Here is a 144,179-nt window from a genome sequence, read left to right as displayed (position 1 = left end):
GAATTATTTGAGTTGTTCAAATATTATTCAAGTTAGACTCATCTTATTGGCAACAGAAACAATGCCATGTGACTTATTATTTCAGATTCCTGCATCTAATCAGTGCAGCTGGAAAAGTGAATATTGAATTAACAATTGATCATTAATTCATGACAAATGGTGCTGAATAAATCCACAGAGAAAACAACTGTGAACACTCACTCTTCTGGCAAGTGAACACTCACTCCTCTCTCCCTCAGCTGGTAGGGCCAAAATCTGCCTCATAAATTTCAGACTATAATTCAGCTCTACACTGCAGATTAATACTGATGAAGTGGCATTTCATTTTGACACTTCATTTTCAGTGGGATGGGATGAAAAGCTGTTTTGTAGGTTCTACCACACAGATTTAAGACTTTTTAAATTTATTTTTTTAAGCTATGGAGTCCCTGATGCTCCCAAAGAACAAAGTTTCTTTTCAGTTCATTAATTCCGTCAGCCCTGGTGAACACTCCAGGGCGTTGCTGTTTGTCTGTCCAGCCTGAGCTCAGCACTGCTGAAATCCACCCAACCCCTCTGCCCCCAAGCACCGAGCCCTGCCCCTCTGACAGACAGAATTTTGCGAGTTTAAATTACAATTTAAAATGTGTATGCTGATCAAATTTATCTTAATTGAACTCATTAGAAAACAAAGAGCAGAGAAGTCAGGGGCAGCTGCCCCCACTCACACAGGGGAGCTGGGGCTGACACAGGGCCCTGCCTGCTTCAGCTAAAACCTTACAGCTGGGAGAGAGCTCTGGGGTGGATCTTTATGAGATATCCATAAGGTTTATTTTGGTATAAGATAGCCTTTTACTAGGTAGGTCACATTCATTCCTGATTAAAAGCATCCACATGGGAAATTATACACAGGACTGCAGCAGCACTGACACAGCTCCGCTGCTAAATCACTCCTTGCAGACAAGCTGTACATCCATTTTCTCCATATAGAAGCCCTCCAAAATCAATGCATTATCAAATTTACTTTGGGGGGAGAGATAACCAGGCTAGCTGGTGATGGAAGAGACTGAGCTACAGCACTACAAGCATGGCACACTTGGCCAAAAAACGTGTCTGGGGAACTTCACCTGCAAAATACCTCTGAGCCAGCACCATACAGGGAGAGCTGGGAAGGAAAAACAGAGTGAGCACACAGCTCTACACATGACAAAATGTGGAATCCACTGCTCCCCTCCTAGGGGCTGGAATTGGCTGTGGCATCACCTGCAGACACCTCCATTCATTCAGCAGGGACTGGGGCTCAGGGACTCAGGGCTGAGCTCCTCATCATCCTCACCCCTGCAGGGCCCTGAGGCTGGGCAGTGACCCCAGGGACAGAGGGGACACTCAGGGCTGAGCTCCTCATCATCCTCGCCCCTGCAGGGCCTAGGCTGGCAGTGACCAGGGACAGAGGACACCACTGAGCTCCTCTCATCCTACACCGCAGTGCCTGAGGACTATCCTGGCTGGCCTCCAGCCAGTTCTGAGCCTGGCTCACCTGCTGGGCTCAGTTCCCCCAAGAACAGGGAGCATTTTCCCCCCTGGATTTGTGCCATTCCCCCAAGAACAAGGAGCATTTTCCCTCCTGGATTTGTGCCATTCCCCCAAGAACAGGGAGCATTTTCCCCCCTGGATTTGTGCCATTCCCCCAAGAACAAGGAGCATTTTCCCTCCTAGGCTTGTGCCATTTCCCCAAGAACAGGGAGCATTTTCCCTCCTGGATTTGTGCCATTCCCCCAAGAACAGGGAGCATTTTCCCCCCTGGATTTGTGCCATTCCCCAAGAACGGAACATTCCTTTGATTGTCCATCCAACAGGAGCATTTTCCCCCCTGGATTTGTGCCATTCCCCCAAGAACAAGGAGCATTTTCCCCCCTGGATTTGTGCCATTCCCCCAAGAACAAGGAGCATTTTCCCCCCTGGATTTGTGCCAGTGCCCTGGCAGCCCCCAGGTTCAGAAAGGCACCCAGAAAATCAGGGTGCAGCTACCAAGAGCAGCTTGTGTTTGTGTCTGCAGGAGCACACAGATAACAAATAACACACACATTGCTGAGAGAGGAGCAGCCCCAGAGCCACGAAGGAGGAGGGTGAGACAAGCACAGAACATTGCAGTTTATCCTGGGCTGCACAGGGAGCATTTGCAGATCACAAAAGGCCAGGTGAGCAAATGCTGGAAGGAGCACAGCAACACCACAGCAATGAGAGTGAACTCACTGGTGCCTGACCTCCAGAACCATCCATATTTGCTTGCAGAATGTTGGGAGATAATCCTCCACAAACTGCAGGAGAGGGACCCTTTTCATAGCCCACCTGTCTGGCCCACAGCCACAGGCTGCGTGCTCTGCTCTCTGAGAAATGAGGATATCACTGATAAAAGTTAGCTGATCTCAGGATTATATTGAGGGGGAAACGCTTTAAAGCGCTGAATCAACCAAGAGAAATCACATGGAAGCATCCCAATCTAATGAGCAGGGCCTGGCATGGTCCTGCAGATTGGAATTCTTTTCTCAATTAAACAGTAGGAGTGGACTGCTTTGCAAATATTTAATTTCCAAGCTTCTAATTACAGTGGCTGAGTTTTTTCTCCTGAGGAAACAGGTGTTGACACAAGATCTGACAGATCCTAGCAACTGGCATTTGCTGGTCCCTTTCTCAGCTTTACAAACACACATGGAAAAAGGGAAAACGCACGATCTAACCTAAGAGACAAATATTTGGGCTGTGCATGGAGAATTTTTTGATCTGCCTTTGCATGGTGAGCTGTTTGTAATCTGGCTCAGTTCTGCCAGAGATGGAAGTTTCAGCAGGCTCCATTTTGAAATGGCAGCATCCTGGCTGTGAAAAGCTGCACACATGGGCCAGTTAGGAGGAAGTAATTAAATACATTCACAATGAAATCCTTCCAGTGAGGGGGATTTAATCTTGTCATCTTCCCCAGACACATCAAAAAGGGAAATAAAACGCGCAGAAGAAAATATAAAGAGGATATCTGTTGTACTTCAAAAAAAACCCATGAAAACCTATGATGCTTCTGGTTCAGCTTTAAACTACAAATGGGAATAAAGTCAAATTTAGAGCTTAAAGTATAACCTAGTTCATTAGCATGCTGTAATCCTGCTGAAATTTTAATGTATTTGATGGAAGCAAGATAACCATAAAAAATGCTACCTATTGCACATTGTTTTGCTGCACTGCCTGCATGGAGCTAATTACAGCCTCCCTGCCTTCACTCTCAAATGCCTGGCTTTTGTGGGTTTTATCCATTGTCCTTAATGTTAAAATGCAGGGCTTTGAGAGAATTACCATTTCATTGTAGTATTAAACTTGTGTTGAGGCACATTACCAGCACTGTGCTATCACAAGTTCAGTTATTAATGGAAATAACTGCTATATTTAACTTGTTTCTGTATTTGGTCCCCACCCTCCCTAACCTCCACCCCCCAAAAAATTATTATTTACTTGTCCCCTGGAACTGTTGCATTCTATCAGCTGAATACATGCATTCTTTGAGCTGAGCACTGTTTTGGAAATGCACAGTGCTGTTTTGGAAATGCACAATTCTCACCCATTTCAGTGGCCCATTGTCTCTGTTCCTGTTACTGAGAGCTTTCTCAAAGTGCATTTCTGGCACAAAGCACTGAAAGCTCTACGGGCTGGCCACTGCACACATGCAATAAATCCATCCTGCATTCATGCTTCTGCCTCAAGAACATGGAAATCAGCTAAGTCTCTTTTACACCACCAAAAATGGCTGATGAACCTGCCTCGACTCGGGGTTTTTCTGGTTGAAATCTTATTTCTCACTGCTCCTCCATTCCCCATCAGGTCAGGAAGGCTCCAGGACAGAACCCAGCTGCCCTGACATGCTCAGGGGTGAGGTGGGAGCATCAGTGCCCAGCCCACCCAAATTCCTGTGCCCTGGGATGCCCAGCTCGAGGGAGCCCTGCAGATGTGCAGCTGTTGGGGCACAGCTGTGGGGCAGGTGGATTACAGGAGTTTTTTTCATCTTCTTCAACCTATTCCCTTTTATACTGAATTCCTCACTATGTAAATAAGGAACCACTTCAAGGTCTGTGGGATTATTTTTTTTTTGTTGCTTCCACATGGTTCAAAGGCATGCCAAGCTCAGAGACGAGCTCAGCCAGAAAGGACTTTTGAAAATGTCTGCTCTGACCTTTCATGTAACACAAAATCCAAAACACCAGAGCATAAAAGTTAATGTCTTTACCAGAGGGATGGATCGAGATGATTCAACCTGAACTGCACAAAATGCATCCATTTTTAGTGCTGCCAAGTGATGCAAGTCACACACATCCAGGTCCCCGTGGTGCATTACCTGGGCTGATCTTGCTGGGTTTTACAGAAGCCAGGCCTCCAAGAACCACATGCTACACCTGGTGGTTTGTTTGCTTTTCAGCTCAGTCAGTTTTTACCAGTCTGCCCATCTTCAGAAATGAATATTTCAGTTCTAAATTTACTTAAATAATACTCAATAGGTAAAGGAGAGACCAAGCGTTGAGCCTACAAAGCCAACATGGTCCCAACAGATGGAGTCCACCCAGGCTGAAAAAACAGACAAAATCCTTGTGAGGTCCAATAATCAGAAAATAGGAAGGGAATGTGCTCAGTCTAATTGTGGCAGCAGTCTGCAGGAGCCACATGAGCGAGATATAAAGATATTATTATTTACTGAGCCTGCTCCAAGCACGGCCTTGCAGTGCCCAGGCACGGGTCCATCTCCTTCCTCTCCCTCTGCTTTTCTGCTTCCAGCCCTGTAATTCCAGCCTCTTCTTAAATTAACTGAAGGATAATCTAGACACAAACTTCCCTTCCAGTCCCAGGAACATTTCTAACCCATTTAAAATCTCTCCTTGGTGTGTCTGCATCTCTTTGGAGCTCAGGCACCAGAAGCAGCTCAGACATTCCAGTGACAGTCCTGGTAACCCAAACCCAGGCTCCCTTTCCCACCTCTGCTTTATAAACTTTATTCATTTATTTTGGTCTGGCTCCCTTTCAGCCACCACACTGTGCTGGGGGCTCATATTTAGGGGTTTTCTTCTGCCAGTGGAGTGAATTAACAAAGTCCAGAGCCCTGAATCTGCACTTGCTGCTCCCACACAAGTTACCCTGCACTGGTTTTATTAAAGACAGACCAAATGACTAACAAACCTGGAGAACTCAATAAAAGCAACTTGTCTTCTCTTTTGTTACTACTCTGCCAATATTTGCAAAGCCTGCAAGCTCTGCAAAAAAAAAAAATTACATGGACAATTAAATTCACTGAAAAGAATGTTAAATGTTAGAGCACAGCTCAGCCCCACGCTGGCCCTGCAGGAGGAGCACTGCTCACTGATCTCTCTTCACAACCACATTTTGTTACCTACCAATGACTCAGTTTTTAAAAGACACACAGCTAAATCCAAGCTTCTAGTCCAAATGTCATGCAGTATTAAGTTCTGAAGCCCAAGCACACAATGTCAGTTAATCTGACTTTATCAACCTGTCCATAATCCACTTAAAAAAAACCCAAAAAAACCCCACAGCTAAAAAAAGATGCTAATTGTCTGTCTGACCAGGTCTGTATTTTCCAAGCAACTGCTACTGTTAATGAAATTTTTAGCTGCCAAGCCTCGCTGATGAACTCCTGAATCAAGTGTTTTGTTATTTTACACAGAATCAATACCAGGCCAATTTGCCTACAGCTTCCTGGTCATTCTTCTTTACCTCTTTAAAGTAAGAACAGTATATATGTTAGCACAGATTCTGTGAGACTTCTTTGGTTTTCAGCACTGTTTAATTAGTGGTTCAGAGAGCCTCCCAACTCTTTAGAATGATTCTTATGAAATCCAACATATTTTTCCCCCATTTTCCTTTGTTACAAATGACAAACCTATTTCTGCCCCAGCAGCCTGAATGGATGCATGCACCTGCCCTGTGCCAAACTCCACGCAGATCTATCAGCTGAACAACTCAGTTATTGGTCCTGCATTAGTTATGCTATTCTGCCAATTATTCCAAATATTCCCTTAAAGGGGGAAGATGTTTTGCACTTTCCAGCAATGAATTCTCTCTCACAGCAGAGGAGATGGAATCAAAGCTGGTACCATGAAATCTACGGCGAGGAAAACACCACAAGGATGGGTTGAGTTTTGGAGCTGCAAACACCCACAGCAGGATGGGCCCTGGCTTGGTAACAGGCTCAAGGGGAAGAAAAGAAAAATTTCCTCATGATGAAGAAAAGCAAGAGAATTACACCTTTACTGCTGTGTAATAATTGGTTTATATCAATAAGGAAATGCCAATTTCTGAGGTACCTGAAGGAACGAAACCCAGAGTATCTCACACCACTAAGAGCCAGTGGGAGTAAAAAAGGGACAGAGCCCCCCCTGTAACCCAGTTCTGCACAAATGCACAAACAACTCCAGACTGTAGGGAGGAAATAAAAATGCTCTTGAAGTCTCCAGAGAGGTTTTTAGTGGCCCGGCACACACCTGAAAGGAAACAACGACCCTCACAGTCACCTTGACACAGAATTTCAGCCTCTCAAGTTTACACCACTCTCCCTTTTCCTAAGCAATCTCTCTGCAGAGCAGGAAAAATATCTGAGCTGTGCATGCTGGTTTTTCTGGGAGAATAAAGTTAGTGACACCGAGGCTGCCAACACTCTTATGCCTAAAAATCCCCCAAACAATCCCATCCTCTGGGATTTGCAGCTCTCAGTCCTCAAGGAGCAATTCCAGACCCAGGACAGAGCCTGAGTTAGGGCAAAGACTGTTCTGCCTAAAACTTCTTTTACCCAGAATTTTGTACAGCCCAAAGTTCTTTCTATCTATCTTTCTATCAGCATTAAAATTTACCAATACATCAAGAAGAAGAAGAAGAAACCAAAACTATTTGTGCAGCAGCATTACTTGGCATTGTCTGCATTCAAGTGTGAGATAGCCAGGACCCCACAGCACTCAGCATCTCAGGGCTGTGTCCTGCACTCTTCAGGAGCAGAGATTTCATCAGGCAGGTGCAAGTGACTGCTGATGTTAATGGTTTTTAAATAAAACATTAAAAAAAAAAAAGTTTTGGCTACTTTGTGCTGAATATTTTTCAATGGCCACTGCTGTCTCATAAAAAGAATAAAATTTAAACTCAATGAAAAATGCCAGGATCAAAATTGCCAAATTTAAAAAGTCAAAATTAAGCTGGTTTAACCCAGAAATTAAAAATTTTGAGGAATCCCAAACATGTATTCCCCTACGTGAAAGTGGAAATGCCTCTGAACTGTCAGAACCCCCCAATGCACAAAAGCTGAATTTGAGCCAGCTCCAGTAAACAGTTTATCAACACTCATTACTCACAGTGAGAGCAGCAGTGCACACAGGCTCAGCATATGCTGCCTGACACCCCGGCAAAGAGCCACTGCTCCAGGATCTGCTTACTTAAGCCTGAGAGCTAGGAGACATAAAGGAGATGAATCTGTAATTATAGCCCAGTTACTATGCAAATACTTCAGCACACTATCTCTGTGAGAAATCTGGGTCTTGCCTTCAGAACAGTTTCATTATTAGAAACGATTATTGCCTTTATTCCACCACTGTGATATTTCATGCATTTTATGGAGCACAGATAAGGAGCAAACAAGAACAAACAGCTTTTACCTCTGCATCAAAATCACAGCCCTGAAAGGACCAGAGCTGAGAAACACCCAGGGACTCTAAATCTGTGCTTAGTGGAAAGCCCCAATGATAACTTGCATCTGATATCTTAAGGCTGCAGCTATTTTTAACGAGTTCATGGGGCTGCACAGGCAGCTGGACCTGCACAGGTCAGACCCTGGTGCTTCCTGGTGTCAGCAGCTGCTGAGCCTGTAATGGGTCATTAACACCTTGTCCTGCCTGGGAACATATTTCTTAAGCCTGTTTTTCTCTACTGGCACTCTTGACTGTGCTGGTGTGTGGAATAATTATTATAATATAACAATTATAGTATAATAATATTTTATATAAAAACGTAATATATAAAATATAATATATAATAATTATAATAATTATTAGAATAATTATAGTTATATTCTAATTATTACAATTATTAGTGTGGTGATTATAATATATATTATATATTAATAATATAATATATGCATATATAATTATATGTAAAATACAAAATATATTAGAATATTATAAAATATAATTTTTTATTATTTTAAAAATATATAAATTATTAAATATTCTAAAATATTGTAAAATATAAAAATCTATATTCAAATTTTACAGAATAATTATATAATATGATAAGTATTGCACTAAATCCATCCAGGCATGGATTCTTACAGGTGTGAGAGAACTAAGGCAGGAATTTCAGTGGTGAACAGGGTGGCTGAAGGCAGAGCCAGGGCTGCTCCAGGCTGAGCGCCCTGCCCTGGATAAGCCCATCAGGCCCAGCTCTGCATGGCAGGGCTTTATCTGCAGAGGAGGAAGCTGCTCTAAAGCAGCTTGGCTGGAATGGAATTCAGAGAGCAGAGAAATCCATGGGCAGAGCTGCCATTGAAAATGTCCTGCACCTCGGCCACAGCTTCATTATCTCACTGGGCTCCTTCAAACCTCCAGCCCGTTATTCACAGCCACAGAGCTTTCACAGAATCAGCAGCGGAAGGGAAAAAATGCTTAAAAAGAACTTTCTGCTCAAAGAAGTGAAAAAGCAAGCTGTCCTGCATACTTCATCTAGTGGCTCACATTTATTAAAGGCAAAATAACTTCTGCCTGCTCTCGTGAATGGAGCAGATAGAAAATCTCTCCCCAGAGTCCAGGAGCCACCAGGGCCAGCCAGATTGGGTTCAGAGCCCTGATGCAACCTGTGAGAGGCATTACTTCATCAAGTGCTGAGTTAGACACGTGGGGGTTTGTGCAAAATATCTCCTTTGCATCCTCTGTCAAGCAAACAAAGGCAGTAATTGTGGGGAGACGTGTTTTGATTTTCCTGTGCTGCTGCCTCGTCCCCAGATGCAAGCACCGTGTCAGGCAATTCACAAATGACACCTCTCCCTGCAAACAAACATTCTGGGTGATCATTAAAGATTGCTGTGATATTTGCAGAAAGGATAATGGGGATCTGGACAACACAAGAGTGCTGATATGTGGGAACACTTGGGTTTATGGAGTGCTGGAGAAATTCACTGCCATTTTTTGCATCTCCCTGCCTGCTGTATTTTCTCATTTGAAGGACAGATCTGTACTCGTTTCCAAACAGAGAGCATATTGTTCCACATGTTCTACAGCTCCTGAATCACACTAATTTATATTACTACATTTTTAATTTAATGATTGATATGTTGGCTTTGCAAACTGACTGTCAGAATAATTCATATAGTATTAAAAAGCCCAAGTGTACAGCAGTTTTATTAATGCACCCTTAAAGAATAATGAAACCTTCAGCCCTGCTCTAATGAATTCTGGTGGAGCACTTGTGAATGATGCTGCTCCTGTCCCTCAGCTGGGGAGGGGGCTCAGGGAAGGCAGGAAAGGCAAAAATTTCCAGTGATAAAATGGAAACGTTTCCTGAAATAACCTTCAGCTATCGAGTCCTGGTGGGAGGAATGGCAGCTCCAGAGCTCCACTCCTTCATTCCCCAGGATTGTGAAGGATTGTTCCTTGGTGAGCCTCATTGAGAAGCCCAGGCACAGCCTCCCCAGCAGCACCAGGTGAGGTCTGTGTGCCTGGGTCAATCCTGCAGCCCTAAATCAGCTTTTCCATGGCTGCTGTGCCCCAGGGGCAATGCAATGCCAGCCCAGCACCCTGGCAGCAGGGTGGCTGTGAGCCTGCACAGCCCGTGCACAGCAGCAGGGCTCCCAGGGCTCCTGCAGGGCTCCCTGCACACAGCCCAGCTGGCTGAGGCCAGGAACGAGTCCCCAGCCCCTGCAGGGCTCCCTCCTGTGTGCCTGCCCAAGGACACTGTGCTATAACCGCTGATATTGCACTGCGGAACATCAGCACAGCCAGGCTCTCCCTCCAAAACCCCAAATTTAATAACTTCCAGCGAGTACAAGAGTTACAAAGCACAGCCCAGGTTCCTACCTGCTGGTAACATGTCAGGAAATATTATGCACAAAGGGCTATAATGTCCAGGCTAGCTGAAGGACAGCCTGGATCAATAAAGCTACAAGAGCAGCTGCAGGAGGAGATCCCTTGTGAGAATACTCTGCTTCCTGCACAGGATTCAGAATCAAATCAAACCTGCACGAGAGGCACCTGGGATGTGCAGTGCTGTGTTCAGAAACACCCAAACAAACCCAAAGGAGAGCCCCAGCCCCAGGCAGGGGCAGAGCAGAGCAGAGCTGGGGGTGGCACAGGGCAGGAGGGGTCACACAGCAGCACTGAGCCCCTCCAGGCGGGCTGGGACACAACCCTCAGTCACACTGAGTATGAATGATTCCAACAGCCACAGCTGTTTGTGCTGTTAACCCTTCAAATCCCTGGCACCAGCTCTGTCCCCCTCAATTTCCAGCCGCCATGGCAATGAAAAGCTGCCTGAACCCCTCAGTGACAAATGAACATTGTTTTCATTCTGTCACACCTAAACACCAGGGCAACACCAAACCTACCGATTCCAGGAGTTGGGATTAAAAAGGAGAAGCTTTCAAAGTAATCAGAGGAGGACTGAACAGATACTGGGTGCACATCTCACCAGTAACAAGTTTCAGTGCAATTGAGCGAAGATCAGCAACAACAATATTTCTGCTGCAGATGAGGAATAATAAATAAAAAATCTTGGTGAAAGCAACTCGGAGCTTTACTCATTTTTAGGATGGGTCCTCACCCAGTTTTGTGTGCATTCTCCCAGCTGGTAACACTGCTGAGCTCTCCTCAAAGGAGGATTCACTACAATGCAAAGGCTCACTCTGCAGAAACTGTAAGTGGGGTTTTTTGTTGGCTATTTTACCGTGCCATGGCATAAAATTTTGCCAGGTAAAACATATTTCCTTGCTTTTAAGAGCACCTAAGTACACAGCACAGAAAGAGACCACAAATGCTCTTACAGAGGCATGGCAGCCAAGGCTAAGGACCTGAAATGGGAACCACATCCAGCAAAGTGCTGAGTTTCCCCCAATATTAATGGTACATTAGGACACACCTGGCTTCCTGCAAAATGTGCAGAAACATCCCAGCATTTACAGAAAAACACCATGTGCTGCCCTTTGGGGAGGGGGAGCAGAGTTTTCCCTGTTTTCCCTGCATCTGCTCTGTGACGGTGTTCACAGGGGGCTGAGGATGAGGGAAGAGATGAGGATCTGACTCCATGTTTCAGAAGGCTGATTTATTATTTTATGATAATATATTATATTAAAACTATGCTAAAAGAATAGAAGAAAGGATTTCATCAGAAGGCTGGCTAAGAATTGAAAAAGAAAAGAATGATAACAAAGGTTTGTGGCTGGGACAGAGAGTCCGAGCCAGCTGACTGTGATTGGCCATTAATTAGAAACAACCACATGAGACCAATCCCAGATGCACCTGTTGCATTCCACAGCAGCAGATAACCATTGTTTGCATTTTGTTCCTGAGGCCTCTCAGCTTCTCAGGAGGAAGAATCCTAAGGAAAGGATTTTCCATAAAAGATGTCTGCAACACTGCCCTGCCATGAGCACCAACCCTCCTGGGGCTGGGTGGCACCGCTGCCAGCTGTGAGAGTGCCCAGCAGCTCTCCCCACATCTCTGTGCCACTGCTGGTGAGAATTATCCCAGGCTGTAGTGCTGATCTGGGGGACAAAGCCCAGCAGAGCCCAAACAGAACAGCCCCAGCAGCGAGGCTGCCAGGAGGGCACAGCAGGCTCAGCATCCCCGGTGTCCCCGACAGGATGGGGACAATGGGGACACCACCACAGGGCAAGGAGGAACCACTCCTGCACCTGCCTGGGGAGCACCTTAGAAAACACACAGAAAGAGCTAAAACTCCTTTTCCTCATCTGTGTGTGTCTCCTGTGCCCGCTGTGAAATGGGTTCTATTTTGGAGGAGTAAAGCAACAAGCTGCAGCCAGTCAATAGCGCACCGAAACTCCACAGTGCAGCCATGGCACGCCTCAGAGAGGCTTTTCAGACCCTGCCAACACATCTGATGCTTTCTGCATGCTCGACACAAAATCAGATGTCACTTGCTTTTCTCAGCCTCTCAGAGTGTGTGCATCGTGCCACAGAACTCCCAGGGGAAAGAGCTCCCAGCCAGGAGAAAGGATCCAGTCCAGGCTGGAAAAAACATTAGCAGGTATTGTAGGAAATGAAGCAAACAGTCCTGCTTTTATCTCTTGTCTGTGTTTATTAGCCCAGGAGGCAGAAAAAGTACTGAAGTGGATGTGGGATCATAGAAAATCCTGAGTTGGGATGGAGCTACACATTGGCTCATCCAGGTGGGCATCAGTGGCACAGAAATCCACTGGATCCTGCTGAGGAGCAGTAAATATATTAATTTTCTGTTTGTAAGAAAGGATGAAGGAGGTTCAGGTGGGTTTGGCAGAACTGTACTTCTGGGTTATAAAAACCTCAGCCTTTCAGGAGCTTCCCAGTTGAACCCATTAAATAATCAAGACCAGCAGCTGCCCTATCAGAACTCTGTTCATTAAAGCAACTTTCAGCAAATTCCTTTCAGTACAAACAAAAAAACTATTAACATTCTTAAAAACTACCCAATCTGCAAGAGAACAAAAAATGTTTTGAGAAATTTTGATTCCAACTTCATTTCTTTATTCACTGAGGAAGTGACAAGTGTCATCACATCACAATATCTACAGTGCTTGTACTGAATCTTTGCACAACAATTCTTCTCTTTACCCAGGAAAAAGAACAAAGGAAGAAAAAGAGAAATGTAATATTAGCACTGGATTTATGTGGTGCAGTAGAAATGAGATGAATACACAACTCTCAGGCTTGTCAAAGACTTATTTGGGTAGTGGCAAACACACATTTCAGAAAATGGGCTACAGCCTCTTGTCTGTCAGATGAAGTGCAGACACAAGTTCAACATTAAAACAAAAAAAGAAAAATCCAAGATGAAAGTAAAAATGTGAAAAAAAAAAATCCAAAAACTCCAAGCACTTTCAGGGAAATTCATTGCTTTGTGAAGAGAACAATCAGCTCCAAGTGCCAGTGTCTGGGTTGCAGCACATTCAGACAGATCTAGTCTGGCAATAACACACTACAAATACTTCCAGAGCTTCACTACTCTGGGCTCCTCTGCTTTCAGGGGGTTTTTTAAGCTTTTTTTATTTTTTTTGAACGTGCAAGTTAAAGGTTGATTCAGTTCTCCCCTGCAAAACCCTCTCTTTCCAAGGGTTGTATATTTGGATTTACTGTGGCTGGTTATTGCAACAAGGAGAGGGAGGAGGGTGCAATCCTAAAGGCTCAGAAAATTGGAAGAATAAATCATGACGGAGACTTTTCCTTCTATTACATTTACTTTTAGGAGAACAGTATAAATAAAAGGCTGCAAACGAGAACGAAGCGGGAACCAGGAAACACGAATCATCCCCACTTCTATCCCTTTCTTACTCCTGCTGAGGCTTTTTCTGTCTTTACTCTAGAAGCACAGCCCTCTGAAAATCTATTAATATTGCTGGTTTTCCCTGGCTGCCTGTCATTATCACGGGAAGTGAGAAATGCCTGTCAAGCTCCAAAGCAAACCCAAGCCCATTCCAAATCCCCTCCAGCCACGCTTGCTCCATATAAGGACTTGGCTGCTATTATGGCAGCAAGCAGAGTAAATAATTTAAAGAAATAATTAAAAATGTTAATAATTAACAATCCCAAAGCTCCCTGTTTCTCCCCAAGTTTGCTCTGTGAGCAGAGGCAGGGAGCTCTTAGCCCACCCAGGGCTTATATCAGAACACAGGGGACAAGGAAATTGAGATCACATACATGGGTTGTACCAGGGGGAGAACACAGTTAAACAAGACAAAAATCTGTGTCCAAATGGAAAAATCACCAGAATAGGAGGTGGTGCTGTGAGAGCCATTCTGTGCCTCCATCCTCAGCACAACCTGCCCTGCTCAAGGACTTCACCCAAATTTCCTCCAAGAGAGAAGAAACGTGAGTAACTTCTCACGAGAAGCAGGCTTAAATAAAGTCTGGAATTAGTTCATTAGTTCATATTCCAACTGCAGGGTCAGATTTTAATGACAGGGCCACCAGCAGCCAGTAACTGCCAGCCACAATCACACTTCAGGAATAAAACTGATGGCTGCTGCACCACTCCCAGCTCTCTGGGAAATGCCCTTTAGTCTGGCCAGCTGAGAGTCATTTCCAGCTGTTGGTGCTTGGTGGAGCTCAGATTTACCCAGATATTGGTCAGATACTGAAGTGCTCTGAACACAGCCAAGGCTGGGCCTGCAGCAGCGTTATTGTTATTATTGTTATTATTTCGCCTCCCAAATACAGAACATTTCTTGTTTCATCTCCCAAAATGCAGAACATTTCTGAGAGCCTGCTCCTCTGTGCCAGAGCTGCCCCTGGGCCCTGCCCCATCCCTCTGTCCTCTCCCCTGTGTCTCTGCTGGAATTGCCTCTCCCAAGCATCACTTGTGGCCACACTCCTGAGTCATTCTACAAACTTTCCTAATGACAGTTACAGAGCCTTCCTTCTGATCATTTAAAAGTGCATTAAAATACAGCCCTAAGGCGATGAACAACTGGCAAAAGAGTGGCAGTCCCAGTGAAATCCAGGATTTCCTTGTCATTTCTTTTTTTTTGTTTTTTCCCAAGCAACCACACGGAGCAGCATTCTGGAGGAGAGGTAATGTACCTCATTAAACCAAATAAAGCAGCCAGGAGAAGCAGACAACCCTTCAGACACTCAGCTCCTTCAGGTCAAACATCACAATGAAATAATTCTCAAATTACTGCAGAAGTGTGCTTATCTCCAGTGATAACAAATGTGCATTTGAGCTTTACCACTGCTTATTAAAGCCTTAACATTTTGGTTTGGGAATGCACACAAGCTCTGCATATACCTGGAACAGGAAACTTCTCCACATGAGCTGTACCAGAAAGAGCATAGACTCCAAAGAAAAACAAAACTGCAGAATTCCTTTATTCCTCCTTAAGCATATGAGCTAGTATTTTTATACAAGTGAGTTTTAGCTAACTTTATTGCCCTGCATCTCAAAGTCATAAAATTCTTTTCATATAACACTCTAATCTTCCTCTTTATTGACTATGCCACCTAACCTTCTCTAAATGGCAAATTTCATTAGCACACTCTTGATTTTTCATGAAGTTCCCCAGTGAAAACATTGCATTTGATCAGGCCTAAATCTGAGCAAGCTGAATTTCAGATGCAACTTTCCCATTGTTGTGGATGTGAGACCTGAGCCTAAAGCAAAGCTGATGTACCAACCCAGAGGGAATTCATGTAAATAAATAACCTGTGCAATGCCATGGCCCCCCAGGGCACCAGGATTTAAGGCAGAAAATGGCAAATCGATGGGTTTGCTCCCTGTGGGGGTTTCTCCCCACAAGGACAAGGCTCCAACAAGTTGAGAGGCCTTTTCTCATATTTAGAGCCTTATGTGGAGCCTGGCTGCAGGGATTTGTCTATCAATCCTTCACACTTGGTGCTGCCCTGAACTGATCACCCCTTTAATTAACCATGTTAAACCAGCTCCCTGAAGCTTATGATGCTTCTGTCACTTGCCTCTGGGTTTCCTCTGCACCGCAAGCCTGAGTGCTTCCATTAAGTTTACAGTGAGAAGAAACCAATAGAGGAAATGATGAAGGATATCCCTGGGCTCCATTTGAAAGACTGTTAAAGAAAGGCTGCACAGCAAAAGAGAATTTAACAAAATCACACTTTGTTTTTTTTTTAGTTGTTTGCTGTTTTTTGGATGCCTAGGGAAAAGAAAACAGAAAGAATATATTTATTTTAGTGTACTTAAAATGTCTTTTGTAATAGGAAAAAAACACAAAAAAACCAGCAAATTGCCAAGCAGTGGCAGCCAGCACAGAGGACACAGTGCATGCTCCAGCTGTGATCCCTGAGCTGGACAATCAGTGGAAATGGGAATATTAACACAGGTGTATGGCAAGCAAAGAAGGCTTTGCTGGGGCTGTGAGTAGATGGACAGATGGACAACACCCCCAGAGATTGCTCTCCAAACCCTTGTCTGGACATTGAGAATGCAGAGGCCGCCTTGGAGACCTGCAGGACTTTGCCAGGTCACCCTCTGCAGCACCACCATTATCTCCTCTAATGAGCTCTGTAAGTGATGAAGTGTCAAACAATTAACACATTTCTCCTAGTCTTGCACTTAGGATAACACATATTTCCCAAGAGCGGGAAAGAATTTATTTGGCTTTCTTTCAGTTTGTGCAAGGAGGGTACAAATGTAACCTCAAGAGCAGGAGCCTGGTACATCATTACCACTTTCTGCAGGTACACATTTACAAACTCTGCCTGAGTTCACTAAACTGATAATGATGAGGCAAATACAACTGTTGGCAAACACACATTTTACAAAATGAGTTAACTATTTTAGCATCTTGAAAAAGTAATGGAGATATGAAAATAATCTTCCTCCGTGCCTTCCTCTAAGCAAAGACAAAACCCACAAACTTTCAAAGCGCTAAGTGAATTTATACATTTTTCAGTGGTTAATTCTTCATTCAGCCGTCACCTTTTTAGCCAAACATTTGTATTTTTTAACTGGGTATGATACAGGACAGACAAATTATTTAGGGCTGGAATGGATAGACACAAACAACAACCTCTGAATTTCCCTGGAACGGTTTACACAACCCAGGTTTCCATTTCTGTGCGTGCAACCCCTCTGGATAAGCAAGAAAGCAACTCAGCTCCCTCTAACAAAGTCTTTTGTGCCACAAAACACAATTGGAACCAAACACCAACGTTGCTGTTCCTCTCCTTGGGAAAATGGGGTGAGAGGTGCCAGCTGTGAGCAGCTGCAGGAACCCCAGCACATGCCACATGCCACTCACCATAATTACTGAGAGCTGGAAGGAAAAGCCTCAGCACAGGCAGGAAATGTACAGCATCACACATAAATAAAAGATTACTGCTCCACGGTGCTCTTGTCTCTTCTAATTCCTGCTTCTCCTCCCCACAGACCAATAGCAGTGTTGAATTCTGATGAAGCAAAGTGTGGTTCAACCTCAGGCGTTTTCTGAGGCAGAGAGCAATTAATTGGCATTAAAGCAGTACACAGCAACCCTCACTGTGCTGTCAGGGGAATGGCCAGCCAAAGAGTTAACTTGGGCAGTGCCAGCAAACTTTAACCACAAGTTTAAATGCTTGCTTTATTTATCCATCTCCAATGCTAAGTGCTGCCCATTGCATCCAAGCATTCAGGAATGATTTTCATTCCAACCTGCCCATACAGTCCATGGAAGCCAAATCAAGCACCTCCTATTAAATACATGCATTTAGGAATTATTTTAATTCCAACCTGCCCATACAGTCCATGGAAACCAAATCAAGTGCCTCCTATTAAATGCTTACATATCTGCTAAATAGAGCCTGGATGAACTAAGGATTGGATGATAAGCCTTGGGAGGAGAAAATACAGGAAAATCTGCATCTGTGGCTCTCCAGATTCCAGAACAGAGAGGAGCAATGTAAAATAGAAATGATCCATGACACCATGGCTGCTTGTCTTTTGTTTCCTGAAAACACAGACCCAAAACCAGAAGTGATGAAGGGGAGATACAGACCCAAAACTTCACCCTTCCACCCATTCTTGAGCCACCTCTTCTGTCTCACCTTTGAGCAATCCCTGTTCACTCTGTGCCCCCCAGCATGGGCACTTCCAGCCTGCAGTGAAGAATGTTCAGCTTTTTTCTGGTTTTACTTTCAAAAAGCTGCAGGGTTGACGGAACATACGAGACACAGCAAGATAGACAGTGTGCCTAGATCCTTCAAGTTTACAACTGTCAAAATTGTTAAACTCTGCTATTTTTAGTGAAATTACAATTTGGAACTGGCATGTTGATTCCACACAGTTGGAGCCTGCTTCAATGCCAGTGAGCATACTTTGATTTATTGCTCTTTTATTCAGGTCAGGAACCATAACCTCCAGAGCAGGGAATTCATTGGTTTTAGTGCTCTAGACTAAAGAGGTGAAGGTGGCCTTCAAATAAAAGCTGTTTATGTTATGAAGGAGAGGACAATCTTCAATGTGATGGAACTGGTTTTCCCTAATTAGCTAGAACTAAATTTGATGGCAACCTACTGAAACAGACAACAGGGTAGGGAAATAGAATTGTTCAACATGTTTAAGAGAAGTGAAATCTGGTAATCAGAAATTAGCCTGGGTGTAAAAAAACAGCCTCCAAGAGAAACATTAAAGAAAAAAAAAATGAAAAGCTGAGAGATAATTAATTTCAGGCATAAATTGTTCCTTAGATAGATGGGGACTGGCAGCATTTTAAGATGGTGCCAGTGGAAGCATCCTGAATGTCTTGAAATTAAAATAGAAACCAGTCAGCCTCTGACAGCAGTTAATTCCTCTCCTCCATAGAACCTCGGTTCAAGTGTTATTTGTGCATTCTCTGTGCTTTGATCAATAATGTACCAGTACCTAAAGTACAAGCAGCAGCATCTGTACTCAAAGAAAAGAAAAGGAAGAAAAACAAACCACCCTGTGGAGCGAGGGAGGAGCTGAGCAAGAACTGGTTCTCTCGATGCTCCATCCCCAAACCAGTGAGGAATCTGGCAGGAACTGGGAATGTGAACATCCCAACAAGAACCATGCAGGGCTCACTGAGCACCTGTGCAGGCACAGGAGGGTTTGCTGCAGGGATGAGGGAAAGGGTTGGCTGGGTTAGTGCTGCTGGGAGAGAATGCAAGCAAACCTGGTCTTTGTGCAAGCCTGACAATTCACCAGCGTTTCCTCCCAGACTGGTGGTGGCCAAGTTTGAAAAGCCTCATGTTATGACAGGTGTCAAGGAGAAGGGTATAAAAAGCCCTGCAATCTTACAACAAAATCCATGAAATGATAATAAACCTTTAAACCTGGCACCATTCCTTTAAAGTGAAAACAATTAAGCAACATTTTAAGCGAAGTAGCCAAGGGGAATGACAGAAATCAAACATTTTTATTTCCAGATTAAGTAACATTACGAGAAGAAAAACAAGAAACACAAAGAATAAAAGGGATTGGTTCTGCATTGCTAAACCATAAGGGACAAAAACCAGTGTTGGCATAACATTTTTCATTAACTACAGCAAAAGCAAAATGTACATATCAGTGTTACACATCCTTTTCTTGCCTAAGGCTCTGATTAAGTTCCCCAAACTTGCTTTGCTGTATAGCTTTTAATGCACCACCACATATTTTTCTGCTATCATTGAACATGTCAGAGAAATATCTCTGCAGCATGCTAAATCTAGGTTAAGACTCATGGAGACAAAGGGTGCTCTGTTTTTCTACTCAGGATATTGAAATGGCCACGGTGAGGGATTTTTTCCTACCCAACTCCATCCATTTCATGAAATAACCACCTCACCTCTACAGCATCAGCCACAACTGCTCAGGTGACTCAAAAAAATTATTATTTGACTGATAATGGCCACAATGCATAAGAAGCTATCCTGATATGAATCTGATAAAAGCAGCATGGTCTCCTGCCATGCCAATTCCTTTCATTCCCTGCTGTATAAAGTGAACAGAGCAGGAGAAGATGTGGCCTGCTGGATTTTACAGGAGCACATCAGACAGAAGAGTTCCTCGATTTTTCATCTTGCCCCATCCCCAAACTGTAAAACGTTTCCTTGACAGAACTCCCTTTCCTTTACAAAGGGCCACAGCACTTGCAGTCCATGAGAGCTGATGCATTTGCACATCAGTTTGTGCAGAGGCTGCTCTGGCAGGGCCCAGAGAGCTGAATGGGCTGGGCTGGCAGTGCTCTGACAGGGATCTCCCTGTCCCACCCAGGACAGGCAGCCCTGCCTGCAGCGTGCTCAGAAATGTGAACAGATATCATCCACGAGGTGTTCCCAATCCCAGAATTTGTTAACAAACTCTCCCGTGCGAGCGGCTTCCATTGTGCCAGGCGCCATTCAAATCCTGCCTACTTCAGCTCTCTCCAGCCTCAGGAATTTTGGGAAACTGGGGTAATATTTCAATATCAATAAAACAAGACCAGCTGTTGAACTGATATAGAAAACTTCTTTGGCCTTCGCTAGCGAGCGCAATTTTCCCTGCAGCAGGAGGAATTTTGATCAGCCTCAGATGCGCTGGCGCGGCACACACGGAGCCTGTGGGGACACGTGCGGGGACGGGGGAGAGAGAGTGCACCAGCCCTGGGAGATGAGCTGAATCCCAGGGAACTGAACTGAATTCCAGGGCTGGAAAACAGGGAACTGAGCTGCATCCCTGGGAGCTGAGCTGAACTCCAGGGCTGGAACAGAGAGAATGCACTGCAGCCCTGGGGGAGAGTGCACTGCAGCCCTGGGAACTGAGTTGCATGCCAGGGCTGGAACAGGGGGGAGAATGCACTGCAGCCCAGGGAGCTGAAATTAATCCCAGGGCTGGAACACAGGGACCTGAACTGCATCCCTGCTCTGGAAAACAGAGAACTGAGCTGAATTCCAGGGCTGGAACAGGGGGGAGAACGCGCTGCAGCCCAGGGAACTGAAATGCATCACAGGGCTGGAACAGGGGGAACCGCATCCCAGGGAACTGAAATACATCCAAGGGAACTGAACTGCATCTCAGGGCTGGAACACAGGAACTGAGCTGCATCCCTGCTCTGGAAGAGAGCAGGGAACTGAGCTGCATCCCTGCTCTGGAACAGAGAAGAGAATTGAGCTACATCCCTCTTCTGGAACAGAGGGAACTGAGCTGCATCCCTGCTCTGGAACAGAGGAAGGGACTGAGCTGCATCCCCAGCACCCCAACAACCCCTGGGATGCTCGCACAGCTGCATGGGGCACCTCATGGTGGCCCCAGACGGGGACAGGGGACAGGGACAGCTGCTGGGGACAGGGACAGCTCCTGCTCCCTCCACCCTCCCGATCTCCTCACTGATGGACGGTTCGTGCCTCAGGGTGAAGCTCAGGGGAAATGGGCACAATTTGCATTTCGCACCGAGCAAATGGTGAGAGGAGAAAAGGAGGCAAACATCAGCTCCTGACTGCTCAAATCTGCTACAGGCACCGCTGATTGTACCTTTCACTTGCAAACACCTCCGAGAGGCAGGTGAGAAAACCGTGCTATTTCAGGCTTCTGTGGTTCTGAAGGCACTGGGTTTGCACCGGTTTGGAGATCAATATGAGAGCACTGAGCTATCCGCTTAATTCTATATTTCAAACCTTGACTGACTCTTTCAGGCACCATTAAAATCTCATTTATGCTCTGAGCTTAGCATGAAGCACATGTACAAGTTGTGTACATGTCAAGCTTAGTGCCACCAAGACAATTTCTTAAGAGAGAGGCACAGAGTCAAGTGCTCTTGTCACAGTTACAGGAAAAAAATAAAGATGTTTATTCTAGTAAGGCTCCTCCACCGTGCCCTTCCCAGCAGAATCAAAGGACTGAGTGTGATGGTGATTATGATGACCAAAACCAAATACAGATATTCCATCATTATTCAGGAGTGTCAAAGTGAATTTTATGCTATTAAACACATCACCCCTGCAAGAACAGCCTGAGGCTTAGGCAACTCAATTAGTGATTGAGTGTGTGCCCAAGGAGTTTGAGTGTGGTCCAAGCAAAGACATGATCCAAGAAACTCCCAGTCCAACGTTACTCCTCTGACACCTAGGCCAGAGCTCCAGGACCAAATATTTGCATTTCAGTTCCCATTTCAGGTCCCTGCCAGAACTCCTGGAGGTGTAAAGTAGGATGGGTGTGTTCTTTTTTCCCTGATTTGGTTTTTTCACATAATTCTGCATTGCCAAAATCTGCCTGGAAACTGAACACAGGAAACGAATGTAGCAGGGAAAGTCAGCATTCCAGAAGAATTCAGAAATCAAAAATGGCAATAATAGGGTTTTCAGGAGGTCAGAATTAGTAGACTTTCAACAAATTTCTGAATACTAAGGAGGTTCAGGCTGGTTTAGAAGGGTAAGTCAAAGCAAAATACCATAATTTTTGTTATGCCATATATCAACAATTACTGTTAACACACAGCAATTTGATTTAATCCCTGTTTCACATTTCCACTGACAGTCTCCATAAAATCAGTGAAAATTTAGTTACTGGATTTCTCATGCCATTCTCCCAAGCGTCAGAAAGTTTCAGACTGTGTCTGTACCAGACCATTTAATACTGCCAGTAAAACATCTCATGCAGAAGCCAGTAAATAAAAGAGTTTCTCCTGTCTTAATTCTAATGCAGTCTGTAATGTGTGAAATCTCTCCTTGGCAGGGGCTCTGGAGGAAACAGGGCACTGCTTTCTGCCTTCCTGGCTCTGTCTCTTCCTTCCTCAATTTCTGCATTCTCTATGCACCCAGAAATACCAAAAATGACTCAACTCCTTTATCTGACCCCAAAAATCCCCAAAAAACCTTTTCATCTCCTACAGCAACACATTAAAGGCAGTTATTTTTTCATTAGGCATCACTTAGAGATCCTCTAGCTGGAAGCACACACAAATATTTTCAGCCCTCTCCCATCAGAGGAAATTCCTCATTATTAGTGTTACTCAAGCTTTCCAAAACTTTCCTCCCTCCATTTCCAGAAGTCTCCCCTCCATCTCCATCCCCTTTAACTCTCTCCAGCATCACACCCATGCACAGTCCGTGTGTCTGCACCACCCTGGCAGACATCAGATTCTCAATATTTCATTACAGCTATTAAAAGCCATCACAGGATTGGTTTGTTTCTAAGCTGAACAAAGCCATATTAAATGAAAAGCACAGTGCATGAGGGGAGGAAGAACTCCACAATCACAGCTGACAGCTTAGCTATTTATGCTGTAAATGCATCATAAATAATTCCTGAGGTCTCCATACATTCCTGTGCTTGGTCTCATGGATAGATTGACAGCCTTTGTGAACCAGGGATCCCAAAGCCAGCAGTGCCAGAGCTGTTGCCCCAGTGAGAGCTGGTGCTGACCCCACACACACAGTTTGGGAGAACCAGCACCACAGGTCCATTCACACCTGGGCACCTCCAACGAGGAGAAAAATCAAATTTCAGAGATCCTCACAAAGGGCAAAGGCATCCCCAGGTCAGCTTTCCCAGGAGTGTCTCCTCTTGCTCTCCACTTTCCCATTATTCACCTTTTCCACCCTGCCCCTGCCCTGCTGGGTGTTCCCTCCTTCTCCTCCCTGTCAGCAGTTTCTGCCAATGGGGCCTCTTTGCTTTCCTCGAGCTGATCCCAGCCCTAAAAACCCTTTCATCTTTTCTCCAGCTCCTCCCTTCTTAGACTGAACCTTCTCTGCCTCTCCTCAATCCTGCACCTGCATCCTCTCCTCTTTCTCTTGGTGCCAGGCTCATTTTTCACCAGCTCCTGCTGCTCCTGGTCCTTTTCCATCAGCCCATTGTGCTCCTGATCCTTTCCCAGGAGTTCCTGCTGCTCCTGGTCCTTTTCCATCAGCTCCTGGCTGCTCCTGACCCTTTTCCATCAGCCCATTGTGCTCCTGAATTCTTTCCATCAGCTCCTGACCTTTCATCAGCTCCTGATCCTTTCATCAGCTCCTGATCCTTTCTCAGCTCCTGTTTCCTGATCCTTTTCCACAGCTCCTGGTGCTCCTGATCCTTTCTGACAGCTCCTGGTGCCTCTCCTCCAACCTGCACCTGCATCCTCTCCTCTTTCTCTTGGTGCCAAAAGGCTCCTTCTCCATCAGCTCCTGATCCTTTCCCACCAGGTCCAGGTGCTCCTGATCCTTTTCCATTAGACCTTGGTGCTCCTGATTGTTTCCCACAGCTCCTGCTGCTCCTGTTCCTTTCCCATCAGCTCCTGGTCGTTTCCCACCAGATCCTGGTACTCCTGATCCTTTCCCAGCACCTCCTGGTGCTCCTGACACTTTTCCATCAGAATCTGGTGCTCCCAATCCTTCTCCATCAGCTTCTGGAGCTCCTGATCCTTCCCCACATCTCCTGACCTCCCCCCTCCAGCCCTGCTGTGCTTCCTCCTGACCACTGACAACTTCTGCTCCTCATCCTCGTCAGCTTCTTGTCCATGCAGGACCAAGGACAGGGAACCTGAGCACCTCAGGCAAGCAAAGGGACAGAATTAATTCCTCTGCAGAGATGCCATTCACTGAGATATACTTCCCCATATAAAAAATGAGAAATACCTGTTTTTTCATTAAAAGTATTGTATTTGTTTGCTGAGAAAATTTTTCTAGAGATTTTTTTTTTCCCCCGGCAGGAAAAAAAAGGAGCTAAAAAGATGACAAAAATTTGCCAAGATTTTGCAAAACTGGAATTTACAAGCGGTGGTATTTATACAAAAATAAGGTTATTTACCAACATAAAACAACCTACAAGGCTTAAAAGTGACAGAAATTTATGTAAGGAAAAAAATCCATCAAGGTTTATTAAATAAAAACACACTACCTGCCAACAGAAACATTAAAAAAGAAAAATAATTTTAAAAATCACAGATATGGAAAATGCAAATTATCAGCACACCAAATCCTTCTGCAGGTGCCTGGTGTTTGATTGATGGATGCTGAGCAATGCCCAGCTCTGGCCCTGCAGGGCTGCTCCTGCACAGCTCTGTTATTCCATACACTTTGTCCTGCAAGGGGGATGTCCCTCCCTGTCCCAGCAGCCTGGAAATGTCCCTGTGCCCCCCTGAGCCCACCCTGGGGCAGCCCATGGCTCAGGATCCCTCACTCCAACCTCGAGATTTAATTGCTCTGGGCATTCAGCCTGCCCAGCACCTGGACAGCTCCAGCAGCAGCAAACACCGCTCACAAAAGGCACAACCCAGTTGTTATTTAAAGCCTTAAAACATTCAACACTTCCCAGGCCAATTTATTATTCAATTGCTCAGAAATGACAATTTAAGTCTGCTGCTGAATCCTCACTGCCCCCCTCTGTACACAGCCTGCCTAACTGTGCTGCTCAGCAGCTCCAGCACCGCCTCTCCAGGCACAGGAGGGATGGCAGAGACCTCTCATTTTGTGCACAGACCCCTCAGCTGGGGCCCCTCTGGCCAGAGAAAGCTCAGGGTGTCCTTCCTGCATGCCAGAGCTGCAGCAGGGGGGTGCCAGCAGAGCACTGCTCCTTATCTGGGCATCCCTATCTGGGCACTGCCCCTTGGCTGGGCACCCAAGGAAAATAAATTCAATCTGCACTAGTAGGAGTATGACTGAAGGAATTCAAACTTCTTTTAAAGAGATGTAGCTATGATATTTTCTGAAAAATCTTTTCTATAAGATTTTTCCTCCTGAGAAGCTGGGAGGCCTCAGGAACAAAATGCAAACAATGATTATCTGCTGCTGTGGGATGCAACAGGTGCATCTGGGATTGGTCTCATTTGGTTATTTCTAATTAATGGCCAATCACAGTCAGCTGGCTCGGACAGTCTGAGCCACAAGCCTTTGTTATCATTCCTTTCTATTCTTAGCCAGCCTTCTGATGAAATCCTTCCTTCTATTCTTTTAGTATAGTTTTAATGTAATATATACCATAAAATAATAAATCAGCCTTGTGAAACATGGAGTCAGATCCTCGTCTCTTCCCTCACCCTCAGACCCCTGTGAACACGGTCACAGAGGAGGCTTTTGGTTTGTAGAGCCTCACAAAATGAAAGCTGAGAAGGGTGTTATCTATTTGCTACTCTTCCTCACCAAACAACTGACCTGCAACAAGGAAAAAGAGCATTTTAACTAAAGGCTGATGATGGCACAAGAACAAATGTTATAAATTGGCCATAAATACAGCCTAGATTAGGAATGACAGTAGAACTGTCATATAAGCAAGGAGAAAAGTGGGGATAGGAACAGCAGATGCAAGAAACCACCACAACTATTTAGGCTAATGAATATGAAATATTGGTTACATAGAGCTGGCTGCATGAGCCTGGATTTGTCGGTTGGTTTTCCTGTTTCCCCAGTCCCTCAGTTCAGGTCCAGGGTTATTCCAGCCCAGAGGTGCCTGCTGTGCTCCAGGGAGCTGAGGAGCCACATGCCCTGCCACAGGCTGACTTATCCACACTGTCAGGAGGATCCACGGTGAATTACTGACTCATGTGAATTAGGGAGTGAAAAACCAGCCTTGCCAGATGTGCTTTTTTCACATATTTTGACAATTATAGTTCAGCTTAATCATTTATGATAATACTTCATAATGTTCTAGCAAATGCTCTGGAGTATACTTTGCAAAAAATAATGAAGTCTTAAGTAACATGGCAACTCACTCAGCTTTTAAATCTTTGCTGGGAAGCAGGAGGAAGCAGCCAGCGTTTTGTGCAGATTATGGAGAGTTATTGTAGTGAAATTAGGAACAGTTCCATTATTGCTTCCCCATCAGGTTCTGAGCATTTACTCCTGTAAAAGCACCGGGGTTGTAGAGCAACAAGGCACCCTGAAATGAGATCACATCAGAGCAGAGCTGCAGGGCCCAGGAGCAGTGCTATTACAGAGAAACATGGGGTTACACAATGGAAACCATGGGAAAGGACTAACAGTTTCTGTGTCTGCATTCAGCTCTGTTCTCTTAATTCTCATTGCGAGTCAGCTGTCAAAGTCCTCCATAACAGCCTTCTAATCACAGCTTTGCTCAGCTAAAGCTGCAAGCTATCATAAAAGTGCTTCTTTTACTTAAAAAAAAAAAAAAAGCGTCTTAAAAAATCATTCTAATCACAATTTTCCATCTGACTCCTTTATCACAACTTCTGGCCAGGGTTGGAGAAGCACCAGAAATGAATGTTGTGTGATCTGGCAGAGCTCTTCCAGGGCACACACTAAAGTTGCTGCAAGCACCCAAACACCTCGTGTCAGTAACACTGGCACTGCCTCAGCTGTGAGGAATGGCAGCAGCTGAGCAGTGCCTGCACCTAATCTCAAGGAAATTAAGGGAGCCAGTGTGGCACTCACAGAAAATTCCCATTTCCCAACTTCCTTGTTTTGCTGATTGGCAGCAGTTGCCATTACAGCATAAGGTGGAAAATAGGAACAACTTGCACAGATCTCTCATATGCTTCACATTCTGTGAGTGTTTAGGTGGAAGGAGTTATTGTTCCAAGGCTCAGAGGAGGTAACAGAGCATTCACTGCAGATGCAAGTCTGAGGCACTCTCCATTTCATAACATCAGAATCCCTCCAAATGTTGTGCCAATGGAGACAGTAAACTGACAAGAAATGTAGATCAATGTTCTTTAAACATTTCAGCTTTTCTGATAAGCAAACATTTCAGTCTGTGTAATATTGTCAAACTACAGCTGCAGAGAATTTTGAAGAGGCTCCTGTGTGCGCTTTAAATATTCCTATTTCTTTCTACCAGGGAATGTTCTCCAGAGAGCAGAACGCCAACACAACCCTGTTCTGAGCGCCTCCTTCCCTGTGCTGAGCCCCAGAGAGCTCCTGCACCTCTGCCCTGGATTTGGGCACAAAAACCTCAATGACACTGCAGGGAGACAGGCACAGGGGATTTGGCAAGGCAGGCACACGGCTACAGGCATTACCCTGCCATTCAATTAGCATTTAATCTTCCCTTCACAAGATGCAGCGTTTTCCTTGAGAAATGTGATCTTTGTGAGATACCAGACTCGGGGATCTGTCAAATAATCAAAAAGCTGATTTCCCACCCCGGAAAAATCTTCCCATGAAATAAGACTTTTTGAATGACACACAGGGAAATTACAGGAAGGTAGTGAATGCTTCTTGTGTGATGGGAAGAAACATTCTAAAGAGCTCAGACTGAAAAGTAAAACATTAAAACTAAGAAGATTTTATATACATGGGGAGGAATTTATATAAAATTGAGACTCCATCATTAAAATTGAGTCCATAAGGTGCAAGGAGATAAAGATACTCAGGTCCTGATGGCCTCAGGAAACTGTCCCATGTAATGACAGAGGAAAAGTGATTTGGACAATTAGGGCCATGTTCTGCATGTGCACAGAAATTCAAAAGGCAGGAAACAACTCTGCCAGTGAGAGGTGTTTTTGTGGCATTCTTTCCACATCAACCAGTAAAGCTCTCAAACTGCTCACAGATAGGAAAACAAGAAAAGATTCTGTAAAAATAAAAGATTATTCCATATCCACTTCCATATTTTTCTTTGTAGCTTTCTCCTTTTGTTACCAAATCCAGGAATGAAGAATAAGAAGTTTGTCTTAGCCAGGTTCTGGATGTGGCAGCAATGACTATTGGCCTTCCAACACACACCATTTTACATTTCTCTTTGGTGAGAAAAATGAATTTGTGCTTGTGAGACACCAGGCAGGAGTGTTCTCCAGATGGCAGAAACTTCCTCTACTTAGGAGATAAAACACAAGAAAAGAAATAACAAGAACTTTACAAACTTCCAAAAGGCAGAAAATAGTAACATAGCTTGCTAATCACTGTGCAATGCCTATCAGGATTGTGGCTGTGGCTCTGCCAAATAAAAAGCTTCACCCAGCTGACTCATCCTCACTGTTCACAATAGCCAAGATTCGTTATCTAAAGTAAAGGCAGGAATGAGAGCAAGAACTAGAAAAGTGAATTTTCGTGTCATATTTCAAAGAGATTGAGCTCTGCAGGTTTTACAAACACTTCAAGGGAATTTGAGTTACAGTGTTTGAGCTCATTACAAGAGCTCAAAATCGAAGAAGATCAGAAATGCCAAGAAAAAACAAAAGATATGTCTAGCATCTTCCAGAAAATCAACTCATCTCTATGATTTTACATCAACATATAAAATGGTAGTAACAAAAGAGTCAAACACCTTTGCATCAAGTTGGTTCTAAAAAGTGACATTAAAACATGGTGTGTCTGTGTGGGTTTGTGAAAGGAGAGCCTCCACATCCTCACAAAGCTGAGCCAGGCAGCATTTATAGCTCATGGGGCAAAGAGAACAGCACTGCTGGAAGAGAATCTGGGTCTCTGCCTTTCAGGGGCTTTGTGATGCCATTATTCCAGTGCCATCTTTGTGATGTCATTATTCCAGGGGCATTATTGTTGTGTCACTGTTCCAGTGCCATTTTTTTTAATGTTGTCGTTCCAGTGCCATTTTTGTGATGTCACTGTGCCAGTGGCCATTTTTGTTGTGTCATTATTCCAGTGACATTTTTGTTGTGTCAATGTTCCAGTGCCATTTGTGTCATGTCATAATTCCAGTGCCAATTTTGTGATGTCATAATTCCAGTGCCAATTTTGTGATGTCATTATTCCAGTGCCATTTCTGTGGTGTCACTGTTCTAGTACCATTTTTTTTGTCTCTATTCCAGTGCCATTTTTTAATTGTCACCGTTTCAGTGCCATTTTTGTGATGTCCCAGTGTCATTTTTGTGATGCCCCAGTGCCACACCCCTGCTCTCGGTGTCCCTTGGGGTCACTGCTCCCCCTGCATTCCCCTTTTCTCCTGGTTCCCCTCACCCTTCAGCTGCTCCTGGAGCTCCCAGCTTCAATTTGAATGTGAGGAAATGGGAAAGGGACACCTGTGGGGAGCTGGGAGGGAGGAACAGCTCAGCACATCCCCAGTAAAGTTTAACATCGTTCATCTCTCAACAGTGACGTTTCAGAGGCACAGTGACACAGCCATGAGACTGAACCAACACCAAATATTAAAGAAAACGAGCATTTCCTGAGCTGCCTGCTGTGCTCTGTGCACCCCTGACACATGGCAGAGCTCCTGGTGTGACTTTATGCCCTGGTACAGCCACAGCTTGCACACCAAGGTATAAAGTGATACAGGCTTATCCAATAGTTCAACACCAGGAAAAAGCCTCTGAGGTCTTATCTTGTATTGATTCAGCTCTTCACACAAGTGTTAAAGCAAAAATCTCTCTTCCTCTATGGACAAAAAAATAAAATAAATAAAAATCAAGCAATCTTACAGCATAGAGATGTTTTGTTCCAGACAGTATTTACTTCTCTACAGGATTAGGCAGGCATCTATTCTCAAGGAGCACAGGAGATAACCTGGATTAAGTTTGTTGCTTCTCCTAGTGAGAAATAACTTGTTTGCCAAATATTTTTGAAGCAACTGTGACATCCAGAAAGTCTGCTTGAACTGGGGAAGCAGAGAAAAGTGGTAGTAAAGAAAAAAGCTTGGGAAGCAAACATGCCATCAAGAAAAATAATGTACTGAATAGCTGTATGGCAAATCCTTATTGGTATATATCTGTCTGACTTCCTCTGCAAAAATACACCAGGGGCCCATAGCTGGGGAGCAGGGAAAACAACAGCCAGCAGAACAATAAGAGATCCTGAAGGAAGCATATATAATAAAAAACAGCTATAAACACTTAGCAAGATAGCAACAATTGTTTCCTCAAAACTTAGCACCTCATTTGGTAACAAAAAAGATTTCCAGCAAAGGGAAATCCACATGATTTGTGGCTCTAATTCAGAGTATCCCTCCTATTGCAATCCTTTAATTCAGACCATCCATCCCATTGCAATCCTTACGCCCACCCAAGGATGTTCTGCTGTAGTTTGGAGTGTTTGACACCCACAGAGCCCAGAGCAGCTCCTGGCTGGGAGCAGAAGGATTTCAGCCCAGATGTGAGGGAGGAACAAAGCCAGGGCTGTGCTCTGACCTCACTGAGAATGGACAAACCTTTCCCCCGTCCTCAACAAGCAGGTCAAGCTACAAACACAACAGGTTTTGCTCATGCAAGCAAAGCCACTGATGGATGGAAGGGAGAAATCCAAGAAATCCAACTTTCAGAGACCCTGTGAGGTGCTGGGAGCAGGAGGGACCCAGGGCTCTGCAGGTGACAGTCACAACCCATTGCTGGTCCAGCTCCTGCCCGCTCTGACCCTGCTGCTGAAGGTGAGCTGCAGATGCTCAGAAAGAGAGAGACAGATCCAAAAGCCTGGCTCAACAAGCCTGCTATTTTATAAGAATATTCTAGCAAGGCACAGGCTTTGAGAGAGGTCTCTGAGATGCACACAGGATGGAATGGTCACAGAGGTGCCACATGCTCGAGGAGGGCAGTTCATGTGCACAAATGCCTGCAAACCTCTACCAACAAGTCCACTGCAGTGAATCACAGGAGGAACAAATCTTTAAATACTGAGAAATGTTATCTTGTTATTCCTGTTTGATGGCAAGATGAAAATGGCAGCTGTTAAACCCACACATTTGTTCTTCTCTTGTTCTAAGGGTCTGAAAGGAGACAACTTTTGTGAAGCTGTGACAGCACTTAGGAAAAGGAAAGAACAGGCTGGTAACAGCTAGTGACCCCCTCCTCCAGTGCCAGATGGACAGATCTGTGCTCGCAGAGGGGTTTTGTGGTTTTGTTCCTCTGTGCAAAGCCCAAGCAGAGCCAGCCACAGACGTGGCAGCAGCAGCGTGAGCAGCACTCCCACCTCTCTGCTGAGCATCCTTGAGAAACTATTCATTATTACAAAGTTCAAATAGGCACCTTCCCCTGGTCTCTTCAAGGAGCCACGTTACTCATCTCAATTAAGTGGAACCCCACAGAATGGCTGTGGGGAGTTCAGAACAACACCAACTTTTTCAGAAGCCTCTTTTCTTATTTTACTGCTTTCACTTCGTTTGTTAATTGCCTAATTCCACCTTTTCCTGACTGCAGTCCCCTTGGGAGGTAAAGACCACTTAGCTATTTATTCACACTAGCAATGGGGCTTTGAAAGAAAAAAACCACTGTGCTCACATTTTCAGACACCTGACAAATGAGACTAATTCATTAGTAATTAAAAAGTGTAGCATTTAAAATGCTCATTTTATTGGCACACGGGCAGGGGGAGGGAGGGAAACAGAGCAGCTCTGGAGGATGGGGTGGGCAGATGTGGATGTGTTTGCTCAGGTGAGGAAGGTGAAATTCTCACAGGTTCCACCTCCACCTGCAGTGACTGAGCCTCCCAAAGCTCCCCTGGGACTTCAATTCCATGGCTGTGATAGGGAAAAGGATTTTCAAAAGGATTTTGCATCTGTTGCCATCCCTGAAAAGTCAGAGTGGCTGGGAGTGAACATCACCTGAACATCACCCCTGTGCCTCTGAAGGAGGATACAGGTGCAGGGAACATTGTTGGGACCAGGTTCTGAACAGGAAACTACAGCTCACATGCTCTAATACGGTAATTGCATTCTAATTTTGATTGGAAAGAACTATAGAAAAACTACACCCAGACAAGAATAAACATTTGTCACGGGACACTGCCCTACTGACTTCCAGCAAAATCTTCTGTTATTGCCCAGGAAATAACTGCAGCACTTTGAAAGGCTCAGCTTCTGGAGTTGTTTTAGGATTTTTTCTTAAATAATCACTTCTTTTACAGGTGGAAAACAAAGTTACGAAAGTTTGAACTCTACAAGTAACAGGCTCAAAAATCAGAAACAAATTTCTGTAAAAAAGTTAGCACATTGATCTTATTATTACTACAGCTGGTAATTCTGCATTTCACTGGATTTGCATTAAAAACAGTTGGCTTCACTTCTCATCCTTCCTCTCATATTCAGTGTTTCCTATCTCAAGATGCACTGTAATGTTTAATTTGGATTTTCTGTGCCAGATCTGTATTTCTATTATTATGCTTTCAAGTTTCTTTTCTAATGCATATGCTGACTGAAGCAATAATTAAAGCATTCAGGTTCTTACAAGGAAGAAGGAGAATTTTCAGTGCTAAGTGGAGGCAAAGGTGTTACAGTCAAGAGAATTCCTTTGGAGAGCACTGTTTAAACCTATCCAGAACAAGGGCTCTGCCCTAGAGCAATTCCAGAGCACACCAGGAGCTGTCCTTGCTCATCACCACCACCCCAAGTTACCTGTCTGAGGTTTCCCAATAACCAACTCCCACTTGGGGAATGCCTGGCCAGGACTCAGGCTTCTGCTTTAGCAGAATTCCCTTTTCCCTGAGCCTCTCCCTGCAGTTTTGATGCCATAAATCCACCTGCAGATGCTGAGTACACCAGTGATGCACAGGGAAATCTGAGCTTAACCAGCTTTGTCTGGAGCTCCCCCTCCACCCAGCACACAAATAGAGCACCCTTCCATTGTGGTGTTGAGTTCATTGTTAACCATGCAAATCCAAACTCAACAAAATCCCCGTTTTTTAAATTATTAATTAGCAAACGACAGCATAAGTGGTTTTGTATTGAGTATAAACCTCTGAAATCAATGAAGCTGTTTTACATGAAAGAAATGTATTATTTTAAACACCTTAATAGTGTCAGGAGACTTGCATCAACATTAATCTCAGGCAGGGAACATATTCAAAAAATACAGCTCTCATTGGGTACAGGACTCATTAACAGTTTGCAATAAATATGATGTGCTGAGATAAGCATCCAAGCTCACCAGTTTTTGGTCTTTTCTGAATTCTTCTCAGCTATAATTAACCCAGCAGCAAATTTGGGCCCTTCTAGGGCAGAGGTCTGTGAACTCTGTGCCTCAACCTTGAGTGCAATTATTGTCTGGGCAAAGAGGATCCTGCACCAGCAAGCTGGAACCTCAGTTATTAGGGCTTGATCCTGAAATTGGCTTAATATTTTAGGGAAATGAGCAGAATGGGGTCAGCTGATGCTGCTGATTGTGTGTGACATCCCCGCACATATTGGAGAATTGTTTTCACTGTGTGAAGGCAGAGTGACAGCCCAGCACTGATCAATTCTGCATTAATCTGCTGGGCTTGGAGACTGGAACACATGGGAGCTGTGGAACATTGATCAGGGACCCATTCCCCATAAAAATCAGTTCCAAGCACCAAGCACAGAGTTATTGAAGGGGGCCCTTTGCCTGGGGGGATTTGCTCCTCTGGGTCAGGGCCAGCTCTGTGTCCAGCCATGCTGAGAGGAATTGTGAAGCCACTTCCTCCAGCAGGTCTGGAACATCTCAGAAGCAAATCATCCCCCAGCCACGTCCTGAGGAACCTCACACTGTGCCTGCAGCCACATTTCCCCTTTGCTCCTGACCAAAAACAGAAACACATCAATGGCAGGGGGAGTGCCCCACACAGGTGCAAAATGTGGCTGTGAAATAACTCCCAGTCAGCCGTGAAAATAAAACACCTCCAAAAGACCCTGCAAGACAAACTATGGAGCCTTGCAGCAGAATGAGGGGCTGAAATCAGCCTCCAAATGCAATTTCAGAGAACCAAAGTCTACCCCAAAATGTCTGAAACCAAAAACAAAAGCCAGTTCACAATAACACAGGTTTTTACTCTTCCTATTGTGGACTCCATCAAAGGAAATTAAAAGCTTCCAAATGCTTTTTCCAGATTCTAATGGAATATTTAATTGTTTGGGAGGAAGCAGTTTTGCATTGCAATAATAGCTGGCATAAAAGAATTCGAGTCAGAAATGGCAACAGGATCTTCCTGGGGAAAAGTCTGTGCCTTTGGAGGATACTTCCCTTCAGCACAACAAAAGCCCAGATGTGGGACCTTCAAACCCAGGGCATCATTGTCTCAGGGCAAATGACACAAATGACACAGTTATTCAGAGTTTCTCTGGGTTTTTTTGGTAACAGGATAAAAAAAAAATCTTTCTCGTTTTGACCTCAAATTTCTTGTGCTTGCTGTGTATTCTTCTGGCTCTTGTTTTGAATATTTATATTATTCTGAGTAATTGCATGCTGGCAGTTTTCATAATCACTAATTGCACTAGATGACTCTTGTGATCACAAATAAAACATTCAGGAGGGAATAAATGAATGGAACCATCCTCAGAATCAATAACTGCTCCAGTCTTCCCACATACAGATAAATCTTGTTTTTTGTGCACAGAATAAGTTATCTAATGTTTTCATCTTCATTGTTGATGCAGAAGCAAACTTTTTTGTTCATTCTTGAATTTAGCATTGTGTCAGATTTCTCAGTGTCTCTCATGTACAACACTTTGAACTGGCAGAGAAAATAATCCATTAGTGTTGGATCCAGCCCTGTCTCTGGATAATGGCAACTTATAAAATAAATTAAGAGATTGAAATTAAAACAGTACACAGAAAAATAAAAAATAAAAGGACAACAGCACTGCATTTCTTTGCTGGTACTGGTTTTGAAATGATTCATAATTCAATTAGCATAGGTCACAAGTTTGTTGATTTGCTCAAGAGAGCTCAAAGAGAGCTCTCCAGGGCATAAAAATATTTATATAATGATGGGAACAGCAAATAAATTTCATACATAAAAATAATTTAAAATATCACTCAGAGGTGCAGGATCCCCAAAATGCCATTGCCTGGCTGTGCAGGGAATGCAGCAAACTCAGTGCAGGCATGAAGAAACACTGCCCTGTCCACCTCCACAACCCCACTCCACAAAAGAAGGAACATTTGGAAATACTGCCTGTGTGACCGCACATTTCAGGTTATTCTGGTCCAAGGGATGCCCCCTGAAGAACTCATTAATTTCTGAAGTGGCCCATGGTAATGAGTGGCAGCAAAGGGGAAGGAGCAGCTTCTCCTCACCCAGAATAACCACGGGCAGCTCCAGGATTGCTCCTGGTGCTCACAAACGCCATCACCTGCAGGCAATCAGGACATTTACTTCAAACCCACACTCCTGATCCAAATCAAAATGCAAATGGAAGCTGAAACTCACTCATCTGCCACCCGGAGCCATAAACATCCCCACAGCTCCCTGTCTGCAGCAGCAGTGATCTGCAATTAACAGATGAGAGCAGAATCATTTTCCCCCAGGTATTTATGCGCGGGTTTCAGTGCCACACACCTTCCCTCATCTCACACCAAGATCTAAATGCTCCATCACGGTATATTTAGTGACACATGGACAAAATGCAAATGTGAAATTTAAAGTTATATAAATTAAATGATAATCTCCTCCTCAGCAGTGGGATCTGAGTCTGGGAGAAGCTAAAGCTCCCATCAAGCACAAAAATAAGAGATCCGCTTCAAGATGTGTTCAGCAGCTGCAGCTTCCATTTGGATAACAAAGCACCTACTACAAATAAATAAGTGTACAATTTCCACAGAGCTCCAAATGCACAGAGCTCTCCTGGAAGCCTGTCACTGCAGTTAATGTTCCTTGGGCATGTTTGGCCCAGCCACCCAAACTAACTGTGACTTCTGCAGAGGTCTGGGAATTGCACCACTTATCCAGTGCATAATGAAAATTAAAATTAAGCGAAAAAATTTCCACAGAGTTAGGTTGAGACAGACTGGAATTTATAAGCAAATGATTAGAAATGATTAAACAATGGAGCTTAGTTTTAAATGGTGTGAAATTACTTCAGGACCAGCAGAACTTCATTACTTCCTCTGTTTGTGCATAATGGATTTTTTGGAGTATAATTTCTCTCTTGAAAAGCTCCATAATATTAAAATGTTTTTGATTAACTAGTCAAGAAGCAAAGCAAACAACAGACATTTTTATATACTGGTATCCAAATAACTCAGGAGGATAACTGGGAGCACAATGAAAACTGAGCAGAGCCAGAAATGCCTTGTAAATATTACAGTAGATACTTCTGCCAAAATATTGTCAACCAGTACAGATTGCACAGTGCCATAATTACAGTAGATGACATAAAATTATTACAAATTAACAGTTTATAGCACAAAGTCATGCATTATGTATTTTTATTAAGTAGCAACACAAGAGTGTGAAATGAAGAACTGTGAAATAGTGTAAAAAGTGATTGATCTAAACTTCCTCTACACACAAATACAAGCTCATTTTTTTTCCCCCAAGGTTTAAACTCAACACATGCTCGGAGGCAAGAATTGCTGGAAGTGGGGAGAAATGTGTTAAAGCCCAGAATTCATTTCTGTGGCTCCACACAGACGTTGCAGTGCCCACCAGAGCCAGCCCTGAGTCCATCTCAGCCCTGGCAGCGAGGGCTGTGTGCTGTGGGTGAGCACACACATCTGGCTGGGAGCAGCACATCTGTGCCCGCTGAAACCCACACAGCCAACCTCAACCTCCCCTCTCCTAAATTGGCTGTCACTCCTGCCGGCCAGGCAGGAGCAGGAGGGAGCTTTGGAGATGCTTTAAGTGCTCTGAGCCTCCAGAATGAAATCTCAGGCCAGCAGAGGCACTGCTAGGAATTAACTGGGCTGTATTTCTCCTCGTCCCAGCTGACAGACTCTTGCAAGGAAGGTTTTACATCAAGACAGACACTGCTTTCCTTTAGAGCATCTCTGCGTTCTGGCAATGCCTGAGAACATATTTTGGATCAAGGCAAGACACAAAAAAAGCCAGTTGTTTATTTTACAGATTAACACGGCCTAATCTATTTTCTACTTGCAAACATTCACCATTTCTGGTCAGCCTCACTTCTAAAAATAACTTTGCTTTAATTCTGTCACAGTGGATTCAGTCTCTGATTAATCCATTAGAGATATTATTAATATAACTTTGATTTCTGAGATATAAATACATCTGTTGTAGATCAGTCAGTGAATTTCTCTAACAGAAGTTATCTTGCAGAGGAAATGTGCCTTTCCCCAAGGAGCACTCGTGCAGTCACAGTCGTTGTTGCATTTAGGGAACAAATCTGTCTGTGACTTGCCATTTCCTTCCTGCATCAATCTGCTTTATTAGGGATTGGGAAAGGTCTGTGTGCCATGGCAAGAACCTGCCCTGCACAGAGCCCACAAAATTCCAGATCTGCTGGAGGAGACACCTGGGCAGAGCTGCAGTGGGAGATCTCCTGGGGAACCACCAGAGTCTCATCAAACACAAAAACCCCAACTCATAAATGCAAATTATTCTGAGATTTTTGGAGTGGTGCAATCTCCTGTTGCTGTTTTTGTCACCCAGGCCCAGGAAGGTTTTTCTCCACCTTGGCCAAACAGCAAATTGTTCTTGCAAAGAACAGATAAATGAACAATAATAGCAGGTGATGAACAGCAAAAGCAGAGTTAGCAGAGCAGCTCCAGCCAGGCTCCTGTCACAGGACACAATTCCAGCTCACAGAACATTCTGCCGTAATCCTGTTCCATTTATCAGCACAGCAGTCACTACATGGCAAAATACGGATTTCTACCTACAGGAAATGAAGGTTGTTTGCTCATTTTCATGGAACATGACACTGCAGAGGGGAATTAGCGGCACAAAACACTTTGGAGAAGTGGAAATCCTGCTACACAAAGCACTGCTCCTATGACACAAAAACATTCATGCAAATAAGTCCCTGAAGATCTGTGTCCACCTACAATCATAATTTATAGAACAAGAGTACACAAAAAGCCTCAGAAAACCTTTCTCTACTTCAACTCAAACTCTGCTTTTCAAGCTGCTCGCACGACTCCAGATCATCACAACCAAACAGAAGCGTAAAAATCATATACCTAAAAATCATATACCTAAAATATATAGCTAAAACTCTTTAATGTCACACCTCTGTTTTATCAGATAGCTCCACAAAAGATCTTGGGCAGAGCACACACAGAAGTGCTCACCTGTTGCTGTTTTATTCCTTCCCAAAGGAAGGGCACACACAGAAGTGCTCCCCTTTTTGTGGTTTATTCCTTCCCAAAAGTCCTCAGGCTGCAATGCCAGCAGTTCCTCCCCACTGAGGGTGTTTGTAAAACTCTGCTGTGGCCACTTAAACAGCCCCGATTTTGGGAATTCCAGAGACATGCTTTTCCCTGCCATGAAAGGTTCCACAATCAGGTTTTGGGCAGCCAATCCAACACCCAGAGCTCCTGGAAGTGCAAAACCTTTCCCCCAGGTCAGTCCCTGGAGCAGGCAGGAGAATTCCCACTGGAAATGCCAGGAGAGGGAAGGCAGCCCTGAACACAGCCCTGAACACAGCAGGGCTCTGTTCTGCTCACTTTGGGCAGAAATCAGCAATCTCTGCACTGACACCACAAACAGAACAATGTGTGAGCAGGTGAAAGGGAAGGAACACCAAGGAGCTCTGCAGCTTGCATTGAAACTCCAGCACCATTTCCTTTTCATGATTCTTTCTTAGTGTTTGATTTCTTTCCTAATGGCAGTGTAATGCACACTGACACCTTTTCATTTCCACATCATCAGAAGTTCCCTTCTAAAGGCTCACACTGAAATCTCACTGCAATAATCACAGAGGAATCAAATTAACATCCTAATGAATTCCCCATGGACTTGTGCCCCTCTGTGTTTTCCCCATTCCAATCTCCTGTCATAATGGCACCTTAACTGGGTCCCTACAGATTCCTACCAAAATTATGATGAGCCAGCTCATGTGACAGCCACACTGCATTCATCTGAGCAGAGAGTGAGAGGCACTGGAAAAGAGCAGATTCTGAAAAGGAGCTGCTAGATACAGTTAGAATATCTGGTTTGCTGTTGTGTTTTTTTGGGTGTTTTTCCCCATACTATTCTCAAAGAAGTTGGTCTGGAAAAAAGCGACCTGGAAACCCCCTCCAAAATTATTATGATTTAAAATATTCATCTGGAAAACTGTCAAGCCCTGCAGCACAAGGGTGCGTGGCAGAGCTGCTGCAGAGAGAGGACACTGCATTCTGCATTTTCTGGCCAAGCAGGGTTTCACAGTCAGTGCCATTATTGGTGAGGAAATGCAAACTCCTCAACCTCACCAGCCCATTTCTGTGGTACAGGGCCTGCTCAAGCACCACTGGATTGTAAAGAGCATTTCACTCCAGGTATTCAAAGTTTAGAAAAACTCTGCTTGTATGAGGCTGACAAAAATCCTGTTCAAATGATAACACCTAAAAATGTCCTTCTTTATGGGATAAACCTGTGGAACTCTCCTGCCTGGGCAGTCCTAAGCCACAACACACCAAATCCTACAGAGCACAAATGCAACACCAAATCTCCAAATGTGCTGATGCTGTTCGGCCCTAAGTATTATTTGTAGAGACATTTTTCACATAAATATTTCATTTTGTTGTCTATACACAGAGCTTTTAGCATACTGATTGTCTTAATGTCAGCTCAGGCCTCTAGGTGCTTCTGCAGTGTGAGCCACAGATGCAGCGAAAGCTGGAAAAATATTTATTATGAATAATTTGTGGCAAGTTTTACGACTTGTTTTGAAACCAACTGTTCCCAAAGAGTCACAATTCAGAACTGTTTGACAAACAGTGAAATAAAATCAGTGAATAAGTCCCTGGACATTATTCCAGTGTGGGCTGAGACCAGCACCAGTTTGGAGAGTGGCCGGGGCAGAGGACAGGAGGAAGGGAAACAATTCTTCCTGCTTTTGGTGCAGGAGATATTTCAAAGTTATTTTACCTTTCTTTACTCTGTTTCCTTAAAAAAGGAAAAAAAATTCCTTTCTTCTCTCTTCTACCATTTCTGTTTAGTATAAAAGCAAGCCAAATTCAGGGCAAGGGTTAAAAGGAGCTAAGGGTTCATTCACCTTAAACTTAATGAGTGAAGGTGCTTAATTATTACAGGTAACATGGCTCTTGGCCTGAGTTATTTCTGCTTTCTGCTGCCATATTTTAGTAAAAATCCTTTAAGGTAACATTAAAAGAACCTTGGTGCCTCTTGCTCCTCAAACACAAAATCTAATTTCTGTTTGTGACCACAGCAGCTCTTTGTGTGCAGCTGTAATTATACAGCTGGGATGGCACCAACACAATTTTATCAGTTCAGCTGAAGGGTAGACAAAGAAAATCACAGAACACAGATAGGAGGGCTCTGCTGTGATTTGGGTATTTTGCTTGCTTTCATTATATTTTTGTTATTTCTTTTGGAGTACAGGTTTAAGGGAAAGTGAGAGCAGCACTGTCCACAGGCTGGCTGGGTTTGAAACTTGCCTGGGTGGGATTTGTTGCTGCAGCACAGGAACTGAACTCTGCTGAAATGTCAGCAACACGTTGTCAGGATTAATAAAATGTCTGAATTGAATCAGATTTGCAACTGGAAAAGGCAGAACTCCTGTTCCCAGCCTTGGAATATTCACTGCGCTATCACTGCTGCTAAGCCCCATTTATAAAACAAAATTTGTTTGTTTCTTTAATGAACATATGGGAATTTAATTATAACAAAGCTGATGCACACAAAAATTTTCAAAGAGCATTACATACACAGTAAGAAGCATACTCAGTTTCAGTTCCCCAGTTCTGCATACAGTGACATCAGATGAATTTGTATTCCATTTCTAAACTCAGACATATGCATCACAATTTCTTGTAATCAAGATATATAAAGGTTACAACCATCTGCTTCTCAGACTGCCTTGCTAAGCTATAAGACAAACCCAAGTTTTGAATTTTCATTGCATTTAAAGGGCTGATTTATTGATATTTGGGGAAAAAAAAGAACCCACTCCCAAAAACAACAAAGGTCAAATCAATAGCTAAGAACAGCTATAATGGTGTTTGTGCTAAAGTGAAAACATGACTGATAAGGTTGTAAAGTTCAGAACTTGAATACTCTCTTACACCTATTCCTGGGAAGGCTTTTTCCTACTGTGGAATTGGCTCAGCACTGCTCTCAACCTCCCTAAGATCCGATTCAAGAAAACAAAGCAAAGCAAGTCTGCAGCAAGAGCACAAAAAAATGAACTATTAAAAAAAATAACTATTAAAATGAAACCCCTTCTCTGAAGAACCAGTTAAAAGGAGAGCAAACTGATGTAAATCATTAACTGGGGTCACGCAGAATCAGCTCCCTCGTTAAAAAGTGGCAATTAAGAAAGCAGAAAATGCCACATGAAAGGCAACCTGCGCTCCTCCCTCTGCAAAGTGCTCCCATGATATACTTTTTAAAGAATAATTACATAATTGGCCCATATGCTGCACGGAATACAATTGGATCTTGATTTTGCTTCTGACTCCTGATTGCTGCCACAGTCAGCGCTGGCAGCTCCGTGATTGAAATGTTCCTCAGACAGACAGAACACAAATGTGTGCTTCTCTGAGTAACACGTTTTGTTGCTAATTATTTGCCTTATGTCAGTTGATAATTTAGGATATACAGAGGACACATTTCCCAATTAATCTCCCAGAACCCTGAAGCGTGATTTTCTCTAGTCTATAACAGCTGGCATTTTCAACTACACAAACTAAAGCAGGAATGCAAAATCCCTCCAAGACACCTTGAAAACAGTAATATTGAGCATTGAAACTCCCTGCTACTAAAAACAAATCATTTCCAGCCCAAATAATGCAATTTTAGAGTAATGAAAGGGATGGACCAACAGGGAATGAGCACTCCCTTCTCAAGAGCAGTGGAATTTGTGCTTTGAGAGAATCACAGCTCTGAGGCTGAAGGGTTTTACAAACCTGAAAGGTTTCCAGCTACAACAGGCACAATATCCACGATGGCCAATGATGAGATTTCTAAAGCCCTAAGTAGTCACACCTCTGAAAAGGGGCTACTTTTGCTATTTGCTGCTAAAACTGATGAAGAGGGATGAGAAAAACTATGGGGTGTGAAGAGGGTTTGTGCAGCTTTCTCTAAGCAAAACCCAGCCAATTCCCTTGTCTGTAAGTAGTCATTTCTGCTAGAACTAGCCAGGTTTTACCTCCAAGTGTCAATTTGATGAAGCCAGTCTGAAAATGGTTTTTATCAGCTTCATAATAGAATTCCTAGTCGGGGGCAGAGAGGTGTACACACATTTTCACTTACTACAGATGAACCTGAAACACTGAATTTCAGATTTTGTGTGCCTTTACTCCAGGCCAATATAATGATTCTGAGTTTTCTGTGTCCCCTCTGAGTGTCTCAGGCTCCCAGCTGGTCTGGAGGAGTCTCAGCCTTTCCTGTGGCCACTTTCCCAAGCACAAGCCAGGCTTGTTCTCCTCCTGGGAGGTGGGAAAGAGCAGATCCAGGCACAGAGGGAGCCCCCAGACTCCTGCACCCCTGCCTGAGGAACCTTCACTCTTGTCATTGCAGTGCTGGCACTCTTCCCCTTTTTACAGGTGGGGGAAGATATTTGCATGGCCCTTGATTTGAAAAAAAACCAACAAAGCAACCTCAATTTCCACCTTAGAATCTAAACGTGATGCTCAAATACACCACACGTGCCTCAAGCTCTCCCAATGCAGATCCAGCCTATCAGGGGTGCTACCAGTGCTGAAATTTCAGCAGACAGACAGTTCAGTTTTATCTCAGATTATTTGTTTGTTTCCCATCTCCTGTTTTAAAGTCTGGCAACCTGACCTTTTTTTTTTTCCCTAAATTAATTTATTCTGTTGCTATGGTGACAGCTCATGGGGTCAATCAGCAGCAGAGGAGGAAGGAACACCTTCCTGCGAGCAACTGCAGAAAGGAACGTTCTGTAGGTGCAACAATTAAGAAATTGGATTCGTCTGGAGGAAATTAATGCACACCCTCACAGTAAGAAGTCCAAATGATGTTTAACTCCCTGCAACACTTATTTCTGCCATCAGAGTGCACGTGGCTGAGGAATGCAATCACCTGAACCCAGCACTGGATGTAGGTTCTGCCCCAGCCCTGGGGAGAGGAGACTGCAGTGGTGGAGATGGGACAGAGCAGATGAAATTTTAAATTTAATTGCTCCTGCTCCACTTCTATCCCATTTTAGTAGGTGTGCAGTGGTGGAATGCCTGGAACTTCAACAAAAGAGTGGGATGGGTAATAAACTGAGCAAGCTGTGAGCGCCAAGAAGTAAATTCATAAATTCAATGGCCCCATCCATGAAGAGCTGCAGAGCAAGCCTGGACTGGAAACCCCATTTCCCCCAGAAATGGCCAGGACAGCAAGGGCAGAGCTGTGATTTGAACATTACATTGTCATGGGGCAGGCTGGAACCTCTCCCTGCTGCCCAACACTTCATTCCCCTGCACTCCCCTTCTCAGTCCATTATTTCAGATCAGGAGAAGCCACAGCACCATTGAACTCAGCTCTCAACCCTTCAGCAGATTTTCTGCACTGGATCACTTCCCTTTAGTACTCGCCATTAAATGAAATTTAGCAAAATATTGAATAAAAGTTGAATACTTCTTTTTCTTTGTATTTTGTGACCCAAGTTTTGCACTTCTCCCATGACCTTAAGTTCCATGTATTTTTCCTTATATTTAAATATTTTACCATGCTTATTCTTGCAGATATCTTGAAGAAATAACTATTTTTTGCACTATTCTTTATGCTCACCAGCTAATAATTTTCTTTTGCTTTGTTAAATCAATTTGATTAAATTAAGTTACAATATCATTACTGCTAACAATTTCTGCAACATTTCAAATTCCTCTGTTAAATAATTCCCTATATGTTACATGGATACTTAAATCGTAGTGCATTTTTATATTCCCTCAATATCAGCTGCTTCACAATCAAACTTTTGTTTCTTTCTTTATTCTTAACATGTCTGTTCAGATAATATTGTTATCACTAGTTCCTACATGCTCCTTTATTTATGAGACTTGTCTTTTTTACAGGATTAGCTCTCAAATAGCCATGGATTGTTCCACAAATTCTGTCACTAAGGAATGCAGTATTGTCATCCCAAAACATATCTGAAATAATATAGTTATCACAATCAAAATCTCCAGAATAAAATTCCCCCACCATCAAAGTTCTGTCTCTCTTGCAGATTTTTCTGTTCTAAATCAGCAATGCATTTTGCTATCTGCTTTTCCTAACTGCCCTCCAGGGTTTTAATAACTGGATTGCTTTATTGTTCTTATCTATGAAAGCCTTGTGATGTATCAGCCAAAACAGAGACTGATTCCACTGCAACTGCCCCACACCAGCTCACACCAGCACCACAACATTCCTCTGCTTCTTCTTGTTTATCCCACAATAGTTTTATGGATTTAATGTTAAATTTTTAGTCATTGTTCTTCCTGGAGAAGCTCTGATTTCTGGGTAGCAGACTGCATTTGGTATGGCCCTCTAGACAAAACAAGGTGATTTTTCTCTTCATTTTTTCATTAATTCTAATAGGTTAATCATTAGGGTTGGGCTGTATCTCTATTTTCCCTTCACTCTGACCAGCAGAGCCACCAATGCCCCATCCCACAGGAAGCCAAACCCCTCAAACCCTGAGCCTGCAGGGTCACATCCATCCCTCATCCTCACCAGGGAAGAGATGGGGATGGGATGAGGAGGAGGATGAGGATGAAGGCACTGCCAGGGGCTCTGTGGAAACTGCAGCTGTTGGGGAGGAGGGAGTGAAAGGGCCACAACTGTTCCAAGATGCTGTAAGGAAAATTAATCCACAAACACTAGAGGTTTATGTCCAAAAAGGAGACAGAGGAGTTCTTTCTGGCTTTATTTGAAAAAGAGAGAGGCCGTGGGGCATTCCAAAGTTTTGGAGGGTGCAGAGTGAAAGCCCACTGAAATATCAACCCATGTGCTTTGGTTTGCTCCTTCAGCTCAAGGGAGACCAGAGCTTGTGCACCCAAGTGCATTAATGTTTAAAGGGATGTCTGAGGGGTGGCAGGATTTGGTCCCGGTTTCTTTTTGAAAAGCAGCTGTGCTGCAAAATCCAAGACCAAAATCCTGGAGATGAATATCCAGAGAGCACAAAACTGTGCGACAGTGGGAGAAGCCAAGCAAGGACAGATGAGAGAATTTTCTATTGAGTCCCAGTATGAAGAATCAACGTTTTCACCTTATCTGCTGTGAAATTAATCAGATTTTCACATTATGGTGGTACAAAGAGCTACCACCTGTGTAATTTCCTGAGCTCACTGGATTTTCTTTTGTCTGGCACCTCCTGTGCTGCCCAGTGTCATTCCTGTTTTGTTCACAGGCTTTGACAGTGTGAGTACATTTTCTCTGCAGAGCAGACAGCCCCCAGCTGTAGCTTTCCACATTGTGAAGCTGACACCACACAAATCAAGATGTGCCTTAAACTTGTCCTTGAAGTGCTTCACTTCCCTCCTGACCCCTCAGCTATTCACTGCAATTTTATTCCAGACAAAAAGAGGGGGATTTCGAGCTCCTTCCAGCGTGTACAACCCACAAATAAATCAAAATAGATCAATCTACAGGAGAACCACTACAATAATATTTAATCACACCCTCTGAATTCTGTTGTCAAAATCTTTTCCCACAACTATTCAGGTATATAAGGAGAGTAAACAAAGAAATACCTGAGATCTTGATGCAATAACTAGATATTCTTCAAAATTTTGGAACTGCATAGAGAAGCAGTAACTAAAGAGGGTTTTGTAGAAAGTTATTTCTGTTTGAAGTTCATTGATTCTCATTCTGGATACTTTCATTTCAGCAGGCAGTAGTTTTGGGGTGGTTTTGCTATTGATCATCATCTGACACAGCAGGCTGCTGAGGTGGAAGTTAAACTCCAAATAATGAGCAGCAAAATCCCCAGCACCGGTCCAGCAGTGGGCAATGCCCAAATGCTGAGGTTAAAAGTTGACAAAGATCCAATCAGACTCATTATCCAGGCAGCACCTCATCAGATTGATAAAAAGAGACAATTTCACCCAGTGTTGAGATGCATACCTGCCGCATGAATTAATTCTGGAGAAAGGAAAATAAATAATAAGAATTGTGCAAAAGATCCTCATTTTTACTTGATAAACTTCTTTCAAACCCATAGTAAAAAACCTTCTTTCATTATACAAAGTTAGTAATGTCCTGTATTAAATTAACTATTTAAGAGCAATTGAAGGCACTGATGACTGCTTCCATGTACTTTCAATCTATGTGAAACTGTTCCTAAATTGAAGCTTATTGCCCCTTTTCTCGTACTTTTCCCCCCCCTAGTTCTTCAGCATTTCATCTGTTTGTCAAACGTGTTTTGGATCTTACCATTTCCTTCCTTTCCAAGGAAAATGTAATTAATTCCTGCAGGACTCAATTAAGATTTTGAGAGCAAACCCTGCTGCAGAGTGAGACTGTGGGCTGGAGCCGTGCCCAGCCCGTGGGGACAGCAGGGTCACAGCCCCAGCTCTGAGAGCACACACAGAGAGGAGAGGCTGCTCCAAACGCTCTGTCCATCCTGCACAAGGCACCCAGGGCAATGCTTTGGGTACCTGAATGCAATTTAAGTGTTCTTGTGGTGCCCCTGGGCCTTTGGGGAGCTCAGTGCTGCCTGAGGCCCCAGAGATCTGCCCTGGGATGAGCAAATGTGCCTGGGACACCTCAGCATCAGCACAGGGCTTGGCTTTTTCCCTGCTGGCCGTGCTGCCCAGGGAGGGTGGCCGGGCACAAATGTCCTGTGGGGTGCTGGCACCAGCCTGAGGCATTTAATCCTCAGGAGAACAGCAAAACCTCCCTTCAGCAGCATCCTCTGCAGTGCCCCTGCTCAGGCACCTTCCCATTCTGCCTGCTCACAGATGAGGGGATTTTAAAGATATTTATCCAGAAACACTGGGAGGCTCCTGACACCAGGCCAGAGAGCACCACATTTGTTAATTTGCTTTTTTCCTGTTGCATAGTAACGAAATTTACAGAAATCTGTCAAAATACGGAGCTAAGTAAATATGGCTTTAAATATTAAAACATTAATATTACACACAGATGAATATTTTGAGACTTTATGGCATCACAATATTGGCAGAGACAAGGACCATGTTCTGAGAACCAGCTAATTAGCAAAAAGGAGCATGATTAGAAGGGGTCCTAAGGAGGTTTTTTTCCTGTAGATTTTAAGGAAAACAATGTTGTCAAAGGGACCTTGGGCTTCTCAAGAGCTTGAGAAGAGTCAAGTAAGTGGAATACAAGATGGAAAGACAAAAAAATGGAACTTTCTGAAAGCTGGGGAAAAGCCTGAGTAGACAAGTGTAATCAAAGGAGATAAAATCTTACAGACCAGAGTAGAAATATTTGAGAACTAGATCCAAGATGAAATCCTCAGGCTACATGGGCTCCCATATGATCTGGGTAAGAAAGAGCTGGTTAATTTTCTTGAAAATTGGATTGCAAAAGCTTAACAGCTTGCAGTTGAAGATGACCCACTTTGCGTTGAAAAGGCAGACAAAAACCTTTAAAATTATAAAAGAAGGGGGAAAAAGAGAAAGAAATCCTGAGTAGGAGGCAGGAGGATGCTTGGCCTCTCAGATCAGAGATAGAGGGAAGGATCCTCCTCAAGGCAGCCCATAAGGACAGTTCTAATACCCTTCATATTTTCCTTTATTTCTTGTCCTTTCTGTCTCACAACAGCAAAGATTCCAAGCAGCCCTGCCAAAGAAGCGAGGGGACGTTTCCACTGGTGTCTGACAGGAAATCAGGTTTCCCATCTGTTTGCCAGACAAGTCTGGGAGGTGCAGGACATGCAGTCCTGTGCAGAAAATGCTCCCCTGCCCCAGCATTCCTGGGCTCCCAGAGACATCCAGGCTCCACATTCAGGAGACTTCACAACTGAGGTTTAAATCACTTTTAGAAAAATAGCTCATTGACTAAAAGCTTCCCTGTCAGCTCCAGGTTTGGCTCTTCACCATGAAGATCAAATGGTATCAAATAACAGGCAACAAACATTACATTTAGGAACTGGTGATAACCACAAGTGTCCTGATTTGTACAAACCCGCACCTGTTCAGCAGCTCTGAAGACAAAGCTGAGATATTTAGTGACCCAAATGAAATCTGAAACAAGCAAATCACTCTGACCTTGCTTTCATCACGCAGCAATCAGCAGCCAACTTTCTTCTTTTTCCCTTCCAAATTCCATGCCAGTCCTCCCAACTCACAGAAACCTCCCAAACCCACGACCTCTCAATGCTTTCCCAAAGAAATTCCGCATTCAACACCTGCTGGAATGGAGCAAAGAAGCCTTTGAGGCTGTGCCATGCTGGACTGAGGAGCCACACAAATCTGTTATTATTGCCTGAATTTCTGCTGCTATTGGAGAGACAGAAAGATAGAACTGTAACTTTTTATAGATAACTCTGGGAATTTCACACTCCAAGGGTTTTCCTCATATCAATTTTCTAATTCGTTTCCACTTAGATAAATGAACACGGGATTATGCAGCACCTCATAGCTGAACAGCTGCCTCTAAATTTTAATTAAAAACATTCCAAACATTATGAGTTTTCAAACTTTCCAAAGCCAATATTTTTTTGTGGTTCTGCCTGTAGTTGTTGATCTGCTCTAGGTGCCATTCTCAATTGTTATTTGTGGATAATTTTCCCCCCACGTACCACATTATTCCATTTCTTCAGAGATGGATTGACACTGTCAATTTAAATCACTATTTATCCCATGTATTCTGTTTTAAGACATATAATTGACCTACAGATGGAATAGTCAGTGCCCAGATTTCTTTGATAGTCCTATATAAATATACAGTCTGATTTACCACACGGAGATTTTTATTTAAATGAAACATGTTGTTCCTCACTGTGAATGTAATGAAGGGAAAAAGAGAAGATAATTCAGCTTGAATACATAATTAGAGAGCTACTTCAATGAATTTTGCAAAGATTCTCAGACTTCTTTCTCCTTTTTTTTTGTTTCTTTTAAAAATACTTTTAAAGATTTTAGAAATGGTTAGTTGGAGAACGTTGGCCTGCATTGAAAATTAAAAAGTGGAGTGCATAATCTAAGGAATACAGCATCTGTGATAACTATTTGAATTTTTGTTTTCAGACTGTCAAATCAAGTGTGTTTTAAAGTAGTCTCTTGTGAGTGTATGTAATGAAATAAATTCTATTTCAGCAGGTAATTTTTCAGGTGATTTGCTTGCAGCAAAACAAAATGCTCAGCTAAAGGGATAATAGAAAACCTAAGGTGTATTTCTATTTTTTAAGAAATGAGTATTGTTATGGTTAGAAATGAGTGATTTTTTTACTGGCGACTGAAAAAACAAGGTAGTGCCATATTTCTATTGCTCAGACATTGCTGCACCAGGAACCCCTTGCAACATCACTGAATTCTGTGACTGCCAGGGTTAGAATTTGACCCAGGTTTTTCCTTTACCTTCCAGACTGAAATTCCCACTCCACAAATGCAAGAACCCCAACTCCATCTGCAGTGTCATACAGAGAAAGAATCAAATCACTTTTAAACTGAGTAAAGAAAAAATAACTTCTAAACTGAGTAGAACTCCTCAGATGCCTCAGTGCTTGGAAGTGCCACATACCCTTGGGTATAAATTTTTAATCCAGTTCACCAAGATCTCGCCTCTCTTCACATCTACTTTTCATGCTGTGATATTTTATTTCCTAAATGTTTGACGAAGTTACTTCCTGGGTAAAGTTTGGGTCAGAACTACAGGATTTCACATCAATTTATACTCAGATGTTTTTGTATTCTGCAGCACCAACACCTTCACAGTCCTTCCTGAACTTCCCTAGCAAAGCTGTTCTTCCTCCCAAACCCCCTGCATGAAATGTACTTTCAGCTCAGTCGCTCAGAGCAAGTTCCTCCAGTGCTAGTTAAACCATCTCTCTCTAAGAGATGATAATTTTGTTCTTTCCATGTTGTTACAGGACACAAAGCAACATGAGTGCACATACTGATGCTTTTAAGGTGAAGAAAAAGGAAGTTCAATTTCTGAATCTAACATTTATAGATTTCCAAAGGTGACAGTGGATTGGAGGGTGACAGTGCCACCTCTCCAATGGCACTGGACAAACCAACAGTCCATCAACTTTCTCTTCTTCCATTAAAGAATGCAAAACAATGAGTTACTTACAGAAAGCGTGTGAGGAAGTTTGCTAGGAGAATGTAAACATCAAAAAGCTTAAAAAAAATCTTTTAAAAAAATCAAACCAACATTTCCACAGAAACACAAAGCAATGTTGGGCTGCACAGTCCCAGAAGTGCTGTGGGTGGTCACAGCAGGACTGCAGCCCCAGGGGGACACCAAGACCATCCCTGGGTGGAGCAGCAGCTTAGGGGCAGATGTTGGCCCTGCTGCCTGTCCCCATCCCTGGGTAGGGCAGGTTTTGGTTCCTGCTGCCTGTCCCCATCCCCAGGCTCAGCAGCAGGTTTGGGGCAGATGCTGTCCCCGCTCCCATCCCTGGAGGGAGCAGCAAGTTTGGGGCAGATTTTGGCCCCTGCTGTCTGTCCCCATCCCAGGATGGAGCAGCAGATGTTGGCCCTGCTGCCTGTCCCCATCCCTGGGTAGGGCAGATGCTGTCCCTGCTGCCTGTCCCCATCCCCAGGCTCAGCAGCAGGTTTGGGGCAGATGCTGTCCCTGCTCCCTGTCCCCATGCCCAGGCTCAGCAGCAGGTTTGGGGCAGATGCTGTCCCTGCTGCCTGTCCCCATCCCTGGAGGGAGCAGCAAGTTTGGGGCAGATTTTGGCCCCTGCTGTCTGTCCCCATCCCAGGATGGAGCAGCAGATGCTGTCCCTGCTGTCTGTCCCCAATGGATGGAGCCGTTCTGCTGGGGGGCAGCAGAGGCAGTTCCAGAGCAGAGCAGAGCAGCAGCTGCTCTCCCTGTTCCTGTGCTGTGTTATCAGCCAGCACACAGAGAGCTCCTGGGCCACAGCTGGAGGCACTCCTGGCTGCCCCGTGCCCCTGCCCAGCTCCTCACCCCAACACCAGCATCCATCCATCCATCCATCCTCCCTCTCGCTGGGTTTGCTTCCAGCCCAGCCTGGAGCACCTCAGGCTCTCCTGAAGTGCACAATACAGGCACTAAAACCCCCCAAGCAACAATGCAGCACAGAAAACCGGCGCAGAACGGAAAAAACAACAAAACCCCCAAGCAAAGGCCTGGGGCTCTGAGCAGGCGGCAGCAGCACAGCGAGCACTGCTGGCACTCTGCAGCGCTCACACTGCCCTGGGTCACTGCTCCAAGGACCCTGAGCTGAGCCATTGGACACAAAATACAAACAGCACTGAATACACCACAGCAGCACCAGCCACCCCAAAGGAAACTTTTGAAAAATGCAAAGGGTTTGGGTTTTTTAAAATAAATTTCTGCTTAAGCTCTAAGACTGGTGTGACAAACACCAGCAAGCCAGAGTCATCCACTGTCCTACAGCACACAGCACAAACAAGAGTGTGAAAACTGCAAGTACCACACTGTCAGAAAGGAGAAAAATCTGCAGACAATTTAAAACCTTCTTTTCTCAAGAAAATAAAACCACAGTACAGTTTCACAAGAAAAATCCAGAGCCTTCTAAGCAGCGGAGCAATCAGCAAAATTTGAATCCAAATCAGCAAAACAAGATCATTAAGATAAATTTATATCCTCCAAGTCCTACCTTGTCTTCCTAGATCTTGATTATGAAGTTCCATCAGTGCCCTTTATACCTGCACGGGAGGAGAAGGGAGAGCAATGCTTAGTACACAAAAACTATTGCCAGTGATAAATAAGAGCTGTCAGCAGGACTTTAATTTCAATTTAGCAGTTAAACATTTCAATTCTCTATCAGCAACACAACTAAAATTTAACTCTGGTGGGAAAATTGTTTTTCTAACTTTATGGCATAGAAGAAAAATGTGCTAACTCATTCTGGTGTCACAAAACTTCTGCTGTTATAACAATTTGGGATTTCATATATTTTCAAGATTTCAAAGCTGTTTTTTCCCAAACATAATGGGATGACTCTTGTGCCTTTTGGAAACAAAGTATTTGAGATTTTACTTCAAATGAGAAAATGATGTTTGCTAGGACAATGCAGAAAACATCCAGAGAAAGCTGCCCAACAGAGTGCTTTGTATCCTGGGCACTCATTTGTGTCCAGGCAAAAGGAATTCAGTTTCCATCATGACAAGAGGAACCAACTTCCAACAAATATCATTTTTAGGCACGATTTGCATCCACTTTGCAAACTGAAGAATCCACACTACATCGCAGAGTCAATGTATGAAGATACAAAATGAAGCACAATGAATAATTATCTTACTAGAAAACGTGCCTAAGCCAATCAGCACCATCAAAATGCAACAATTCCCAGATCTCCCAATTTCCAGATCTCTGGGAAGCTTTCTCCTTTGCCTACAAACATTCCACTGCTGCACCAACAATAAACACAAACTCCTTCTGCAATTTCTATTCCTGCTGCTCAATTAAAATCCATTTGAAAATATCTATCTATCAATTCAGCAGATTAGTCAGGCAAAAACATTTAAAAGAAAAGGGGGAGAAGAAGTGAAATCCCGAGTTCAATAATTACAGACACAGCTCACTTTATTTTGACCAATCAGCCCTTAATCGTTTAGCCTGGTAAGACCAAAGTCAATTAGTACTTCTTTAATAGACTAATCCTTCTGCTTTTAATTGTCATATCAATAATACTGGCATATCCCTAAAGAAAAGTCAATAGTTATTACATCAACTAATTAAAATCTGACTTCAAAGGTAACTCACTGAGGGCTCTGCTCAGAAATTGCAAGTTCTTGGAACTAAAACAACTCTTCATGGGACAGGGTGGGGAGGCTCATTTTCTTCTGTGAACCCACCAAAAATGTCTGGCTCTTCTTACCAGTAAAAGTGACTTTTTGATTGGCATAATGAGAAAACAGTAAAACAGATGGGTCTCCTGTGAAGTTGCACAAGATTCCCACTGGATAATCTAAAATGCTGACAGATAAAGGAGTCCCACACTTGTTACTCACTGCAGATTAAAATTTAAACATCGTCTGAGCAAGCCAAGGATTTAAACCAATTTTCCTAGCATGGAACTATAAAATAAAATAACCTGAGACAGGAAATGACTGTTTGAGGATACAGGTCTACTAATGAGTCCAGGAAAAAACCCTTATTTTCCATAATGAGAGCAGGAAGACTACAAGGATGTTTTCCACTCTTCTCTTGGTTCTGAGTGTGAGAGGCTGTTACAGAGCTCTGTTACAGATGATTAAAAAATAATAATAATTAAAAAAATCTAGGAACTCTAATCTCTGAAACCCTAGGGTTTAGGGTTGCACTCAATCTTTACAGTAAGACTGAAAAGCAAAAATCCACTTTGTTTCCAAAGGGAGGGGAGACAAACCAGTCACACAGTATAGACTGTCTAAATGAATGTACAACAGAGAAAAAGTGGGAGGGGGAAAAAGCAGCAGCCATTAACAGGAGGAACAATTTTGGAGATGGATGGTCAATGATGCTTTTGGAGGCACAGTAGTTTGAGGAGATTAAAGGAAACTCTGAAGTGCCTGAGCTAAATAACCCTGTATTTCAAGCTGAACAGCATGAAAAGCTGAGATCCTTCTCCAACTGCAAGTACACTCCAAAAATATACAATACTTCCCCAGGTCAATTTATAAATAAATTATATGGATAACTGTACCATGAGCTCATATACAGATTTATTCATGGTACACTCATAGCAAACACACCTCAAGCTGCAATTCCAGCCTGATCAGTATCTAAGGAAACTTCTGCCTAGGATTTACAACACAGAATTCACCCTGATGAGTTACATAAAGAAGATTCTAAATACACAGGAGAAAAAAGAAATACCATTAAAACACACCTTCAAATAGGTGTGCTCTACATGGAATGACTGTATACACAGTTTAATACAAGTATTTAACAGTAAATACAACTCTATTTTATTTAGAGGAGATAATTTCGGCCTGATAAAACCAACCAGATGAAAGTAAAGCAAAACCATTGAGAAGTTGATAAGAAAGGAGAAGTAGAAGAACAAAACACATCACAAATGCCAGATTCTTTATTTTCTACAACAGCACGAAGTGTTAGATCATTCTAAAGGTGAAGACGAGATGTACAAACTAACGAGCTCCAATTTTGGCAAAGAGAACTGCTGGGAATAGAATCTCTCTCTCCCTAGTCCTTCAGCTTCAGGGATGTAAATCTCTAACAATTTTAACAGGGTTCTTTTTCTAAATAATGTTGATGGTGTTATGGTTTTCAGTGTATGTACATATACGTATATATAGATATAGATATATATACATGAATTCACACACATTGACACACACTCTACTGGTAAGTTGGATGTTTTACCATAACAATAAATGGCAAGAGAAGCAACATTTGTGCTGTCTAGGAAAAAAATAACTCCAATGCTTCTCCATACAAAATCCACCCATTTCCTGCACTCCACCACATTGTTTTCATGGTTAGAGGAGCTGAAAAGCCAGCCTAAAAATATTACATTATTGCAGCCCTGGAACAGATTGCTCAGGGAAGGTGTGAAGTTACTATCATTAGAGATCTTTTAGTAAGAGTTTTGCCAGCATCTATTTGTGCTTTGGTTCCATCTTGCATGAGGAGAGGGCCCAGGAGCCTGCTGAGGTCCCTCCCTCCCTTTCTGCAGCTCCACTTTTCCACTCCGTGCCATGGAACGCAGGAGAGAAGCCAGGCAGTGCAATGGGATTTTTATTCATAGCAAATAATACTTATGAAAATAGAATGCAGGAGGCCTATCTATCACCTCTGTGATTTGACTACTAAACCACAACACTTCAAAGCACATAATCTCTTCCCTCATGACCCAGTAATGCGTTCAGGAAAAACTGCAAGAGCCAGAGATTTATTCCACTTGCAAGCCGTGTAGTTTGTTGTAGGAACCAACCAAAGCACAATATATATTAGAATTAAACCCTGTCCACCTCTTCAGAAACGACTCCAGGAAATTCCTATCAAATCTGTCTGCTGCAGTTAGCTTTTGTGACAGAGCCATTACAGAGAAATAAAGTGTCACTGGTGAAAGCAATGTCAAGCTGCTTTGAATTGGCTAAACAGCATCTGATGTCCTCAAGGATTAGAGCGCATTCTGACCCTGCCCTGCCAATCTGTTCAGCTTCTGACGCTTCCCCACACGGGGTCAGAGCAGGGATTGCTCCTGCCCTGCTCGGTGACCCAGAAGAGCCCGTGGCGTTTGTGCAGCAAACACTCCAATGCATTGTGAGGCTGCGGCACCCAGCAAGAGCCTGGGACAGATGTGCTTGCATGGAGCCTCCTCACACCGCTCAACGTGACTGCTCTCTGCCCTTGGTGGCCAGGAAAATGGAACGAGCACCCGCCAGGGTGGGCTTCACACGCACATGGCACTGGCAACTCCATAGATGACAATATCCGATCCATCAGGAAATGCACAGGATTTGAGCACAATTCACCAGGAAACGCACACAACGTTCCTGATATCACAGGAAATGCACACAAGGTTCCTGATATCACAGGAAATGCACACAAGGTTCCTGTGATCACACACAGAAATGACATCACAAGAGTGCATTCCTGATACATCAGCTTCAGGAAATGCACACAACGTTCCTGACATCACAGGAAATGCACACACACAACGTTCCTGACATCACAGGAAATGCACACACACAACGTTCCTGACATCACAGGAAATGCACACAACGTTCCTGATATCACAGGAAGAAATGACAACACACAGGTTCCTGAATATCACAGGAAATGCACCACCTATTGCCTGGTATCACAAATGCAGTTAATATGCACAACAACATTCCTGATATCACAGGAGATGCACACTCACGGTTCTCCGATATCATCCTGAGACTCGGACAGGCCATTTTTCACTGATCATAGCATTTCATGGAAATCATCATGGCTTGGAAAGCTAACAATGCTCCTGGGGAAAACGAAGAGGAGGAGATAAAAATGAAAAACTCTGCCCAAGCTGGAGAAGAGCATTCTGAGCAAACAGCACACTGAAGTGGAAGTAAAGAAAAGGACTTTCTTGTAATGTGGTTTAGCCAAGCAAAGAGCAAAGTACATATTCCAAGTAATTTCAAGTCAAATTATTGTTTGGGTTGTTTTGTTTTTTGCAAACTTTACATTACAAAATTTATATCTCTGAAGACAAAAAAAAAAAAGCATGCTAAGCTGAGCAAAAGACACACAAAGTTTTAAGTTTGCCAAAGGAGTAAATGCAAAGAAAGTGGAACAATGTAGGAGCAAAGATGATCTCAATAAAGATGTATTAATGCATTCTTTAAACTTTCAAAACTTGTGGTTTCAATGGGAGCACCAATCTAAAAATATCCAGGGCTGCAGAACCATACATAAACAATGAACAGAAGGAGCTTTGAAAGCTGGAAGGTTTTATCAAGATTTTATTTCCCTTTTTTTCATAAGATAAATTGGTCTGTGCTCATGACTAACGTTCATAAACACACAGTTTAAACCAAGGGAAACAACACAATCAAACATTCCATTCCTTACCAACAAATGACAATATTACTGCAACAAAACACAAACTCTTCTGGATGAGAATAAAGTTCTCCTGGTGTGCTTTAATCTCTAATATTAGCATGGGAAATGGGGAAGCAGAGAAGAGGAATGGGGGAGAGGAGCAATGCAGGGGAACTGGAGGCAGATCAAGGGGTCAAACACCTCCAGCAGTTCTCTCCCACTGCTGGAACAGCTCAGATGAGCAGAAATGGCTCAAAAGGATGCAAAGGGGCTGGAGTACCCACCCAGGAAGGTGAATTTGGGGTGTGCCCACCCTGCAGAGGGAGCAGTGCCATCCTTGCAGGGTGATGAAATGGCTGTGATTTGGTTTTACAGACACTCGGGGTGAGCTCTGAGCCCCAGGGGATGGAGCACCGCCTGTGCTGGGGCAAGAACTGTAATAATTGTGATTGTGATTGCAGCTGGGACTGACTGTGCCCCACTCACCAAAGGGCTGCCAAACAACACCCAGGGAGGGCTCCTCACATGGGAAATGCTCAGGTCCTGCTATCACAGTGAGGGTTCCTCACATGGGAAATGCTCAGGTCCTGCTATCACACCAAAGGTTCCTCACATGGGAAATGCTCAGGTTCTGCTATCACTGTGAGGGTTCCTCACATGGGAAATGCTCAGGTTCTGCTGTCACAGTGATGGTTCCTCACATGGGAAATGCTCAGGTCCTGCTATCACACCAAGGACTCCTCACATGGGAAATGCTCAGGTTCTGCTATCACACCAAGGCTCCTCACCTGGGAAATGCTCAGGTCCTGCTATCACAGTGAGGGTTCCTCACTTGGGAAATGCTCCGGTTCTGCTGTTACACCAAGGGCTGCTCACATGGGAAATGCTCAGGTCCTGCTATCACACCAAGGACTCCTCACATGGGGAAAGGTGAGTGAGCCACTTCAGCAGGGAAAGAAATTTTCAGCACTCATTACAGCATTTCCTATTATGCCTCTTTCTAAGAAATAATTGCCTGCTTCTCTTTGTCCTCACTCTTACATTTTCCCTGCCCCTCCCACACTGCAAGTATAATGAAATTGCATTTATTTCCCGATTTACAAAGTTGCTCTTCTGCACATTCACTGAGCCTCACCATTATTTATCATCCACGAGTTTCCTTCCCCACCTCTTCTTTTTTATTTTTGCTTAACAGAAAGGTCGACTAGAAAACAAGAATCCAATGTAATGAGAAACAAAGAGCTGGATAGCTCAGAAATGTTTTGCAGAAACACCTTGCAGCCCACACAGGCAGGCTGTAAATCTTGCAGAGCAGGCTCTCACCTGTGTTATGGCAGGCTCACGTTGCTATCATGCTCTCCCAAACCAACACCCCAGGAATGGAAGAACAGCCCCACTGCCCTGTTTAGCTCACTGACCAAGGCACATTTTGGATGTCTTCACCTCTAAGACAACAAGCTGCATCTCAGAACCACCCTAAATATTCGGTATCGAGCTGTAATGGTTTATTTTTCTTCCAAGAATGAGCACAGTTCTCTCTGAATCTGTGAAAACTCTTCACATCCAGAGCCTCCTGTGGCAAGGAGTCCCAAAGCTTTTACTGAAAAAGACCCAACTGAATCCCTTCTGCAGCTCATTATTTCCAGTGGAGGGCTAAATCCTGCCCAGGCTCTCTGAGCTCTCCTTGGTGTGCCTGAGGATGAAGCCAAAGAGCTCTCACTCTCTTTAGGAGGCATCCCACTTCTTGTAATTACTGACACTTTCCCTGGGGCCCAGCAGGAGATTTGGTCCAGTGATTAAAGCACTTTACAAGACCTGGAAGAACCTAATGACTGGAATTTTTCCAACAGAAAATGTATTTTGCTGAATAATTCACATCCAGGTGCTGGGACAGAACAGTGATTTCATCCTCATTTTGAAGGAAATTCCACCTTTGGAGTCCATCCCCTGTAGAAGCTACAAGGTGTCCCCAGTGATGGGATACAAAAACACACCACAGAGAGCAGAAAATTCCTGAACAGTCCTTTCCTAATCCTCAAAACATCCTGACCAACCACTGCACTGAACCAACACACCTCTGATATTGTCTACAAGAAAAGAAAATATCTGACAACGTTTACGGGATCAGCAATAGGCGCACCAAAGAATGAAAAACCACCACACACTCCTGGCTTGTTTGGCTCCTTTGAGCCACGGCCAGGCTGCTCACACAATGCCTGAGCTCTCTGCTCAGCATTTGACCCCTCTTTGAGCAAAGAGTAATCTAATATAATTCAGAGTTTACTGCTTAGGGTCACCATCAAAACAGGGACATCAAAGTTCTCTTCAGGCTGGAGCTTTCAGGGTGGTGTCAACAATTGATAAAGGGAGACCTGCAGCCCTTGGGGTCACTTGGGGCAGAACAAATGAGAAAGGCACTCACAATGCTGCCACAGAACCTCTCTGGCTCCATTTTCCTGTTTACTCCACATACAGGAGTGTTCAGTGTCCACCCATCATTCATTCAGCAATGATGAACAGGAAAATTTCAGTTCAGGATGATTATTTTGTAGACCAAAATCCACAGTATTTTAAGTCTTAATTTATTTAGCCCCATAATTCCAGAAAAAACACCAGCAAGCACAAATGGCATTTTAAACAGCAATACTCACTGAGAGTACACACAAACAAGTCAGCACCTATTACACAGACAGGAGCTCAAACTGGCTGGAGCTTTGACAAAAATCCATCTAGACCTTTTCTTAAAAACAAGCACATCTAAAAAGATCAGAACAGCTTTTAAGCTCAAATGCCAGGTTTTTTGAAAACGTGCAACAGAACAAATAAATTTTGGTACGGGGAGAATTAAAAATGACTGAGAGAGATCAGAAATGAAGGAGATTTGTAAACAACCATCTTCCCACTGCATCCTTGCAGGGTTTTCCCTTATTCCCAGGCTTGCTCTCAATCAAGCTGCTCTTCAGGGCTCCCAGGGTTGCAGAATTATCTCATGCTCTGGTGTGAGAAATGTTTCATGTGCTCCCTCAGCACTCCCAGCCCCTGCTCTGGGGGTTTCTGCGCTGTTTTATTCCTGCTCAGACTGCACCAAGTGTTTATTTCCTCTTGACTCTGTCCAAGAGCAGCCTTGTGCCCCATGGCTCCATCCCACCCCACAGCAGGACAAGGCAATCAGGGATGGGTTCCCTCTGCCCAGCCTCAGCCTTGGCAGGGATGCTGCAGCAGGAAAAGGAGCAAAGCAGCTCTGGCTGTCAGAATTGCACCGTGCATCTCCCCCAGCAGTCGTTCCACTGCTGGGAGTGGAGTTTCTACAGCAAAATAAGATCACAGGATCACAGTTAGCTCTGAAACTCACTGTTCTAGAAAGCGGTGCCTCAGTCAGGAGAAGATCTCACATCAGGGGAACAGAAGGCCAGAGAGGCTGTGTGCCAAAAGGCAGAACTTCAAAAAAAACAAAAAAAAAAAGATAAAAGTTCTACTTTGTAAGTACCCATAACTATGTAAGTGATCTGTATTTTATGATTGAGATGATGAACAGCAATGGAGCACAGACTGGAGGCTGTCACCAGGTTGGGGCCTCCTCCTTAAAGCACCCTGTCCTTGTAACCACAGCAGCACTTTGGGGTTCACCCCAAATTTTCTCCTTTCCTCTATTTACTCACAGCAGAACCAGCAAATAGTCCACCTCCACTTGCAGGTACCACAAAGCATTTCACACAGACAGAAATTCACTTAGAATCAATCACAATGCTTTCCATGGGATAAAACTTTTTTTTTTTTCCAAATAGTAAATTTTTTCCTCAACATTCAGATGATTTAGCTAATTTTGTTTTCAGCTAAGATTTCTAAATCTAAATTCCTATTCCATCCATCCCAGCTTCAATAAAATTGAAATTTGTGAGCATATTTTCCAGAAATATCTAGTGGAAGCTATTAAAAGAGGGGCAGACAATATTAGACTTCATTGGCAGGCTACCAGGAAGAAAAAAATTTCCAGCCAGAGAACGTTATCATCTCAACTGCTGCGAACAGAACTGGTCTCAAGTCAAATGCCCTCCCCAGATGTCCCCTCCTCGCTCTGAAACACTCCATTATTGCACGGAACAACATCTGCTGATGGAGACCTGGCCTGGCCCCTGAGCTCAGGCTGACAGGGAAAAGCTCCTCACGTCACCTCGGATGCACACAGAGCTCAGAGCCCTCCTGTCAGAGCTCATCCCTCCAGGAATTCAGGGGTTTTAACAACAAAGGATCTCCTCTCTGGGAGTGGATGCTCCATGGGACGCTCAGTGCTGCAGACCCTCCTGCCTTCCCTCCTCTGTGCAAACACTTCCCCGTGCTTGCTTTTCAAGTGGCGTCTTAGAGTGGAGGAGATATTCCCCTGAGTGCGTTTTCTTTTCTTTACCATCACTCTCCTCTCTACAAACAACAGATTGCTTTGCTGCTGCCCTTTAAATGCAGAGAATGAGAATCCCACACTGCAGCTGCCTGGGGCTGGGGGAGGCTGTCCTGCCACAAACCCACTGGGAAGCCAAACGAGCCCAAACTCACTCATGGCCCATCCAGAGGATGCAGACCTTGAGTTCTCCTCCCCTGAGGATGGTCCTCAGCCTGATTTACAGGACTGCTGGAATGCAAGATCATCCTAAACACTCCTGAGCTGGCCCATCATTTTTCCCTGCACCAATTTTAATCCCAATGCAGTGATAAAGCTGGATAATTGTCCAGAAGGACTAAGGATTGAGCCTCCTGTAGGATTGTACCTTAGGAAAGGTGGTTTCTTTTTCTGCATGCTGGTTTTGCATAAACAGTTAATCCCATTGTCGCAGACATCCTTTATGAAAAACCCTTTCCTTAGGACTTTTCCTCCTGAGAAGCCTCAGGAACAAAATGCAAACAATGATTATCTGCTGCTGTGGGATGCAACAGGTGCATCTGGGATTGGTCTCATGTGGTTGTTTCTGATTAATGGCCAATCACAGTCAGCTGGCTCACACTCTCTGTCCGAGACACAAACCTTTGTCATCATTCTTTGCTATGCTATTCTTAGCCACCTTCTGATGAAATCCTTTCTTCTATTTTTTTAGTATGATTTTAATGTAATATATTATCACAAATAATAAATCAGCCTTCTGAAACATGGAGTCAGATCCTCGTCTCTTCCCTCAGAGCCCTGTGAACACGGTCACATCCCATAACATAACAGTGCCACACCAAAAGATTCAATTGTTTCCAGGAGTTTCAGCTATTTCACTGCCTGTACATTTCTGCGAGGGTTCCTCCAAAGCTCTGAGCAGGCTGCCAAGAGAAGCTGCAAATTTGACAGGAAGGGACCCTCCAGAAAGACTTTCCAATCCCCAAAAGGAGGGAACAAGCAGTTTCACTTGGCAATTATTTCCCTCTGGTTCTAAACCTGGTATCCTCCTGCTTTTCATGATGCCTCTCTTCTCCAGAAGTCAATGGCTTAGTCAATTTTCAATTTCAACACCCTTAACAGCCATTGACTTTTTAAAAGAAACAAAGACTTATTTAAACCCTTAGCTATGATTCCTCCATCTACTAAAGCCCTGGTCAGCAGCCTCCACCACAAAAACAGCTTTTCTGCCTCCTCATCCCCTAACCACTGGTGATCACACATCTCCCAACCCTGATATCTCCCTTTGCCTCTCTGTTCTCAGAGAAATGTTGGGTCAGGAAGGTAAAAAATATAAGAATTTCTCCTTTTTTTTTTAATCCTTGGTGGTTGTGTTCCTCTGGGGTTTCAGGGACATTAGCTACGAGCTCTGCTTTCAGTGCAGAGAAAGGGAGAAGGCAAACATCAGAGCTGGATAAAGCGATGGAATAAAAGCCAGTAAAGTGCTTTGATGACAAAGGTTATGCAAGCGTGAAGGAACACTCTGACACTGCTCATCAGTGGGGAGGAAGGGACTTTGAAGCACAATTCACTGGCCAACAAAAAGCCAAAAACTGACCCAAAGTTTGGGGTTGGGTCTGAGGTGCTCCAGGGACAGAGCTCACAATGGGACCATGAATCTCCTGGGATTGCTCTGATGTGAAGAAAGGAGCTGATAAAACCTTTAAAACCTGATAAAGCCTCTAAAAATTCTCATAAATCTCATGGCCAAACCTCAGCCAAAGCTAAACCCTTCTCCCCAGGGCAGGTGGGCTCTGGTGGGCACTTTGGACATTCATAAGCAGAACCAGATGCTGTACTGAAATCCAGAGTAGAAGAGTCAAGACAAAACCAAAAGAATACTGTCAGCATCAAAATAAATACAAAAAATTGATACCAAGGTATTTTTTTAAAACACGTAAAATTACCCAACTTCTCCCGCTCCAAAGAGAAATGGAGAACACGCCAAATGATTCAAAATAAAATTGGATATCCTAGATCTAATATATAATTTAATATTATTTTTTAAAATACTGGATGGGAAAGCCCTATTTCTTGTTAAACCAGGAACAAATATTACCCAATCCTTTCCCCCATTAATGACCCCATGAAACAGGAGATGGAAAATATCATATGGAGACCATTAAATCAAGCACGATTTGCTTACTTAGCAACACTTCAGCAATTAAAAGTTTGGAATATATGTATGTGCATATAAATAAAAATAATGGGAGAAAAAGGGCTTTTAAATCACCCACAAATTTCAGTCTCTCCTCCTGTTTTCCACAACCTGATTTATAAATCTAATATTTAAATTTCAGGCAACTTTCCACAAAAAAAGTAAAAGAACATGGAAAAGAAAGAAGAAAATAAAAGGCAAGGTAACCAAGCAGAGGTCATTAAAGCAATTTTGGTTTCCTAAATTTTTATTTTCCTTTGACTTTATGGTTGCAGTCAATTTTTCTGTCATTCAGAGGGCATGTTTCTAGAAATAATGGACTCTCTCAAGAAAAATTGCCTTTATTCTGGAAATTCCATAAAAATCAAATGCAAATTATATCAAGTTCTCTTCAAAATTATGCCTTGAAATAATTTTGATGTATTTTAATAAATTTTTAAGTAATGTTTACTTCTGAAATGTAGCAATGGCTCATGACATTTCTTTGATCTATACTGAATTTTATCTATTTTTATTGTACTATAGAATACACCTGGTTCATATATTGACATCTTTTGATGTACTGAAGCCTTCATATAATTTTTGTTGCACATCACATTTTTTAAAAAAAATGTGTAAAAAAACCATATAGAGAATATTTATACACTGCATGCAGCAGATCACAAGTAAATGCAGTCAGTTTTTCATGAATAATGGAGAACAGAATTCTGACTGAAAACAACTGCACGCACCCAAACCCAGGGGGCTCAGGGCAGTGACTGGGTACAGGCACAGGCTGGGTGTGAACCCTCGGGTGGGATCATTCCACGGCACCCACAGCCATGGATGGATGGGTTGGTCACAGACATCTTTTATGAAAATGCCTTTCTTGGGATTTTTCCTCCTGAGAAGCTGGGAGGCCTCAGGAACAAAATGCAAACAATGGTTATCTGCTGCTGTGGGATGCAACAGGTGCATCTGGGATTGGCTCATGTGGTTGTTTCTAATTAATGGCCAATCACAGTCAGCTGGCTTGGACTCTCTTGTCAGAGACACAAGCTTTTGTTATTCTTTTCTATTTCTAGCCTAACCTTCTGATGAGAACTTTTTCTTCTATTCTTTTAGTATAGTTTTGATGTAATATAGACCATAAAATAATAAATCAAGCCTTCTGAAACATGGAGTCAGATCATTGTAGAGAGAGGTAAGCTATGCTAGAAAGATGACTGACTCAATAAGATTTCAGCTAAGATGACTCCACAAATAAAACTAAAGTTTTCAAAGTGATTAGAAGTTCTGGTCACTTGATTTTTCAACAACATGAAACACCTGAAGGAGTTGATTTTTTCAAAGCAGATAAATCTACAGAAATTATTTCACATTATCTACAACTTGCAGATTAAAAAAAAAATAAACTATGAGATCCTGGGATTATAATTTGGGGAAAAGTGGTCTCTGTGCTCTGGCTGTGACACACACAGATTCATACCTCGGTGTTTCTCGTGGTCAGTTCCTCAGAGCTCTGACTCCTTCTTCACACAGCAGCCAACTGACTCCAGCTCCCTTCTCAACCCCACCCCACTCTTTTATAGCATCTTCGTCTCATTGCTTACACCTGTGGCCTGTTAAAGTCAGGCCTGCTCCTAATCCTGGATAATTGGCCCAGCTGCAGCTCCTTAGGAGTGAGATTACTTTCTGCACTATCTTTATTTTCTAATATTCTATCCCCCTACATGATCTTATTTTCAATTGTATTACCAAAATCTGCTGCACCTCCTCCTCCCCTCTCTTGGTTAAACAATTGGTTACCATGGAAACCAATACATTTCTGTATGGACACCAAGTTGTGACCCCAACATTAATGTGAAATGTGAAATGTCTCCTCCTCCTGTAGATGGGGACAGTGGTGACCATGGATGGGCTTCACATGAGAGGCAGCTTCACACTCTTTGTGCCAACAAAGAATATTAAATTTGGTTAGTGTTGCAGTGCTGTGCAAACAACAGCATAAGAAAAGAACTTATTGAACTCATTTTAATGGAAATAGGCTTAGATGATATACTGAGCAAGAACTTCATGTTCCTCAACTCACAGCTACTTTAGCAAACTCATCACTTTCCAAAAGGGAATCATGATCATATCTGCAAAGGAGGAATCAGGCATCCCCTGGACCTCAAATGACAACAAGGCAAGTGGGTTTTTAAATTTTCAATGATTTTGCTGAAATTTCACCTGGCTGGTGAAAAGGAGTTTGTGTCATTTTAGGAATCCTGTATCACCTCCAGATAAGCAGACAACAGCTGTAAGCAGGAAATCAGAGCTGGTTCACAGCTCCTCTCAGCCCAGGGAGAAGAGAAACTGCCCCCATCACTCTGCTTGCACCAGGAGGTGTCCTGGCAGGATTCCTCATCACCTCATTCCTCATCCCCACAAAACCCCTCCAATACCCACACCACTCTCCATTACAATAACTGCCCTGATGGTAACGGCCCCAGGCATCGCTTTAGCACCAGAAATTTCAAAAACAGCGCAAACACTGATTCTCACAAAACAAACTCCTCTCTCAGACCTCTCCACATGTTGCCCGAATGATAAAGGACACAAAACTCGGATAAGTTTTGTGCGGCGCTTTATTGAAGGGTCCGGGGGCCTGCGGACTAGCGTCCCCAAAAACAGAACCCCGAAATTCACACATGGGTGTTTTCCTTTTATATACATTAAATTCATAACAAAGTCTCCAAGGAACAATGGCCCTTCGCCAAACTACGGACCCTTGTAATACATTCCCTAGTTCACGAACAAAATCATAAATCTTCTACCTGTCCTATTGTATGCTATCCCCAAACCGGTTAATCTTCTTACTCTCCTACCCTGGCTTAATGTTTATTAGGTTTCTAAAGCTACTTGCCAGGGTTACACAAAACTCAATCACATAATATCAACGGCTACAAAATTATTTTTACAAACCAATTCACACAAAACTCATAACTAAACTATAATAAAACATTTTGCTAAATTTCATTTCTTTTCCAACACACATGCCGACCTAGGACACTTTAACCCTTTAATCCAGGGTTCAAGAGATGGCGCTCAGGGATGGGGAGCAGCAGCTGCCACCCTGCATCCCCCAGTGCTCAGGGCTCCAGGAGTGGCACTGCGCAACCCTGCCCCTCATCAGAGCACAGCTCCCGTCACTGAACTCCCATTCCACACGCAGATCCAGGCAGAAGCACCTCAATGAGATCGTTTATTGCCGCGATTATTTCGACATGAAAAGGAATGTCAGGCTGTGACTGAAAACTGACACGGCTCCAAGGCTGCAAACACCACCCTGTGTTCTCACAATTGCAACTGCATAAACACAGTACTTCATCTACTTTTTTTTCTTTTTTGGGAAGGGAAAGAGAGGTAGTGATTTAGGAAGATATAAAATAATATGGAAAAGAAGAAGAATAATCACGTGCTGGATGAATTTTGCATAAGATCACTTTAAAATATTTACAAGCTGCAATTTTGAGTGGTTTTCTCAGTCTCACCATTTCTATCTTCCAAATACTTTGTTTCAGATTAACTGGAATTATCAATTCATTTAGAGTGCTTTTCCTGCAGTGTATGGAAATGGATAAACAGAAGGAAAAAAGGAAGTCTACATGAAATTTTTTAAAAAGCAAAAATTCTGTTTCCTCAACATATTTCTCCAGAAGCTGAGAAAGTGAATTTCTCTAAAGGAGCTAAAGAAAGCAGAAATTGTGTAATAACCCACAATACAATCTAAATGTGTGCAAAGATTGGACATGCCAGTTAAAATCTCATGAGGGTTTTGGGGTTTTTTGACACTCACCCACACCCACTTACCTCTGCAGTTTCTTTTCTGGAAGGGAGAGTCAAAAAGCAGGTGGAGAACTGGTGACCTGATGACCCTGATCTCATTGACCAATTACAGCCACAGTGCCAAAACCACAGTGCCAGAACCACAGACACTGAATTCCCGACTGGGCTGGGGCTGGGTGGCTGCAGGGCACAGGGGATTGGCAGAATGATAGAGATATAATACCAAAATTAGTGCATCTTCCCACAGCAAAGGCTTCTGGGTCAGCTCCATAGTTCTCTCCTCAACAAATCATTAACCAGGATTAATTGTGGTGCTTGCTATCTATTTTTCAGCCAGAGCATGGGAAGGGTTTGAAAAGGCTGTGGAAGAAGGGGCAATTGGAGGTGGGAGGAAATGGATGAGCTTGTTAACACTTCAGGAGAGCTCTGAAAATACAGAATGTGGTGCTGAAGTGGTGGAGACTAACAGAAAGCCTGCAGGAAGCCCAAGTCCATTAGGCACAAATCAATTTTGTAATCATCTGCCTGCCAAGCACTCCAAGACGTTTGAGAGCCAGTTCCTCCTTGTAGAAGAAACCACGCTAAAAACAGTACTTTGAGAAGTCAGGTGAGGGATGGAAATGTGCTGAGCAAAGGTGCCATTGTCACCTGTGCCAGGCTCTCTGTGGCTCAGAATGCATCACCCATCACCAAGCTCTGCCAGCCAGCAGCAGTGTGAGTGACCAGGCTCAACGGGCACCAGAACAATTCCTGCCCTCAGGAATTACTGGAATAAGAGAGGAAATGTGCAGGGCTTTGGAAATGCACAGAGTTGTACAAAGAGAGTGTGCACAGGAACAGGGCAGAGACAGAGCAGAGCACAGGCTCAGCAGAACCTGGATTTCAGAGGCTGGAAAGCCAATCCATGTACAGCACTGGATTCCTGAGCATTCCTTACTCCCCCAGCCCTTGTTTCTTGCCAATCAGTTTGTATTCCACTGAGGAGGGAAACGACAGTGACAGTGGCAATGTACTTGGGGACACGCAGCAGGAACACTTATGCTAAGCGGATGAACATCTTGTTGATCAGGTGGCTGAGTTATTTCAGAGATTCCTTCCAGGAGAGCTGGGATCTGCCTGGGCACACTGGGGGTGACCTGTACAGCCCTGGGGGAGCACAGAGTGGTGCTGAGGTCTGCAAGGGAGCAGGGTATGCAAGGTGCAGCCCCAGGAGAGCCCTGAATGGTGCTGGATGGTCAGATACAGCAGCTGAGGAAGGGGGACAGTCCTGGCCATGCTCTGCTGGCACAAGGACCAGTGACCAGGCAGGTGAGGGGTGCCCTGTGCTTGCCCTCAGCCCCCAGCTCATGAAGGAAACCGAACAGCCCATCCAGTGCTGCTTTCCACCAAAAAACCCCAAATGCAATGTCACAGACATCTTTTTATGGAAAATCCTTTCCTTAGGATTTTTCCTCCTGAGAAGCTGGGAGGCCTCAGGAACAAAATGCAAACAATGGTTATCTGCTGCTGTGGGATGCAACAGGTGCAGCTGGGATTGGGCTCATGTGGTTGTTTCTAATTAATGGCCAATCACACTCAGCTGGCTCAGACAGAGAGTCCAAGACAGAGCCTTTGTTATCATTCCTTCCTATTCTATTCTTAGCCAGCCTTCTGATGAAACCTTTTCTTCTATTCTTTTAGTATAATTTTAATGTAATATATATAATAAAATAATAAATCAGCCTTCTGAAACACGGAGTCAGATCCTCATCTCTCCCCTCGTCCTCAGACCCCTGTGAACACGGTCACAATCCAGGAATTGGAAGGGTGAGAATTGACCTCCCACCCTGTGCCTGGGGCTCTGCTCTGGATCCTTCTGAATCTCAGTTTGGGAGCTCTTTCAGAGCCTCCCTTCCCATCTGGTGTGAAAATCCTGTGATATTCTCCACTGGCCCTGGCACTGCAGCACTGACCCTCCTGCAGGGGCTTCACCCCATCCTGGGTACAGGAGCTCTGGGGGCAAATTCCCAGCAGGAATTCAGGTCAGCTGCAGCTCTACAGCAGCGTTCAATACTTTTATGTGAAATATTTACACGTGGATGAGGCACATGTTTTGACACAAGGAGTTCCAGACTCAGGCAAATATCTATGATCTGCCATCTTAAGCGGAGGAATAATAATTCCATTTCCTTTCGCGCTGCAGTTTGTTTGACAGCTCCAGTCTAGGATCCACAAGGCTGACACTGAGCCAAACTGTCACTGACATTTCCACGTCTGAGAAACCCCGAATCTCACAGGTAAACTGTGAAAGCTGAGAGCAGGCACTGCAAGTGTGAGCCTCAGAGCTGCTGCAGCAGACAAACTCTGAAAAAGTCACTTTGTGTGACCTCTGCTTTCTTGTGACTGGGGGCAGCTTAAAGCTGGGAAAACGGGAAGGAATGAAAACCCACAGAACTTTTTGCAGACAGAAGAAACATATGCTCTACAAAGTAAAAAAAAAATTACTCATATGTGATAGACTAGATGAGCCAGACATCATTTAAAGTGAAATATACCCTTGAAATCTAGATAAAGAACGCAAGAAATACATTTATATTTTCATTTTTATACCCTGTTGAGCAGCAAAAAGGAGCACACTGCAATTTTGAATTCGCTCAGCTGACTTTTCTTTTGTACTGGTAGGAAAGGAGAATGTGTGGGGGTTTTCTTAGGGTCAAAAGAAGAACTGGGACCTACTGACCTCTGTAATTACAACTTATTGATTTAAGTGGGGTGTTGATATCCCGGCAGCACATTTAATGCAGTCGAGGTTTACACAGTCATACAGATCTCATTTAGATGACACTCACACTCTTAACATCCTCTGCTTCTCCAAAGGGAAGGAAATAAAGCTCTTGTAGGTTAATGAACGCGCTCGAAAGATTTCAGCGCTTCAGAGGAGGTAAAAGTGCGGCCCAAGAACAAATCCACGGGAGACAAATCCTCGTCCCTCCAGTTTAGGAAAGCTGAAGGTCCTCGAACAAAGCAGAAGCACAAAAGCACAAAATCTTATCTGCAGCGACTCGTTATCACCCCATTTATACAAAACCTTCCCGACACAAATCTCTCCCACTGAAAAGGAGGGCTGGGGACATTTACTGGGAGCGCTGAGCACTGCTGCTTCGGGAGATGGATCCTGTCAAGTCAATTAATCTGCTAAGAAAACAACGTTTTCAGAAAAACACAGCGAATCGGTGGCTGCTTGAGATGTGTATTTTAAGCATCCATTTGTGCATTGTCTGAAAGCGGGAAATGTGCCCAAAGGCATCAGTTAGCTTTTCACAAAAAACCCAACATTTTCAGTGGTTCAGGACCCTTCTCCTACGAACAGACAGATGATGCTCAGAGAATAAGGAAAAGGTTCATTATTCTCTCATTAAATATAGAGAAATTAGGCGCAAACCCACAAAACAAAGTTTTACAGCAAGAAAGAATTAGAAGGAGATTTCTACCTTGAATTTTTGATCTCCTGTTCTTAAAATAGGAAGATTTTTCCCTAAAATCTTTGAACAAAATCCTGACAGAGACATACCTGGTTCCTAAAGTCTGTTAATTCATGGGCCCTTTGAGTGAAGGAATGAAAGATAAGAGGTGCAAATTAAGACACATGACATTTCATCCAGAAAATGCCTTTTTCCCTCTCCTATGCCATGTCTTTCCAGACTGGAATTCATTTCAAACCAAACCACCACTCCCATCCCAAGCTGCACTCAGTTCTTCCAAGAATTTGATATTCTTCAATAACATATGCTTCTCACCCTTCTGAGATGCACTCTGCAGGTCTAAGTTTTATCCCAAATCTGCAGGAGAATTTAGGGACTTTTTTAAACTCTCATTTTGCAAGGCACATAATTGGCACTTGCATAATCTCATCCAAATAATCTGCCACTTCCTACTAGAGATTTTTATGCAGTGTTTGTACCCAGTTGGCTTTTCATAGTACTATCACCCAACCCTGAATTTTAAAGGCAGTTTATTCATGTAAGCAGTCTTAAAATACACATTTTCCAGGGGAGAGCTGTCAGGCATGGAGGAGCTGGGTAACAAGCTAAATCAGCAGTACAAATAGGAGCAGCAGAACTACCTGCTCCAACAGTTTGAATAATTGTGTGATGGATGGGGAATAGAAGAGGCACTTTTTTCCTTAAGAAGCCATGGAAGGCATGAGAAAGAGCAAAAACTGAAATTCTCCACTGATCAGCAGAAGCAGAGCAATGTCAGATCCCCACTCTGCTGTTCCTCTGTCCTTCAGCATAACCCAGAGACCATCTGTAAAGCAGAGCAGAGAAATGCACAGCAAAGTTCCAGGCTCATTAAATTCCTGGCCAGGACGGACAGAAATACCTGTGTGTGTGTGAGAACGGCAGGAAGGACTCGAACTGTGACCTCCCAGGAACACTCCAGCAATTCCCCGAGGGGGAATTTACAATGTGACCCAACCTGATATTGCAGCAGCAGCAGCAAAGAACCTGAACTTGGAAACAAACACACATATTTTTCTGCCCACAAGAGAGACAGTTCAACACGCTTATGCTCAAATGCATAAAATAAAAATACAAAACCGTGACAAAAATACAAAACTGTGATTGCAGGATCAGCCTAAGTGACTGAAATCAGTGTTTAATTTAAATTAACTTCAGGGAGAGAAGGTTGCAACAAAGGTTTGCAAAAGTTTGTGAATGTTTCCCAGAGCTGAGCATTGTGTGAAGAGCCTGCCAGGCTGCCAGGATGGAGAGCCAATTTGGATTATTAGGGGTTGATAAAGAGTGACATTTTGTGTTCAGGAAGCATCTGACAGGAGCTGCCATGCACCTTGTCACACTGCAGACACTACAACTGCTGATAATGCTGAAAAAGCCCTATTGAAACTGTTCCCAGACACACACATTAGAAAAATATCCGCAGTAATGTCTTCAAATCAACAGAAGAGCCATGTGTTAGTGGCCACAAATGCTCAGGATTTGTATATTTTATTCACAGAAGAAAAAGGTAGAATAGCAACTGCTCACCTACTGTGCCCTTTTCCACTTTTCTTGGGACTATTATACTAATTTCTTTTCTGGCTGTCCTGGAAACAAGCTTTGTGTCTTGAAATGACATTTGGCACTGGACAGAAATGCACACACTGAATAAACACAATTATACAAGTGATATTTGCAACTATTTCAGTTTATAGCTGGCTGCACACAAAGGACTGGTGCAGTGCTCTGAAATGTGGCACCACACCGACACCACACACACACACCCTCTCAGAAAGCACAGTTTGCTTTCCAGCCTCCCAGCTCCACCAGAGCTCAGCAGAGGTGAGGATTTCCCACATTCCAACACAGGTATCTGCTCCAGGGGATGTGGAACACGCAGGGTGGTTCTGGGTCCCAGCTCTGAGCATCCCTTGAGCCCCAGGTGGGTTCATTTCACCACAGGCTGCTCTGGGCTATCCCAAGGACACAGAAGTGACTGAAACAACAGCTCAGAGGTGGAATCCACCTTTGCACTGTGGGTGATGCCAAGGACACAGAAGTGGCTGAAACAGCTCAGAGGTTGTTATTTCACATCCACCTTTGCACTGTGGAGCCAGAGAGCTCCATGGCAGCAGGGACTCCAGCTCTCAATTTACCTGAGATTCCAGAGCCCACTCAGACCCCAGGAGCATCCAGGCTGCTGCAGGCAAGGAACAACCCCTGTACCTGATGCACCTTGGCCAAGCCCAGCTAAACCCAGGTTTTATCTGCATTACAAAGCGTTCCCCTGATTAGGAGCACACTGGATTCCCTCCCCTATGTGACAAATTTACCAATTTCCATCAGTACCAAGCAAGCCTCTGAACTGAGATGCAATCTCATGGCTGCCTTTCAGGCTCTTATTGGCATTCTGGATTTATTCCTACACAAAATCTTTCTTTACTTTTAATGCATGGTTTGGTATAGGCTGCTATGAGAGGCTTTTAGAGAATCCAATGAATCTTTGGCTGCAGTCTGAGCAACTTCAATCAGCTCACATTAAAACATGATTGTTATAAGGGCAAAAGGAATTAATATGGTAAAGTTCTGTGTACCACATTAAGCTAAAGAATATTTGGCAGATGTGTATTTATAGCAGAATTACACAGACATATAAATTCCTTGCACAATGAAATGGTTGCACAATAAAATGTCTGCACGTTCAGTACACTGCTGTTCTATTCCATTTATGTAATGATTTGTAGTTTCTAAAAGTTGTTAGGCATTCTAAAAGCCAACGGGATTACAATCTATCTTAAAATTTACTGCTTTCAGTGGAGTAGCAGAGCACTCAGGCTTTGAAGTCATGGACTGCAAAGGCTGTTTATTCCACATAAAGTGTTCCAGGATATTGTAGGGACGGAGATAGGAGGGCTGCAGTAGAACAGACTGCTAAACAGCTCCAATATTAATTCATTAGCTCCCAAAGTTGTGTTCAGAGAGCATACAGAATGAAACAAAATGAGGGATTGGGGAAAAAAAGAACGAGTGAAAAGAGCACAAGGATGTGGCTGAACTGCAGAACAGCCCCGGCCATTCTGAGCCTGGGAGTTGTGGGAATGGAAGATGAACAAATGGATTTATAAAGTAGATTTCTTAATACATATCATTAAGGCTATTTCATTTCCCTGCACTCACACACACAAAAAGAGGTAAAGGCAAGAAGAGTTTTAAGGAGAAAATACTGGAACAAGAAAGGGAAGAGGAAAAGCAGCTTTGTAGAAGATTATTTTCCCTCCATTAACCTGCCTAAACACCATGGATTTCCTCCCCAAGTTTAATGATGATCAAAAAAAGCCATATTCTTGCTTCTACCTACTGCTTCTTCTATATATGCTTTGAATCATGAAGAGAACAAATGTGTTCACACTGCTGGATGTACCCCAAACACCCAAGAATGTAAGTCCAGAATGCAAATACTCATTTCTAAAGTCCCAATGATGAGGTTTCCGCCACGAGGCAGCAGAGCTCATTTCTGCCCTGAGCTGGAAGGCTCCATGCAGGTTTGTGTGTGTGTGATTGTGAGCATTGTTTGAACACCTGAACACCTGCAGGCTGGCCCTGCTGTGGCTCTGCACAGGTTACATCAAAGGTTTGGATGTTACCTGCAAGGAAACCCCACAAAGGAGCGACCTTGGTGTCCTTTTGATTAGGGCAAGCTCGGAGTGACGTGCAGTGCAGGTGGATTTGTTTAAAATGGTTTGTCCTGCCCTGAAAACTCCTGTGGCAATTGAGCTCAGCCATGGAACCCTTCCTGCCCAAGTGTCCTGGACCTGCAGGGGCAGGGGGAGAGCTCAGGGGAAAGCAGAGATGCCTCCAGCATCACTGACTCAGCTCCAGAACCGAGAATGCAGTACAGTAACTCTCAATCTAGAGTCCAAAACCAAAAATGTACCCAAAGAAACACAAATCAGAGCTGGTATTATAATGAATTAATAATTAAATAATAATAATCAAAATTAAATAATAATAATAAAAAATAATAATAATAAGATGATATAATAATAATATAATAATAATAATAATTAAATAATAATAATAATAATAATAATAATAATAATAATAATAATAATAATAATAATAATAATAATAATAATAATAATGTAAGGAAATAATTAATAGATAATTTAAATATTATCTAAGTGATAATATTATGTATTTTAGCTAGAAGAACACTTTTTTTCTCTCTGAAAATGAAGTTCTAAATGAAGCACAGTCCTCACAAGAGGATGTTCCATACCCAGCAGCCACGAACACTAACAAGACATCCAATTGACATTAAGAATGTCGCTGGCTTCTGTAATTTGGGCATCTGTGTGTCAGGAACTGCACTGACAGGCCAAATCCTGCTATGCATTTCACTGAGAACAGCAGAAGAATTCTCTGTGCAGACAAATGTCTGGTTGGAATCCACGATCTGGCTGGTAAAACATCCCCAGACCTCTCGGAATCCAAATAATAAAATTTTAGTGCTTTGCAATGCCAGCCCCTGAATCCTTTAATAAAAAAGCTACTTCCCAACGTGGATTGTATATTGGAGCTGTACTTCCAGTGCAATGAAATGATCCAGAATATATTATGGAGCTGAACCAACCTCCCTGCACGTTCAAAGGCAGCAGCTGCACAGCCAGGACCCTCAGTAAATCCCTGCCTCTGGTGACAGTGCTGGGTTTTGCTGGTTTTTTTTTAAAAAGAGCTGATCTCTGTAATTGCCATGCAGGTGATTCCTTGTGGGCCAGGAGGGGCTGGTTGTGCAGCATTGCTGCTGCTGAGCACACAGGAGAGAAAAGGCAGGAGCTGAGGAGAAGATTTCCAGGCACCAGGAGGACCTGGGATCCCTGCAGGATGTGCACTGAGGTTCCTGAGCTGGACATGGCAGCTGCAGGAATCATTTTTGCTCTGTCTCACATCTCAAGATTCAGGACGTCAGTGTGCACTAGGTCCTACTGCAGGCAGCGCAGGAATTTTGCTCTGTCTCACATCTCAAGATTCACCATCTCAAGCCACAGACGATTTTCTTTCCCTTGCAGGAAACTGGGCCGAGTTTCAGCACCAGGAACAGCCTGTTCACAGAACCCTCTGCATGGCACAGCACAGCCACGAGGAAATCGCCTTCCTGCTAGAGAGAGAGAGTTTCTTTTTCTGCAGCAACAGAAGAGCAGCTCCCAGCACTGAAAGCAACCAGCTTCAAGCAGGAGACAGAGAGAGAAGTGCCATCAAAAGCAGTTTGATGGGAAAGGCTCCTGGTCCCTCACTAACGCGCAGCTCCTCTCCAGTCAGAGCAACACAGATGCTCAGAGCAGCTGCCTTTGTGGAAATTTGTCTGAGAGAAATAATTATTTGCCAGCACACTGTTCCTTCTTAGAAGCACACAGAAGCCATGAAAAATGCTTGGATGGATGAAACATGGCAAGTTTTCAACAAGAAAAGCCAGCCGGCACCAGACAATGCCATGTGCAGTGACAAGGACTCTGATTCCTGTGTGTGTCCTGCCTCAATTCCAGCACAGTGACCACTCACACACCTTCTAGAAAGAGCAAGAATTAATGAACTGCTGCAGGAATATTGACACATAATTGATAAGTCAGATCTCTTCATCAAGTATTTCATAACTGCCACAAAAATCCAAGCAAAATCTATTATTTACCTCTTTCAACATTATATAAAGTTATTATTGTGGTGTCTTCGGGGTGAAGGAATTTAATAAAGACCCAAAAGTTCAAGATTTGCCAGTGACTATATCTAGAGACCCAAACAATAAAGTATTTTTCTAACAAGCTCCCTGGATGATGTGCAGAGAAAAAGTCATGTAAAAGCTGCGTGCTCAGTTGTCCAGACCATTCTAAAATCCACACCAATTTTCACTCTAACAACAAAAAAGAACTCCAGTGAGTCTGGTTCCCTTAGCAACCAGTAAAATATTATCTAGTTATTCACATTACCATTATTTACAGCACCCCAGAAGTAAGACATACCAATTCACAAAGAGCATAGACATTGCTCATTACACAACGTGCTAGCTTTGGAAATTCCGTGATGCTTTCTGTTTCAGTCTAACATTCCCAGCAGCTCCTCCATCCTGCTTTTTTTTTTTTTTTTTTGTGCCAAAAGTCATCTCCTTTAGTTCCTGGGAGCACCTGGCTTTCACAGAGAGCACAGCCCTCCCCAGAGGGGTTTGCCATGGGAGCATCCCCTGCTCATCTCAGCCACCCCTGAGTGCAGGGCGCCTTCACAGCCTCACCTCAGCAGGATGATGTGGGATCTCAGCACCTCAGGACTGAGGTGTCACCAAGACCACCCTTGGGGGGCTCGGGAGTCCTGGAATGTTCCAGCAGTGTCTGGTGGCTGGACTTTGATCCTACACGGGAGACGACACCTGTATGAGGACAGGAGGGTTTCACCGGGGTGAATGGTGAAGGGATCAGTTAATTAGAGGGTGAGACACAGGGTTTAGGATTTCTGTACAGGGGGGTTTAGAGAAGTAAGATGGAGGAATTGGGGCGTGTCCTGTCCTTCTTCTTCTTCTTCTTCTCCTCCATCTTCTGTGGTGATGGTGGCACTTTGGGATTGGTCATTACTGAAAGTGCACCAGACAATAAGAATAAAAAGGATTGGGGAAAAATGATAAATATTGTACACGTAACTTTGGGTATAAAGATAGGTGACTGTCCGGAGGGCAGCACAGTGTGCTCATGGCTGGCTGCTGAGCAGAGCTCTGTCGGGCCGAAAGAAAATCTTTTAGATAAACAATTAATAAACATAAAGACCGAAAGAAGAACTGAAGCCTCTTCTCGTCCTTTGATACGCGGCTGCCCCAAGGCCACTCCGGGCCTTTCCAGGCCCTTCAAACAGCCGAAAACCGGACAGGATGAAATTCCTCCTCCCTCCCAGGGATCTGTCCTTTAGCCCTGCTGGGTTGGGGATGCAGGCACCAGCTCAGAGGGAGACCCTGCAATGGCTCAGGCACAGCAGGAACAGCGTTTCTACATTTCCCCATTTCTACATTTCCATCTGTGGCTTCAGGCATCCATCACACAGCTGCCCCAGTACAACAATAATGGATTCCATTCCCTGCACACGTTCTTTACAGCAGTGGAGAAAGTCACCTCCTTGATTTCCACGGACATGCAGCAAAAATGTGTGAAACCAAAGACTGAGGGGGAAGCCCCACTAGCAGGTTATGTGTCATTAATCAGTGTGAGCACCTTGTGCAGCTGGACACTCTGAGCAGGAAATGCTGGGAAGTTTTGAGCTCAGAGCAAAAACATTGATTGGAATGCCACCTAAAAGAAAGGTGTAATTCCCTCCCTGAACAACCAGAATATCACACCGTGTAACGTTTGCATCACTTCAGCTGCCCTGCTCACCAGAGCTGTGATTCACTGCACAGAGCAATTTCTGCTGGACTTCTCACCATTCCAGACATGGACATGTGAAAGAAGAACTGAAGGAAACTTTTTCCAATGTCCAGAATTAAAAGATGCACTGAAACCTGGATGGAAGCTCCAGGGTTGAAATGAAGTTCTCAGTTTCTCTGTTTGTCTGTTGCTTCCCACTCTCAATTGCACACAATTTTGAGTGAAATGTAAAAATACAGCTTCAGCAACACGAGCCCACAACGATTATATCCCTTATTACAAACTGCAAGCACATCACAAATAAAAATCAGCATCCAGATGCCATTAGTTATCAACAGAACCTTGCTACCAAAAGGGTTATAAACACTGAACTTCAAAAGAGTGAAAAAAACATTATGCTAATCATGTGTTCTTATTGAACAATTAAAATCAGAATCAGGATGACACTGAGATCTAAATCCCCTTCACAGGGAACAATTAACCAGAGCTTGAACTGGTGTACTGTGGGATTCTCTTACCAAGGGTCATTTCAGATGCATAAAAGGTTTTATAAATAGGATGTTAAACTGAGGAAATTTAAAAAATAGAACAGCTCTTCAAGCATCTTTTACATGAAAAGTTCTTTTTGCCTTAATGATTAAAATTTTATTTATAACCAATCCAAGATACTTGTGTGCTTATATCTGCTGCTTAGCTGCTCCTCACTATTGATGTTAAAAACTGTTCTCCTTGGTGCACTTTGAAAAGAGGAGTTTAAAGAGACAGGAGGAGACTCAAGTGCTCAACAGCAGATCCGTGGGTGTGTGCTGAAAGTGGGCCAAGACATAGCAGGGCTCTGATCACGGGGTAAAAGTGACTTTTGGGAGGGAAGGATGGCTTGTAATGAGTGTAACCAACCCCACACTGACCAGGAGCAGGCAATAGCAATGCTCAGCCCCCGAACACTGGCTGCAAAGCAGCTCCCTCTGCTCAGGATTCATTCCAGCTGCACATGAAGAACCTTCCCAGAGCAGCTCCAGCAACCCAAATCACTTCACTACAAAAATCAAATGGGAAATTGTCGCAGACATCTTTTTATGAAAATGCCTTTCTTGGGATTTTTCTTCCTGAGAAGCTGGGAGGCCTCAGGAACAAAATGCAAACAATGGTTATCTGCTGCTGTGGGATGCAACAGGTGCATCTGGATTGGGCTCATGTGGTTGTTTCTGATTAATGGCCAATCACAGTCAGCTGGCTCAGACACAGAGCCCAAGCCACAAACCTTTATCATTCCTTGCTATTTTTAGCCAGCCTTCTGATGAGAACTTTTTCTTCTATTCTTTTCGTATAGTTTTGATGTAATATATAAAATAAAATAATAAATCAAGCCTTCTGAAACACGGGGTCAGATCCTCTTCTCTCCCCTCACCCTGAGACCCCTGTGAACACGGCCACAGAAAATCAAACATCCCCTGCTCTGTGTGCTGCCAGAGCCATCCCAGGGGCAGCACTGCACACCCAGCTCACCGGGCTGGCAGCAAACTGCAGATGGGAATGCCCAGGGAGGGCAGCAGCATCACCTCCTTGGAAAAAGGGAGCACCTTTCTTGTGAAAGACATCACCAGGACAAACACCCACCCCACCAGACAGGAGCCCTGCTAAAGCCCCATTTCCTTATGCATTCTCTCTCCAAAAATACACTTATTATTTTCTCCTTTAACTCCGTTTAAAAGAAAGAAAAAATAATCTTCCCATTCAGGGAAAAGACAGAAAATGGGCAAATTACACAGGAATGCAAGTTCCATATTTTAATAGCTCTTTAAGACACTTCTCATCTCCAGAGAGTTTTCAGTGTTTTCAGCTTGTTATTTCAAAGTCACTAGAAATTAAATGGTTAAGCACTTAAAAAACCTAAACAAACAAAGAAATACCTACCAAAAAGCACTCCAGAAAACAGTAAGAAAAACATTCCCAAATTCTCTGAATCTGTTTGGAACTAAATGGCTTTATGAAGTGGAGCTGGCTCACATTATTTCCAACAGCCTTAGGCTACATAGATGCTTTTACACATAAGTGTTTTTCTGCAACCTTATTTACTTCTCCAACAAAAATGCTGATTTCACACCTGACAGAGTGTATTTATAATAATTCAGTAAAAGAAGAACTAAAAGGGAGTCTGTTTAGTTCCTGTTCCCATTTGATTCCCTTCACTGGCACTTAACACATCCAGCAGTGGGGGATTTTTTTTTGTGTTCTGGCATTTTAGTTTTTGCTTTTGCACATTGGTTAAACACATCTCTCATCATCATCATCTAAAGCAGGGCTCTGTCAGGATCCCTGAATTCCCACAGATCATAATGCCATAAAACATGTTTCAAGGTGCACTTCAGTACAGCCCTTAAGGAAGTGACAGGAAAAGCAAAGAGCGAGAGGAAAAGGTGTGAACTTAATGTTTTTTACTGCTAATCCTAAATTAAATATAGATTGTGTTGGGAAGCTGCCTGAATGTCCTCCCATCTCCTTAAAAAAAAAAATCTAAATTAAAAAATAAAACAAAAAACCAAAGCCATTGAACTCAAAAGTTTACAGAGGAAAATTCCGGTATCTCTTCCACCTACACAGAATGAGCAAATGAACAAATAAAGCTCAAATATTCTAACTCACAAGCTTATCATCTCTGTTTTTTATAAAATGCTGTTTTTTTACTTTGGGTTGCAGAAGATGTTTGGTTTTTTCTAGGTACCCTGTGCCTGGTAGGAGCTGAGCCCAGATGGATCAGAGCAGGGTAAATAGCTGTGTGTAGTAAACAATCCCAGCCTCCTGTTTGTGCTCAGACTTTTCACCCAGCCCCACCTCGTACACCCAGAGCTCTCACAGATATTTCAGCTCCTGTGTTTAGCCTTGTCCTTCAAACGGGAGCGAAAGGGGCAGCTTTACAATCTGAAAAACAAGGTGCTTGAGCACTAACAGCCTGCTGGAGCAGCCCCAAAGGCCTGCAATCATTCTGCACAAGCTTTGTGCAGTTATTGGAGATCCCTTCTGCAGAGCAATGCCTGGCAGGGGACACAGCTCGAGTTTCCCCTCCCTTCAGGAAGGTGATTTAGGGTTTGCTGGGAAGCACAGCAAAGGCACAGCGAGTGTCTCAGCTGGGCTGTGCCTCGTTCCCAGCAGCAGCCAGGTGATCCTTTACCTGCTCTGTGCCATTCAGGGATCTACAGCACTGAGGGGACACTGCACTGACCCAAAAAGGAACAGAACACGGTAATTCTGACATAAAGGTGCACAATTCACCCACAGCTGGACTAAAAACATCACACATAACCACAAACTCCACCTTCTACCTGCTTCGTTCCAACCTGCCTTTAACAGGAAATTATTTACAAAATCAGAGGTTAGAAACAAGAGCAGCCCAGGTAACCACTGCCCATGGGTAAGCATCCCAAAGGACAGAGCAGCCTTAAGGATTTCCAGCAAATCTAAATGAAAACCCAACACTTCACAGCTGGAATGGCCTCTGAATACCAAAGAATATGTATGCATATACACATATACATATAAACACATACATATATATATATACATACATATATATATATATATACACACACACACTTTTTTTCCTCTATATAGAGAATACATTCTCTACAGCAGAGAGTGAGGCTGGGTGGTGGTTCAGAGCTCTGTGTGTGTCTGTCAGGTACCAAAGGGCCAGCAGATCCCAGCAGTGCCAGGGAACAGCACCAAGATCCCCCCACACATTCCCCACCTGGGGGCTCCCAAGGGTCTCACACATCCTGAAGGGACTCATGGATGTGATGCTGCATGACCAGGCATGAACAAAATCACTGGGAAATCACCAAACCAAACTGGGAATGCAGAAACCATGGGCTGGACCCAGGGAACACCCCAGGGCTGTACAAGGAGCACATCACAGCCTGCCATGAATGAGCCAAGGGAATTATACATGAACCACTCATGAGCCAAGTGAATTTTACATGAATCACACATGAAGCACGTGAATCACTCATGAGCCATGAATTAACACATGAGCCACGAATCACACATGAAGCAAGTGAATTACACATGAACCATGAATCACTCATGAACCAAGTGGATCACATGTGAATCAAGTGAACCACATATGAACCAAGTGAATCACTCATGAATCACACACGAGCCATGAATCACTCACAAACTGAGTGAATCACTCATTAATCATGAAACACACATGAATCACACATGAACCAAGTGAATCATGAATCACACCTGAATCACGAATCACACATGAACCATGAATAACTCATTAAGCATGAATCACACATGAACCAAGTGGATCACACATGAACCATGAATCACACATGAACCAAGTGGATCATGAATCACACCTGAATCACGAATCACACATGAACCAAGTGGATCACACATGAGCCAATTGGATCACATGTGAATCATGAATCATGTATAAATCACGAATCACCCTTCCCAAAAGCTCTGAGCTGCTGCCCTGACCCTGCTCTGTGCATTCCCCAACAGCCTGAACCCCCATTTGTCTGCGCCCCCATGGAATCCTGCCCACCCAGAGGAGACTCACAGACAGAACATGGATTTCCTGGGACTCCTCAATCCTCTTTCTTCAAGTCCAGCTGCCTTACATAACTTCAGGGAAAACAGATTGACAAAAGAGAACAGAATCCCAAAATAGGCACCATGACAGAGCCTTATTTTTAAACATTAACTTCCAATAACTCTGTGCACTATGTCAAACATTAATCTTGTCCTCTGAAACTTATTTTTAGGAAATATGTTTATATCCAGGCTGAAACTCAGTATAAACTTAAGCATGCTGCAATTGAAAAAAAATTAATTAAAGCCGAAAAATGGAGTTTCAGAAATACTGCATCAGCCTTTGTAATGAGAGCAAAGTGGCTGAAAGATTCTGCAAGCTGTATCTGATCCAGTTTGAATTTATTGGCAGAATCTTACAGTCAAGAGACTAAGCTACTTTAGAATATAGAATTAAATGGTTGGGTTTATTTAATATCCACATAATACTACTTTGAAAAGAAATCCTTTATTCTATTGCCACTAGAACAAGGGAAATGTAGATTTTTCTCTACTGGCTGTCAAGGGTTTTTTTTTTCCTTTTTTTCTTACGTACATGTGCTGTGTGAAATTCAGCAATTTCATTTCACAGGGTGCCTTTGGCATTAGCCACAGTGTAATGGAACTGGAACTACTGAAGTTCATCTGATTTCACACCTAACCCATGCAGCCTCACAAATTAGACATCACCTCAATAAAAAGTGGCAAAAAGTGCCCAAGTTTTTCTGGAAACAAAGCTCACATTCCCTGGAGCTCCCTGCTCAAGACAAGGCTGCCAATGAACCCAACTTGTGTTTATGCTTTGTGATAAAATGTCTACATAGAACCATAAGATTTTTATGTTGTTGGAGAGATTTCTGGGTCAAGCTGTGGTTTGGAGTTTTGTTTTGTTTTTCCTCAGAAAACACTGTATATAATGATGGCATTGAAAAACCATATTTCATCCACAACTCCTGTCTCAATATTGTGGAAAAGCAACGTTAAGACTTTCAAATGACGAACAAGAGCTTCCATTCATCAACAAATGGGAAGAAACAGATTTGGAGGAGACTCCACAGAAGTAATTCCTAAAACCAGCAGCTTTAAAACCTTCACAGTTTCATTTAGAGCACCACTGGATTTTTCATCCCATCTGGAAGCTCCTCCTTGGAGCTGCTCATGGTGCCCCAGCTCTCACCTCCAAGCTCAACTGAGAAACCCTGCAATTATCCCTGTTTATTTCAGGGTAAAATGCTCTGTGTAGTCTGAGATCATAAAACCTGAATTGATTTGAAGAAAACAGAGGTTATGGCAGAAAACTGGAAGGAGGCAACTCTGCACTGCTCATTTCTGTTGGTGATGGAGAATTTGGCAGTGTGTTTCCAGAACAGGAGAAGCAGGGGAATTAATTCTGTCACAGTCACTGTGGCTGCTGAAGGAGCTTCAGAAAGCAGCTTGGGGCAGGGGGGGACAAAGCCCCAAACACACACAGCAAATTCACTGTAAGGATGAAAGATGAGAGGATCCAGGGCCATCGGAACACATTAATGTACAGCAAAGATGTCTCTGGGGGAGCTCTGCTTGAAGGATGTTCACTGCATATATCTTTAATTACAAGCTGGCGTACATTTTATCCTTTAGCCACAATTTATATTCCTTTTATCACCTCTGTTGTGAAACACCAGTGTGCTTTCCCACTTTCATCTAGAATCCACACCATTAGACACCCAGCTCTGTCATTCCACTGCTCTGCAAGTCCCTTTTCCCTGAACAGTCAATCACCAAACACACACACACAGAGGAGCAGCCTGATGTGAGCTCAACCTCTGCCATCTCACATGTGCACAGACAATTTCCAGGAAGAAAGAATTATACATCAGTAGGTAGGGGGGAGAAAGAAAAGAAAAAAGAGAAGGAGGTGCATTTATTCTCTTCCATCTCTTAAGATGCACATCTTATTTCCCTCATTTGTTTCAGCCTTCATTTCTGGCTGCAAGGCAGAGCAGCTTCACTTCATCACCCACCCAAGGTAGAACCAGCCAAGTTCTTGGTTTCAGCACCTTTGGGTGGCTCCCAGCAGCCACTGTGTGCCCTGGCAGCTGCTCAGTGGCAAATGGCAGGGACAGGAATCCCCCAAAAATGTCACAGAATCCACTGTGCCATTCCTGCTCTGTCCTGGAGCACAAGCAGCTCCAGCAGCCAGGAATTATGGATGGATGCAGTGGTTACCCACCAGAACCTCTCTCTTTTACAACAAAAGGCAACAGCACACCTTCTTCCTGAAAAGCTGATTCTCTATCAGTATTTTTCTCTTATAAATCATAGAGAGAGAGACTTCACAGCAATGGAAAACAACATCCTGGATAAAGATCCAATGTCACTTTGAGACTTGAAACTCTGCATTCCATGCAAATAAGTTTAGTTTCTCTCAATTTGCAATCAACTATTTAAACTGATATTGAAGCACATTGATGAATTTAATTAGGCAGACAGCTTACAGCCTGAAGTTATTAGAAGCACACACTTCCATGCCCTAGGTGACATATTCACTGTTTTTATTACCATTGTATGATAATTTCTAGTTTTTATTTTTTGTACAAAGCTCTCTCTGGACTAAGTAATTGGTAGTTGTTCATGCATGTTTTAATAGTCTCTGAAAAAAGCTTTCCCAACAAATGATATCTAGTAGGAAAGACTTCTTGAACCGCATTTATTCCTATGGCAGATTTCCCTCGTTGGCCAATTAATTACAAAGTATGAGAGTCTTCCTGAAGTCACTTGGAAAAAGAAAAAAAAAATCAACACATAACCTACAACTTATGGTTCATCGTTCCCATCTTGAACTGATTCTACTCCATTTACACAGAACGCTAAAATCTTGGTATTTAATATTTCTGGCACAAGACATCAATAGCAGCCCACAAGGCTCCATTTCTACAAGCTAACCTCCCCATTCATCCACCACGGATCACAGAATTAAAAGCAATGTCACAGAAGGGTCACACAGCGTGCCTGTGAGCAGTTTGTACTGTTCTGTATGTGTAGTTTATATTGTTCTGTGTATGCAGTTAATTGTGTTCTGTGTATGTAGTTTATATTGTTCTACATGTGCAGTTTATATTCTGTATGTGCAGTATATAGTATTCTGTATATGCAGTTTATATTGTTCTATATGTGCAGTTTATATTGTCCTTTATGTACAATTTATGTCCTATATGTGTAATTTATGTTGTTCTGTATGTGCTTTTTATATTGTTCTGTGTCTGCAGTTTACATTGTTCTGTGTATTCATTTTATATTGTTCTGCATATGTAGTTTATAGTGTTCTATATGTGCAGTTTATATTCTGTATGTGCAATTTATATTGTTCTGTATGTGCAGTTTACATTGCTCTATATGTGTTGCTTATGTTTCTCTGTGTGCACAGTTTATATTGTTCTGTATATTCATGTTATACTTTTCTGTATGTGCTGTTCACATTGCTCTATATGTGTTGTTTATATTGTTCTATATATTCATGTTATACTGTTCTGTATGTGCAGTTTACATTACTTTATATGCAATGCTTACATTGCTCTATATGTGATCTTTACATTGTTCTGTATGTGATGTTTATGTTATTCTGTGTGTGCTGTTTACATTGTTCTGTATGTGCTGTTTATGTTGTTCTGTGTGTGCCGTGCTCACAGAAACCACAACTGCCAGAGGAGGTTACAAACCAGCACAACAAACCAAATGTCATTCTCAGGGACTGACAGAGCTCTTGCAACAACAACAACAAAAAGTGACTGCAGCGCAAACACCAAGTGTTTTTGGGAATAAACCACAGCACTTGACTCCACTGGGATGGCTGGAGCCACCTTTTGACTGAGGGCTGGAGCCACGCGCTCTGCTGTGGTAATTTTGGTGAACTCTCCCACTGACAGCACCTGCACACAGGTGTCACAGAAACCACGGCAATAAATCAGGTGCAGTGAGAGCCTTTAGAACCAACCAGAGCCTGGCAGGCTCAGAAAAGCAAGGTGGCACTGCAGGCAGCTGGGCTGGCACTCAGTCAGTGCAGGCCTGACATCCCTGGGAATTCCCTCTGGAAATGCCGAAGTGAAATTGGTAACAACCTGTAAAGCTCAGCCTTTACAGCAACACATTGCGTGCACAATGGAAATGGAAACAATTCCCCATTTATGCAGCCCAGCAGTGGGTTCTGCATTCCTGGTGGTTAATTCTACCCCAACACCTCATAAATCCTGAACAGCTGCAGCTGCCAGGGTCATGGTGAGGGGCAGAGAACCAGAGCAAGTGCTCAGCAACCCAACAACCATCAGAGGCATTTGGTTTGGATTAGCTACAATTCCAATCCATAAGGAAAACTAGCATTCAGACCTGTAGAACTGTAATGAAAATGGTGGTGGTTATGTTCCAACACACAACCACCCAAGAAATGTCAATATGAATTCAGGCATGATTTATGATTTTGCTCTACTTGTGAACACCATTTCTTTTGGTCCATGCATGCTCTTTGCAGAGCTTTCTAGAACTCCTCAAGGAGAGAATGCTTCTAAAAAGAGAAAATTAATATCTACTCTTAAATTTCAATAGACTGCTATAAAGTATATACTGAAATTTAAGGACGTGAGAAAGATTGCACTACATTAATAAAACAAACTTAGCAAACCAAGACAGAAAAAATCATTGGTGAAGAAAAGTCACTTACATTTTCATCATTTCGGCAGCACTACCAATTGATGAACAACTGCTCTGAATGGCCCTAATGAGGGAAGAAAGTGCAAATTGTGCAGAGTTTTTCTGGCTGTATGTGCTGTGACACTGCCTAGCCTGACACAGCTACAGGAGAATTTCCAGCAGGAATTCACAGGATCCACCCATAAAACAAAGGCTTGGGACTAAATGTCCTGTCCCAACCTACTGCTTCTCATTTCAGGGCCTACAGAAACAATACCCAGAGGTTAACGGGCTGTTTCCAAAAGCTCAACAGGCTAAAACACGAGGAATGACCCAACTGAAGCTGAAAATAGGGAATTAAATGCCTGTTTGAATATGGCAGTCAATCAAGATCATGGAAACAGGCAACTTCCTAAGCATGACTGCCCTCTTTCTTGTCCTTTTCTTCTGTGACTGTGGTGAAATTCTTAAATAATCTGTTTGTTTTCTGGTACAAACCGATGTGGTTGCATTTATTTTGCTTCCCTATCCTGTTTAATTAATCTATTCTGCCCCTGAATTTTTAGCACCATATTTTTTCCTGCTCAGCATAGAAACTTCAAGGATGAGTGAAAAAGAATGTTAGTTTGTTATGCTTTTTTGTGGTTAATAATTCTACTTCTTCAGTAACAAACAAAGCAGCACTCAGGAAAATTAGTAAAGAAAACATCCCAGAAATAAATTAAATAAATTAGTCTAAAAGAGGTTGACATTGTCAGTAAGATTTAACAAATGAGAGCAGTTAATCCCAGGAAATGAATCCTTTTCCATGGGCACAATGAGGAGCACACAGAACATTCTGCTGGAGAGTGTTCCCTTGACAATGCACTCCAAAATCACATGTCAGAGATAATACTGTTATTATGAAATTTTTTATCAACAACTAAAAATCAATAATCTCTGATCACTCAGGCTTGCTGTAATGTGAGTCATACAGTATATCAGAGGAAAAAAATCTATAGTAAACTTTGCAGCATTATGATTATTTTTGGAAGGAGAAAAGGATATAAATGATAACTGAAATAGTTTCCAACTCTAAACCATAAAGTGATGCACAGTTTGCTGATAAAGGTACCCAAAAAATTGTCCTTGGTGCTGAAAAACTATATTGGGCTGTAAATATATAAAACAATGAGTCAGACTGGCTGCTTTCTGTACACAGGCAGGGCTGGGGATTTTCAAAAGTCCATCTCCCATCCAATGGGGTTAACTTTGATCTGAAGAGAACATTCTGGATTTTTCTGGCCAGATCTGCTGCCCAGTGCAGAGCTGCTCCCTGTCAAGCACCCAGCTCATTCCAGCTGGGACCAGGCTGCACTTGGACCTTGGTTCTCCCAGGAGAGCAAAGCCTGGCTCCAGTTCTATTAATCTGGAAAATCCAGGTCTCCTCTCAGAGCAATGCACTGGCTATGGGAAGTCTCACAACTGCCATAAATATTCATCTCACCATAAACCATAAAAACACAATATGGGCTCTCGCTGAAACAAACAAAACCCAAAACATTTCCCAGCCTGAATATTGTCTGGGGTTCAATGTAAAGTAGCACAAATTGAAAACCAATTATGCTGCCATGACTAAAACTTGCATTTTGCAGTGGCTTTGTTCTTAATATTTCATGTCATTATTCTACCCTTTTAAATCTGTATTTCTCCACTGAGGGCTCTGAGACCATGGAAGAGGGCAAAGGCTCAGGATGTGTCACAGCATGTTTGGGGGTTTTGCATGGGACAGGACTGGGATCCATTCCTTGAGCTGGGATCCATTTTCTGGGGTTCATTCCTTGTGTCTTTATTGCACATCAGCCTCATGACACGGCTGGGACAACAGAAAGATGGCAAAGCTCATGTACAGCCAGGGACAGCCAAAGATTTCTTTGTTACAGAACATTTTAAAAACTTTCTAGCCAATAGCACATTGCTAAAGCTTACAGAAGTTGTTCTAGCCAATCACTAAAAGCACAGGTACACTTGTTTCATATAATGCTTGCTTGAATGCCTTCTACTACAATACACCATTATTCATGTTAAAACCTTCCACTGTTTTACTGCGTATTTTTTCCTTCAGTCTTAACATCGATCTTAGCCAAGCCTAGAACTCAAGCTCTTGTTTCATGTCCTTGCTTGCTGCCCCACTGTAACTTTTTCTACTTTCAGCCTTTGCAGCTGCAGCCAGCTCTGAGTTTTCTGCTCTTTCTGCTTTCCCAGCTGTCTGTAAATCCTTTCACCTGTGCAATTCTCCTTATCCCAGCACCCAGAGCACTGAGGATGGGCTGGAGGAGCACAGGGTCCATTGCAGGTGCTCAGAGCATCCCTGGTACCCTGCCCAGGCAGAGCATCGCTGCCCACACCTCACCAGGCAGCACCCAACACTCATGTATGGGATTATCAGCAAAGGAAAACTTCCAAGTTAAAAAAAAATTAAAAATCTGGCAGCTAAGAGCTGCTTTTTAAGCGTTAATGAGTATGTTAACGACCCAAACCAAAATGAAGAAACCCATAACCCCAGACACTCATTAATTCTGTACAAAATGTATTGGCCAGAAATCATTAATGTTGTGAGACGCTTCTGTAACTGGAGCGGTTTTAATCAACTCTCAAATCTTCTGTAATTATACACTCATGGCACAGGTTACTTTATTTGTTTGGATTTCAACTTCATAACAGAAGCATCCACCTCAAATGCTGGGTTATTATTAGAAGAACAAATTATTACAGAGCTGATCTATCACTTCACTCACAAGGTAAGCCTAACTTCTCATGGACATGAAGTCTGATTCCATGCATCTGTACCACTCAGCTCTCTTTCCACAGCTCTGTCCCCTCCAGAACACTGAGAAAGATCTGAAAATGCCCCAAAATCAGGCTTGGGGTGTTAGATCAGTTCTGCAATCTCTTGCACTCTCTCAGTTTAAAAATCAGGATGAGAAATCTTTGCCTCTCCATTTCCCCCCTGAATGCTCCAATTCAGAGTTATTTGTGTGAAACAAGAATATTCTCCTTGAGATTTGCCCAAGCCATTCCCTGCCCTGTCCCCACTCCTGCACTCTTGGATCCAACCAAGCTCTGAGTTAAAGACAGGCTCTGGTCTGGGTAACACACTAACAGAGCTGTTAGGCAAAAATCAAATTGTAAAGCAAAATCAATGCAACTTTTAGTTCTTGGTGCAGATCCAGGAGTCTAACCAAGGAGAGATTTGGCTGGCAGGATTCTGGCTCACTCTCCTGATCTCAACACAGCCTTTGGAGAGATGCTAACTAGAGAAAAAAATCATCTTTGTAACTGTGAAGTGAACTGAATTTTCTCTGAAGTCACTGAGTCCATGGGAGATGTTGAAAGATGGTAGCTTCTCTTTCACAGCTTTAAACATGGAACTCACTTAAAAAGGCACATCAAAAAAAGGAAAACGTTACTATTAACATGCAAATCTGCAGCTCCAGAATTCCCAGGAAGGTAATGAAAACTCCCCTCTAATCATGCACAGCAGCCCCAATTCAGGGGAAGTTGAGTGAATCTCATTATCTCATTATTTTCATGCTGCAGATGAGGTTCCCCTCCCTGGCAGCCCACAGGAACCAGGGCCCCTTCACAGGAAGGAGAATTTTGACAAACAGTGACTGACAGCTGTGGTTCTTGTCCCAACAATGAGCAAACACTTTGGCCCTCCTTGCTGGAAAATGGCTTTTCTGACAGAATCCTCTGGGAGGAAGAGGATGGCTTCTTGTGGGAGATCTTAGTGCCTTTTCATAATTCTCCTTTGAGCTCCATGTATGACAAACCAGGAGCAGGGATTTTTTAAAAATGACTGATCCCAAGGAACACTTCAGGAAAACTAAATAATGAAATTTAAATTCAGTTGATACAGTAAATACAGGCTTTGGGGAGATACCCATCACTTCTGTCAGTTTGTTCCTCTAGGATAAATGCTAAATATTAGCTTTGAGAGAGACAGAAACAAACCCCAAGACACAAGCAGAGCTTTCTAGCACAGCATTTCCCCAAGGAAAAAGTCAAGGTCTTTGGTAATTGCTGTAATTGTTTTTGATGTTGGGTAAGTTAAGTGATATAAACAGGACACAAAAATGCTGCATTTCAGTAGAAGAAATTCTCAGTGTGTGCCCTCCAGGAACAGAGCTCTGCTTCCAGCAGTCAGCCCTTCAGAAAGGGCTCACTTGTGTTCTCTCCAAAGGAGCATCTCCATGGGAAGGGGTTAAAGCTGAAGCAGCACCTGGGCTGCAGAACAGAGGGATGGGCAGAGTGTGAAGGGAGAAATCACCCTAAAAAAGCTTGAAAACAGTCATCTAAGAAAAACCTGCACTTTTCAGGATTTGGCTGACATTTGACATTTCTTTCTAGAAGCATCCTAAGGCAGGTGAGTTTTTTGTTCTGCATCCAAAAGTCTCTACCTCAGATTGCAAAATAAGGGATAAATTCAAGGCAATGTGGGGAATGTGCAGCAATCAAAACATAACCCTTGAAAGTAATCAAGTTTGGAATAAAGAGACCAAGCTGACAAAATATTCCTGTTTTACAGCAAAGCCATTCACAGCTGGGTGTGCACAACCTCTGCTCCTGACACAACCCCAGGCTGATGGAGGCCACCCCACACAGACTGAACACTGGGCTCAGAGAGTAACATCCACTGCAGGGCTCATCTTATTTAAACATTTAAATATTTTAATATTTAAATATTTTAGCAGGGGCCAGCACCCTGAGAAGCAAAGCAGGAGCCCTGAGCAGTTCATTCCCACTCGCAGCAGCCCCAGCCCCACGTGTGGGAGTTTCCTCATCCCTGCCTCTTGTCTGCGCCCAGTGACCTGCTGTGCATTATTTGTGCCTGGTTTCTTCCACAACATTTCCTCTTCCTGACACGCTGTCCCAGCATTTACCAGGCTGTCAGCTCTGACATCCCAAGTTTTTATAACAAGAGGAAGGGCAGGGAATGGGTTTCCTAGCAGACAAAGCTGAGGGATAACCAGCAAACCCTGAGCACCCTCCCAGCTTCTGAGAGCTTCTATCAATCCCAGCACAGAGGCAGAGAACAGAAACGCTGTGGAACAGCTGATGCCACTTTTCTTTTTCAGGAGACAGCTCCTTGACCCACTGAGGCTTCTGTGCTCCAAAGAAACTCAAGAACTGTGCTAACAGGAATTTCAACTCCTTTGTGCCTTCCTCAAAGAGAATAAGGATGGTGCACACCCAGTGAGGTGCCTGATGAGCCATGCCTTCCTAAAGATACAGAGATAAAACCCCACAAAAATAACAGTAGTAAAAAATAATAATAGTAATAATAATAATAATGGTAATAATAATAGTAACAATAATAATAGTAGTAGCAATAATAATAGTACTACATTTGAAGAAGTGGCATAAGTGACAAAGACCGTGAATATGACAGAATTATTCAGGTCCTTTGTCCGTTTGCCACAGTGAGTAAAAGGGCTTGGGAGAAAAACAAATAAATTCATTTCCAGGATACGTTATAGCACGGGGGCTGCAAATGTTGAAAATATCCATTACTACCAATTGAATATTCAAAGCCTCTATATAAATATTCAAATATTGAATATTCAAAGTTTCTATATCAATATTCAAATACTGACTATTCAAAGTTTCTATATCAATTAGGTGTAAAAATTGGTGTGGCAGGATGCTATTCTAACTACAGAATCCTGAAAGGCAAGAATAAGTGGAAGATCCTACCAAAGCTTCTATTTAAGTGTGATAACCTTATATCACCAATTCTTTTCCTTTTGTTGCAAACCAAAAAAACCCCAAATGAAAAAATCCAACCAAATTCAAAACCCCTGACACTTTCTGTGAAAAGATGAGGTTGTTCTTCCTGCTTCAGAGTCTCTGAGCATGAGCCTGGCAGTGCACAGCCCTGACATGGAGCCTGTGACGCCTGGAGCAGAGGCTGGTCAGAGTAAAAGAATAAACTGAGGATTTATTAAAAGGCCTTAAAAGGATCCACCTTGGGCAGTACAAAAGACTAAACAGGGCTACATCTTAGATGGATGAGGGTCATGAGTTTTCACACTTTTATAAGTTCTGGTCCATTTCCATCTTGGGTTCATTGTCCAATCCCAGCTCCAGGCTGTGCAGTCCCACCCTCCCAGGTTGCTCCCTCCATTCCCTTTTGCACTTTTGGGGCTGAAGCTGCAGTGCTGTCCTTGGTTCTGGGCTGGACAGGGATTGTTGTGTGTGCCTGAGCTGTGAGCAGAGCTGCTGGCACTGTGTGTGGGGTTCAGAGTTACAAACCAGTGCAGAGGCTGGGATGTGGGAAAGCTCAGAGTGAAGGCCTCATCCCAGCAGTGGGGTCTGAGGGGGCCCTGCTGGGCAGGCCCTGCTCCTGCCCTGGAGAGCCTCTCTCACTCTGCTCCTGTCCCCAGGTGACTCCGATTCCCACTTCATGAACGCCTTCCCAGTGCCTCTCATTAACCTTCCTGCTGCACTGCCTTTCACACTCGCTGCCTTGTTGATTCAGGGCCTGACCTGGCACTCTGGAGTGCTCATGAATAACTCCTCCCCTGGGAGCAGCCAGCCTGCCTTTGTGCAGCTTCTCCCAGAACTGAAATTACTGATGTGGATGTGCTGAATGGGATGGGAGCTTTTTGTCTGTTCAGGCTTTTTCCTTTCTGACCTTCCCAGTCTGTTTCTGGCATCTTCTTCTTCATGCACTGTTATTTTATTTGTGGCTTTCAGGCTCAGACCACAGTGAATAAATTATAAAGCATAATTGGGAAATACTGGAGGTGTGGCTATGCTATACTGTAGGTAAGGACATACTTATGATTGTACAGTTATTGTAGGTTTTAGCTTTTATATTTTTTAGATTCCATGCTGCTTTAGTGTGTAGTTCTGAGCTTTGTATATTAGGGGATGAGGAGCTCTGTGCACAGAGCAGGGAGACAAAACAATTCCTTCTCTAGCTGGGCACCAAGGACAAATGATCCAAATCTCAGCCCAAGAGCTGAAGAGAGAAAACCAAGAACGATGGGACTGCATGGGCTAAAGCTGGAATTGGACAATTAACTCCAATAATGCAAATGGACTAGAATTTATAAAAGTGAGAGACCCTGTGACCATTTTGGGGCCATTCTGGTTGATCTTGGGCGCAGCCCTGGCTGGGCTCCTGTACTGCCCAAGGTGGATCCATTGAGGAGGTCCTTTTAATAAATCCCTGCTTTATTTTTAACACTCTCCAGTCTCTGTTCCAGATCAGTGTTCCCAAGGCACCAGGGAGGAGAGGGATCTCTGCACTGACAGCAGAACCACACCAAAATCCCACTGCAGCCTTGATCTGATCCCTGCACACTTGGATTTCCCATGGCTGCACATTCTGAGGGAAATCCTGCCCCACCAGGGATGCTGTGCTGGAACCCTGCCCCACCAGAAATCCTGATCCAGCAGGGATGCTGCACCATGTGCACAGCAGTCACTCCACGTTCCCTTGCCTTGGGAGGCAGCAAAAACCAGACTCAACCAGCAGAATATTCAGATACAGCCCCAACAGTCAACTCAATCACAAAGAGACACTCATGCATTATTCATCCTGGGAAATCTGGGAGTTTTTCCAGAGAATATGCCACAGACTAGAGATAGGGTTTATCAACTGTTTTAAATCAGCATGTTTTATCTGATACAATAACAATTTATTTACTAAGGATATTTATACCATTGGAGCTTTCCAGGCTTAATTGATTCTTTTCATCAAGATCCTGTGCACTGGGAAAATCAGCTCACAAAGGGATTTGAAAAGACACTGTGCTGAATATCTACAGAATGATTTAGGTAATAATGGAGTAAAGTTATGGATCTGTTCGCATTTCAATTACCAGATTCTTTTCCTTTGTAGCTGTTCTACAAGGCCATCCTCATCTTGAGGATGTCAAAAATTGGTTTTCATTTGATACAACAGTTTATGTGGGCTTAAATAATCAATAACCAAAGCTACAGTTAGGCAAATCAGTCTGTAAATAGCACTGGCATTGGCAAAAACAGAAAGACAACACAAAATGAAAGCTTGAGCTATTGGTGGGTCAACAATGTTATCAAAATGTGGATTAAGCACAACCCTGCCCAGTATTTTTCCTCTAAGCCTGACATCAGCCACATGAGTGAGAGGAGTTTGACCACAGTGAGGGAACAGGTCAGTGTTGATCCTTTCAGTATTGCCATGCCCAAACGTCAAGCCATGAAAGACCCATCTAAAATTAAGAGAAATAAAAAAGTAAAGATTAAAAACAGGCAGTTGAGGTAACTCATCCTCAAATCTGGGGTTTTTAAGCCATGAAAACTTGAACTGGAGAGAGAGAAAAGATCCCTCACAGTTTAAAGGAGCAGGACTGAAAGCTGCAGGCACCGGCAGCCAACACAACTCTGCTGGGCCAGCAGGGAGCCCGGGAAATCAGGAGATAATTAACATTCCTGTAATTGGAACTGAGCTAACTCACAGACTACACCCTGCTCTGGTGGAAAAGGAGAACTGCAGAATGAATTTTTCTACACAAAAGCAAGGGCACTGCCCTGTTCCCCATCTGCAGATCCTCAGTCCCTGCAGCAGAGAAGGATTCTGGTGAAGTTTGGGTGAATTGCGTGAAAAGGAAAGACAACACAAACTCCTGTGACATATTCAGGTGTTCAGTGGAAAAAACGCAGGCAGACCTTGCTGCAGCAGGCAAAGAACTTTGATCTGTAAAACACTACACATCAGAGAATATATTTTCATTTATGTCTTCAAAAGTCTTTATATGAAAAGTTTTGCTCCTGTGTGAAACCCTAGCTAGAGAAATTCACCTCACTGGTAGAGAATTCCCCCTATTCTTAAAGGTTTATGAACATGTTCTGGTCTAATCTGAAGAGCATTTTTGATGTGGTATTTCTGACAAAATTATTTAAAATCCTTTTGGCGCAGAAGGCAATTCCTGAGTGCAGTGCCTGCCCCTCCTGCTCACACATTTCTCCTCTGCAGCTCCACCAAAGCAGGCTTTGTTTGTTTTATTGGCTGCCTGGTGGCTTTTACAGAGATTAGTTTGTTTATTTGCTTGTTTTGTTTTGTTTAAACCCAGAAGCCCTTTTCTGTGGGAAGGTAAATGTTCCGAGGTTCCCAAAACCCCAAGCTGGAATTTTGAGGCCATTTTTTCCTAAGGTATGGTTTCCACAGCCTCTGAACCCAGCCCTGAGCTAATCTGTGTGCAGCTAGCACCATGCCCAGGCAATAATTGCCTGTCCTAGCAAGGCCCACTAGTCCCAGAGGATGTGCTTTTTTAGGCAAAATAACTTGGAGAAGGGACAATATGCAAAGTGACAGCAGATTAAAGAATGATGGAAATTAAAAGTTTAAAAAGCATGAGAAAGCAATTAACCAAGGAACAAAATGCTGTTTCTAAGCATATAGAAGCTCAGAGTCTGTGACAGAATCAAAGTCTCCTGGAAAAAAAGAGAGAAAATAAAAAAAGCAGCCAGGGAAACGACCAAAAAAATGAAAGTTTTTATCTTTTTTTTGTACAGAGTGTAAGATAAGTGCTATTTCAGCTTCCAATCCCACCACAAGGACACAGATAGGATATTAAAACAAGCAACACCAGAATAAAGTCAGGGAGGAATCACCAGCAGGGCTCCAGAGCCAGACTGGGCTCCATTAACAGCTCCTGCTTCATCCAGGATAAATAAATTGTCAGGACACTAATAAAATATTCAAATGAACTCTGAGAACCCAAATTTAATTGCTTCCTGGTCTGAAATGGAAAACAGATCAATAGATTGATCTCAACCTTTGTTTAGTCTTAGGTGTCTCTGCATATTTTCCATGGAATAAAGCAGCAGCAGTTTTTCTCTAATCCTGGGGGATTCTGCTCCTCTCCTCACCAGGTCCCCTCCTCTGAAACATGGAAATGAAATCTGTCAAACAGCTTCTAACAAAGCCAATCACAAAGGTTTGCTCAGGAAAACAGTCTCAGGTGAGAGCTGGGGCATCTCTGCTCTCCTCATTGCAGATAATGCCAAGTGCTCAGCACATTCTAGCTGGAAAAAAGACCTGGCTGTTGGTTTGAAAAGTCAGTATTACCATGGGCTTCTACAAGACTGGACAAAGGCAAAGAGAATTATATAGGAGGTAAAAATCATCTGGAGAAAGTCTAGTATCACAGGCAAAAGTTCAGCCTCCTCTGTAATAATCCAGGTTTTTTTCACCCATTTTAAAGTGACAGCAGGAAGAGAAGCTGTTAAATGGATGTGAACTCATCCTCAAAAAATAAAATATTTTTTTCTGAGACTGTAGTCCATCTCCAGCTGAATGAAATATTATCACCGGACTGGGATATAACTGTGTGCTAAAATAAAGCACAGCCCAGCAAATTAAAGATCTGTGCTCAATGACTTTAAACAAGATTTTAACCTTTCCTTCCCTCAATTTCCCAACCTTTTTAAAAGGGTGAGGCATGTTTTGTTCAGAAACCTCAGGCAAAACCCAAGCTGTTGTGATAGTTATTAAAAAATTAATAAACATTTAATTAGGCTAATCAGAAAAGTTATTTCTAAACCCTTAATTCTATGTAGATGAAAACATCATTTGTAACCAGACAACCATCTGAGTAGAAACCAATATAAATCAGCAAGAGCTATTCCAGTAACAGAGACTGTAGCTACATCATTAAGAACAATTTTAAATGCTTACAGCTTTCGTAATCACTCGCATTTTATTTTCAAACTTTTTTATTAGAACATCGACGAGTCATTATCCTGGCACAGCTGAAGGGGGACAGAATCAATGCCCTGCTGGCTGTCTGCTCTGCTCTCTGTGATAAACACTGGCTCACAAGTTGGAAAAAATCCATTCTGATACTGCTTCCCAATTAGAGCTGCTAAATGCTTCTGCAATGGCTGAGTTCTGGTTGCTTTTACACCCAGGTACGTCGCTAAGCTAATGTTTTAAATTGAGCAGTGCTGTGCTGTTTCTAGTCATTTTCTTATCAAATTTCAAGCCAAGCAAATTTAATTGTCATCCTTTTTCTTAGGATTCAATGCAGTTTGTGATGTCCTTGTGGTAACTTGAGGAATTCCAGTCACTCCTGCTCACAGCAGCAGCTGAGTGGATGCACACTTAGGAATGTGTCAGGAAAGCCCTTCCATGAAGGAAATAAAATAAATACCAAATAAAATCAATGAATCTCAGCCAGGAACAGAAATGCCAGCCTCGCTTGATCATCACAGAAAGAATTTTCTTAGAATTATGCCATGATTTGTCTCAGAAAGGACCTTTAAAGTCGCTTTAGTGCCATGGCAAGGACACCTCCCACTGTGAAAAAGTCAAAGCAATATCTACCCAAGATCAGTTAAACAGCAGATTCTGAAATATCCTGTACTCCTTAAAGACCATCTTGCGCTGAAATTGAAATATCTGGCTGTCATGGTTTGACCAGGAAGAAGTGGGAATTCTGGGAAGCTGTGGTCAAACCAATGAAGGTTTTGGGTTTCATACTGACACCTGGTGTAGCTAGTGGGGTTTGGACACACCTCCGAGAATACACAGGGGTTAAAAGCAGGGCACTGCCCTGGCACTTCTTCTTTGGACTTCGTCGGGCGAGGAGTTCAGATCTCTCTCCCGCCCAGCCTGTTGCTGCTGGGTGGGGGAGGGGCCGGCCATGCGGTAGTGGTAGGCCCGGGGCCTGGACAGAGATGGGGTTGAGGGGGCTTCGGGGGGCTCCAAGGATGGAAGGGTGGAGGAGCCCCAAGAGACATCGAGCCCTCGGGCAGCCAGCCCCCCCCCAGGAGAGCAGCCAGCCGGGAGGAGAAGGAGGGAGACTGCCCGGCCGCAGCGGCAGCAGGTGTGGGAGTATCATCGTTCTAAGATAGACAGAGACTGAAACTTTTAACCCTTTCCTTTCATGATTGGGGCCTTACAAAAATGCTAATCCTCCTCGAAGCTGAATAAGAAGGGAGATGAGAGATGAGATGACTTGGCCCGGAGATTGTGGAGATGATTGGATGGGGAGAGATGATTTGGAGTGGCCTTTCGGCTGGACTTTTTCTTGTAGCCATGGACTCAGTTGTTCCTGTGACACAGACTGCATTTAGGGGGAGGCAGTGCCTCAAAACCAGGAGGGTTCATTTGTGAGGACCCCCCGGCCCCAGGGGGTTGGAAAAATATGGGGGGGACAGTTGTCCCAAAAGCAGAGACTGTGCCTTTTTGGAGTGAGACAAGGCATCCTTGAAAGACAACCCTAAAAGCAGCTCTGGCCATGTCTCGGTGGTGAGAGCACTGAGCATGGAAGGAACATGTCACAAGCGGCAAAAGGACTTTTTTTCCCCCCGGGCGGTGCCAAAGTGACAAGGAAGCATCCGGGATTTCAGTGTGTTTCCAGGAAAAGCCTATGGAACAAGAAGGACTCCTTTCCTCTTCATGAACTGCAGTTTGAGTATACTAACGTGTGGGGCCAAGGCTGGGCAGTTGATTTGGGAGAATGTATCGGATTGGGAAAGTCAGGTGGTGGGGAGGAGGAAAATGGGTTTTTTTGTAAGGTTTTCAATTCTTTTTCTTCTTTTTCCTTATAGTCTCTCCCTATTTCCCTGTAGTTTAAGTAATAAAGTGGTCTTTATGTTTAAGTTAGAGCCTGTTTTGCTTATTCCTGGTCACATCTCACAGCAGACACCAGGGTGAGGCATTTTCATGGGGGGCACTGGCTCTGTGCCAGGCTCAAACCATGACACTGGCTTTTTCTGCTGCACCAGTGAACTTGGGAAACATTCTTTTCTTTTTTTTTTTTCTCAAGCTGACCTCTGTCCTTGCTTCTCTTGCCCTCTCACCCTCTCTTCATGTTGTATTATTATGTCTGCATTAAGCTTATAGCTCTCCCCATTTGCAAATTCACTTAATCATCAATGTAAGTTGCCTGTAAGTTATGCATACTTCACTTTAATGAAACTGTATTTCCACATCTTAACAGTCTGGGTCACCAACTGGAATGAATATTAAACACTGGAAGCAAGCACATCAAGATCTGGCTAATGGACCCATCACAAAGGAACAGGAATAAACCAACCAGCTCCAGTATTCTCTAAATCCTCTTCTCAGAAGGTTATTAAGAGAGAATATTAAAATTAAAGTTGTTGTTTTATTGACAACCCCAAACTTGGGTTTAACTGGAAAGGACAGAAAACCTGAATTCACTGCCCTTTATATCAGCCACAGAATCAACTACCTCAAATCAGACCAAAGATTTTCTTCCCCAGATGCTTAAGAAAAGAACATACAGGTGTGGTGTTCAGAAATGGTTCTTGAAGCACTTTTCCATAGTAACTCATGTCTGTTTTCCTGTGGTAAATTTCTTTCTGCTGCTCTTATTTACTTTTACTCTGATTCCTTCATTTGGTGGTAAAAAATTCCCATAATGATTTTTGTAGGTGCTGATGATTGTGAGATTATTTTCCACTTGTTTCTAGAATAAAAGGACAAAACTTTCCAGGCAAAACGCAGAGAGGACCCCGTTATTCCACCAAGAGGGGAAATGAAAGAAACTTGGACAGATTTCCCAGAGCTGGGCAGACCACAGGAAATGAACTTGCACAAAAACAATACCCGTGCACAAAACTGAAATTTTAGCCTGAAATCCATACAGGTTTGTCAGAGTAGCATTTCTTAAACAATTACAGCGACCTCGCTCACGTTCCAAAAGTGAGGAAGCACCAATGGCAGCTATCAGGAACATTTCAGTTTGTTCGGGGAGAATGGGAAGAAGCTCTAATTACTGCCTACAAATGTTTGCATTAGCGTTTGCATTGAAAACTGGTAATTACCTTGCATTGCTAGCGGGGTTTCATGTGCTTTAGGGTCAGATAAGAATAAACACCTGTAGTTAATAAAAATTTTAGTTGTCATTCGCACCTCGGAGGGGCTGAACTGCTGCTGACTCAGCAGGAGCAGAAATGGAAAGTTCTTGCAAAGAAGCTTCAGAAATCCCTGTTTTGGAGAGCACACACAACAAAGAACAATAAATCCCGGGGACAGGCTGTTTGGTGGGTTTGCTTTCTGAAAAATCACTAACATCTAATAAGAAGGAGAAAATTCCCAAGCCCAGCATGATGATGTTATTTCAGCAGCTAAGCCTCGGAATTAACTTGTAATGGAAGTGCTCCTGGCACTGGAAAGGAGCCAAATTGTGACACTTAAACTTCCAAGACCTGTTTGCTGAACTATTCCCCCAAAACTGCAGCAAACCGTTGTAGGTATTCCATTTATTTTCTGTATCTGCTCAGGAATTTGCATCGACCTGTGTGCCAATAAAATTCCTGGAGAAGACTGATGGGTAAACAAAAACCAGACTGCAATATTCTGGTTGTGTCATGTTTTGAAGAACACCCATAATCGTGAGATCCTTTGTCACTAAAAACAGCACCCTGAAGGAAGCTGTTTGTCTTTCTTTCAGGGACAAATTAGGTCACAGCCATGAAGGAGACAGTGGAGCAGCCTGAGCTGGATCTTTAATTAGCAAAACATTCACAGAATTAGCTCTGGGTTTTGTTTCTCCTTTCCCCCAGCCCTTTGGTTTATGGAAATGTGTGCCCACATGAGAATCAGATTAGCAGGGCCCGTTTGTGTCCCAGTGCTCACAGTGATTGCCCATGACACCCATGGGATGGAGCACCAAGCCTGGGAGAGCCCAGAGCAGCACCACTGTCTCCAGTTTAGTGACCATCTGCAGCTAAAGCAACGTGGGTTTAACATTCAGGATTGTTCCCCCTCTTTCTGCATGCTCCCTGCTCTCATGAGCAGCCAACTCACTGCACAGAATGGACACAGAGCACAGGAAAGGCACCAACTGCTGCCCAGACAGTGCTCATGGCTCACTTGGGCTCACAGGGAGGATTCTGAACCCCCTTTTTGTGAATATTGAATTTCCAGCCAGTTCCCACCCATTCCATTCCTTAACACCGACCATAAATTCAGTTTGGTGCCTTAATTTGCTGCGTTCTGTGTTCCTTAGGAGCATTCTGCACTGCAGGATTTACTGCTCACTCCAAGACCTTCAATTTGTGCTCCTCAGACGAGCCCTGGCTGCAGTGCTGATTAAACATATTGCCAATGTTTCAGTGACATATTTTCCTGGGCTCTGGAGGTGTGTGTGGCTCACTGCTGATGGTTTGTGAATGCTCATGGACTGATCCACATGCAAAGAACTGAAAAAAACATTAAAATGTGAACTGTGAGGCATCATAACAATGGCTTGGCAATATTACGGCATCGTGAAGAGGCAGGACAAGAAGAGTCACCTCAGAAATGACAAATTTTGGAAAGGACCAAATCATGTGCAGTGGTGAAAGCTGGGAAAAGAAAAGGTAGGAAAAAACAAAATGAAAAAGTTAACCATGATACTAATAAAATTATAACCCAGAATGATAAAGACTGATGAGGAGACTCAAAGCAATTAGAACATACAAATCTAATGTTATTAAATAAATGCAGGGGAAAAATCCACCCAATTGATTTCCTAAGGCAACACAGGCAGGGGAAGGACTAAAACAGTGACAATAACAAAAAAATTAGGACTAAAGCATGAATATCTGATCAAGAACCAGTAGTTCTTATTGAAAAGTCAAGAGAAGTGTGAGGAAGACCCAGCTGGGGTAGGAGGAAGGATCAGCAGGACAAGGAGTGCATCCCCTCCATGGCCACAAATGGAGATCCCATGTGAGACACCTCAGCAGATGCACAGCAAATTGGGAACCAAAATAATTGTGCCACAGCAGGCATTTGAACAACAACTCTGGAGTTCATTTGCTCTGGGGAACAACAAACAAATCCCACCCCACACCCCCCAAATCAATCAATAAATCCAGAAGCCTACACAGAGCTAAAATGTAAATTCCAGAACCTTGACAGAAGTTCTAACAGAAACTTCAATGAGAGGTTTTTAGCTCCAAGGACTGAAATACCCCTTTCTTTCAGAGGTGTTTGGCATATGACAAAAAGCTGAATAGAAATATTCTTCTGTCACCACTTACAACTGTTAGATAACATATCCTAAATTTCCAGGGTTAGCAGGTTGTCATGAGCCCTATGTTAACAGAAGGAGTATTTTATTCTTGAAGACACTTGCTATTCCTGGAAGTTAAACAAGATATTCCAATAAAGTAGAAAAGATCAAGCAGGAAAATTAATATTCCATCTCTCCTTCTCTACTGATCTGCAAGTTCTGTATTGCATAAGATGAGACAATTAAATCCCTTTCCCTTTTTTTGGGCAGACATTTATATTCCAACTGTACCAGGAGAATTTTGGATCTTGATTAAATATGTTGTTAACTGTGCTTGCCACTCAGCATAAATTTGTGAATACTTAATGTCAGAGCAACACTGAGATGGCCAAATTTGAGAAAAGTCACCTTTCATTACAGAATCCTTCAGTTTTTTACAGAAAGATATTCAGGAGCTCTCCAGTGTTATTTTCTTTTTCTACTTCTTTCATCTTGCAGAGTCAATAAAACCTCTGCTCAAAAAGAAACTTGCCTTTTGCTCCCCATCCAGGCAGTTCTGCAGGGCTGCACAGCAAGAGCTTCTCTTCTTTTATAAGCTATGGACACTCGGCCTCATTGCAGAATTCCTCCCAGGCTCTGGCAACAATAATTTATCCATAAAACCTGAATGGGTTCACAACCTCCATGGTGGTGCACGTGAGAGCTTTCAGAATGGATTTGGTGTCAGAGATGCTCCTGGTGCTGGTAAGAAAAATACAATTCCTATGGCCAGGAGCATTTCCAACAGAGTTTCTAAATGAATGCTTTTTTTTCCAAGATTGTGCAAGTTTCTTGAAGATTTTCAACATTTTTCTGCACACAAACAATTGTCCCCCCTCAGGTAAATCTGACTGTCCCTGGTTTTGGCAAACTCTCCCCACTGGTTAAACCAAGGGCAACAGAAACCGGGAAATTTAAACTGAAACTCTTTAGAACTCTCTCAGCATTCTGCAACATTAAATTAAGAGTGAAAAATCAACTGCAAATCTTCCAAACCAAATAAAACTCAAAGACTTCTCTTTTTATACTTTGCATCAAAACAACTTCTTGGGAGGTTTGCGAATTCTCTTTCAGTGCCATGGAATGAGCTCGTCTGAGGTTTGCTCCTTGTCAGAGCTGACAGAAAACACTGGGAGGGTTATGGGCTGCTCTGGGGAGATGGGGGATGAGCAGAAGCACCACAGAACTCAGCATTTTGGAGCAGCAGGGAGCTCTGAAGGCAGAGCTGGAGTTTGGTTCACCTGCCCTGCAATAAGGCAGCAATACCCATCCTGTACCTGGCTGAGGAGACTTGGGGTTCTGGGGACACTTTGGGGGCACACAGGACAGAAATTGAATTTTCTCCTCTCCCAAGGGCCTTGGGGGGTGCCCACATTCTCCCAACACCTTCTGAAGGTGCCTCATAACAAAATAAACTTCCTAGAAAATATGACTCAACTGAGATAATACATGTTGAGATCCGTTAAGATTGAAGAAAATCCAGCCTAAGATTCATTACACAGCAAAGTTCTGAGAAACACTTTATCCTAATTGAATGTTTGCAGGGAAATTCATATGGTGTTTTATAGTACAATTTTATGCATCATCAATTAGCAATTGAACCAGTTTCAAACCCTGAACTCCTGAAAGCTTCAAGCACAAAGAAAACTCTGCAGCCCACATTCATTTCAGAACAAACTGACAGGTAATGCTGAACCTGTTACAGCTCCTGAAAAACTTGCTCACATTGCTTCCACACACACAAAAACCCAACAAAGGAGCCCCACACAATGACAACAACCACACAAAAATAAAACCTTCCTCAAGCTGAGCCACACATTCTAAACAAATGGCATTTCAATTAGTGCTTTGGATTATTCATATTTATATCCCCTACGCTCTTCTAAAAAACCCTCACCAGAGTTGCAGCAAAGTCTTACTTTCTATTCAAACTTACTGATTCAAAATCTTTATAATTCTGCACTGAGGGCCCACAGGTATTGGTCCATAAGGTAACCTTGGTTTCTCTATCACACTGGTTTTTTGTAACAGGGAAGACAAGACTGAAACACCAGAGAAATGGGAAAAATGCATAAACTCACAGCAGATTCTCCCTGAGACAGCCTTTTCAAATTAAGCTAACGCAGTCTAACTAAACTTATAAGGGAGTAACTATGAGCTCTTTATTAATATTTATTCTCTGTGTATGATTTGCTCTCAAGGACAGAACAGTTAATGACTGGGTCTTGTGATCTGAGTCAGAATCAGGGCTGGAAAGAACAAAAAAAAAAAATCCCACCAACACTTAAAGAAAATCAGTATGCACACTGATATTTTCTTCATTTCACCTCAGCACAGGAAGAGAACTGATCTCATACATCAGAAGCCCTGCACTGGATCAGCAGCCATTGGAGCTATTAACAAACTGACCAGCGCATCTGTTTCTGAATAAAACAAGATAGGAGAAGAAAAAATGCACAGCCCATTCCATTTGTAGCTCAGATTCCAATGTTTTCTTTCACCTTTCCAGCACTTTTATCAAATGACTATTTTTTTTTACTTTGTAAACCTGTGTGAGAACAACTCGATGTTGGTACTGTACTTTATTCATATGAAAATGTCAAGCCAAGTAAGGAAGCAATAAAAGCAAAGGAGAAATATGATGAGAATTTATAATGTGATCTTAGTAGGCATCTTGCTTCTCTGATGCTCAGTGTTGTCTGCAAAAATACAGAGCCAGATTAATGAAAGGTGTGAGAAGAAAACATCTTTCATGTATTCAGTTTTAACCAATAAAAGAGCTCATATAGCACCAGCTCTCAGTGCTCCACAAAACATTTTCAGCTTTCATTTCTATGCAGATAAAATAGCAAGTGCAGCTATTTAGCACTTTTCCATATTATTTAAATGAATATTTTCCTTGGGTATGTTTTTGTGGAGTGGTTTTTATGGGTTCTGGTGCAGCAGACAGGGATGGGGAGGGGGCAATGAGAATATTTCCCCTGCTGTCACAGAGCACAGGGGCAGCCAGGAGTTCTCAGCATGTGGAACATTTCTCTCAGCATGTGGAATATTTCTCTCTCTGCTCTGGGTGCCCTGAGCCCAGGTGAGCACTGACTCTGACTCTCATCCATGGAGAAAGTTTCCCAGACTTCAAGACACACTGGAATCCACAAAAATGTGAAATAGGTTATAGAGAGTAGTGCAGGTGTATCACTTGGTGAGAAATTTAAATATTGGGGGTTTTAGTCTGTTGTGGATGTAAGAAAGGTGGAGGGCACAGCGTGTTGTCTTGGGTTTCTTCTTCCTTATTCCCCATGGGTTTGGGTGGCATTTTGTAATTGGGCAGGAAAGTCCCCATTGCAGCTCTTTGGGATCAGTTGTTGGGGTAAAAGGGAAAACAATCTAGGTGCCAGCTCTTAATTGGACAGTTTAAAAGCCCTTGTACCAAGAGATTGTTGGCCATTTTGTGCCTTCTAATGAAAAGCTGCAGAACTCACAGCAGTGAGACTGTTTCACTGATAAGAAATAATAAACACCTGAATCCAAGCATGAATTGCTGTCTCAGTGCCTTCAATCCAGACCCAGAGACACCCACAGCTCAGACTCAAAAACTCCAGTTCAAGTTTTCCCTCAATTTAGCCAAGATTATTATTTCCATTTTGATTTTTACTTCCATTCCTTCTTCTCTCTCTTTCTTACCTGGTACTTTCCATCCAACATTTTTGATTTCTCTATTTGTTCATCTTCTATTGTTAAAGGTGCATTCCACATCCTATTAGTCACTGTCCCCTCTGCACTCCAAACTCAAAGAGCCTCATTTCACCTGTAAAATCTCTGCACAATCTTTACAGCACCAGGCAGGCAAATCCTTCTCTCCCACCAACACAATCCATTAGTTACAAACTGTTTCTGAGATGCAGAACTGAGAGCAAGAGAGTTCAATTCTGACATCTGTGTGCTTTCCTGCATATTAGCACTTCACTTTTGGTTGCCAGCAGTATTAATTTGATTGTGCTTCATGAGAGACTTTCCCTTAGATTGATGTGAGCTACTTGAGTTAAAGACTAAGAGAATTTCTTCCCTTTTCTGTGCAATGCAGAGCACTGTGTATATTTATAATTGCTTCTGGTCAATAACAATATTTCCACATCTTGGCCTGAAGAGAGAAGCTGGAAGTTCCCAGGATATGATATTGAGAAACAGCTTTGTTCAATGCCTCACTGTCACTAGGTGGAAATCAAACTTACAGTTCCTTATAATGACTCCACTCTTAATAACTCTGGACAGTTTTACAGATATCTACAACTGGCAGCAGAAAATTCATCCTGAGAGCTCCAAAAAAGGGGAAAAAAATGCCAAAAAAGCCATTTAAAGCTGCAGTTTAGAACTCCTATATAAAGCAGGAAAATAATGACCCATTTGAAAAGCATGCCCAGTACAATTCATCAGGCACTGGTTGAAGATAACAGAATATGCAGGGAATCTCAGAAGGGAGACACTGTGGATCTGCTGTCTGAGTTAACAATATTCCTTTCAAAACCTGTTTCATGGGCACAGGCAGTAATCAAATAAATATTGATATTTGTTTATTCGTGGCTGAAAACCAGAACAGGGATTACAAACACAATTTTTAGGCGCAGTAAAGAAAAAAGCCAAGATTTTTTTACAACAGTGTTAATAGCATTGAATTCAGTGTGCATTAATACCCAGGTGTTGGAACAGTTTGTAATAGGAATAAAACAACACAGAGCAGAGATCTCCAAAGCTCTGCTCAGAGCACACTCCCATAATTCTTTTATAGTTAAGGGCTACTCCCAGGAAAGATGGCATGCTCAATAAGAGCAAGATAAGGGCACACACGAACATTTTCCTTCCTTTATGTTCCACAAAAGCTTGCTGAACATCTTTAAAAAGGGCATTGAATACATCTTTCAAAGTTCAAATACTTCTGGAAAGCATTAGATAAAATGTTTGCTTAACAATCCAGGAACAGATTTCTCACATTCTGACAAAAAAAAAAAACTCCACACAAAACCCAAAACCCACCAACCACTCCCTAAAAAACCCCCAACAAACCTCACCAAAATAAAAAAGTATGGAAATTATCTAGTAAAACCCCCTAAATCTCAGAATACAATAGAATAAATTTGGTGTAAGAGGAAATGTATTTTATAAATTCTCTACTCTAGGGTGCAATTATGGTAGGCTGGAGCTTCTTCAAGCACTGGAAACAGGAAAGAACCATGCAGACAATCAGAAAGTGGGAAGGCAGCAGGATAAACTGGATTCAGGTATCCCTGCTAACACTCCAGCTGATATCCTCATTTTGGGCAAGCAATGATTGCTCTATTCTTCCTTTCACAGCCCCTTTTGAGGAGCCCATGCTGCTGCCCAGCAGCTTTTCCACCAAAATAACGTTCACACGTAGTAAATAGCACACCACACACCTTTCACCTGCCCCAGTTTTAGCCAGATAAGCACTTGCTGTCCCCCTGTTTCAAACTGTGTAAATATACTTCAAGAAAACTTGTCTAAACCAGTGGGAAACTGTTATCATCTTATCACAGGGGTTCCATAGTGTTATCTCCTTATCACAAAAGTTCCATACCTGCTTGGTGTTTCTCATGGGCACCTCCTCAGAGCTCTGACTCTTTCTTCTTCACAGAACAGCAACTGACTCCAACTCCCTTTTCAGCCCCATCCCACTCTTTTATAGCATCTTCTTCTCATTGCTTACACCTGTGGCCTGTTAAAGTCAGGCCTGCTCCCAATCTTTGATAATTGGCCCAGCTGCAGCTCCTTAGGGGTGAGATTACTTTCTGCACTGTCTTTATTTTCTTATATTCTATCCCCCCACAGGAAACATTTCCTTCTCCACTGGTACCTGAGAAACCACATGTACCTGGGCGTGCTGATTTCTAATGGATAACTGTGTGACACTGTGATCTGACTCAGAAGGCATTCTGAGAGAGGAAGGAAGAGTTCACCTCGATGGAAACAACCCCCAGCGGTCAGCAGAGATGTTAATTAGTGTGAGAGGCACAGTTAGGGCAGAGATTGCGCCAGATTCTGCTCCACTGCTGGCACAGGGTAACGAACAGGATCAGGTCACATCATCTCTGTGCAGAGCTCCAGGAACCACTGATCTCTTTTTGCCATTATCTGCCAATTCTTCTTCTCTCTCCTTACATATGCAGAGGATTGTATTGGGAAATGGCTTTATTTAATTACTGAACTTGTTACACACCTCAGTACCAATTATTCAGATACCAGAACCTTGTATTTATTTCTTCCCTGCTGAGGAGATGGATGGATGGATGGATGGATGGATGGATGGATGGATGGATGGATGGATGGATGGAGGGATCTGTGGATCCATGGAGGGAGGGAGGGAGGGATGGAGGAAGGGATGGATGGATGGATGATGCATGGATGGATGGGATGGAGAGATTGGATGGATGGATGGATGGATGGATGGATGGATGGATGGATGGATGGATGGATGGATGGATGGATGGATGGATGGATGGATGGATGGATGGATGGATGGATCTGTGGATCCATGGATGGAGGGATGGTTGGATGGATGGATGGAGGCATCTCTGGATCCATGGATGGTTGGAGGGATGGGATGGATCTGTGGCTCCATGGATGGATGGATGGAGGGATCTGTCAATCCATGGATGGATGGATGAATGGATGGATGGATCTGTGGATCCATGGATGGATGGATGGATGGATGGATGGATGGATCTGTAATCCATGGATGGATGGATGGATGGATGGATGGATGGATGGATGGATGGATGGATGGATGGATGGATGGATCTGTCAATCCATGGATGGATGGATGGATGGATGGATGGATGGAGGGATCTGTCAATCCATGGATGGATGGATGGATGGTTAGGAGCAGTGGACCTGTCCCCATCCTGATGATTGGATGGAGGATCTTCCAATCCATGAGCATGGATGAGGAAGATCTGTATCCATAGGAGGAGGATGGCTTTGTGTGGATGATGTGAGGGCTCTGTCAATCCATGGAGGGAGGGATGGATGGATCTGTGGATCCATGGATGGAGGGATGGATGGATGGATCTGTCAATCCATGGATGGTTGGAGGGATGGGATGGATCTGTGGCTCCATGGATGGATGGATGGATGGATGGATGGAGGGATCTGTCAATCCATGGATGGATGGATGGAGGGATCTGTCAATCCATGGAGGGAGGGATGGTGCTGCTCCTCCAGGAGCACAGCCCATGCTGCAAACAGCCTGCTCCCCTCGGTGCTGACCTTTCCTGCCGTGCAGCAGAGCTCCTCTCTCCAGAGCTCTAATGCAGCCAAATGAGTCAGAAAAACCTTCCTGTTGCCCTAGGCAACGGCAGGCATGGCTTTGTTTTTGTGGCCATGAAACTTTGTGTAATGTTTCTGTTTGGGAGCATGGCAAAGTGCAGATCCATCCTCGGAATCCCAGCATTAAACAACATTTCTCATTAGCATCCACTTAACATAAAGATCATTTACAAACCCCTTTTATTGCTACAGACAGGAAAATTCATTTCTACAGGCCTTTTCCTCTAGAATCTGCAATCATATTTCAGAATCCAGCCTGTGCTCAAAACAAAAGTTTATAGTCCATTCTTATTTGCATCCAGTATTGAATATTGAGATGTTAACAGCATTACATTTCATAGATTTTTTAGTTCTGCCCTATCCATCTGTAAATAAGTCATGGGAAGAAAAAAATATGATTTTCCTTTTCAAGCTGAGCTGTCACATAATAAAATATTTCATCATATTTGATTACATTAAGAATCTAACTTTCAATGTATACCCTCACTCCCAAAATTTCTGAATATATGTATGTTGAAATTAAGCAAGTGTGACATAGTTCTTGGTTCCCTTGGGAACAATATTCAGAGCTCATTTGAGTTGTGACCTGCTTATGCTGCCAGGGAGTATTAGTATTTTTGCTGGATCTTTAGAACAGAGATATGGAGTGAAGGACAAAGGCAAAAAATAAGACTCTAAATTCACAGATGAAAAACAGATGAGATACTGCTCTGTTTCAGAAGGCAGCGTTGGCTTTTTATAGAACCTGCCCCATTTGGTAAGCTCTGCTGTAGAGATTACTGTTTCTCATAGTAAAATGTTTTAGATGAGCTATGAATGGAGAAACCAACAGCACAAGGTGTGGTCCAAGGTGTCTGAAGAGGTTTCAATGAAGAATTAAAAATGGAAATTAACTTCAGGGATTATTTTACAGAATGGATGGCAGCTCAAAGTGGAGCAGAACCACTCATCCTACAAGGCTGCCTCTTGTCTCCTGCCACAGCTCAGTCACAAGGAGCATCCAATCCATCATAAATGGAATTTCTGCTGTTGCCAGCACAGGGCTGGGTACCACTGAGCTCAATGGCTTGTTCTTTAGAAAAAGCAGTGCTTAAATATCTGTATGTCCCTCCTTCACCTCAATCTGACTGCTGAGCTTTCCATTCTGGCACATCACCCTCTCAGTCCCCTGCCAACCACAAAACCCACACCTCTAGACACAGTTCATACAGATTTCAGCATTAGGCTCTCTGTGTATCAGGATTAGGGGCTCTTTCTTCTCCCTCCTGCTCTCTTCCTGTGGGTTCCAGGCAGGATTAGGCCAGGGAACAATTCTCCATCCTGCCATGGTTCCATTCCCTCTCCTCCAGTTCCTTACCCCTCCTGTTGAGCTGATCTGAGCTCACACACATTTCATTTCCACTGGTGCCAGTTGGTGCAGTGACTCACTGCAGTGTTTATCCCAATTCTGGAGTAAATAAGCATTTACCACATGGGAAAGTTGTGTTTCCACAACACAAATTACATTTCAAAATCTCCTCACAGACAAGCTGGGCTTGGGAAGGTTTGAGGGTCTGTTTGACAGTGCAAACCTTGGACCTGTGGATCCCTGGTCCCAGGGTCACCAAAATAAACTCTGCCTGAGCTGCAGCTCACTGAAACCTTCCTCAGCTCTGGAGCCAATAACAAAAACCAGCAAAAACAGCAAAACCAGCGAAAATCAGAGAAAACCAGTGAAAATCAGAGAAACCTGCCAGCCACTGCTTGGATGCAAAGGAGTTTTCCTCCAGTGTGCATTATCAATACATTTCTGTTAAAGCAGCCTCATTTTTAATACTGCACTGAATAATCTTAAGCTTATTAAACTGCCTCATGTTACAAGAATAGACAGTTGTAGTCAAACATGAAAACCAGTCAAGGAAAAAACCCAACCTGTTTCTCATAAGAACTGCAAATATGAATGTGTTCCTGTTAGTTTTCACAACAGATTTAAGTTTGTCTCTCTTGTCTTCATTTTTTTCCACTAAGAGTGAACAGTGGACTTGTTCCTCCTGAATAGGGATAATTTATGATCACCTTGTTTAATTTTATTATTTTGCTGCCTTAAGTTCTTGTTTACAACGCCTTTTCTGCAGCAGAACAAAAATCCCTTTAAAGTTCAACCTCCTAAATTAATAAACTGTGTTCTCAGTTTTAGTTCCATGCTAAATGGAGCTGCATAAAATTGTTATAACACACCCATAAAACAGCAGCAGATGCAATATGTTCAAAACGATTATTTTCCTTTAATTTTGTAAACATACAGAAAGTTTGCATTATAGCCTACCCTTAAGCACATCCCTGCTGTAAATTAAAGATGTGCCAAATCAGCTCCAAACACATTTTGCAGTAAACAAACAATGAGACGTGGGACATTGCAAAATGAGAGCAGCAGAGGAAAAAGCAGTGGCCAACACAGAGCAAAGCATTTGGTAAATCCAGAACCATTTCTGCATCTCTGTGTGTTTGGGCACCACAACCATGCTCTGATCAAGGTTTTACACAATGTGGATAAGGTCTGCAGGGGTATTTCACACAGAAGACAATAAGAAAATTATCATTTCACTCCCCAGTTTTATCCTCTGGGACTCCAATGAAGGGTCTCAAAAGCTCAGGAAATATCTGAGATGCCAGGGTACAAAATAAAGTGGAATTGACCCAAAGAGGATCGTGTGCCAGAGAATGAGGAGTTGTGTGCTTTTATTAGCAGCAGCAGCAAAGTTTCTGTGTGACAGACAGCTCTGTCAAAAGCCCATTAAAAAGTTCCAGGATGAGTTATGTGCTGATCAGTAGGAAACTGAGTAAACTGATATGAAACCTAAATATTGTGTAGATTATACACTAAATCCTAAGGCACAATCCACCAAAACCTCTGAAATATGTAGAATCTGCTCTAGAAGAAGTAAACATCCAAAGGTAACAAGAGAACACACATATTTCTATGTGCTTTCATGCTTTCAGAACAAGTCCATGGCTATATATAATATTTGCATATGTTTTCCAAAAGACACATCCACCACCCTCATCTGCTTTAACTTAGCATTGAGAAAGTGTTCAAAATTCATGCAGTGCATCATAAATTTGGCAACGCTAAAAATTGATCCAAGCCTCAATCAAGGTAACAGGAGATTGTACACTGACCTCAATTAGCCTTGGATCAAGCCTTAGGAGAATGAGCAGTGTTCTAAGCAGTCATTATCTGTGGGTACAGGCACAGAGAGCAAACCATGAGCACCCCACCACGGGCAGAGTTATTCAAATTGAACACAAGACCAGCCACATCTTTTTTATTTTTTGTTAAACAATGATTTCATTAAAACTCTGCTAAGTCAGGCTTGCCCTATTGCTGAACTCAACCTGAAGGTAATCTTTAAAAATATGACATGCCAAGAGAAAAGAAAACAGAGTTGGTGACCTGGAGCAGCTGCAAATGCAGCTCAAGGCTCTGAGTCACAGTGAACCTTTCCTTTTTCCTTTCCTTTTTCCTTTCCTTTTTCCTTTCCTTTCCTTTCCTTTCCTTTCCTTTCCTTTCCTTTCCTTTCCTTTCCTTTCCTTTCCTTTCCTTTCCTTTCCTTTCCTTTCCTTTCTTTCCTTTCCTTTCCTTTCCTTTCCTTTCCTTTCCTTTCCTTTCCTTTCCTTTCCTTTCCTTTCCTTTCCTTTCCTTTCCTTTCCTTTCCTTTCCTTTCCTTTCCTTTCCTTTCCTTTCCTTTCCTTTCCTTTCCTTTCCTTTCCCTGTGTGTGGGTGCTATGTACACTCAAAAGATGCCAGTTCAAAAAGGTACCATCTGCTTTTCTGACCCGCTGGCTCTTAGAGAATCTTTTCAATGGGAACAGGAATTTCTCCCAAGGATGTGCTCTTGACTTCCTCTTGCACTAATTCTTCCTGAGCAGTGAGAGTGCCACAACCCCTCAAATACTTCACACTAACACCTCAACAGATCACTTGTGAGATGCCAGGCCCAAGGAACGTCCTTGGAATTTCTGATGAGACTTCCATAAATTTACAAGTTAAATCAGTTATGAAGAAATTGCTCCTCTCACATTTCAAAGACTATTTTTTATAGAGACACACACGCACTCACCACGAGAAGAATGTAATGAGAATTTCTTTTATTCATGAAGAAAACAAAGGCAGAAAAAGTCACATTTGAAAATATAACCAGTTTGAATCAACACATTAAGGAACTTCTGGCACACACTGGGAAACTGGGGGGAAAGAGGGGGAAAACAAGAGAAACATCAAACCTCCAACATATATAGAGCACTACACAGCTAAGCAATGTAAAACCTCAGCAACACTAATAAATACAGGCCTTGTGAAACGTGTGATGTATACATGAATTAGAATGTGGGCATTTATTTGTACTTTGGTGTAGGGAGTGAATAAAGCACAAAGCACAGTGAAGGAGAAGCTCCCCCTGCACCTGGGTGCAGTCACATCTGTATTTATGGGCTATTTTAAACTTCAGTCAGCTCAGAACAAATCCCTACACTCCATCCCAGTGGAAACCCTAATTTCTGGCAATTATAATGGACAAAATATGGTAATTTGCTCAGTGGTTTGCAGGGAAAGAGGCAGGAAGATCCAATTTCTGAATTGTGAGGTGTTTAACCAGCCCGTAGCCAGTGCTCTGAGCTACCAACTGCCACAACACAAAATGCTGAGACCACAAACTGCTCCTCCATAACTTCCACCACAAGAAACCCTAAGAACTGAAATTCTTCCAACTTGCCAGAGGCTGAGGCTTTTCTCAGCTGGAAGGTGAAATCCTGGCAGCAATGCCATTGGTAGCAGATTAGATTTAATCACCTTATACTGACACCTCCTTGGTTTAGAGGGGAGGGAAGAAAAAGCTCCACACCTACACTGAACTCCAAAGGACATGGACATTAATCACAGCTTATTTTTTAAAAATTTCTTTTGGTTAAATACAGGTTTTAATTATACAGGTCCTGGTTTGTTCTGTTTGTTTCCTAATTAGAGAAAAATGGCAAGTCTCCCAACCTAAGCTCTTTCCCTCTGAAGAATTTAACAATACATTTGGACAGGCACATATATTTATTTGGAGGCTGCACAATGGATAAAATCCCACTTGCACTTAACAGAGCAAAGTTTGCCAGAATTCAGTGTGTGAGCCAAGGCTCCACACTCTGCTAATGGCAAAAATAGCTCTCCCTGCAGTCCAGCAGTGGATTATGAGCATTGCTGAATGTGCCTGGAAACACCCACAACACCTGCTGTTTATTGTGAGTGGCTGCACTGAGAACAGACATGCTTCCACTGTGAAGGAAGGAAAAAGAAAAAAAAAAAGAAATAGAAAAAAAAAGAAAGAAAAAAGTTTGTGAGTGGGAAAATAAGGACAGAGATGGTAACTGTGATTCATGAAGTGTTTCTGCTGAAGGGACTCAACTGCAAAGTGCAGCATCCAATAACTTTCACCTAAATCCCTCAAAACACAAGAACTTTCTGTGAAGACGTTTAGAGATTTTTGGTAAGGCAGGTTATCAAGCAAAATGAGGTGAGGAAACTGAAGGAGGCCAGGAGCAAAGCCAAGAAATCTCAATTCCAGTGACAAGGCAAATGACCAGAATTCTGTACTTGGTTAAACCCTGACTAACTCATGCTGTGCACAGAAAATTCTGTGTATTTAACTAGGGTAGGAATAACATCAGAACTCCTCCAAGTTGCACAGAATTGCTTTTCAGCTTCTACTTGCTGAAATGAGAACACTGAAACACTACCAGAGAACAAGGGTGTGGATGCCAGCACCCTAAATGACAATTTACTCAAAAAGATTTAAAAACCAACCCAAACCACACAAACACTGAAAACCTCCCACTGCTTTTACCAGTAATGACAACGAGATCTGATTCCTGTGGCCTTTTCCTCCTCCCATTTGTTTGGGCTGGGTCATTTCCCTCAGTGCTCCCCCTTTCTCCACCCTCTCCAAGCTTCTACTTGAGAAAATCTTTCTGCAACTGGCACGAGCAGCTGCAGCATTTTTGCCCTGTGCAAAGCATCAGTTTTGCTCTATGCAAAGCATCATTTTTGCTCTGTGCACAGCTTTTGAGGTGCTGCAGAATTTCTGCTCTGTGCAAAGCATCATTTTTGCTCTGTGCACAGTTTTGAGGTGCTGATGGAGATGATGCCAGCACGAACTTTGACTTCATTCCCCCCTAGCAGCAGGACACTGATCAGGTCTCAGGTGCTGACCTGGCTTTTGGTGGAACAGGCAGTGGGCAGCTCTTTCAAGAGGAGCAATACAATGACACTGCACATCTGACAGTGGTTATTGCTTTTTCCTTGAAAGCAGCCAGACCAGCCCAGAGCTCCTCTGCACAGCAAAAACTCTGCTGTCCCAGGATCTTTGTTATCCAGGTATTGTTATCATCCCCTTTGAACTGTGAGAAATGAAGCCCTGCACAGAAAAGACATTCACAGAAATTCTGCACAATTTCAGACTTTCAAATGAGACCTCCAAGCCTCCCAAACATCCAATCTGTAAGGTTTGCTCCTCCCTCTCTGGGCAAAGGTTCTCAGTGAAAGGAGCTTTCCTGGTTTTATTCAAGTTAAGTATTAAAAAGGTCCTGTCCATCTGCACTCAGCCTGGGACAGTGCCTATTGTGGGAAGCTATAAAAGTCAGTGGCCCTGTCCCATTTGTGTCTGTATATAAACTGCTAGCGTCACCTGTCAGTGCCTTGGACCCTCTGCACATCAGCCTGGGCTCCTTCTTCAGTCTTTTCTTTTTCCAGCCAGCTCTTCTAACATTCTTCCAAATTAAACCATATTTCCCCCACTTCTTATACCCTACAACAACCATCACATTAGAATATTCACCTCCTTACATTTTCAATATTTTCTGTCTCCTACAGCACTCTCTGTGTATTCCCCCAATTCCAGAACTGCCTTTGCACCTCTCTAACCCACCATAAAAGGCAGCAAACCCATTTTATGTGTATTTCTGTATGCCTTGGCTTTGAGTCTGGCTGTGCACGCTCCGAGCTGAAAGGCAGAGCTGCTCAGAGCTGTCAGCAGAGCAGAGTCAAGCTGAGCTGCCCATGATTTATGCAGGAAGGGCCAGAGCTGTCAGCTCCCCATGCCTGACATGGGGCAGGACTCACTGCTCAAAACCCACACTCACCACATGACAGATCCAGCTCCGCTCCCGAAATGACAGAATGCAATATGCAATTCAAAAAACACATTTTCAGTAGGCACAACAGCAGGATAAATAAATTGGGAGACAATCTATATTAATATTGGAAGCCTGAAAGCAGGCTGCTTATTTCTCCCATTTAGATTCATAACAGAGGCTAAAATATTTTGCTTAAACAGAGACACAATAAAGAAAAAACCTGCAGTTTGATTTATGATTTAAATAGAGACCACATGTATTCTAATATTACTATTTATTACAATTTCCCACAACTGTGACAGGATCTAATACCTTCAAAACACCAAAATGCAGTTTGACAAAGCTCCCTCCATTCCCTCCCAAGCAGGATTTATGTGGCTCAAGTTGTGCTTGGGTTATGAAATGATGGTTTTGCCACCATTCCCCAGCAGTACCTCAGTCCTCTGATGAAAATCAGGATTTAAATACTGGGGTGGTCCAGACTGCAGCTCCTGTAACTGCTGCTCAATCAGGGAGGGACACTGAGTCCTGCTCACTGCCAAGGTGAGAGCTCCGCACCCAAAGTGGAGTTTGAATCCTAATCTTGCTTGGGGACTCCAAATCTTGCTGCAGGAGCTTCCTGCTGACACCACCAGAACTATCTTAGGAGATGCTTAACTTTTCTATAAAGCGGGTATAATTCCTGTTATAATGCTTAGAAATATTATTTTTGGCACTCTCTGAAGTTTACAAGCAAGATATCTACAGCTGAAGAACTGCCCAAATCAGCTTAATATAAACTGACCTTAATACAGGGGAAGGATGGGCTTTAATCTATTTGAAGAAATTCAGGGAAGGTTCTTTAGCACAGCGAGTTTCCTTAACATGATCTGTGCTGCAGCCTCCTCTCAGTTCACAGGGGAAATAAGTCATGCACACAAGAACCACAGACAATTATGAAGAAAACTTAAAGAAAACTTGAGGAGAAAATGGCTTCAAGTTTCTTGAATGAAGAGGAACAAAAATGTCCCCATCATCTCAAAAACATCCCTGCTGCTCCCTGCCAAGGCTCATGCCCATTTCTCTGTGCATTTCCCTTCCAGCCCCTGCTCCATCCCTGCCCTGTGCTGGAGCACACACACTCTGCCATCAGACTGACCCTAAAAGGAGAATTCACTGTGCACAAAAAGGGCATTTAATTGCTTTCTTTTTTGGAGGTGCCTCTGCCAGGACAGACACAATCTGACATCAGCTGGAAAATGTACAGGGACAGCTTTTCTGCACAGGCAGCCACTTCTTCCTTCAGAATGCAAGAAGGGAATCATCAGTAAACTCAATATATGTGTTATTTATTGCTGCTGTCCTGACACAGATAAAATGTACAGCACTGTGCAGCACTGGGGGTATCATTACACAAACATTTAATGGGAATGTGGACAGCAGTCTGATTCCTGTCCCAGTAACAAACCTGCATCTTACACATGATGTAGAGGAGTTGCTTTCTGTTTTTTAAATTAGTGATGTGGAGATTGTAAATAAAACCAAGGAAGAAATGGGTTTTTTTTGCAAATAGTAAATATACATTTCTTATGGTGTTTGCTGAAGATTCTGCTTTCATATGAGTAATTCACTTTAAATGCATTTCTTCCATGTTCTGAGTAACAGCAGGCCTAAAGGAAGGCTCCCCATCACTAACAGACAACGGCGTTAAGTTGGCTTGAGACATTCAGGATGTTCTCTCATTTTATCCCTAATCTCCCTTTTTCAGGGATTTCTGAACTATATTGGTGTCAGTGAAATACCAGTGCATGCCATTCCAAACTGTTTTGCCAACCAAATTAAAAAGAAATTTCCAAGTAAATAACTATATCTTGTGAGACAGAGTGACAGAATTTTTTCCCCCTAGTAGAAGATGAAGTGGGTAACAGTTGCTTGGGGTTTTTTTATGGACATGTTCAGTGACATGTTTATGAAAATTAGATATTAAAAGCTCAGCACCTAATTCCTCATCTTAAATAAATTCTCACAATTCTCAAGGAGAGTTATGGAATGTTCTGTTTCCTTGAAAAACAGCCCACTACTCAAGTCAGCTTTTTTTTCTTTAGAATATGTATAAATTATATTTGAAAATTTTTCAGGATGCTCCCTCCTTTTCCATAGCTCCAAACAGCTATGACAGCAGTCCTTCAGAGTTTCAGATGAAGCTGAAGGAGTTTTGTACAAGCTGACACTTCATTTTATGTACACCTGAACTCTAAAATAAAACCAACTTTCCTATTTATTTACTTCTCTGAAATAAGCACCAGGCCATGAATCTGCAAGCAAATGGTCAATTATAATTCTCCAGCTAATGCAGAGAGTCTTCAGCATTTCACTCTGTTGCATATTATAATGATAGGGACAGGGCAAGTGCCTCCAGTCATTACTCAGCCTGATCAAAGAAATCCAACCTGTGTACAAGTGAGTGACACTCTGCAGTCCATTTCTGCCTTGGAACCCATTAACCTGTTCCTTCTGAGAGCTCCAGCAGGTTTGTTGTTTTATTTAGATCCAAGGTTCTTTCATTATCAGCTAGTTTATCACACGCTGCTCTGAAAGTGTACTCTCCGCACAGGCTGTGGTTAGAGAGCTCACAAATTAAACAGAAATCTTGTGTAGGTTGGACCAAACATCACTGTGGAGAATAAGGAGGTCATCAGTGATGGAAATGTAATTCAGCAAGAGACCTGGCCACTGCACAATTAAAGGTTTAAAAGCCACACACGACAGGAACACAAACCCATCCACTCCTGCTGGTAAAGAAAAGCAGTGTTTTACTTTACTGCCTCTGAACACCTCAGAAACATCTTCCTCCACAGGAAACCCAAGTGAGCTGGGTACAGGGGAGAGCATGGAGAGCAGGTAAGGGTCAGAGCAGAGAAATTGGGGACAAATTCTGACCTGGGAGAAAACTGCTGCCCATGGTCTGTGTCTGCACAAAGGCTTTTCACAGAGGGGTTTGCAAGAACATGCAGGGACAGCACACAGGGAATGGCTCCCACTGCCAGAGGGCAGGAATGGATGGGATATTGGGAATTGTTCCCTGGCAGGGTGGGCAGCCCTGGCACAGCAGCTGGGGCTGCCCCTGCATCCCTGGCAGTGCCCAAGGCCAGGCTGGGATGGGGTTTGGAGCACCTGGGACAGTGGAAGTGTCCCTGCCATGGCAGAGGGTCTGGAACAAGAAGATCTTTAAGGTCCTTTCCAACCCAAGATGCAATTTCAGGCACTGAAATTAGAGATGCCTTAAATTTACCTTCCTACATAATTTATTATGAATATTTAGCATCTCTGTATTGCTGCCTTTCTTCACTCTTCACACAATACACACATTTCCATTTGCCCCTCTGCCTCTCTAAAACTAAAGGGAGAAGAGCCTGCCCAGAAGTATGCAAATAACAGCACAGCCATGCTTATTTATTAATAAAAATTAAGGAATGGAATGTGATCCAGTGCACAAGATGTTTTAATAGAGGAGCCTCAGGCAGCAGCAGAACATGAGCAGAGTACCCTTCTTTTAGTCAAGCAATTTATAATAGATTGCACAGCCCCTGTGGGAGCCCAGGGCAGCTCTGTGCACTCAGTGCAGGGGGAGGAAATACAAATGCTTTTTGCAGATGTCTGTGACACTCCTGCCAGTCCTGAAGTGCTGAGCTCTCTGTTTATCCCTCCCAAACAAGAATTATAAAAAAGTAAACCGAAACCCAAAAAAGCCAAACCAAACAAAACCAAAAAAACCAACCGACAAACAAATAAACAAGCAAACAAAAAACCCAAACAAATAAAAAACCCCAAAACCCCCCAAAATAAAACCCCCTCAAAAAAACCCCGAACCCAAAAAAACCTCCGAAAACCAAAACCCCAACCAGGACAGCAGCTGGAAATTGGTGAAATTGTTCCCTGACTCTTCCCCCCTGTTTTCCTGGCTGGCACTCAAGACCCCAAGGGCTCAAGGCAGAGAATTCTGCTGTCCAACCTGTCCTGCTCCCCAGTGCCAGGGATGCAGGTGAGCATCACTTGGGGTCATGGGCTCTGTTTGCTCTCAATTTCCCTCTTTACCCCTCTTCAGTGGGTTAGCATGGCAAACAGCACACAAGGAATAACTGAAATTAAGAGTTTTGAGTTAAAACTGGGGCTGAGGGACCAAGCACCACACTCACAAAAAGTCAGAGATCTGCTCCTAAATCCAACAGAGCCATTGTGTAAAAAGCATTCAGTGAGAGCTCACCTCAGAGCCACGCTGAATTTGTGCCCCTCACCTTGTGCAGCTGGAAACACAGGAGGAGATGGTGTGGAGCACACAAATCAATGGCACAGGAGGAGATGTTGTGGAGCACAGAAACAGGACGGGAGAAATTGGTGTGGAGCACACAAATGGCACAAAAAGAGCTGGTGTGGAGCCCACAAATGGCGCAAGAGGAACTGGTGTGGAGCAGACGTGACAGGAGGAGTTAGTGTGGGGCACACAGATAAATAGCACAGGAATACCTGGTGTGGAGCACACAAACAGGACAAGAGAAGCTGGCCTGGAGCACACAAATAAATGGCACAAGAGGAGTTGGTGTGGAGCTCACAAACATGACAGGAGAGGCTGGTGTGGATCATACAAACGGGATGAGAGAGCTATTGAGGAGCACACAAATAAATAACGCAAGAGGAGCTGGTGTGGAGGACGCAAATGGCACAAGAGGAGCTGGTGTGGAGCACAGAAACAGGACAGGAGAAATTGGTGTAGGGCACACAAAAAAATGGCACAAGAGGAGCTGCTCTGGAGCACACAAACAGGACAGGAGGAGCTGGAGTGGAGCACACAAATAAATAACACAAGAAGAGCTGTGGTGGAGCCCAGAAATGGCACAGGAGGAGATGATGTGGGGCACACAAACAAATGGCACAGGAGGAGATGATGTGGGGCACACACACAAATGGCACAGGAGATGATGTGGGGCACACACACAAATGGCACAGGAGAGGATGTGGGGCACACAAACAAATGGCACAGAGGAGAGGATGTGGGGCACACAAACAAATGCACAGAGAGATGTGGGCACACAAATGGCACAGGAGGAGATGATGTGGGGCACACAAATGGCACAGGAGGAGATGATGTGGGGCACACAAATGGCACAGGAGGAGATGATGTGGGGCACACAAATGGCACAGGAGGAGATGATGTGGGGCACACAAACAAATGGCACAGGAGGAGATGATGTGGGGCACACACACAAATGGCACAGGAGGAGATGATGTGGGGCACACAAATGGCACAGGAGATGATGTGGGGCACACAAATGGCACAGGAGGAGATGATGTGGGGCACACACACAAATGCACAGGATGATGTGGGGCAACAAACAAATGGCACAGGAGGAGATGATGTGGGGCACACAAATGGCACAGGAGGAGATGATGTGGGGCACACAAACAAATGGCACAGGAGGAGATGATGTGGGGCACACAAATGGCACAGAGATGATGTGGGCACAAATGGCACAAGAGAGATGATGTGGGGCACACAAATGGCACAGGAGGAGATGATGTGGGGCACACAAATGGCACAGGAGAGATGATGTGGGCACAGAAATGGCACAAGAGGAGATGATGTGGGGCACACAAATGCACAGGGGAGAGGATGTGGGCACACAAATGGCACAGGAGGAGATGATGTGGGGCACAGAAATGGCACAAGAGGAGATATGTGGGGCACACAAATGGCACAGGAGGAGGATGTGGGGCCACAAATGGCACAGGAATGATGTGGGCACACACACAAATGGCACAGGAGATGATGTGGGGCACACAAATGGCACAGGAGGAGATGATGTGGGGCACAGAAATGGCACAGGAGATGATGTGGGGCACACAAATGGCACAGGAGGAGATGATGTGGGGCACAGAACCTTTGTGGACTGAGCTGTTCCCTGGCACTCCATGGGCACTGCCCTGCTCCGTTCACACCCAGAGCTGCAGCTCACAGCCCCGGGCACAGACTGGCTGCTGCAATAAGATTATTGGGAATTACGAGTGGCCACCTCCGTTTATTTTAGAGGATTTAAGTCTTGCCAGAGCCTCCTGATGCACAAAGCACTGGGAGGTTACAAGCTTGCATTTCAAAGGGATCCTTGCTTAAAATCCTCCCTTTACAGATTGACAACAGCTTAAATATTTGATTTTGCACTACTTAAAAAAAGTCTGTTGCTAATAGCAATATAATCACTAAAGCAGCTCCCAACCAGTGAATGTATGAAAAAACCCCATATATGATAGCACGTAAGGAAAAGTTACAGAACTGAAGTTCCTTAGAAATTATACAGTTCCAAATGAAAAAGTATTTCATAAATTTGATTTTCAGGTGAACTGATTTTATAACCTAAATTTTTTTTAAACAACAAAGCTGGAGAAAAGAATACAACAAAAATCAAGGCTTAATTTGATCCTGTCTTCAAATTTCATTTGACTTTGAGCATGCTGAAAAGGAAAGAACAAAGATGCAAATCCTGATACTATTTCTTTGTAAAACACAAACAAAAATATTTTGTATTAATAATTTAAAATATTCTTCATCTACTCTAAAGCATGAAACACTATGATGCCTTTTTTTAATGGTATTTTTGGCAATTAAAATTACTCTTCCCCAAAGCCTCAATGATTTCTTTGTTTCTCTTGTGCAGGTGAAACTCCCATAAGGAAAAGAGTTACCACCAAAATTCAAGATGATCTGTCTCATATTCCAGAGACACTGATAAATTTTTTTCATTAAAAAGAATTCAACACTTGGTGCACCCAGCACAAACAGAATCTGTATTTCACATATCAGTTTTTGATCGTAATTTGTGCACAGAATTTGCCTTTTGCAACAAATCCAGGCTGGAAAGGAATGAAAAAGCCTTGCAATGTGGAAATGCTGATTTAAATACACCCACGTGCTGAGACCTTTAGCAACCTTACCATGACTTTGGTCCTTTGGTCTGTTTGGGAACACAAAAGTTATTTGTGTATCTTTGCTTTTACAGAGTTCTTCTTTGTTAATGCAAGGTCAAATAAGAGCAGAGAGCTTCAAATTCAAATAATGTTCATAGAAAAGCAGCAATATTGTACCAGGGTACCTCAGCCATGGCAAGAGGAAGAAACCCCCACACCTTTGTGGTTGAACCACGTTTTTAAGCCCTGACAAACACAATTCCATGGGGTTTTTTTAAGAGAAAAGGAAATTACTACAGAGATAATAAGCCATATAATTGAGCTTTAAGGTATCTCAGTGTAATCTGCTGTCAGTCTCACCCAGGTGTGATGGCAGCACCTCCTTGGCTCAGGAACAGCCTCAGGGTGGCCTCCCTGTCCCTGCTGGTGCCACCAGCCCAGCCCAGGCCAGCCCTGCTGTCCCCTGGTGCCACAAACTATACTAAAAGAATAGAAGGAAAAGTTTCATCAGAAGGCTGGCTAAGAATAGAAAAAGAAGGAATGATAACAGAGAGTCCGAGCCAGCTGGGCTGTGATTGGCCATTAATTAGAAACAACCACATGAGCCCAATCCCAGATGCACCTGTTGCATCCCACAGCAGCAGAGAACCATTGTTTGCATTTTGTTCCTGAGGCCTCTCAGCTTCTCAGGAGGAAAAATCCCAAGGAAAGGATTTTCCATAAAAGTTGTCTGCCACATCCAGCCCGGGTGAAACAGCCACTGGGATGTACAAGAAACTCCTAAACCATCCCCAGCTGGACACGTGGAACCTGCTCTCTTCAGTCCCACCCCAAACCCACATGTGCTGAGGCAGTCACCCAGAAATAAACCAATATTCCTCCAGGAATGCTCTGCAGAATTCCTTAAATTCTGCAAAGAATTCCAGCATCTCCAAATCAGTGGTTCCAGAGCCACCTTCAGCTCAAACTTCTCCAAAAACTTCTCTAAAGAATCTCCACCAGCTGATGGCTCCAGCCCCTGGGAATGTCCATGGCCAGGAAGTCAACAGGAGCATAAAGAAACTGCACAGATCTCCACCTTATAGCTCCTAATTATTGCATAAAAGGAAATTTGTGTGCAGCATTCATTTTAAAGGTCCTGGAGGTGTTTAGCATCTTAAAATTGCCTGCCAGATTGTTCTAATGACAGCAGGTCTCTCCCTGCAATAAAGCCCACTGGGATTGCAGCAGGGCAAAGAAAAGTAAGGAGTTAACACATTAAAAAAACCAACACTCAGAAATTCTGAACAATTCTGAAATGCTGTAATAATTTAATGAGCTCAGCAAAGCATATATAGCATGCACAAACCCACAGATTTCAGTTTGTCCTCTTGGATATTCTCCTCTCCCACCACCTGATGTTACACCAGCGTGCCCCCCACCACACTGACTGTTTCTAATGGAAACAGATTTCACTTCATGAATGTATTTCTGGAATCAGAAAAATGGAAAACATCAAAGAGCTATCATGTCAGGAACCTGTCTGTCAAGAGAGGATGCAGGAATTCTTATTAGAGTGCATTGGCCTGTTTAGCTCAGCTGTAATGAGCTGAGGCTTTCATCATTTCCCTTTTGGAATCAGTTTCATTATTTGCTGAAATTCACTCTTAAGATATTTTTGATCCTAAAATACAACATTAAGTCATCTTTTTTTTTTTTTTTTTTTTTTATTCCTTCAATTTTTTTTCCTCCTTGGTGCTTTCAGGATTTACAGTTCATGTTACTGCAAACAATCCCTGTCCTGCCCTGGTGTTTGCACCTCTCCATCATTGGGGTCTGGTTTGCCACTGGGCTCAGAGCAAATATCTCAGCTGCCATTAATGCCTCTGGAAAAGTTCAGGCTGGAGTTGTTCAGCATCCATCTCACTTGGACAGATCTCCCTTTTATAGTTCTCTATCACAGCACCAGTCAGGAAATCAGATTAATGCAGTCATTTGGTAAAGTATGGCAATATTGAGACTAATATTGCAGCATTTACCTTGAAGAGATTTCTGATAATGAAAACTTGTCTGTTATGATGTGCCATTTCCAGCACTGCCTGCTGCAAAATCTGCTGCTCTGAACAGCAGCAATTAAAGGCTGCAATCTTCAGCAGAAAAATCTGAGCTGAAGAGCAGCACATCCCCTGGTTCCCAGGCTCAATCAGCATTTCCAGCACTCACTTTTACTGCATCATCCAGGAAAAGACTTTGCCACAACCTGTCTGCCCCTTTTTGCAAGGCTGACTTCAAACCCTGACTAATATAAAGAATATTAATTTTATCAGGGACATTTAACAGTGCTTACACATGAACCTTGATTTTTTTTCTCAAGTCATCATCTGCATGTCATTAATAAAAAAAGGCATTCCTCATCAAAAGAAAAGTTTTTCTTAGGGAAAGATGGGGTTTTTTTCTGTAATTAGGAAAATCTAGCTGTGGGTAGACTTTGGTTCTCCCACATCCAGAGAGCCTGGAACATTTCCAATTAAACATCTCTGCCCTTCACATGGATAACTTGTTGTGCACTCCTTGGAGTACTGAGCTGCCCTTTTTGTGGAACTTTGAAAGCATCTCTCATGCTCTGGCAAGTGTTACAATAAATTATAAGTGGCCTGAGAATTCTTAAATGTACATTTTTTGGCTGTCCCCATCCACATTAAGTAACTGCAGTCTATCATGTCCATTTCATAGCATCTGAGCACCGTGGACAAGTGAATAATTAGCTTTAGCAAGAATAGCCAGATTTATGTGAGGAAAAATTTAACTCCTAGAAAGCTCAGCAACTCGAGATGGATTTCTCTCTTCATGCAACACTAATCTCAGTTCATATTTCCCTTGTACTTAAGACAAATTGGTGAAAATGGACATGATTTAATTAAAATCTGAAGCCTTCACAGTGCTTGTCTCCTAAATGAAACTTGTAATGAAAATGAAAAAGACTATTTCTAAAAATTGCAAGCACCAGATTTTTTTCTTTTCTTTTTTTTTTTTTTAACATTAATAAATAACTTATGAATAGAGTCCTCCTGGTAGCAATGGAGGTATATAAGAATCAAAACTTTCAGAATTCCACTGACCAGGACAGGAGAGATTTCAGCAGAGCATGGCTCCATTACACCCCAAACCCACCCCATGTAAAATCACTTTGTGAAGGGTCACACTCACTCCAGGATTCCTTAAAGACCAAAAAAAGGTGAAAAGGAACAGGCCTGCATGGGGTATGCTGTTCCCAGCATATAACTTACAGCATAAACTGGAAATAAAGAGAAAATGAACCCCCAGCAGCACAGGGTTTTTATCATTAAGTACCATCTACAATAAGAATGCTCCACAAAATCTCCTTTTATTAGAAATCTCCCAGCATTTGCAACTTCCATCTAAAATCTGGTCCTTAAGTGGAATTTCTTCCTCTTCTTACTTGTCAGGGCAGTAAGAGCCTCAAATAAAGTTCAAAACAGACAGGCAGTCTTGTTCAAAATAACTGAACTATTTGATTCTTCACACACCTTTAAATAAACTATTTCATTAAATACTTCAGCACACAATTGTGTAGCTGCTAAAAAGCTTACATGGGCTGCCTCTTTCCCCCTGTGTGTTCTCCATTGAGGGCTCTCAAATACAAATGCAAAACCTCTAACTCAGGAAATCCTGAAGCCTAAAGTTTCCGGAATTAAAAATATGATGGAGAAATGTTGCTGCAGTCCATTTCACCCTTGCATTCCTCTTTGCCACCCACAGCACGCTGCACCAGCCACAGGTTTGCTCTGATCCAATAAATACACACAGACTTATGTTATTTTAAGTTTGTTTCCAGAGGAAATGCCAATTAAGCAATGACATTCTCCATCTGCCTGCCTGCCAGTACTTCATGTCCCAGTACAATTTTGGAATCAGTAAATTAATTTTGACAAAGTTTTCTGCGATTATTTAATTCCAGCAGGCTCTGTGAGCTTTGGCTGCTGGGTAAAGAAGGGAGTCCCAAGTCCATTGGAACAGTAAAAACACACACTGTGAGTTTTAAAAACACACACCAGCTACCCACCCTGCATGTTTTCTTCTTTAAGATATCTACATCCACTGTTTCACAGCTCCTAAGGCATTTGTTATTAAAACCAAGAAAACAAAGTTATTTGCTTTTTTTTTTGTTTGTTTGCAGCTAGTGGCCTTACAAAACAGAAATGAAACAAAAATCATTACAACAGAAAGTGACACTTTCAACAGCATCTTGATTCAAAGTGTGTGAAAGATCCCATAGCTTAAATCTGAATCACCATTAATAATAAAGCAAAAGTATTTTATCTAAAAGAAAACAAAAATCTTCCCCCTGTTTTTGGTACTGATGTGCATTATAAAGGAGAAAGCCAAAGGAATAAACTGTTCTTTATTTAATGATGATGCTGTACTTTATATGCACAAGCAGACTTCTGGTTTTTTCAACCTTCCAATAACAAACAGAGAAAACATGTATTATTGATCAGTTGTCTTCTTTTGAATTAAAAATAAGTGTTGAGATTGTCCACACAGTTACTGTGAATCTGAAGCTTTTTCAGGCAATTGTAAATACAAACATAAAAATGCAGCGTTCTAGAACGGGAAAGCAAGATCCTTATTAGAATTATATTTACATAGTTTAAAAATAAAATAAAAAAAAAAGAAAACTGAACAACATAAACACAAAACTAGCTGCATAAATGGGTGGGCAGCAAGTGCTTTAATCCCTGGTGATAAATGGGTGGGGGTCACCTGCAGGTAGCCAAGGAGAAAGAGTTACACGCGTGAACAACACATGTTACACACGTGTGCAGAGAGCAAGGCACTGGTTCACAGCCTCCCAAAGCTGCAGAACACCAGGCTGTGCTTCCCAGCAGATTTTCCATTTTTCCAATGGGAATTTCTCCCTGGCAGGAGCTCCCTGCTGCTCCCTGTGCCAGCCCAGCCCAGCCAGGTGAGCTCTGCTGACCAAGGACCCCCAGCCCTGACCCAGCCCCTGCCTGGGGCTCTCCATCCTGGGGCTGCTCCTCTGCTGAGTCTGGGCCTGATCAGCCCCAAACGTGGCTCTTTCCAACAGTTCCTCGCTGCTCTTTGCTTCCTCTGCCCCCTTTCTCCCTCCTCATCCTCACCTGCCCCAGCCATTGCTCTCTCTGTGCTTCCCTTTCCGCCTCGGACATTTCTCATCCCTGAGGAGCTCTCCCCTCTCCAGCAACACAAAATCCACCCAGGATTTTGCTGAATGCTGTGTTTGTGGTAAACAGTCAGGCCTTGACGGGTTTGCCCAGATCCTTTTACAGGTTTAATCTTAATGGACGCTCCTCTGTCGGGTTAACAAGATACTTAATACTGTGCTTGTTTGATTTGTCGTATATTGGTGATTTGTTAATAATGTACAGATGTAAGCTTCCGTCAGGAGCTTTCTCCTTCTCACCTGAACATTCTCCTTCAATTTCATTAATGCCTTTTAAGCCTTTCCTCACTCCCCTGCCCACAAATTAAGGCCCTTTTTAGTATCTTTCCCATTATTCTCTCTCCGCTGAGGAGCGAACACATTTTAACAAATCAAGAATGCATGAAAAATTCATTCATGTATTTGTACAAGTCTTTTAAGACACAATTATGAATCCTTGATTCGCCATACTTTAGAAACTGTCCAATTAATAGCAGAAATCCTAATTTGTAAAAAGCAAATTGACCTACTGTACTGTTCAAGATGGTATCTTTATTTAGAATGAGTTTCGAGAGGAATCCAGAAGGATGTTTAAAAAATAGACAATATACCATTGGGAGATGTTTTATTCATAGAGACATTGTGAGAAAAGGATTGAAAACACTGAAGAAGACTTAATTATAATCTTGAAATTAATGAAACAATTATGTCTATTTCTCTAGGCAGTGTATGAACTTTTCACATGGGCTGGATCGGTACCAGGCTACAGATTTTGGGGAAAGAATTAGAAGTAACAAGATTTCTGATCTAGTTTGCTTTTTCCCCCCTGCCCATATTTATCTGGTTTGTTTGTATAAAACAGTATAAAAAAAAAAATTCACCCTTTTTTAGTGAGAATTCCCAGCAATTCTGGAGCAGGCTGTGCTGCTCGGCCTTCAGGCAGCACCACAGAAATTCAACAGAGCACCAACTGTGGAAATGCATTTTCCACATGGAAGGAAGGACTTGAAAATGAGGGAAAAACCTTTTCCCTTCCCCAGAGAGGGAGTGCAGGGAGCAAGAACAGACCCCTCCATCCATCCCTGCCATCCTGGGAGGGCACAAACACTGGAGAGGATGGAGCAGCACTGACCTGCCAGAGGAGGAATAATTCCATATAATTCCATATAAAGGAGTGGCCAGAGCTGAAGCAGTTCAGTGAAGGTGGCCCAAGGCTGAAGGGAATACACTAAAAAAAAAAATAAAAGGCAATATGTACAACAAAAGAACAATATGTATGGTTAAAAAATATATATATAAATATATGTATGGTTTATTTTTCCCTTGTTCATTTTCTGCTTATTTACTGCTGAGCGCTGCCCTGATGAAAATGAACCAGTGACTTAAATGAAATGAAAGTTTTCCCAGTCAGAGCATGGCCAGAAGTGTGGAGCCCACTGAACACATATTGGCTGCTCCTGTAAGAGGAGTGCATGTGAAGTTAACACAGATTTTGGGTTTTCTCTGATGTGTTGGACTATTAAAAAAGAAAAATTCCTCTTTTTCTATTTTTTACTGCTAAGCAACAACAACTGAACACCACTGCCCAACTTGTTTAAACATTTGTATGACTGTGGTGTTAAATCTATTATTATAAATCTATTTCTGTGCCTGTCTGATGGCAGCAATAAACAATGATTCTGTGCAGAATAAACCACAATAATGCACTGCAGAGGAAGCCAGATACTGGCCCTCACAGAGGAGGGTGGCAGCTGCAGCACAAGGCAATTAATTGGTTAATTACTGCTCAAATGGCCTCTCTGGCCAAACCCATCCTTACTCTGCTTCTGCTCTTGGCCAAGGAAAGAAAGGGAAAGAAAAGGGAAAAAACAATAAAAAATTTCAACATTTGAGTCTGTCACACATTATGGAAATGCAGAATTATTTTTTTCTTCACCAAGATCTCAAGAAGTTTACACATGGTTTCAAAGCAGGGAATGCAAGGAGCTGTTTGTTTACTGATTTCTGCTGTATATTGGAGATTTGGGATCTCTGTTATAGTTTTGGCCTAAGCTAACTGACCTGGAACAACTAATTAATCATTGCATGCCTTAGTTTGCCCATCTGAAAGAAATATATTATCACCTGCAGAGCCCTGGGAGGCGACTTTGATATTTTTTAATAGAAGTGCAAATTCACATTGCAGGTTTACAAACTGCAATGCATTTCAAACAACTGGAATTTAAATAAGTCTTTGATCATCCAGAGAGAATTCTGGAGGTTCTCAATTCCTGCTCTTAAAAGTAGATTTTCATATTTAAAGAATATCAGTTTAGCAACCATTCCCATTATAATGTGAAGTGTCTTCTGTCTTTATTATTTGTAAACAAGCAATTTCTTTATTAAGGGGAAAATCACTCTCCTGCTGCTTGAGGCATGTGATAACATTGTAGATGAGTTTTGTTTCTCTTTTATTCATGTTAGGGTTTATAACCAAGCAAGACACAGTTTCACTTTTTTTTGTTTTTTAATTCATGGTATCATATAGAAAACGGTTTCAGCAATTCTCCAGATGATTCCTCACTTATTACTTTGCAGAGGGAAAACAAACAAGAACCACAATACACCAGCTGGGCTAAAATCTCTTCAGCTTTTAGCCTGACCCAGATGTAATTTCTTTTTAAATGGGGTGGAAAAAGCCCACACAATTCGTGGAGTTACCTAGGTATTAGAAACATAAGTAAATAAAACGTTTCAGTTATTAGATTTGTGCCTCAGATGTGTTTTCCAAATTAATATGCCTTAAAACGAAGTTGGAAATAGCAACATAGTCCTGGCTGAGTGAAAAAAAAAAAATCTCTTTAAACAGAGATGTAATGAATTGGAAATAAAATGTAAGGCCAGTGCAGTATTTTGTACTGAATCACTCCCATGGACAAAGATATTGAGATGGTTTGAGGTGCCCTGGTCCTCACAGCAACCCTGATCCTTTGTAATTAGTGCAGAAAGTCCATTTTCCCAAGAGGTGCAAAATAAAGGGAAGTAGCAGTCACTGTCTCTTATTATTCCTGCAAAAAATCTGCCTGGATTGCAATGAAATAATCTCAGCAGTCCTTGAGCAGAAAGCCCAGGGGCACACTGCACTGTACACTGCATTTCCAGAGCCCAGCCAACGCTGATTTACTGAGCCCTGGCCATGCAGGTGCTGAGTGTGCCCAGGGTCACACCTGAGCCCAGCCAGGCACACCTGGGGAGCAGGTGAATATTCCTGAAAGGTTCAGGACAGTGTTCACGCAGCCCTGACACCACTCCTGGGCTCCTAACCCTGCTCCCACCTTGCTGTCACTCACCCAACACATCTGCAGAAAACACCCAGCTGAGAGAAGTTAAACATCTCCATTTTAAAGATTCCTTCCTTTTAAAAATGTACCATCATCCTGTGAAAAATGCATATTTTATGATTGGCTTTTTGCAAATATTCAAATGAATAATATATGTGTTGTGTTAGAAAGCGATGCTGTGTTAATTTTCTTAAGTAGTGTGTTAAATACAGTTTTAGGTTATAGCAAAATGTTAAAATAGAAACTATGCTATGTAGGATACTTTTTTTAAAAGAAGGACTTGCACCAAGATAGCAGCCACAGGACACTTGAACCTTTCAGAGAAAGAGAATTCATTGCTCCATTATCAGAAGAAATGAACTTCTTCCTGCCTTGCTCAGTCCTGAAGATGCTGTTAGGATTTGGAGGAAGAAGCTGACACTGCCCAGCCAGAATCCTGTGTTTGAATGGAATTTATGCATCATGGATGAGCTGTATGAATATGCAACAGGCTGCTGCTTTTAAGGGTTAATCCTCTGTTAACGTGGGTCCTTTTTGGGCTTATTTTGCCCAGAAAAAGGTACCTGGACTGTCCATAACACTTTGTTTCTATTGTCTCAAATTGTCCAAATCATTATTACTCTAGTTGTATCACTATTTTTATAACCATTTTATTGCTATTAAATTTTTAAAATTTTAAAACCAAGTGAGTGGTGCTGTTGACAATCCCAGCAGCCCCATGGCATGGGCTGAGGGCAGTGCAGAGCCCAGAGCTGAGCAGCTCTCAGTGAATCCTCAGCATTCCAAGGCACAGCTGTGCAGGGATGGCTGGCAGGAAAACGAGCCCTCCAGAACGGGGCAGAAAAGCTCTGTCTGTTTTGGCATGTGATCACTCTCACTAAAAATATTTTTCAGAAGCAATGTCATGTTTCATATTTAATGATATTCCTCCCAAAGTCGGAGCAGTGGAGCATTGCAGGAGGGTTGGGTTTCGCACAAGAACCAGGAGAAGTTAATTCTGTTTTAAAGCAGTTTTGGAGCAAAGTTTCACTGGAGAGCTAATTACTGAGAGCTGAGAATGCCTCCAGTTTAAAAGTTCCTTAATCCCTCATGGAAGAGCTGTGGGTGCTGACTTTCTTACCTTCTTTTAAAGTGCAAGCTGTTAAAAATGCTAATTGTCTGAATTCACAAAATTCTCTCTTCAAAGAGAAATAACACTGTTTTGAAAGGCAGCTTTTGAATACGATTTTGATTCTAAAGCAGCCTATTTAGAGAAAATGGGATCCATAAATGTCAACACCACCTGTAGTCTGCTTGATAATGTGCCTGCTTTCTGACAACAGCATTGATAAGCCACAGGCACACTAGAACAAACATCTCTTACTTTATCTGCTAGATAAAACTTGAAGGAGGTGGTGGTTACCAGGAAACTTTCTGTTCCTAATTTGTTTCAACAGAAATCTGCAAATACAAGTTGAAGCATCAAACAAAGCCAAGGAGAATTGGGTGGATTAGCATTTTCCCTGAAGAAGGCAGGGAGGTTATGAGCTCCTTGGCTTTGGTGGCAAGCTCTGTACAGCACTGCAAAAAACACAGAATTTACAGGCAAACTGTCTTTGGAGCCTGTTGTGACCACGAGAAAATGCTGTGTGACACGTTAAATGAGAAATAAACATTCTGACAATGCAGAACCTGATCTCCTGCCTTCTGCTCATAGAAAAGACGCGACAGAAAAAGCCTGGAGGCAGCAGAACACCTTAACAGGTAATGAAATAAATGCACTGAGATAGGGTTTTACAGGAACTACTGGAGAGAAGTTCTGGTTATTCCAATTACGGGGAATGAAATTTTGGTCTTGTGATAAGCACAGCTAAAAAGAACAAAGGAGGAAGAACTACAGCTAGCAAATTTTTTTGTCTGCTGGAAATTTCCTGGGGAAATTTTTAATAATGGATGTCATTTTCCTACAGGAGTTTTTGGTCAATATGTTATGATGACACAAAATGGCAGCTTAAATCCAAGAAGTAACTAAATGCTTTTTAAAAGCTCCCATAAAGTTGTAAAAACTTTTGCATTCATTTTTGAAATGAGTGGTGATCCTAACAATGTGATATTCTTATGAACCTTCTTTTTATATAATTTGTTTCTTATTTTGATTGCCAAAATTGTTTTTTTTACACAGAGAAAAAGATGCAGGGGAATGAGAAAGGAAATCTGAGGTCAAGCAGCATCACAATCCTCTATGAAATATTCATTGGTACCTGAACAGGACAATTTCAATGTTATTTCGCATTAAAATCTTTTAAAGGGAAGACAAAGGGAAAGAAAACACACAGATCACAGGAGTTACCATGCAGAAGGTGAGGTCAGTGACCACTGAGCTCCAGGTGTCACTGACAGTGCCAGGACACAGCTGGGCAGGGCAGAGCACACACAGAGGGTCTCCCCATCTCCAAACTGGGAAATCACCCAGAATTTCCCATTTCTCAAACTGGGAAATGACCCAGAATTTCCCATTTCCAAACTGGGAAATCACCCAGAATTTCCCATTTCCAAACTGGGAAATCACCCAGAATTTCCCATTTCCAAACTGGGAAATCACCCAGAATTTCCCATTTCCAAACTGGGAAATCACCCAGAATTTCCTGTCTCAATCTGGAAAATCACCCAGAATTTCCATGTCCAAACTGGGAAATCACCCAGAATTTCCCACCTCAAACTGGGAAATCACCCAGAATTTCCCATCTCAAACTGGGAAATGACCCAGAATTTCCTGTCTCAAACTGGGAAATCACCCAGAATTTCCCATCTCAAACTGGGAAATCACCCAGAATTTCCCATCTCAAACTGGGAAATCACCCAGAATTTCCCACCTCAAACTGGGAAATGACCCAGAATTTCCATCTCAAACTGGGAAATCACCAGAAGCTGTTCTGTTTCAGTTTCCCTCCTGTCCAAAGTCAATGTCTCTGAGCCAGGCAGAGCCTGCTCACTCAGGGAGATCCCTCCATCAATTCCCTGTGGTTTCAGGAACTGAGAGCTCCAACATCCAATCTGAGATTTCCCCACACCAGCTCAAGATCGTTTCCCAGAGTATGTTAAATGCACTGTCCAATTCCGCTTCAAATAAAATCAAGGCAGAGGGCTTCAAAACCACTTCAGACAGATTATTGCAAAGTCTAATACGTTTTATTGGTTCTAAGTAAAAGGCTTTCTTTCATTAGCTTAATTTAATTCCCTCTGTGAGTTGCTATTCTTTTGAAACTACCAAAATACTCACAATTACTCCATGGTGGCTAGAAAAGAGCCTTTGAATATGTGCTGATATTTCCTTCCAGTTAGCCAGCCTCTTCAAAATCCAGGCCAAGCTCTCTGGCACTGTAAATCAACACTGCCAAGCTGGAATTAATGACACCAACACGGACCTGGCCCACTGCAAGAGCCCAGGAGGAGGTGGGATGGAAAATGTGGGCTAAAACCCAAGCACTGAGCCTGTCCTGTTCCTTTTGTATCAAAGAGATGGAAATTCAGCTGCATAGGAAAAAAAATCACCTTGGGAACAGTTCCAAATTTCTTTGGGTCACTCACATTTGTATATATAATTTTTCCCCCTTTTTTTCCACACAATTAAAGATGTGGCTGCCCAAGTTCCAGAGAGGTTCTCAGAGGTGAACTACTGCTGAACTTTAGACAGGGCCCTCATAACCTGCTGTCACTAATCCCAGAGATGAAAACTGCTAGAAATAATTTCTTCACACGTTTATTTTATCTTCTCTTTCAATTAGCAGAGGTGCCAACTCTGCGTGCACCAACTGAGCTCCCTTTTACCGGTTTTCTTTTCACTTAATAAAAGAATTGTAAGATTCTCTGGAGCCTTGAAATGTGCACGAAATGAGACACTACTTGGACATGAGTGAAATTGTCTTCATTTGGTTGTGGGGCTTTTTTCCCCTAAATGATTCTTTGATGGTTATTTTTTTAATAATCATCACAAATACTCATTAACAGTATTGATTTAACCACAAATGGACCCAAACTCTTATTAAACAGCTGCTGAACAGGCAGAGTAGAGGCAATAGAAACAAAATCTTCCCCTGCCCCAAACTGCCCTATTTATAGGACTTAATAGGCGCCCAAAAACCTCATCATCTGTAGACAGAGGAGAAAAATTCAACCTGTATCATTTGCTTTGAGACTGCTACAAAGGACATAAAACAGGGGCTGAAAAACGGGATAAAGGAAATGAAACCATTTGCCTGGAGTGTTATATGGTCTGACACAGCTTCACAGAGACACATTTCAGCTAATCTGGAATTGAAATTGTGTTAATACAGTGCAGCTTGAATCCCACTGAAATAATCACTCTGCTGAATTCTACAGAAATGCCAGAATCATGCTAAGATTTTTCCTGAAGTTTCCCACATAATTCTCTTGTAAAAATCCCTGAATAAAACTGGACAAGGTTGTTTATACCTTTTTTTGGTAACCTAATTCTCCATGGAAATGGTTGCTTTACCTTCTAGCTTGGATCCTGCATAATGCCAATCTCTTCCCTCTTTCTGACATTCCCCCTTGTGTGAAAGCCAAAGAGCAAAAAAAGGGAAATAACTTCTCAATCCTGCAGAGCTGAAAGGTCCTGCCAGGACATGGATGAGCAAAGATTGCCCTCCTGAGCATGAAGAGCAGAGAGGAGCCTGAGACAGAACTGAGCCTGTGGATTGCTTCAGCTGCCAATGGCTCTGATCCTCATCCCAGTTTTTGGGATAGGACGCAGCTTTCCATGGTTTTGACACCAAAATGCGTTTGTGCTTGCAAAATCACATAACTGAGTTTATTGATTCCTCAAACAAATCACTGAGTGCCCTGCACATGAGGCATCTCATAAAGACTGGAGCAAAAGCTGATTTTGGAGCTCATTCCTTCTGGTGTCACTTGCAGAAAGTTGGTTTGTTCTTCGTGGAGAAAGTTCATTCAAGAAACATGCTGCTGCCTGAGAAAATCTGTCACTAATGAAAAAAATCCTTAAACACATCTGGTCAAACCAAAAACTACCTTTGGTGGTGAATCCACAGAGACAATGCAAAATAGATCTGACTTCTCTCACTGAGGAGCACCCAGAGCACCAGGGGGACTGAGAGCACAGCCAGCTCCTCTCTGAACTGTGAGAGTCAAACAAGAAAGATCACATTCAGTAGTTAAAAGCATTTTTCCACTTAGTCATATATTTATATGACACTCTGGGTAGAAAGCAGGCCTCTCAGCATTCTAGATAAGAATATCTCAGGAGAATGAATGTATTTTCAGCTTCCATCTGTGATGTCACTACAGCTCCAATCTGTTCAAAAGCAGAAAGTCAGGCCCCAGTGGAAGTGTCTCAATCTGATTTTCACACACCTTGGCAGTAGTCACCCAGATTTCTCATTTAATAACACTTTGGGTCAGCCAGAAATGCTGCTTTCTGTCACTGCCAGCTCCTTGCCTGCGTGATGAACCACGAGCCAGATTTCAAACGTTTGCTGCTCCAAGTTCCTCAAAAAGGAGGGGTTTGCCCAAGCCCACCTCTGCTTAGGAAAGGAATTAAATGGCCCAGAGTGCCCAAAGGGCAGGGATGGAACTCCAGCCCTGTGCAGAAGGCTCTGGGTGTGGGAAGGAGGAGATTCCATCCAAGATTCCATCATGAGCTGGATTCCATCCACAGTGTCAGCCTGGCAAACTCTGCTCCCATTTCCTTCTCCAGAGCTTTCAGGGCTCTTGTCCCACTTGTCCTGAGCTATTCCTAACTTAACAATTAAAGACAACAAACACTGCTGGTTTAAGAGAAGATTTTGATGAATTTTCATTATTGAAAACTGTTCCCCTCCCTTCATTCTCTCCCAAAGCTTCAATTTCCTCCTCTACAACTTTTTGGATAAAATAAACATGAGGGAATTTCTTATAGAAATGTCAAAGGAAAGGTTAAACTGCTCCTGTCTCCTTGATCAGAATTATTTTTTCCTCCTTTCATACTTTTTCTGAGGTATGAAATAAAGAAGCAGACCATTTGAAATAGCACTGGATGACAAATAAAGGAGTTCTATATTAACTCAGGGAAATCTGAAGCTAGATCATGTACAAAACCCCTAACAGTTGACACTAGAATTTTCTCCTTATCTATCTGATTTCTGACATTCAAGAATGTGGCCTTCAAAATTAATTTCCTTTTGAGCTCCATTTTTTTCCTGTTCCCTCTTGTTTAACAGTTATTAACTATCTCATAAGCACACACTGCACATCAAAGCAGAGAACTACCAGAACACAGACCTTTATTTTCCTCCATTTGTTCTACTCTGTATTTTCATCTCATCTGATGCACAGGCTGCCAGGTGATGTTTAAACAAAATTCTTTCAAGTTAATAAATTTTTTTCTGTATTTATTTTAAACCAGCACCTGTTATCTCTCCTGCACCTTCTGTGATTTCACAGCAGCTGACTGGAGTGGGATTTGGCATTCCTGAGCTGCTGAAGCAATGCTCATCCTCTTCCATTTAACTGCACCTCATGGGCAGGGGAAGGAGTGCAGAATCCAGGAAGGAGGGAATGGCATCTTTGGGATGTTGGTAATTTGAGGAAGGAGGCAATGGCATCTTCGGGATGTTGCTGATTTGAGGAAGGAGGCAATGGTATCTTCGGGATGTTGCTGATTTCAGGCAGCTTTCTGCTGTGGTTTGGGTTGGTTGGTTTGTCTGACATGCTGAATGAAGACAACATAAACCAGGTTGTGGTGAATTACAGCAACTCCCATCATGAGCCTGGACAAATAATCACTGTAAGGGTGATCTCTGCCTGCACAGTGAAGCACAGAGGACACTCAGGTGTCTCTAAGTGCCTGTGACCACCCAATTCCCATGACTTCTCAGGAGGATTTGAATACTTCCATTTCCCATCTGAAATGCAATTCCAGCAGCAAAACCAGAGGCAAACAAGAGGGATGAAAATGTAACCAGCCCAAAGCACCTTTTGAGTTTCTTAAATTACCCAGAATCCAGATCCAAACTCGTGATGCAGTGACACAGGCTATGACTAAAATACACACATTACGGTCAGAGGATTATGGAAATGAATCAGCCTAGCACCAAGTAGCTTTAAAAATTAGGATATCAAAGGGAGTTTAGCTCTAAGTGCCCATGGCAGCAAGGGGGGGGACAGTTTGCCTTTTGGGCTTTTGATTTTCCACCAAGGAAATTATTTGGATCTAAGCTGGATGAAAGAAGCAGGTACATGGCTTTAGAACAGGTGCCTGAACATGAACTCTGCCAGTGCCCAGCTCAGGAGCTGCCACTTCTCCTAAATTCACCCAGCCAGGTGTTCCAGTGCCATTTCTGGCCAGCTTTGTCCACAGGGATCCAGGCAGTCACACCTACAGGAGCAGCAGCTTTTTATTGGTACCCAAAAGGACTAATGACAGCAACCCTCTTAATTCTTACACTCGAAACCCTGAGTACCTCCCATCAGAAATTCACACCACACTCCATCCATCACATTAGCTTCTTTCCAAGTGTAGTGAATCCACCACAGAACTGCTTTATTTTTGTGAGCTGGATAGAAATGAAGAACTAGGAAACACCAGGGGTATTAAACCCCAAAGTCAATGGCCATTAACACACAGCATTCAGCCTTGAGAGAAGGCACTGAGTCCTGACCCACTCCTGCCTGCTTTTCCTCTCTCTCATGCTTCACCCTTTACTGTGATGCTGTTCACAGGGGTTTTCAGATGAGGGAAGAGATGACGATGTTGACTCCATATTTCAGAAGGCTTGATTTATTATTTTATGATATATATATATTACATTAAAACTATACTACAAGAACAGAAGAAAAGGTTCTCATCAGAAGGCTGGCTAAGAATAGAATAGCAAAGAATGATAACAAAGGTTTGTGGCTTGGACAGAGAGGGAGCCAGCTCTGCCATGATTGGCCATTAATTAGAAACAACCCCATGAGGCCAATCCCAGATGCACCTGTTGCATCCCACAGCAGCAGATAACCATTGTTTGCATTTTGTTCCTGAGGCCTCCCAGCTTCTCAGGAGGAAAAATCCCAAGGAAAGGATTTTCATGAAAAGATGCCTGCGACACTTCACCCTGAGGGTTTCCATCCCTCTTGCAGAGCTCAGCAATGGCAGCAGAGCTGAAGAAATCCCTGCTCTCCCCACAGAGCAGCAGCTCCTGCAGATGGACCTTGGTCCAGGGCACCTCCAGGGGTCCCTTCCACCCTGAGCCCCTCTGGGATTTGGGGAGGGGAACCTTTTCCTGGGGCTCCTTGTGTTTTGGAAAAGGTAAGATTTATCCAAGGAAAGATAAGTCTAAGATAACACTTGTATACAGCTTTCATATAAGTGAAATTCTAAGCTTAATGTTCCACTCCTAAAAAGCTGGTCCAGCCACTAAATATAAATACTGAATTGCCACAAAATGAGACTGGCCCTGAGGAGGGGGTACAAAGCCCACAATGAACTTAATCCTTGCCTATATTCAATTAACGTCAACCTTACCTATATCCAATGCCACCAGGGCAACAAAACCAGCTCCTGGCAAAATTATTTCCAAGGAATTACAAACAAAATGGAAGGAAGAGCCTTTCCATCTGCAATTATAAAAAAAAAACCCACAAAAACAACTTCATTTTAATTCTTGAAAGTTACAGAGCAAAGTGGCTCTTGATGAAAGCAGCAGAAGGGCATCACACCCAGAAAACTCCAGCAGCATTTCAGTGGCCCTGACAGCACATCCTGCTGGGGTAAGGCAGAGAAGCAGGACAGAAAGAAAACCACCTCAATAATTTTGTTGTTCGATGGGGTTTAGCACCACAAACCCACAAATTCTGCAGCAGAGCAAATTAGGAAGAAAGTTCTTAAGGTTCTTTTCCTCCCCCAGTTCCAGGTTTATTACCAGTAATGCCCATGTCTATCCATCAGGCTGAAACTGTGCTGTAGTAGCCACTGTTAAATATTTATGGGCACTAACCAAGGATTAAAACCCTTGAAAAATTGCAATAACTTACCCCATTCTCAGGTACAAGCTTTGAAAGCTGAATTTTAAACATAAAAGCACTTTCAGCTACTTGAATAACATACAGAGAAGTGAAAAGCACCATAACCCAGAGGAAAGATGTGTTTCTTGTCACTACCACTGGCTTTTTTCTTTAAATCCCTGCAACTTTTCTACCTCTCTCCAGGAAACAGAAGAGAAAGGTGCATGCTAAGGGGCTAAGAGACACTTCATCTTGCCTTCCCTCTCATAATCTGAAGATGACTGTCAAAGGATTTTTAATTTCCTGTGCTAGGGAGATCAGGTTAATCTCCAGTGAGAGGTGTTAGCAAAATCCTATAAGCAGAGCTAAGTTGCATGCACTGAACCCTAAAGCCATTGGCATCCATCACCAGTAATTACCCCATGCCCAAGGAACCCTTTTCACATGACAATCAGAATTGTTAATGCAAACATTAACTCTGAGCCCGAGGAGCAGCTGTGGCCACTGAGCTAAGAGTGTTATGTATTTACAGTTTGCTCTGGACAGGTGGCAAGACCTTTGCATTTAGAAACTTCTGGGCTGTTCCAGCATCCAAATCCATCTGTAAAATGCAAGAATTCTTGGGATGGAAGCCACTTGTACCAGAATATTTAAAAGTTATTAGCATGAAGATCACTGATCAGATCCAATGGAGGCTTTACACATCTCCCTACCTAGACAACACTCACTGTTGAATTTATTTCCACTTTTACTCACTACAGCAACACCTCAGGGTCTGCTGGACCCTCCAAATGTGCTGCCTGCAACCACTAAGAGACAGATCTCAAAGCAATGCTACAGGAACTTTTAGCCCAGTATTTGCTAATAAATTCATTTTCCAGCCTGTGTGTTACCTGCCTGTGATACTCTGCTGCCTGAAAACATTCACCCTGCAGGTGTTTGTCAGTTTAGGTTTCTGTTTCAACACTTATTCAGAAGTTTTCCCCTTGCCTTGATGTCTCAGCAACAAGTTTACTATGGACAGTCTCCAAGTGAAAAGGAGTAACTGAACACAAGAAAACCATGCACCATGTAGAGGTAATCACAGAATTACTGGGAACTTTCTCCTGTCTCTAATTTAATCCAAATATTCCTCTTGAACAAAGTTCTGCAGCACCCTGAGCAGAAGGGTATCCGGCACCACAAAATGAATTTCCAACTCAGCATTAATCTCATTCTTTTACTGTGTCTGACACATGGATTGAAAAAAGTGCATCTGTTTCAGCGTTCTAGGGCAATAGGGGAAAAAGTGTCACATTTGTAGCCTTATTTCATGTGCTGGTTGGCACTGCAGAGTGATCTGAGTGTCCAAGCTGAGCTCCTCTCAGCCATGCCTGATCCCAAGATAAAGCCCAAGATGATATCCAGGGCTATCAATCACTGATGGACACTGAACCCACAGGTGGAAAGCTGTGGGGTGTGCACAGGGTGGGTGCCACACTGTGAGTGCCGCCATCACTGGGATGCCAAACCCTCTCCTGTGCAGTATTAATTTGAAAGCCAGGTCTCAGTGTGTGAATACAGAAATGTTTCTGTGCTGACACAGTGACTCAATGCTGGAGCCTCTGGGCAAGCTCTCAAGAGATTTGCTTTCAGTGGCAGAGAGAGTGGGACCCATCCCACTGAGGCATGGAACACCCAGAGCGGGGCTTTGCTTGCTCCAACAGCTCACACAACTGTTTGGGCAGGACAGATCCATGAAGGGCATTCCAACCCACAGCATCTCCTCCTGCTGCCCTGCCGTGGTCCCCACACCCTTCTGCAG

At 43.0% G+C, this 144,179-nt stretch overlaps 1 long non-coding RNA gene across 2 annotated transcripts; it reads right to left on the bottom strand.

The window, feature by feature from the left end:
• Window positions 1-45,164: 45,164 nt before the first annotated feature.
• On the bottom strand, window positions 45,165-109,163 carry LOC135447667 (uncharacterized). Of its 2 annotated transcripts, none has more exons than XR_010440230.1 (3): window positions 109,047-109,163; window positions 52,033-52,081; window positions 45,165-46,394 (listed from the first exon to the last, which is right to left on the bottom strand). It is a non-coding gene; the product is annotated as an uncharacterized LOC135447667 (long non-coding RNA). The 2 variants fall into 2 exon arrangements; XR_010440229.1 differs by lacking the exon at window positions 109,047-109,163 and adding an exon at window positions 64,947-65,011.
• Between the last annotated feature and the right edge of the window lie 35,016 nt (window positions 109,164-144,179).

This window comes from Zonotrichia leucophrys, chromosome 4A (genome assembly GCF_028769735.1).
Source record: "Zonotrichia leucophrys gambelii isolate GWCS_2022_RI chromosome 4A, RI_Zleu_2.0, whole genome shotgun sequence".
Classification (NCBI taxonomy): domain Eukaryota; kingdom Metazoa; phylum Chordata; class Aves; order Passeriformes; family Passerellidae; genus Zonotrichia; species Zonotrichia leucophrys.
Note: the sequence above shows the minus strand (reverse complement) of the source record. Positions and strands in the feature narration are given on the sequence as shown.